At 39.2% G+C, this 144,179-nt stretch overlaps 2 protein-coding genes, 6 long non-coding RNA genes and 1 other non-coding gene across 13 annotated transcripts; 5 read left to right on the plus strand and 4 right to left on the minus strand.

The window, feature by feature from the left end:
• The first annotated feature begins 807 nt into the window (after nt 1-807).
• Nucleotides 808-49,797, plus strand: LOC148911709 (uncharacterized). 2 transcript variants are annotated; one of them, XR_016119610.1, is made up of 4 exons: nt 808-856; nt 44,699-44,900; nt 49,005-49,064; nt 49,579-49,797. It is a non-coding gene; the product is annotated as an uncharacterized LOC148911709 (long non-coding RNA). The 2 variants fall into 2 exon arrangements; XR_016119609.1 differs by lacking the exons at nt 49,005-49,064; nt 49,579-49,797 and adding an exon at nt 46,241-46,896.
• A 1,762-nt stretch (nt 49,798-51,559) lies between these two features.
• Nucleotides 51,560-62,110, plus strand: LOC148911710 (uncharacterized). 2 transcript variants are annotated; one of them, XR_016119545.1, is made up of 4 exons: nt 51,560-51,675; nt 54,708-54,815; nt 61,406-61,539; nt 61,742-62,110. It is a non-coding gene; the product is annotated as an uncharacterized LOC148911710 (long non-coding RNA). The 2 variants fall into 2 exon arrangements; XR_016119544.1 differs by lacking the exons at nt 51,560-51,675; nt 54,708-54,815 and having other exon boundaries at nt 59,263-61,539.
• Nucleotides 62,111-63,296: 1,186 nt separating this feature from the next.
• On the minus strand, nt 63,297-66,540 carry LOC148911711 (uncharacterized). Of its 3 annotated transcripts, XR_016119578.1 has the most exons (5): nt 66,406-66,540; nt 65,408-65,578; nt 64,577-64,648; nt 64,178-64,323; nt 63,297-63,704 (listed from the first exon to the last, which is right to left on the minus strand). It is a non-coding gene; the product is annotated as an uncharacterized LOC148911711 (long non-coding RNA). The 3 variants fall into 3 exon arrangements; XR_016119576.1 differs by lacking the exon at nt 66,406-66,540 and having other exon boundaries at nt 64,178-64,265; nt 65,408-65,540; XR_016119577.1 differs by lacking the exons at nt 65,408-65,578; nt 66,406-66,540 and having other exon boundaries at nt 64,178-64,265; nt 64,577-64,951.
• On the plus strand, nt 63,679-67,373 carry LOC148911712 (uncharacterized). Its single transcript, XR_016119579.1, has 6 exons — nt 63,679-63,801; nt 64,159-64,634; nt 64,948-65,036; nt 65,515-65,597; nt 66,431-66,511; nt 67,174-67,373. It is a non-coding gene; the product is annotated as an uncharacterized LOC148911712 (long non-coding RNA).
• Nucleotides 67,374-73,099: 5,726 nt separating this feature from the next.
• LOC116289517 (uncharacterized) lies at nt 73,100-89,327 on the minus strand. Its single transcript, XR_004196335.2, has 4 exons — nt 89,265-89,327; nt 81,297-81,372; nt 79,708-79,783; nt 73,100-73,666 (listed from the first exon to the last, which is right to left on the minus strand). It is a non-coding gene; the product is annotated as an uncharacterized LOC116289517 (long non-coding RNA).
• LOC148911713 (uncharacterized) lies at nt 82,235-84,704 on the plus strand. The gene is made up of 2 exons (XM_089029055.1): nt 82,235-82,717; nt 83,041-84,704. The coding sequence occupies exons 1-2, from the start codon at nt 82,503-82,505 to the stop codon at nt 83,456-83,458; spliced, it is 633 nt and encodes a 210-aa protein (XP_088885181.1). The 5' UTR covers nt 82,235-82,502; the 3' UTR covers nt 83,459-84,704.
• LOC148911714 (uncharacterized) lies at nt 83,640-87,360 on the minus strand. Its single transcript, XM_089029123.1, has 2 exons — nt 87,031-87,360; nt 83,640-86,620 (listed from the first exon to the last, which is right to left on the minus strand). The coding sequence occupies exons 1-2, from the start codon at nt 87,358-87,360 to the stop codon at nt 85,313-85,315; spliced, it is 1,638 nt and encodes a 545-aa protein (XP_088885249.1). The 3' UTR covers nt 83,640-85,312.
• Nucleotides 89,328-109,170: 19,843 nt separating the features above from the next.
• Nucleotides 109,171-118,206, plus strand: LOC116304259 (uncharacterized). Its single transcript, XR_004198037.2, has 3 exons — nt 109,171-109,333; nt 110,377-110,665; nt 116,763-118,206. It is a non-coding gene; the product is annotated as an uncharacterized LOC116304259 (long non-coding RNA).
• Nucleotides 116,411-116,483, minus strand: Trnaa-agc (transfer RNA alanine (anticodon AGC)). The gene has a single exon. It is a non-coding gene; the product is annotated as a tRNA-Ala (tRNA).
• Nucleotides 118,207-144,179: the final 25,973 nt, after the last annotated feature.

Here is a 144,179-nt window from a genome sequence, read left to right on the forward strand (position 1 = left end):
AACTTTTTCTTTCGACTGCATAGACTTTCGATATTATATCTAATTTTTTTAAATTAATAAGTCCTTGTAGAGAACTCAAACAAAAAAAAAATTCAAATGACCGAATACAAAGAGTTTTTGCCAGTGAATTGTCTCAATTACTGTTCAAGAGTAATGGAAAAAACCTTATCCCTCTAGTTTAAGAAAGAATTCTTTTCGTATTCAAGCAGTGAGCGCCAAAAACTATTAGATAATAGTTATTTGCAGACTATATGATTGCATGAATGACGGCTACTAGTCAATCATTCTACAATAATACGTGGGTATTTTCGACAAAAAGGCAACGAAGCGCATTGATTTTTCATATTTTGTAGTTTTAGTGCTCTTAAAAAATCTCATAAAGTCGATCAAAAATGCCTTCAAAAATCTATTTTTTCTTGTGTTAGAAAAATTAACTTTTTCTAAAATGTTGATATAACCTAGATTTTTAGGAGTTTTTTAAATGAGCTATTAAAAAATAGAGAGTTCCGTGCATAATATGAGGGTTTTGCCCTGTTAAAGCTCAAAACGCGTATGGTTCTTCAATGAAATCTTGTAGATTTTTCAGCGGTTTTTGAGCGCGCGCACTTCGTGGGCTCCAATCGAACGTTCAAAAGTAGGCAGCCACCTTAACAGAACATTTTGAAGCAATATTTCTTCATTTTATTTTGATAGAGAATATGTTGGACAAATGTTTGAATGCTTATTGTATAGAGTGGAACATAGGAGTCAGGGTGTGGTAATAGGACGGGTCGTGATGTAAATAATTGGAGGTTTTCAACCATTCCCAACAGGATCAAAAGACAAAGACACGGATGGTGGCCATGCTGGTGGACAGGTATGACGTAATGATGTACCAGATAACGTAAGGTGAAATCGATGTATACGAGTACTGTGCTTATTTATTAATGAATTTTACAATAATAATAATAATAATAATAATAATAATAAAAATAATAATAATAATAACAACAACAACAACAATAATGATAATAATAATAATAATAATAACAACAACAATAATGATAATAATAATAATAATAATAATAACAACAACAATAGTAATAATAATAATAATAATAATAATAATAACAACAACAATAATAATAATAATAATAATAATAACAACAATAATGATAATAATAATAACAATAACATCAACAACAACAATAATAATAATAATAACAACAACAATAATGATAATAATAATAATAATAACAACAACAACAATAATAATAATAATAACAACAATAATGATAATAATAATAATAATAATGATAACAACAACAATAATAATAATAATAATAACAACAAAAATAATGATTATAATAATAATGATAATAATAACAACAATAATAATAATAATAATAACAACAAAAATAATGATAATAATAATAACAACAGCAATAATGATAATAATAATAATAATAATAACAACAACAATAATAATAATAATAATAATAATAACAACAACAATAATAATAATAATGATAACAACAGCAATAATGATAATAATAATAATGATAATAATAACAACAACAAAAATAATAATAATAATAATAATAATAAAGTCACATGTACTATTTCAAGTCAACGTTTCCCCCTCCCCCCCCACCCCCTTCACGAAGGAGGTTTTATATCTGATATTGCTGGTTTTCAATCATTTTCAAAAGAATGTAATAAAAGGCGGTCATGTTGGAGGATATAATAAAAGAGACCAATGACGAATCTTTTGTTAAATTCATCCAACATGGCGGCCGTGAAAACCATCAATGCATTCGTCCTCATTTGCATAAATTTTAACCTGGATTTTCTCTATTCAACTTGGTTCATTTTGTAAATCGACTTAACCACCGGATAAGGATTTATCCATCGGAAAGCGCTATCCACCTTTCGTACAACTGAGTCCAGAAGGCTAATAAATTTATAACAGTTATTCTATGTCATTTTTTAAAGTGGCAAATATTTACTATGATCATGGAAGAAGTGAAATAGTTCTGAAATTTGTTGAATTCTCGATGTCAAGCTAGAATTAAACCTCAAAGAAACAAAATCTGTTCAAGCTGAATAAAACGTATCATTGAAGGAGGTGTGGGATATATTTTGATTCGGAAAATTTTGCATACGCGGTTTTTCGGATAACGTATTTTTCGCGATTTTGTGGTTTCGTCTAGAAGCAAGGATTTTTAACATTTTCAATTTTTTTTTCGATTTTCAAATTCCCGGTTTGTGGCGTATCTTTGTTTCTGTGTGGGATTTGTGATTTTCGGCACATTTTCCGGCGATTTTTTAACAAAAATGGATTGTAACCGATTTTAAGTTACGGGGCAAAATGTTTTTAGTAAGCATCAGTTTCTGGTCACCCATCCACGTACGAACTTCTTCAACCGGACTTGACTCAGTGCCATGAAATGAAAGCCCAAGTTTTTTCCACTGGACCACGGTTCTAGACAAATCAGCATAACAATAGCCTTGAAAACAATGCACCGAATAGACTAGACTTTTTAACATTGTACTATCAACCGATTCCGTGCGTGGCAGAGATGCAAGGGACTAGCCGATATGGTCTGGGGGCCGGCTAGTCTCTCCCCTGATGCTTCGGCTAGAACATTTTCTTGCGTAATTCGTGCACCCAAGGGCAGAAGGATTTAATCGCCGTCAGGTCCGAAGTCCATACGACGCCTCAGCTCTGCGGATGTCTCGGGAGTATGGCAAATTAGAAACGATTTTTTTTTAAATCGATGGTTCTTTCTTCCTTCCTTCCTTTCTTTCTTTCATTCATTCATTCATTCTTTCTTTCTTTCTTTCTTTCTTTCTTTCTTTCTTTCTTTCTTTCTTTCTTTCTTTTTCTTTCTCTTCTCTTCTTTCTTTCTTTTTTCTTTCTTTCTTTCTTCTTTCTTTCTTCTCTTCTTTCTTTCTTTCTTTCCTTCTTTCTTTCTTTCTTTCTTTCTTTCTTTCAGTCCAGGTGTAAAATATGACATGGTACTAGTGTGGTACATTTGTAGTCCCGGTGTATAATATGACATGGCATTAGTGTGGTATACTTGAAGTCCAGGCGTATATACAATCACATGGCATTAGTGTGGTATACTTGTAGTCCAGGTGTATAATTTCACTTGGTATTAGTGTGGTATACCTGCAGTCCAGGTGTAAAATAAGACGTTGTATTCGTGTGATATACTTGCAGTCAAGCTGTATAATATCACATGGTATTAGTGTGTTATACTTGCAGTCCAGGTGTATAGTATCACATGGTATTAGTTTGGTATACTTGCAGTCCAGGTGTATAATATGACATGGTATTAGTTTGTTATACTTGCAGTCCAGGTGTATAATATGAAATTGTATTAGTGTGGTATACTTGTAGTCCAGGCGCATAATATCACATGTTAGTAGTGTGGTATACTTCGAGTCAGGGCGTATATACTATCACATGGTATTAGTGTGGTATACTTGTAGTCCAGGTTTATAATATGACACGGTATTAGTGTGGTATACTTGCAGTCCAAGCGTTTAATATCACATGGTATTAGTGTGCTATACTTATAGTCCAGGTTTATAATATGACAAGGTATTAGTGTGGTATACTTGCAGTCCAAGCGTTTAATATCACATGGTATTAGTGTGGTATACTTGTAGTCCAGGTGTATAATATGACATGGTATTAGTGTGGTATACTTGCAGTCCAGGTGATTAAAATGACATGGTATTAGTGTGGTATACTTGCAGTCCAGTTGTATGACATGACTATTATTAGTGTGGTATGCTTGCAGTCCAGGTGTATAGTACGACATGGTATTAGTTTGTTATACTTGCAGTCCAGGTGTATGATATCACATGGTATTAGTGTGGTATACTTGCAGTCCAGTCGCATAATATCACATGGTAGTAGTGTGGTATACTTCCAGTCCAGGCGTATATACTATCACATGGTATTAGTGTTGTATACTTGTAGTCCAGGTTTATAATATCACACGGTATTAGTGTGGTATACTTGCAGTCCACGCGTTTAATATCACATGCTATTAGTGTTGTATACTTGTAGTCCAGGTGTATAATATGACATGGTATTAGTGTGGTATACTTGTAGTCCAGGTGATTAAAATGACATGGTATAAGTGTGGTATACTTGTAGTCCAGGTGTATAATATGACATGGTACTAGTTTGGTATACTTGCAGTCCACGCGTATAATATCACATGGTATTAGTGTGGTATACTTGTAGTCCAGGTTTTGTAATATGACACGGTATTAGTGTGATATACTTGCAGTCCAGGCGTTTAACATCACATGGTATTAGTGTGGTATACTTGTAGTCCAGGTGTATAATATGACATGGTATTAGTGTGTTATACTTGTAGTCCAAGTGATTAATATGACCTGGTATTAGTGTGGTATACTTGCAATCGAGCCGGTATATACTATCACATGGTATTAGTTGGTATACTTGTATTCCAGGGTGTATAATATCACATGGTATTTAGTGTGATATACTTTGCATCCAGGTGTATAATAAGACATGGTATTAGTGTGGTATACTTGCAGTCCAGGTGTATAATACACATGGTATTAGTTGCGTGTATACTTTGCAGTCCAGGTGTATAATATGACTGGTAGTTATTGTGTGGTTATAATTGCAGTCCAGGTGTATATTAGTAGACACGGTATTAGTGTGGTATAATTGCAGGTACCGGTTGTATATATGACTGGTATTAGCGTGGTATAATTGCATCCAGGGTATAAATAAAATGTGTATTAGTGTGGTATACTTGATAGCAAGCCAGAGGTATAATACTATCACATGGTATTAGTGTGGTATACTTGCAGTCCAGGTCTTATTGTGTATACTTGTAGTCACAGGTATATAGAGGACATGTAGCCAGGTGTATAAGATGACAGGTGGCTACTAGTTTGATACTACTTGCAGTCCACGCCTGTATAATATCACATGGTATTAGTGTGGTATACTTGGTAGTCCAGGTTTGTATCTGACACAGGTATTAGTGTGATATACTTGCAGTCCAGGCGTTTAACATCACATGGTATTAGTGTGGTATACTTGTAGTGCAGGTGTATAAATATGACATGGTATTAGTGTGTTTATTACATTTGTAGTCCAGGTGATTAATATGACATGGTATTAGATGTGGTATACTTTGCAATCGGGCGTATATACTATCACATGGTATTAGTGTGGTATACTTGTAGTCCAGTTGTATAATATGACGTGTGGTATCTAGATGTGTTATACTTGCATTCCAGGTGTATAGTATGACACTGGTATTAGTTGTGGGTATACTTGCAGTCCAGGTGATAATATGACATGGCTATTAGCAGTTGTATACTTGCCGTCCATGTGTATAAATATGAAATGGTATTAGTGTGGTATAATTTAGTCCATGGGGGCCGTATATAATATCAACATGGTATTAGTGTGGTAACACTTGCAGTCTCAGGTGATTAATGACATGGTATTAGTGTGGTACTAATTGCTAGTCCAGGCTGTATACTATGCACATGGTATTAGTGTGGTATACTTGTAGTCCAGTATAATATGAATGGTATTAGTGTGGTATACTTGCAGTCCAGGTGTAATATGACATGGTATTAGGTGTGGTATACTTGCAGTCCAGGTGTATAATATGACATGGTATTAGTGTGGTATACCTTGCAGTCCATATAATATATGGTATTAGTGTGGTATACCGTGTAGTCCCATACATGGTATTAGTGTGGTATACTTGTAGTCCATATACTTTCCACATGGTATTAGTGTGGTATACTTGCAGTCCATGGTATTAGTGTGGTACTTAGTCCAGGTGTATAATATGACATGGTATTAGTGTGGTATACTTGTAGTCCAGGTGTAATATGACATGGTATTAGTGTGGTATACTGTAGTCCAGTGTATAATATGACATGGTATTAGTGGGTATACTTGCAGTCCAGGTGTAATATGACATGGTATTATGGTATACTTAGTCCAGGTTATAATATGACATGGTATTAGTGTGGTATACTTGCAGTCCAGGTGTATAATATGACATGGTATTAGTGTGGTATACTTGCAGTCCAGGTGTATATATGACATGGTATTAGTGTGGTATACTTGCAGTCCAGGTGTATAATATGACATGGTATTAGTGTGGTATACTTGCAGTCCAGGTGTATATACGTTTATTAGTGTGGTATACTTGCAGTCCAGGTGTATAATATGACATGGTATTAGTGTGGTATACTTGCAGTCCATGATATGACATGGTATTAGTGTTGGTATACTTGCAGTCCAGGTATATGACATGGTATTAGTGTGGTATACTTGCAGTCCAGGTAAAATAACATGGTATTAGTGTGGTATACTTGCAGTCCAGGTGTTATAATATGACATGGTATTGTGTATACTTGTAGTCCAGTGGGTGGTATACTTGCAGGACATGGTATTAGTGTGGTATACTTGTCCAGTGTATAATATGACATGGTATTAGTGTGGTATACTTGCAGTCCAGGCGTATAATATCACATGGTATTAGTGTGGTATACTTGTAGTCCAGGTGTATAATATGACACTGGTATTAGTGTGGTAACTTGTAGTCCAGGTGTAATATGACATTGGTATTAGTGTGGTATACTTGCAGTCCAGGTGTATAATATGACATGGTATTAGTGTGGTATACTTGCAGTGTCCAGGTGTATAATATGACATTGGTATTAGTGTGGTATACTTTGCAGTCCAGGTGTGGATTAATACTTGCCAGGTCCAGGGGACATGGTATTAGTGTGGTATACTTGTAGTCCAGGTGTATGCATGGGAGTGACAGTATTAGTGTGGTATTACTTGCAGTGCCACGGTATATAATATGACATGGTATTAGTGTGGTATAACTTTGCAGTCCAGGTATATATGACATGGTATTAGTGTGGTATACTTGCACTCCAGGTGTATAATAAGACATGGTATTAGTGTGGGATACTCGTAGTCTAGGGGTATGATATGACTTGTATTAGTGTGGTATGCTTGCATTCCAGGTGTATAATTTCACATGGCATTAGTGTGGTATACCTGCAGTCCAGGCGTATAATATCACATGGTACTAGTGAGGTATACTTGTAGTCTAGGTGTATATATTCACTTGGTATTAGTGTGGTACACTTTCAGTCCAGGTGATTAAAATGACATGGTATTAGGGTCGTATACTTGTAGTCAAGGTTTATAATGTGACATGGTACTAGTTTGATATACTTGCAGTCCAGGTGTATAATATCACATGGTATTAGTGTGGTATACTTGTAGTCCAGGTTTATAATATGACACGGTATTAGTGTGATATACTTGCAGTCCAGGCGTTTAACATCAAATGGTATTAGTGTGGTATACTTGTAGTCCAGGTGTATAATATGACTTGGTATTAGTGTGTTATACTTGTAGTCCAGGTGATTAATATGACATGGTATTAGTGTGGTATACTTGCAATCGACGCGTATATACTATCACATGGTATTAGTGTGGTATACTTGTAGTCCAGGTGTATAATATGACGTGGTATTAGAGTGTTATACTTGCATTCCAGGTGTATAGTATGACATGGTATTAGTGTGGTATACTTGCAGTCCAGGTGTATAATATGACATGGTATTAGCGTGGTATACTTGCAGTCCAGGTGTATAATATGAAATGGTATTAGTGTGGTATAATTTTAGTCCAGGCGTATATACTATCACATGGTATTAGTGTGGTACACTTGCAGTCCAGGCGTTTACCATCACATGGTATTAGTGTGGTATACTTGTAGTCCAGGTGTATAATATGACATGGTATTAGTGTGGTATACTTGTAGTCGAGGTGATTAAAATGACATGGTATTAGTGTGGTATACTTGCAGTCCAGGCGCATAATATCACATGGTATTAGTGTGGTATACTTGTAGTCCAAGTGTATAATATGACATGTTACTATTTTGGTATACTTGCAGTGCACGCGTATAATATCACATGGTATTAGTGTGGTATACCTGTAGTCCAGGTTTATAATATGACACGGTATAAGTGTGGTATACTTGCAGTCCAGGCGTTTAATATCACATGGTATTAGTGTGGTATACTTGCCGTCCAGGCGTGTAGTATTACATGGTATTAGTGTGGTATACGTGTAGTCCAGGTGTATAATATCACATGGTATTAGCGTGGTATACTTGCATCCAGGTGTATAATATGACATGGTATTAGTGTGGTATACTTGCAGTCCAGGTGTATAATAAGACGTGGCATTAGTGTGGTATACTTGTAGTCCAGTTGTATAATATTACATGGTATTAGAGTGGTATTCCTGCAGTCCAGGCGCATAAGACCACATGGTATTAGTGTGGTATACTAGTAGTCCAGGTATATAATATCATATGCTAATAGTATGGTATACTTGTAGTCCAGGTGATTAAAATGACATGGTAGTATAGTGGTATACTTCCAGTCAAGGCGTATATACTATCACTTGGTATTAGTTTGGTATACTTGTAGTCCAGGTGTATAATATGACCTAGTATTAGTGTGGTATACTTGCAGTCCAGGTGTATAGTATGACATTGTATTAGTGTGGAATACTTGCAGTCCAGGTGTTTAATATGACATGGTATTACTGTGGTTTACTTGCAGTCCAGGTGTATAATATGACATGGTATTAGCGTGGTATACTTGCAGTCCAGGCGCATAATATCACATGGTATTAGTGTGGTATACTTGCAGTCCAGCTGTATGATATGACTTGTATTAGTGTGGTATACTTGCATTCCAGGTGTATAATTTTACATGCTATTAGTGTGGTATACTTGCAGTCGAGGTGTATAATATGACAAGGTTTTAGTGTGGTATACTTGCAGTCCAGGTGTATGATATGAATAGTATTAGTGTGGTATACTTGCAGTCCAGCTTTATAAATTAACATGGTATTAGTGTGGTATACTTGCAGTCCAGGTGTATAACATGAGATGCCATTAATGTGGTACACTTGTAGACCAGGTGTATAATATGACATGGTATTAGTGCAGTACACTTGCAGTCCAGGTGTATAATATAAGATGGTATTAGTGTGGTATACTTGCAGTCCAGGTGTATAATATCACATGGTATTAGTGCGGTATACTTGCAGTCCATGTGGATAATGTAAGATGGTATTAGTGTGGTATACTTGCAGTCCAGGTATATGATATGACTTGTATTAGTGTGGTATACTTGCAGTCCAGGTGTATAAAATCACATGGTATTAGTGTGGTATACCTGCAGTCCAGACGTATAATATCATATGGTATTAGTGTGGTATACTTGTAGTCCAGGTGTATAATGTAACATGGTATTAGTGTGGTATACTTGCAGTCAAGGTGTAAAATATCACATGCTATTAGTGTGGTATACTTGTAGTCCAGGTTTATAATATGACATGGTATTAGTGTGATAAAACTTGCAGTCCAGGCGTTTAACATCATATGGCATTAGTGTGGTATACTTGTAGTCCAGGTGTATAATATGACATGGTATTAAAGTGTTATACTTGTAGTCCAGGTGATTAAAATGACATGGTATAGTGTGGTATACTTGCAATCGAGGCGTATATACTATCACATGGTATTAGTGTGGTATACTTGTAGTCCAGGTGTATAATATGACGTGGTATTAGTGTGTTATACTTGCACTCCCGGTGTATAATAAGACATGGTATTAGTGTGCGATACTCGTAGTCTAGGGGTATGATATGACTTGTATTAGTGTGGTATGGTTGCATTCCAGGTGTATAATTTCACATGGCATTAGTGTGGTATACCTGCAGTCCAGGCGTATAATATCACATGGTACTAGTGAGGTATACTTGTAGTCCAAGTGTATAATTTCACTTGGTATTAGTGTGGTATACTTTCAGTCCAGGTGTATAATATGACAAGGTATTAGTGTGGTATACTTGCAGTCCAGGTGTATTATATGACTAGTATTAGTGTGGTATACTTGCAGTCCATGTGTATGATATGACTAGTATTAGTGTGGTATACTTCTAGTCCAGGTGTATAATTGAACATGGTATTAGTGTGGTATACTTGCAGTCCAGGTGTACAATATGACTTGGTATTAGTGCGTTATACTTGCAGTCCATGTGTATAATATGACATGGTATTAGTGTGGTATACTTGCAGTCCAGGTGTATGATATGACTAGTATTAGTGTGGTACACTTGCAGTCCAGGTGTATAATTTAACATGGTATTAGTATGGTATACTAGGAGTCCAGGTGTATAATATCACATGCTATTAGTGTGGTATACTTGCAGTCCAGGTGTATGATATGACTTGTAGTAGTGTGGTATAGTTGCATTCCAGGTGTATAATTTTACATGCTATTAGTGTGGTATACTTGCAGTCGAGGTGTATAATATGACATGGTAATAGCGTGGTATACTTGCAGTCCAGGTGTATCATTTAACATGGTATTAGTGTGGTATATTTGTAGTCCAGGTATATAACATGAGATGACATTAATGTGGTATAGTTGTAGTCCAGGTGTATAATATGACATGGTATTAGTGCGGGATACTTGGGGTCCAGGTGTAAAATATAAGATGGTATTAGTGTGGTATACTTGCAGTCCAGGTGTATAATATCACATGGTATTAGTGTGGTATTCTTGTTTTCCAGTTGTATAATATGACATGGTATTAGTGCGGTATACTTGCAGTCCAGGTGTATAATATCACATGGTATTAGTGTGGTATACTTGTAGTGCAGGTGTACAATATGACTTGGTACTAGTGCGATATACTTGCATTCCAGGTGTATAATATGACATGGTATTAGTGTGGTATACTTTCAGTCCATGTGTATAATATGATAAGGTTTTAGTGTGGTATACTTGCAGTCCAGGTGTATGATATGAATAGTATTAGTGTGTTATACTTGCAGTCCAGCTTTATAATTTAACATGGTATTAGTGTGGTATACTTGCAGTCCAGGTGTATAACATGAGATGCCATTAATGTGGTATACTTGTAGACCAGGTGTATAATATGACATGGTATTAGTGCGGTACACTTGCAGTCCAGGTGTATAATATAAGATGGTATTAGTGTGGTATACTTGCAGTCCAGGTGTATAATATCACATGGTATTAGTGCGGTATACTTGCAGTCCATGTGGATAATGTAAGATGGTATTAGTGTGGTATACTTGCAGTCCAGGTGTACGATATGACTTGTATTAGTGTGGTATACTTGCAGTCCAGGTGTATAAAATCACATGGTATTAGTGTGGTATACTTGCAGTCCAGGTGTACAATATGACTTGGTATTAGTGCGTTATACTTGCAGTCCATGTGTATAATATGACAAGGCATTAGTGTGGTATACTTGCAGTCCAGGTGTATGATATGACTAGTATTAGTGTGGTACACTTGCAGTCCAGGTGTATAATTTAACATGGTATTAGTGTGGTATACTAGCAGTCCAGGTGTATAATATCACATGCTATTAGTGTGGTATACTTGCAGTCCAGGTGTATGATATGACTTGTAGTAGTGTTGTATACTTGCATTCCAGGTGTATAATTTTACATGCTATTAGTGTGGCATGCTTGCAGTCGAGGTGTATAATATGACATGGTATTAGCGTGGTATACTTGCAGTCCAGGTGTATCATTTAACATGGTATTAGTGTGGTATATTTGCAGTCCAGGTATATAACATGAGATGACATTAATGTGGTATAGTTGTGGTCCAGGTTTATAATATGACATGGTATTAGTGCGGGATACTTGGAGTCCAGGTGTAAAATATAAGATGGTATTAGTGTGGTATACTTGCAGTCCAGGTGTATAATATCACATGGTATTAGTGTGGTATTCTTGTTGTCCAGTTGTATAATATGATATGGTATTAGTGCGGTATACTTGCAGTCCAGGTGTATAATATCACATGGTATTAGTGTGGTATACTTGTAGTGCAGGTGTACAATATGACTTCTTACTAGTGCGGTATACTTGCATTCCAGGTGTATAATATGACATGGTATTAGTGTGGTATACTTTCAGTCCAGGTGTATAATATGACAAGGTTTTAGTGTGGTATACTTGCAGTCCAGGTGTATCATATAAATAGTATTAGTGTGTTATACTTGCAGTCCAGCTTTATAATTTAACATGGTATTAGTGTGGTATACTTGCAGTCCAGGTGTATAACATGAGATGCCATTAATGTGGTATACTTGTAGACCAGGTGTATAATATGACATGGTATTAGTGCGGTACACTTGCAGTCCAGGTGTATAATATAAGATGGTATTAGTGTGGTATACTTTCAGTCCAGGTGTATAATATCACATGGTATTATTGCGGTATACTTGCAGTCCATGTGGATAATGTAAGATGGTGTTAGTGTGGTATACTTGCAGTCCAGGTGTATGATATGACTTGTATTAGTGTGGTATACTTGCAGTCCAGGTGTATAAAATCACATGGTATTAGAGTGGTATACCTGCAGTCCAGGCGTATAATATCACATGGTATTAGTGTGGTATACTTGTAGTCCAGCTGTATAATGTAACATGGTATTAGTGTGGTATACTTGTAGTCCAGGTGTATAATATCACATGCTATTAGTGTGGTATACTTGTAGTCCAGGTTTATAATATGACACGGTATTAGTGTGATAAAACTTGCAGTCCAGGCGTTTAACATCACATGGTATTGGTGTGGTATACTTGTAGTCCAGGTGTATAATATGACATGGTATTAGTGTGTTATACTTGTAGTCCAGGTGATTAAAATGACATGGTATTAGTGTGGTATACTTGCAATCGAGGCGTATATACTATCACATGGTATTAGTGTGGTATACTTGTAGTCCAGGTGTATAATACGACATGGTATTAGTGTGTTATACTTGCAGTCCAGGTGTATAGTATGACATTGTATTAGGGTGGAATGCTTGCAGTCCAGGCGTATAATATGACATATTATTAGCGTGGTATACTTGCAGTCCAGGCGTATATACTTTCACATTTTATTAGTTTGGTATAGTTGTAGTCCAGGTGTATAACATGACATGGTATTATTGTGGTATACTTGCATTCCAGGTGTATAATATGACATGGTATCAGTTTGGTATACTTGCAGTCCAGGTGTATAATAAGACATGGTATTAGTGTGGGATACTCGTAGTGCAGGTGTATGATATGACTTGTATTAGTGTGGTATACTTGTAGTCCAGGCGTATATACTATCACATGGTATTAGTGTGGTATACTTGTAGTCCAGGCGTATATACTATCACATTGTATTAGTGTGGTATACTTGCAGTCCAAGTTTATAATATGACAAGGTATTAGTGTGGTATACTTGCAGTCCAGGTGTATGATATGACTAGTATTAGTGTGGTATGCTTGCAGTCCAGGTGTATAATATGACATGGTATTAGTGTGGTATACTTGCTGCCCAGGTGCATAATATGACTTGGTATTAGTGTGGTATACTTGCAGTTTAGGTGTATATTATGACATGGTATTAGTGTGGTATACTTGCAGTCCAGGTGTATGATATGACTTGTATTATTGTGGTATACTTGCAGTCCAGGTGTATAATATGACATGGTATTAGTGTGGGATACTCTCACTCCAGGCGTATATACTATCACATTATATTAGTGTGGTGTACTTGTAGTCCAGGTGTAAAATCTGAGATGGTATTAGTATGGTATACTTGGAGTCCAGGTGTATAATATCACATGGTATTAGTGTGGTATACTTGTATTGCAGGTGTATAATATGACATTGTTTTAGTATGGTATACTTGCAGTCCAGGTGTATAATATGAGATGGTATTAATGTTGTATACTTGCAGTGCATGTTTATCATATGACTTGTATTAGTGTGGTATACTTGCATTCCAGGTGTATAATTTCACATGGTATTAGTGTGGTATACCTGCAGTCCAGGGGTATAATATCACAAGTTATTAGTGTGGTATACTTGCAGTCCAGGTGTATAATATGACATGGTATTAGTGTGGTATACTTGCAGTCCAGGTATATAATATGACATGGTATTAGTGTGGTATACTTGCAGTCCAGGTGTATAATATGACATGGTATTAGTGTGGTATACTTGCAGTCCAGGCGTATATACTATCACATTGTATTAGTGTGGTATAGTTGTAGTCCTGGTGTATAACATGACATGGTATTATTGTGGTATACTTGCATTCCAGGTGTATAATATGACATGGTATTAGTTTTGTATACTTGCACTCCAGGTGTATAATAAGACATGGTATTAGTGTGGGATACTCGTAGTCTAGGGGTATGATATGACTTGTATTAGTGTAGTATGCTTGCATTCCAGGGGTATAATTTCACATGGCATTAGTGTGGTATACCTGCAGTCCAGGCGTATAATATCACATGGTACTAGTGGGGTATACTTGTAGTCCAGGTGTATAATTTCACTTTATATTAGTTTGGTATACTTTCAGTCCAGGTGTATAATATGACAAGGTATTAGTGTGGTATACTTGCAGTCCAGGTGTATAATATGACATGGTATTAGTGTGGTATACTACAGTCCAAGCGTATAATATCACATGGTATTAGTGTGGTATACTTGTAATCCAGGTGTATAATATGACATGGTATTAGTTTGGTATACTTGCAATCAAGGCGTATAACATGACATGCTATTGGTTTGGTATACTTGTAGTCCAGGTGTAAAATATAACATGGTATTAGTGTGGTATACTTGCAGTCCAGGTGTATAATATGACAAGGTATTAGTGTGGTATACTTGTAGTCCAGGTGTGTGATATGACTAGTATTAGTGTGGTATAGCAGCAGTAGGGGGGACTCGCGAAATCCGAATCACTAAGCATCGAATTTCACGGGTATTTCCTGCGTTTCAGGCCCCTCTAAATGTATGCGTCGGCAGCGGGAATTACAGACGCGATGATTCCCATACTGCTGCTGTGTTTGCAAAACTATGATATATATATGCATGAATGTAAAGAGTTTGCTTATGATTTCTGTGTAAAGTGCTTGAAACCCAAGTTTGTACCTACTAAGCCAAATAAGTATATTTGTTGTGGTAAGAAAATGCAAATAGAAGACGACACGTCAGCACAGAGTTACGAGTGTGGTAAGAATATTCGTAATGCCGTACCAAATGCTACCAGGGAACAATATTACGCCAATGGAGGTCGTAAGAAAACACCTTATAAGAGAATAAAATACTTCAGGGACTGGATGAGTCATATCCAAGGTTATCGACCGGTATATCTTGACGAGCAAGTAAAGAAGAAAATCATAGACCACTTAGAAGAGCCAACCCCGCAAAGTCTACGGAAGACATTGAAAAAATTAAAGCTAGGGAAATATTACAAAGCTATTCCCTATCTTTTGTCTGAAATTACCGGTAAGTCTATTTCCGAGGTTTCTGATATGACAAAAGCCGAGTGGATGTTTTGTCGCCTGGATAAGGATATTCCTTATTACCCTGACGTAATCTATGAAATATTTTACAAAATTGACCCCAACCACCCCCTGTTAGGATGGATTCCAAGAAGATGAGCGAATAGCATAAATCTTATGTCATAAGATGAGTAATTAGCATAAGTCTTATGCCATAAGACGTTGGTTACGCGTAATTTCCAGACTGACGTTCGATTTGTAATTAGAATCCTGTCTCGCTTTTTTCAAAGCAGATGTTTACTGAGCGAGCTTTCTTTGAAGCTCTTCTTTTGCCTCCTGGTAGATCTTTTTGCGAGATTCCTCGGAAAAATCTTTTACGACTGTTTTTTTGTTTCTTATGTCCGACTTTAATTTCTCGTACTTTTCCTCTTCGGCTAAGATAAGCGAGAATTCTACGTCGTCTATCTTTCTGTCACGCAAAGCCTTTGAGACAAGATCGGTAATTGTATTTACTTTAGCCCTAGACAGAGCTATTGTCGTGTCATGCTTGGATATTTTGCTTGACAACTGTTTCATAATGCCCGTAGCAACAGCCGAATCAATACCACAGGCTGCCCCAACGCCGGCCAAAGGAACTCCAACAATTACTCCAGGTCCAGTAAGCGAAGTAGCAACGCCGGAGCCCGTTAACACAACAGATATGGACCCTGAAGTTATCGCAATCTTATGTAGCGTGCTACGGGCTCTTACGTATTTCTTCCTAACTTTTTCATAGTGTTTTGCCTGCCCTTCCAAGTAAGCCAGGATTAAGTTTGACTTATTAAGACGAAAGTTTTCTGCGTTTAGTTCGTTAGGTTCCTTAGGAAGTTCAGGATAAAGTGGAGGTGCTGATGGTATAACATCCATTATATATACTAATGTACGACGCTTTTGGGAATGATATTGAGGACCAGCCACATCATGACAACAGGGATTATGCCAACTGGAGGGCCTTTAGAAAGATGTTTCCACATGCAGACCTTAGTAAGTTCGAAAGAAGACCCGATGGGATTCACTTCAACGGCGAAAGAATGTACAGTAATGCGGACTTGGAGCCAAAGGCGACCGCCAAGCATCCTAAGATTTTACCACCTGGTTATGTTAAACCAAAGCCCGTGCATAAAGAAAGGCTACCTAATTTTCCAAAGAATCTATTAATAACCAACCAGGATTACCCATTTTACGATGCTGAAGGTGGTATAAACAACTTTGATAAAATAGTGACGCATTTGAAGATTCCAGTGGGTAAGCAAACGTTTGACGTAGTAGTAAGGAATATCTTTAAGGATTTTAACCTTACGCACACTTCAGGAAAAGAAGCCCACGAATGGTTAAGGGGGCCTAACTTTAAGTACTGGCCGCAGCAGTTAAACTTTGCCGTCTGGGCGGCTACAAAGGGCTGCGGGGTTGCCGCGGATATGTTCGACATTGCCTTTCTAAGGTTCCACGTTGCCTTTACTATGCGGCGCATATTGAAGGAGCTTAATGTGCCATTACCGGGGGAAAAGCTTTTTAATAGAATGAATAACCACTACGATTCCGCTGCCCTAGAAAGACTAATGAATGAGTTTAAGCCGCAGCAAAGAGACTTTCGTTATCGGGAGGGTGCCACGCATGGCTTGGGCATTATCTATGCTTGGCATGTTGACGGCGTGCGTCCGGCAGACATGTATCATCAAAAATACCCCGGAGTGCTAAAGTTTTACGACTTGGGTGGTCGCAAGAATGATGTTACGCTGATCGATAGGATTGAGACAATTTACCCCAGTCCTTGGGATCCATTCGTATTATTAAAAGGAAAAGGTCTAAGAAACCTAGCTCGAATTAACCGCAGCATTGAAGCATTCGTCTACTGCACCCTGGGAGCGCAGGTAAATACCCGCAGCCCCATTGTTGGTTCACAAGGTGCTTCGCGGGAAACGCAACAAGAATTCCTAACCCTGTTTGAGTCTGCAATAATAGAAAATGAGATCTCTAAATCAGTTCAAAGGTATCAATTAGCGGTGCAGCAATCTAAAGTGCGGCTAGATTATGCCTTGAGTCCTGGTTGTTGGTTAATGCCAAGTAATTTGGTTATCAACGCCAATTCCGTCGTGGGTTATAACAACAAACTTCAGCGAGCTACTAAGGATATGAAGTTTGGGGTGAATGACGTGAACTCTGATACTACCAAGGGCATTCCTCACTTCGTAGAGGAGCCAAAAAAGTCACACGAAACGAAGCTACCCGTAGTTAAGAAACCATCAAAGAAGGTTTTGCCTACGATACTTGAGGAATATGACCATAACTTACTAAAAGCCGGCTTAACAGCTGCAAGTATTGGTCTGAGTTATTATATATGGCGATGAACAACCCCTACGTAGCTGGAGTAGATTGTGTCTATACGACTTACACAGGCGAGAAAAAATACAACCAGAGCTCTTGGGTTGATGTCACTGGGATGTCCGTGGACTTGAACTACTCAGGAAAGAAGTTAATCCTTTGTAGTATTTGCATTGGCACGAGCAGCCACGCCAACGTCGGCTTTAGGTTTCTAGATGAGAATGGCATACTGCAGCCTATGCGTACGAAAACGAACAACAGGGAGCCTGCGCATTTCTCCGTAGAACCCAATCCCAGCAGCTCCGAGAATCACTCCGTTTGGACTTTCCACATGGTCGCCGATTGCCACGGGAAGGTAAAGCTGCAAATACGCGTAGACGATACCGGAAAGGTTACGGTAAATAGCATAGAAAATCAAAGAGATACGGCCTATAACCACAAGAGTATTAGCACTCTTACGGCGGTGAGCCTTTAGGCCTGAAATATATAAATAACCCACACGCAAAAGAGGACTGGTTTCTTTATTATTTGGAGGATGGGGGGTATGGAAAGGGTGACAGTTGGCGCGACACTGGGTTGTGGGTGAAGGTCGGGGGTTTGGGATTGATTATGTGCACCATTACCATTAGTGGGTGGAATAACTGCAATGCCGGGTTTAGGATCATTGACGAGACCAACACCCCATTATTGCCTTACAGGAAAAAGACGAATAACAGGGCTCCGGCTCATTTCACGTTTGAGCCCACGCCCGCGAGCGCGGAGAACCTAACGTCGGTGACTTTTCATATGATAGCCAATTGTCAATATGCGAAGCTTCAAGTTCGCCCCAGCGATGCTGACCCCTCGAATCCCTCCCAGTATCCAGGTTTCGTTGGAATAAATACCGCCTATTCGAGATCCGGTGCCGTGGCGGATGCTATTTGGAGTCATAAGACCATTTCTACTATGACCGCCATACCCCTGGTGCCGCATTACCAAGGCGGCGCGAATGCTGTCCTTACTTATCCCCAGTCGAGGACGCCTAACGACGATAAGCCCCCAGCAACACACAAGGACAAGGCTAACCCTTCATCTTCTTCAGGAGTACCACCCCAATAGCTACGACTAATATCCAAATGTTATTCCCCACGAACTTCAACAGTTCTCCGCCGGTCCTAAGTGCCAGGCTAAGAACGCTACCAAGCAGCCCAGGCAAGCCGGCTGCCATCTTTTTCCCTAAGTCCGTCAAACCAGAACCCAACTTGCTTACGCCTGCGCCCGTAGCTTTAAGCGCGGATAGGATAACTCCTACTACGCTCGAAATGGCAACTGCGAATGCCAGCGGAACGCCATACTTCACCAGGAGCTTTTTTATCTTTTCCTTGGTGGTAAGCCCCAACTCCCTTTCCAAGCCTTCTCTTTGCGTACGCAATTCCACCAGTCTTTCCTGAAGAGCCTCTAATTCCCTTTGAGCTGCTTCCCTTTCTTCTTCGGGACGAGTTTGGTCATTACTTATTTCCTGCTGCCGCTCTATTTGCCCCTCCAAGTCTTCGACGGCCTGTTGAAGTTGTCGTATTCGTTCCTCCGCCACTGCCTTGTCCGCCATTACTTGCCTTTCTCTGTCGACAGACTCCATTAATTCTTTTCCCAAGCGCTGTAGTTCTGCGTCTTTTCCCGCCGATTCATTCAAAGCAACCTTTAGCTGATTCCTTGCTGCGCTTTTTTCTTCTAGCAGCTTAGAGAGCCTAGCTTTAAAGTCTGCAATTTCGACGGCATGACTTTCAGTAGTTAGCCTACCTTGTTTCATGAATTCGTCTTCCAATTCTTCTATGCGCCCCTGCAATGCTTGGTTTTCCTCCTGGACGGCTTCGAATTGACTATCGATATCACCCCCCTTATTGGTTGCTTCGTCGAGTTGTCGCGTAAGGTCGTTGATGGTTACCTTTTTTCCCTGTATTTCCTTTTGAAGTGCTTCCTTTTCGGCTTTTGCGTTTCGTAAGTAACTCACCAAGCCTCCAGTCGCGTCGCTGTTTGGGGGAAGTTTTTTGAGTTCTTCGCTCTTTTCCTCTTCAGTGGTTTCTAATCGTTGGAGTTTTTCTTGTTGCTTATTAAGTAATGCATTTATAGATTCAAGGCTTGCTTTAGTGCTTGGCATTTTGACGCTTTTAAGGAATTCTTCATGGAGCCTCGTAGTTTCCTTTTTACTCAAGGTAGACAATAGCGTTAGGTTAGGAGTTCCCAATGCTGCCGTTATTTCTTTCGAAAGGCCATTGTTAAGTAAGGTAGACTCCTTTCTTTGATAAAAGTTGTACCATTTTTCTCTACCTGCGTATCGAACTTGGATTTGGCCTTTATCTCCTACTCCGAACTCTAAGAGAGCCAGATTTGCATTAGGATTTCGCTGCCTTACGTTGTCGATGACTTCTCTTAACATTCCAGTTCTTGCGTCCAAGTCTTCCATTTGTAGATACTCCGGGACGGGTTTGTGGGAATTCTTAGACTTGAATTTATCTCTTAAAGAGCGCAGAGCATCGCGGGCCCTGCTGCCATATTTGCGTCTTAGCTTATCGAAGAGACCTCGGGAGTCTACGTTGTCATCGGGAAGCAAAGACTCGTATTCTTCGTCATTAATATCAACTTGGCCTTCTTCGGTAAGGGGGTCAAAATCCGTTCCTTCCATTATATATGATAAGCACAAAGTTAAACCCCAATGTATTACCTAAGCAGGTTGGCGGACTAAAGGCAGAACGCACCTTTCACCGGGTCACCTTTACCCCCAGCAGCGCAAAACCAGGAGAAACCTTGTACGTAGGCGTACCCCGTTTAACGGATAACCTAGTCTTAGTACCCGGCACCTTGGCGTTAAGGTTTGACCTAGTGATACAGCCAAGCACAAAATTAGAAACTTACGTCGTTAATAACGCAGGCCGCAACTTGGTCTCTAAGATGAGGATCACGTTTGCCGGGGAATCCCTTTTGGACTTAAATAGGTACGACTTATACACCACCTATAAGGACCTATGGTTAACGGCCTTTGACCGCGCACAAAGAATAGAGCAGGGAATTGGCAGCGTTATCTTACGTAAGGTTCGCAGCGATACTAAGACACAACCTACGGATTCTGGTGATGCAACGGCAGTAGCAGACGCAAAGCGAATAAAGACCGCCTATGGCATTAAGTATGTTATCCCGCTGGACTTCGAGGTGATTACAAACCACGGCGCGTATTATCCCTGACAGTTATCCGAGTTACAGTTTGAAGTAACCCTAGCGGATACCACAAACATCTTACAGATGGACACATCACAGGCGGCACTTACCGGAAGTATTCATCCCTATTCTATCACCAACTTAGAGTTGCAGTACGAAACGGTATACAGCGAAGAGCTGGCCCGTAGCGCCGGTATGGAATATAGTGCCGGAAAGGCATTCCTTTACGATCACGTAGTGATGTACAAGACGTTCAGCTTCTTGGATAAGACGGATGAGGTTATCAACCAAAGCATTAACCTCCCCCGAAGAAGTCTCACGGGGTTAATGTTGGTGTTTGCCAAACCCTACGAGGCTGGTAAGCGCGACTCCGAAGCGTTCTTTAACCCCAACATTACTAACGTGGGGGTAAATATCAACGGCGTTCCAAACAAGGTCTACTCCCAGGGAATAAAGCCTGCAGACGTGTACAGGGAGGCAATGCGTAAGTTTGGCGACCAAATTAGCCCTGAGGAATTCTTTAAGGACAAATATGCGCTGTGGATTGACATGCGCACGACCAACGACGAAACCATGCACGGTCAGGGTCTGCGGTTGGTAAACACCCAGGACGGTATAACATTGGAGATCAAGCGCACCAAGAACACCAGTGCGGACGACAGCGATAAGATAAACTGCTACGTCTTCGTCGTGTCTGACGCGCAGTTGAGCGTAGAAATGAATTAGCTAAAGAGCGTTGCATATTGATTCATCCTAAAAAAGTTAAAATATTCCTTATGTATAATATGCTTCGCGTATTCGAAAACAACAACACCAAACTGCAATGCATAGTGCAAGGCGAAACTTGTACTTTAAGACGAAGGAAGTGGCTGCCGCGTTGGGATATGAGCGCCCAAGAAACGCAATCAGAGACCACGTGTCTGAAAAATACCAGAAAAGGTTGGATGATCTAAAGGGGGCATCGAAACAGTGCCCCTCTAATGCACAGCCAAATTCCGTGTACGTAACCGAGCCTGGGTTGTATGAACTGATATTCAGCTCCAAACTGCCCAAGGCCGTAGAGTTCCGCGATTGGGTCTTTGAGGAAGTCCTTCCCGCATTAAGGAAGACCGGTAAGTATGAGATAGAGCGGCGCTTTGACGGCCCCAACAAATTGATATTCAAAATCGAGAGTGAATTCGACCTGCATAAAAAGGTGGTGGATTACATTCGCCGCTTTTACCCACAAATGCTCGTGACCCCCGGTCTAGGTGAACTGCAGGACAGCGACGGCAAGCGCATAAAGTGCTGGCAGAAAGGATATCAACGCGGTCAGCCTGATCTGCTCATCTTGAATGCACACGTGCGATACCGTGGATTCTGCATCGAGTTAAATACTCCGAAAGGCAACGGGGTATTGTCTGAGGATCAGCGCCGCCTCTTAGACGGCTACGAGGAAAATGGATTTAAGGTGCTGATAAGCAACGACTACGACAGCATCTGCAGGAGCATCACGGAGTATGCGCGAGGAATTCGCCTGCCTTGTAGGTGGTGCTGTAAGCGCTTTAGGAACACAGACACTTTAAAGACGCACTTAAAGATATTTCATAGAATATATGGCGTTTAATGCTGTGAGGCAGATACACTGGCGAGACTTAAAGGAGGGCGTTGCCTACGAAATAAAAAATTACGTAGCCTTTGACGATATTGACAGGCTACGGTTGTTATTGGCGCACGAGGGTGTCACGTACAGCCTGTGGGCGCCGGATCGAGTTCGTTACGTCATCGAAGGACAGGAGTTTACGCATCTGAGGTCGTATGGTAAGAAGGATGGCCGCTGGGCCTTTGACGTCGCAAAGTGCATCCTTCCTTCGGTCCTATGCGGGTAAGTGCGTCGTTTAAGTGGGGTTCGTCGACAATGAGGGTCGGCGACTCTTTTTTAACGCAGTCAGCAGGGAGTTCGCATGTAATACAGTCCATATATACTTAGGGTTATTAGGAATCCTCCAAGGAATGCTGCTGCGTAGGCTATCATATATCCATCCCAGAATGTTAAGATGCGGTTAAATTATTGTTAAGGAAGGTCGGAAACCCTCCTAGAAACCATCCCAGAATGTTAAATGGTGGTTAAAATATTGTTAAGGTTACCACCAAACTCCTCCAAAAGATGCCTCAGAATGTTAAATAGAGGTTAAGACTTTGTTAAGGAAGATTGGAAACTATATCAGAAACCCTCTTAGAATGTTAAATGGAGGTTAAGACTTTGTTAAGAGACAGTTGAATACGTGTTTCTCCTCTCTTACGCATCCACATCTCTCACACTGCTGCCTCCAATATTCCCTGTTAGTCCATGGGACACCTTCTAACGCGTCAAATTGGGGCAGCGTTCTGCTTATCTTTCTAAAGTAGTCTATTCGATTCCTTAGGTAATTATCCTTATGTTCACAACGACTCATAAGATCGCCGCACTGGTAACAATCCACCCCTTCCAGATCGTACCTCTTTGAAAGGTATTGGTAACTCTTCTCATGTCTCTGCTTATGTGTCTGAAGACGTTGGCGGCTACTAAGGATCTTAGCACAGTAACTACACTGCGTAGTTCTACGGCAAACCCCCTTCTTGACATGCTGCTGCAGCTTTTGAAGAGTGCTGAACTCCCTATTACAGTCACTGCAGACCTTACTAATTGGATTCTTTGTGCAAACTCCATGCCAAACATGGTATTGCAGTCTTTGCTTGGTACTAAATACCTTCTCACATTTCAAGCAGTCCATATATACTTAACAATATTTTAACCTCTATTTAACATCCTGAGGCATCTTTTGGAGGAGTTTGACGGTAACCTTAACAATATCTTAACCATATCCTAACATTCTAGGAGGGTTTCTGAGATAGTTTCCAACCTTCCTTAACAATAATTTAACCATATCTTAACATTCTGGGGCATTTCTCAAAGGAGTTTGGCGGTATCCTTAACAATATTTTAACCTCCATTTAACATTCTGGGGCATTTCTCAAAGGAGTTTGGCGGTATCCTTAACAATATTTTAACCTCCATTTAACATTCTAAGGCATCTTTTGAAGGAGTTTGGCGGGGTCCTTGACAAAATCTTAACCACATCTTAACATTCTACATGGGATACTTCATAAAGTCAGCCACGCTTTCTTTGGCCCAGCTCGCCATGGTTACTAACGCCCCGAAGCGTTCCGCGCGCTTAAGGATGTGCATTTGATCCGTTAATTCTTTGATGCGCTCATTTAAGACGTCTATCTCCTTCTTTTGGGCCTCTACCATCTTATGCAACTCTGTCTTCTCCTCTAAGGTGCTCACTAATGTCTTGATAGCCTCCACGGGTATGTCAACGTCCTCCATATATATCAGGGAACAAGTTCCCTTCGAAAGAAGGGATATAAATGAACCCGAATCACAAGCCTTGTAACGCTCTGATAGTAGGACCCACCGGCTGCGGAAAGACCCAGTTCGTGGTAGAGCAGCTATTAGGACCCTTTAGATACCGCTTCGTCTACATAGTGCTACTTTGCCCCACCTACGTGAATAACCGCACCTGGACGGGCATAGGAGTGAAAGATGATGACTTCTTTGTAGATATCTTAGACCCCAACGAGTTATCTGGACATCTTAAGTTTTGGCACAAACAATTCCCTAAAGATACGCAAACCTTGCTCATATTGGATGACATCGCCTGCGGGGACGACGTAAAAAGGCGCACCTCCGAATTAGTGAAGCTCGCCTTTAGCGGCAGACACGACAATATCAGCGTTTGGTTGCTCTCGCAGCAGCTTACCAGCGTCTCTAAGCCTTTTAGGGAAAACATAGGCTCTCTCGTAGTATTTTATACTCCGAGCAAGTCTGACCTGGAAACCATCTTAAGCGACTACGCCGGTGAGATATCCAAGGAACAGTTACACGAATACATGCGCCACTTAAAGACGCACCAACATTCCAAGATGATCTTCTCTTTGAGGTTTCCGTACTCCATAAAGATCTTCGATCTTTAACTCCTAATGTATATGGAGATTGAGCAGTTGATAGATGAAGTCCCCACGCAGTTAGACGAAAGTAACCTTAAGGAACAACTCAACATCCTTGTGTCATCTGGGAAGTGCAAGGAAATGATAGGCAAGGAACTTACCCATGAGCAGGTCAATAAGTTGTCGGAAGAGGAGGTTAAGAAGTTCCATAAGAGGTATGAGGCCGCCCTTGCAAGTAAGACCACGGACGCCGTAGCAGACTCCGCCATCCGACTTGCCACCAAGCTTCTCGGACTTGCGCTGCCTATAGACGACGTGGAGCAACTGCGGAAGGACATAAGCGAGGACTATGTCATCGCCCAAGAACTTAAGATAACCTGCGGGTGGTTGTCTTTGAAGTGTGGTAAGTTAATGGCAGTCGCCTCTGCAGCACTTCACGTAGCTCAGCATGTCGACTTGAAGGAGGTACTGGTGTCTTGGAAGGACTTCAAGAAGGACAGAGAAGTTGAAAAGGTCTTTCAGGCGGCACTTGCCGAAGTACCTGATCAAGTACCTAGTTAAGTCATTCTTAAGTACTTGGTCAGGTCATCCTTAAGTACTTGGTCAAGTCATTTCCAAGTCATCCTTAAGTACTTGGCCAAGTCATCCTTAAGTTACTTGTCAAGTCCTTCAAGTCCTTAGATATAAATGAGTGAAGCTGAACCAAAGGTGGAGGAAACCCCAGAGCAAAAGATTACCAAGGCTAAATCTCCAGGCAGAGTCGCAGCCGGGAAGAAGCTCGCGGAGATGAACAGGAAGAACAAAGCAAAGAAGGAGGAAAAGGTGGAGGACGAAAGCGAATCCTTCATTAATCCTTGGTACGTCATCGGCGCGTTAGGAGTTGCTATAGCAGCAGGCAGCCTCTACTTACAATGGCGGGCTACGAAGCCAAAAGTAGAACCCGTGCATGTGACGCAGGAGCCCCGAAGCAAAATACCCGTGATGGAGAAATAACCTTCTCGCTTTGTAATATAATGTCAACCGCGTTATTGAAAACTGTTGAAGAAGCAGCTATTATTACTTCCATCGTTGCGGGTATTGGTTGGGTAGGTAAGAAAGTGCTCAAAGAAGACTTTACTGAAGACCCAAGCAAGAGCTTCGCTAATTTTGCTAAGATGACCGCCGCCGTGGGTGGGGCTATCATGGTAAAGGATTACCTACGGAAGGAAAAGTACCTCCCTAATGTATAAATGGTTAGCGTGGTCGCAGGTGGAGTTATTGCAGCTTTAGCATTCACTGGAGCTAATTATGGTGGTCAGTATTTGGATAGATTAGTTAGAGGTGATCGCAGCGGAGATTTAGCCGCCGAAAGGAAGAGACACGACTTAGCGCTGGAGAAATATCAGCAAGACGTGGCGGCTTGGAATGAAAAAAGACAAGCTTACAGGGATTGGTTGGACAAGAACTACCAAGACAAGATGCAGGCGGATAAGAACTTCGAAAATACAGACTACGCCTTTAAGCTCTATGCGCAGGCGCATCCCGACTTTAGGTTAAGAAAGCCACACTTCAAGAATTACTACCAGCCTTCTAAGAAACAAAAAGACAATGAGTTGGTCTTCGTAGGAATCGCAGGGCTGGCAGGAGGCGTAGCTTTGGCGTATCTAATATAATGATCGTCTTTTTGGAAAGCGATAAAAATAACTTTACCACTTATTTGAATCCCCCCATCAAAGCCCATAAGGTTCGGCTGGTTAGTTGCTCTTTGTACAATTCTTGGTATAATTTAGTCAATGCCTTGGTCACCGTACTTAAGGCGCCCGGCAAATATCAAGGTGAAATGCTACCCGATGGACATTACACGCCAATCACCGTTGCTAAGGAGCTCGCCAAGCGCGGTTATACTTTCACCACGGGATTGCCGCACGAAATGACCCTCAAACATAATATGCCAAACGATTTCTCGGTAACCCTAGGAAATTACGACGCATTGGGATCTTTACTAGGTGTCTCAGGCAAGGAAATTACCAACACAGCAATACCTGTGAAATGGAAAGTCGCATCCTCTTATGAAGTCTATTGCGATTTGGTCCATAGCTACAGCAATGGAGAAAAGTCTTCTCTTATGTCCAAGTTTCTGCCCAAAGGTAATCCATTTGACCCAGTAGAATACACTCCCATTTCTTTAAGCTATGACTTGTCTAATTTGGTAGAAAGCATAAACATCACCATTAAAGTGGACGGAGAGACGGTAGACTTCAACGGACGCAAGATTAATCTCGTCCTGGAATTCATATAATGGGTCGAACTGAGGACAAACTCAAAAGGATTTACTATGGGCCTGAAGGTTATTGGAGAGGAGCGTCAGCCATCAAGAAACTCGCGACCGCGGCCAGGGTATCAGAAGAAACGGCTAAGAATTGGTTAAAAAAGCAAACCATCTGGCAGGTTTATCTTCCTGTACCCAAGTACATTCCCAGGCCCAGCTTTACCGTAAATGTCCCCAATGAAGTTCATCAGGCGGATTTGCTTTTCTTACCGCACGACAAGGTGAGAAAAAAGACCTATAGATACGCTTTGACCGTAGTTGATATCGCAAGCAGATATAAGGACGCCGAACCCATAACCAGCAAGGATTCTGGGGAAGTCGCAGAAGCCCTAGGTAGGATTTATAAGCGCGTCTTGAAATGGCCTAAGCTGCTGCAAGTGGATGCGGGGACAGAGTTCATGGGCGTGGTTACTAAGACCCTGAAAGACCACGACACTAAGATTAGGAGAGCCGAAGCTGAGTACCACAGGGGTCAGAGCATCGTCGAAAGATTTAATAAGACCCTGGCCGAGCGTCTCTTTGGGTACCAGTATTGGAAAGAGCTGGAAGATCCCTCCAAACGCAACAGGGAATGGACTCAGAGGCTCCCCCAGGTCGTCGCGGCTTTGAACAACGAGGCGGCCAGGGCTACGGGAATGAAACCCAGGGATGCCATAAAAAAGAAACACGTGGAACACAAGTCCTACGTCAGAAGTTCGAGGGAGGTCGGACTAAAGGAAAAAAAGCTCCCCCGCAACATAGTGGTCAGATACCTCTATCAGCCGGGGGAACTCGAAGGTGGCAGTAAGAGAGCCACGGATCCTAACTGGTCCCTGGAAACGTATGAGATTTCGAAGTCCGTCACCAAGGAAGGGCAACCCGTGTTGTATTACCTAGATGGCCCAAGTCGTGGATTTGTCAAGGAAGAACTGCTCATAGTCCCCAAAGACTCAGAGTAGTGCTGCTCCGCGCGCCCGATTGCACTCTAGGCATGTCAGCCTTACGTTGCCTCTGCAATGCCCGCGCTTGTTGTTGATACGATACACGGAGAACTGCTGATCGTCATTTGGGTCAAACCTCCATAGTAGAGGTATGTTACATTTGGCACACCTTGCCCCTTTCTTATAGACGTCGTCCACGCATAAGTCAAAGACATGACCCTTCTCTTCGTCGTGTCTTTTGTAGCGAAGGAGTTTCTTGGCAATGTTCTCCTTAGCTACGTCCTCTGGCGTCTTATCGTAGCGCAGCTGCGGACCCCAGGCTCTTTTTAATTGTTTGGCATATTCTACACGGCTTACGGCGGTGTAGATAAGGTTGCTCCAACACAGCCGCTGGTCTATAATCCATAAGGTTTCTTTTATGGTAAGCCCTTGTGCGCTGTGGACTGTCATGCAATAGCCTAAGCGCCAGTCTGGATGGGAGGTTATTTTTTCCACCTTTTCTATGGGTACCCAGGCTTTATCGTGCGTTACTGCGTTCTGCAGTTGGATGTCGGTACCGGGTACTAAGACATCTTTTCTTTGCATGCGGGTGTCACGCGGCTTATAACAAACGGGCACCAAATGACTAGGGAACCGCTCCTGGTGTATTTTGAGTTAGTCTTTCTGTATGCGCGACTGTGCTGCGCGCTTACTGCTTAACACCAAATCCTCAGGATGCCAAGAATACAGGAAGTCTTCGTAAGACTTTGCTCGTACCCTCTTACGTAACACCTTAGATTGTTCGGCCCCTTAATTCTGCCTTTAATTTTCTCACTTGATCCTTGCTACGGTAGTCTGTGTTAATTTCTTCATGATAGTCTACCATTTCTTTTAACCATTCATGGGGCATTTCTCCGGCTATTGGAGGAGGCTGGCAGGGATCTCCGGCGAATATTACTTGACACTTTCCACGGAGGAATTCTACGAATTCTTTGAGGATTTCTAAAGGAACGGTGCAAATCTCATCCCAAAGTATCACCGGAGGTATGTCGTGGATGGCTTCAGGTACCCACTTTTGGCCATTCCAACGGAAGAAGCTGTGGTACGTTTGAGCGTCGTGGCCCATTTCGCAGAGTTCTCTTTCCAAACGATGCGTTGGAGTTAGCACCTTTATCTTAGGAAAGAGTTCTAACACACGCGTCGTCTTACCGCTACCTCCCGTACCGTAAAGGTAAGAGAAGCGTTGGTAGGAAATGGGGTCGGCAACTGAAGGTAGAGGCTCTTTGGTAGGCGTTACGGAACCACGGGTGTGCTCGCCGTGATATTCCACGCGTGCCCTCCAGGCTTTTATTTCTTCATCTTTGACGCGCCATTGGCCACTTTCTGCGAGTTCATCGGCAGTGTAGAATTCCTTCATCTTTTCCAATACGCTCGGCTTAACGTACAAAGAATCCGTAGCTACGCGGGGGATATCTTCTTTCTCATACCGCAGGAGCATCGCTAATAGGTTAATGTGCGCATATGCGAGCATGCTGGCGCGGAGATGGTAATATTGCGGTCGATGATCTTGGTAGTAGCATAAAGCATTCCATTTGCGTTCTTTTTGCTCGGCTTCTATGTAATAATCCCATTTCTCCACGGAAACCATGGTTCCTTGGTCATGGGCACGCTTGATGAGGAAACTTAACTCACCTTCGTCTGTTATTAGGCGCCTTTGCATGTGTTTCTCGCCTTCTTTGGCGCCCTGGGTGAACTTTCCTATGACAATTCGGGCCGTGGGGTTGTGCTCTGGTAACCATTTAGTGAAGGCGCTATGGCAGAGTATGGCTTCATGCGCTGTGTATTTCAGGAGTTTACGCTCTTCAAGGAATTTTAGCAGCGGTATGGGTATCCATTCTTTCTCCTGTAAATGCTTGCCATACCAAGCGTAAATTATGGGATGCAAGTCTTTAGCCAACTTCCAAGACGTTAATCTGACGAACCCTGTTGCTGGCGCGTCGTAGCTGCCATCTAAAGACACGCGAAAGAACTGTGAATCTGGATGGCCGTAGCGGTCGTAATATTCCTTACAATCCCCCAGGCCTTTAAATGACGCAGGATAGCAGTGCTTCATGTCTAAGGACACGTATTCTTCCTCGTCGTACTCCATGTTCCAAAGACCGCCGTGGCCGTGTTCTACGCACGCTTTGGAGATATCTTTGAACTCTTTTGGGGTAGGTTTCCAGCCGTTTCTCTTCTTGGCAGCTAAGAAGTCTAAGCTGTGGGAGCTAAGGACCTCGTCTGAGAAGTCTTCCCCAAGGGTTTCGCAGGCGCTCTGGATGCGCAAATGTTCGATTTCGGGGCGGTAAAGAGTACCATCTTGCGTCATAAACTGGCTTCCTTCGGGATCCATCAGCCAAATGGAATTTTCATGTATTAACTCTGCCAATGGCGAGGCCTTGTAGACCTTTGTCTCCTTCTTCTTGGGGAACCGAAGTTCTCTCCAAGCGTGTCCGTTGTGTTGGTAGATAATAATAGGAGCGCCTCTGCCTCCATATTTGTGAGTTCCTGGGTAAATGTACCCGTCTGTTATGTCTTTCACGTGTATTCGTCTTTCTAGGGCAGTTTCTAATTTCTTGATGTTGTCTATCGTAGCCCCAGCTTTGTAGGTGGCGTTTTCCCATTTCCTGATGGCTTCTTTTCTTTTCGGAGTTAACTTACCTCCGCGGGCGGAATCTTCAAAGAATTCCCTTACCAGTTTCCCGACGCAGTTGCCGGGATGTCGCATTGGCTTGAGTTTCCTAACGTCTGGCTCTTTGATCTCATACGCACCGTAGATAACTACCGTAACAGGGTAAGCAACCTCGTAGAACAGCGCGTCGATGCCTACCAGCGCTCCGGGGCGCGTTTGCTTATTTAAGACAAACAGGTTCTGCTTACCAGACGCCCGAATAGGGTTACGGCCTCTTTCTATTACCCAGTCGCCGTCGTAATACTTTATAAACGTTAACTGTTAACGGTAGTTACCTTCAGGCATCAGGTCTATTATCTTTTCGGCTCTTTCTTCATCCATGATTTCTTCTGTGTCTCCTTCTGTGAATGTCGTGAAGGCGAAATCGGCGTCCAAACGATCCAATACCTGGGTTCGCAGCTTGCGTACAGTTTTGTTTTGAATGCGCGCGATGTTGTCCATCTATATCTAAGTAATATTTTAACCTTCGTTTACGACACAAATATTTTAAATCAATGCGTAGACTTCGCAAACACAGCAGCAGTAAGGGAATCATCGCGCGGGTAATACCCGCTGCCGACGCATACATTTAGAGGGGCCTGAAAAGCAGGTAATGTCCGTAAAAATCGATGCTTGGCGAATCGGATTCCGCGAGTCCCCCTTAATGCTGCTGGTATACTTGCAGACCAGGAATATAATATGACATTGTATTAGTGTAGTATACTTGCAGTCCAGGTGTATAATATGACATGGAATTAGTGTGGTATATTTGCCGTATAGATGTATATAATGACATGGTATTAATGTGGTATACTTGCAGTCCAGGTGTATGATATGACTAGTATTAGTGTGGTATACTTGCAGTCCAGGTGTATGATATAACTAGTATTAGTGTGGTATACTTGCAGTCCAGTTGTATAGTTTCACATGGTATTAGTGTGGTATATCTACAGTCCAGGCGTATAATATCAAATGGTATTAGTGTGGTATACTTGTAGTCCAGGTGTATAATTTCACATGGTATTAGTGTGGTATACCTGCAGTCCAGGCGCATAATATCACATGGTATTAGTGTGGTATATTTGTACTCCAGGTGTATAATTTCACATGGTATTAGTGTGGTACACTTTCAGTCCAGGTGTATAATGTGACAAGGTATTAGTGTGGTATACTTGCATTCCATGTGTATGATATGACTAGTATTAGTGTGGTATACTTGCAGTCTAGGTGTATAATATAGCATGGTATTAGTGTTGTATACTTGCAGTCCAGTTGTATGATATGACTAGTATTAGTGTGTTATACTTGCAGTCCAGGTGCATGATATGACTAGTATTAGTGTAGTATACTTGCAGTCCAGGTGTATAATATCACATTCTATTAGTGTTGTATACTTGTAGACCAGGTGTATAATATGACATGGTATTGGTGTGGTATACTTGCAGTCCAGGTGTATAATATCACATTCTATTAGTGTGGTATACTTGTAGTCCAGGTGTATAATATTAAATGGTATTAGTGTGGTATAATTGCAGTCCAGGTGTATTGCATGACTAGTATTAGCGTGGTATACTTGCAGTCCAGGTGTATGATATGACTTGTATTAGCGTGGTATACTTGCAGTCCAGGTGTATAATATCACATGGTATTAGTATGGTATAGTTGTAGTCCAGGCGTTTATAACATCACATGGTATTAGTTTGGTATACTTGTAGTCCAGGTGTATAATTTCACATGGTATTAGTGTGGTATACCTGCAGTCCAGGCGTATAATATCACATGGTATTAGTGTGGTATACTTCTAGTCCAGGCGTATAATATCACATGGTATTAGTTTGGTATACTTGCAGTCCAGGTGTATGATATGACTTGTGTTAGCGTGGTATACTTGCAGTCCAGGTGTATAATATGACAAGGTATTAGTGTGGTATACTTGCAGTCCAGGTGTATGATATGACCAGTATTAGTCTGGTATACTTGCAGTCCAGGTGTATAATTTAACATGGTATTAGTGTGGTATACTTGCAGTCCAGGTGTACAATAAGAGACGGCATTAGTGTGGTCTACTTGCAAACCAGGCGTATAATATCACATGGTATTAGTGTGGTATACTTGCAGTCCAGGTGTATAATTTCACATGGTATTAGTGTGGTATAGTTGCAGTCCAGGTTTATGATGTGACTTGTATTACTGTGGTATACTTACAGTCCAGGTGTATAATTTCACATGGTATTAGTATGGTATACTTGCCGACCAGGTGTATAATATCACATTCTATTAGTGTGGTATACTTGTAGTCCATGTGAATAATATGAAATGGTATTAGTGTGGTATACTTGCAGTCCAGGTGTATGATATGATTTGTATTACCGAGGTATACTTGCAGTCCAGGTGTATGATATGAAATGGTATTAGTGTGGTATACTTGTATTGCAGGTGTATAATATGACATGGTATTAGTGTGGTATACTTGTAGTCCAGGTGTATAATATGAAATGGTATTGGTGTGGTATACTTGCAGTCCAGGTGTATTGCATGACTAGTATTAGTGTGGTATACTTGCAGTGCAGGAGTATGATATGACTTGTATTAGCGTGGTATACTTGCAGTCCAGGTGTATAATATCACATGGTATTAGTGCGGTATAGTTGTAGTCCAGGCGTTTATAATTTCACAGGGTATTAGTGTGGTATACTTGTAGGCCAGGTGTATAATTTCACATGGTATTAGTGTGGTATACTTTCAGTCCAGGTGTATAATATGACAAGGTATTATTTTGGTATACTTGCAGTCCAGGTGTATGAAATGACTAGTATTAGTCTGGTATACTGGCAGTCCAGGTGTATAATATCACATGGAATTAGTGTGGTATACTTGTAGTCCAGGTTTACAATATGCGACGGCATTAGTGTGGTATACTTGTAGTCCAGGCGTATAAGATCACATGGTATTAGTATGGTATACTTCTAGTCCAGGCGTATAATATCACATGGTATTAGTTTGGTATACTTGCAGTCCAGGTTTATAATATGACTTGGTATTAGTGTGGTATACTTGCAGTCCAGGCGTATATACTATCACATTGTATTAGTGTGGTATACTTGTAGTCAAGGTGTCAAATATGAGATGCTATTGGTGTGGTATACTTGCAGTCCAGGTGTATAATATCACATGGTATTAGTGTGGTATACTTGTAGTCCAGGTTTATAATTTCACATGGTATTAGTGTGGTATACTTTCAGTCCAGGTTTATGATATGACTAGTATTAGTGTGGTATAATCGTAGTCGAGTTGTATGATATGACTTGTATTAGTGTGGTATACTTGCATTCCAGGTGTATAATATGACATGGTATTAGTGTGGTATACTTGTAGTCCAGGTGTATAAGATGACTTGGTATTAGTGTGGTACACTTGCATTCCAGGCGTATATACTATCACATTGTATTAGTGTGGCATACTTGCAGTCGAGGTGTATGATATGACTAGTATTAGTGTGGTATACTTGCAGTCCAGGTGTATAATTTAACATGGTGTTAGTGTGGTATACTTGCAGTCCAGGTGTACAATATCAGATGGCATTACCGTGGTACACCTGCAGTCCAGGCGTAAAATATCACATGGTATTAGTGTGGTATATTTGTACTCCAGGTGTATAATTTCACATGGTATTAGTGTGGTACACTTTCAGTCCAGGTGTATAATATGACAAGGTATTAGTTTGGTATACTTGCATTCCAGGTGTATGACATGACTAGTATTAGTGTGGTATACTTGCAGTCCAGGTGTATAATTTCACATGGTATTAGAATGGTATAGTTGCAGTCCAGGTGTATGATATGACTTGTATTACTGTGGTATACTTACAGTCCAGGTGTATAATATGACATTTTACTAGTTTGGTAGACTTGCAGTCAACGCGTATAATATCACATGTTATTAGTGTGGTATACCTGTAGTCCAGGCGTATAATTTCACTTGTTATTAGTGTGGTATACCTGCAGTCCAGGCGTGTAATATGACATGGTATTAGGGTGGTATACTTGTGGTCCAGGTGTATAATTTCACTTGGTATTACTGTGGTATATTTGCAGTCCAGGTTTATGATATGACTTGTATTAGTGTGGTATACTTGCAGTCCAGTTGTATAGTTTCACATGGTATTAATGTGGTATACCTGCAGTCCAGGCGTATAATATCACATGGTATTAGTGTGGTATACTTATAGTCCAGGTATATAATATGACATGTTATTAGTGTGCTATACTTGCAGTCCAGGTGTATGGTATGACATGGTATTAGTGTGTTATACTTGCAGTCCAGATCTATAACATGACATTGTATTAGTGTGGTATACTTGCAGTCCAGGTGTATAATATGACATGGTAATAGTTTGGCATGCTTGCAGTCCAGGTGTATAATAAGACATGGTATTAGTGTGGTATACTCGTAGATTATGTGTATGATATGACTTGTATTAGTGTGGTATACTTCCATTCCAGGTGTATAATTTCACATGGTATTAATGTGGTATACCTGCAGTCCAGGCGTATAATATCACATGGTATTACTGTGCTATATTTGTACTCCAGGTGTATAATTTTACATGGTATTAGTGTGGTACACTTTCAGTCCAGGGGTATAATATGACAAGGTATTAGTGTGGTATACTTGCATTCCAGGTGTATGATATGACTAGTATTAGTGTGGTATACTTGCAGTCCAGATATATAATTTAACATGGTATTAGTGTGGTATACTTGTAGTGCAGTGTATGATATGACTTGTATTACTGTGGTATACATACAGTTCAGGTGTATAATATCACATGGTATTAGTGTGGTATACTTGCAGTCCAGGTGTATAATATCACATTCTATTAGTGTTGTATACTTGTAGACCAGGTGTATAATATGACATGGTATTGGTGTGGTATACTTGCAGTCCAGGTGTATTGCATGACTAGTATTAGTGTGGTATACTTGCAGTCCAGGTGTATGATATGACTTGTATTAGCGTGGTATACTTGCAGTCCAGCTGTAAAATATCACAAGGTATTAGTGTGGTATAGTTGTAGTCCAGGCGTTTATAATATCACATGGTATTAGTGTGGTATACTTGTAGTCCAGGTGTATAATTTCACATGGTATTAGTGTGGTATACTTTCAGTCCAGGTGTATAATATGACTTGGTATTAGTGTGGTATACTTGCAGTCCAGGCGTGTAATATAACATTCTATTAGTGTGGTATACTTGTAGACCAGGTGTATAATATGACATGGTGTTAGTGTGGTATACTTGTAGTCCAGGTATATAATATGACATGGTATTAGTTTGGTATGAATGCAGTCCAGGTGTATAATAAGAAATGGTATTAGTGTGGTATACTCGTAGTCCATGTGTATGATATGACTTGTATTAGTGTGGTATACTTGCATTCCAGTTGTATAATTTACATGGTATTAGTGTGGTATACCTGCAGTCCAGTCGTATAATATCACATGGTATTAGTGTGTTATACTTGTAGTCCAGGTGTATAATTTCACATGGTATTAGAATGGTTTATATGCAGTCCAGGTGTATGATATGACTTGTATTAGTGTGGTATACTTGCAGTCCAGTTGTATAGTTTCACATGGTATTAGTGTGGTATATCTTCAGTCCAGGCGTATAATATCACATGGTATCAGTGTGGTATACTTGTAGTCAAGGTATATAATATGACATGGTATTAGTGTGCTATACCTGTAGTCCAGGATTATGGTATGACATAGTATTAGTGTGTTATACTTGCAGTCCAGATGTATATCATGACCTGGTATTAGTGTGATATACTTGCAGTCCAGGTGTATAATATGACATGGTATTAGTTTGGCATGCTTGGAGTCCAGGTGTATAATAAGACATGGTATTAGTGTGGTATACTCGTAGTCCAGGTGTATGATATGACTTGTATTAGTGTGGTATACTTGCATTCCAGGTGTATAATTTCATATGGTATTAGTGTGGTATACCTGCAGTCCAGGCGTATAATATCACATGGTATTAGTGTGGAATATTTGTACTCCAGGTGTATAATTTCACATGGTATTAGTGTGGCACACTTTCAGTCCAGGTGTATATACTATCACATTCTATTAGTGTTGTATACTTGCAGTCCAGGTGTATGATATGACTTGTATTAGTATGATATACTTACAGTCCAGGTGTATTTTTTCACATGGTATTAGTGTGGTATACTTGCAGTCCAGGTGTATAATATCACATTCTATTAGTGTGGTATACTTGTAGTCCAGGTGTATAATATGTGATGGTATTAGTATGGTATACTTGCAGTCCAGTTGTATTGCATGACTAGTATTAGTGTGGTATACTTGCAGTCCATGTGTATGATATGACTTGTATTAGCGTGGAATACTTGCAGTCGAGGTGTATAATATCACATGGTATTAGTATGGTATAGTTGTAATCAAGGCGTTTATAATATCACATGGTATTAGTGTGGTATACTTGTAGTCCAGGTGTATAATTTCACATGGTATTAGGGTGGTATACCTGCAGTCCAGGCGTATAATATCACATGGTATTAGTGTGGTATACTTGCAGTCCAGGTTTATAATATGACATGGTATTAGCGTGGCATACTTGCCGTTCAGGTGTATGTTATGAGTATTATTACTATGGTATACTTTCAATCCAGGTGTATGATATGACTAGTATTAGAGTGGTATACTTGCAGTCCAGGTGTATAATATCACATGGTATTAATGTGGTATACTTGCAGTCCAGGTGTATAATATGAAATGGTGTTAGTGTATTATACTTGCAGTCCAGGCGTATAATATCACTTAGTATTAGTATGGTATACTTATAGTCCAGGTGTATAAAATGACATGGTATTAGTGTTGTATACTTGCAGTCCAGGTGTATGATATGAATAGTATTAGTGTTGTATACTTGCAGTCCAGGTATATGATATGACTAGTATTAGTGTGGTATACTTGCAGTCCAGGTGTATAATTTAACATGGTATTAGTGTTGTATACTTTCAGTCCAGGTGTATAATATGAGATGGCATTAGTGTGGTATACTTGCAGTCCAGATGTATAATATCATATGGTATTAGTGTGGTATACTTGTAGTACAGGTGTATAATATGACATGGTTTTAGTGTGGTATACTTGCAGTTCAGGTGTATAATATGAGATGGTATTAGTGTGGTATACTTGCTTTCCAGGTGTATGATATGACTTGTATTAGTGTGGTATACTTGCAGTCCAATTGTATAATTTCACATGTTGTTAGTGTGGTATACCTGCAGTCCAGGCGTATAATATCACATGGTATTAGTGGGGTATACTTTTAGTCCAGGTGTATAATATGACATGGTATTAGTGTGGTATACTTGCAGTCCAGGTATATAATATGACATGGTATTAGTGTGGTATACTTGCAGTCCAGGTGTATAATACGACATGGTATTAGTGTGGTATACTTACAGTCCAGGCGAATATACTATCACATTGTATTAGTATGGTATACTTGTAGTACTGCTATAAAATGTGACATGGTATTAGTGTGGCATACTTGCAGTCCAGGTGTATAATATCACATGGTATTAGTGTGGTATACTTGTAGTCCAGGTGTATAATATGACATGGTATTAGTGCGGTATACTTGCAGTCCAGGTGTATAATATAAGATGGTATTAGTGTGGTATGCTTGCAGTCCAGGAGTATGATATGACTTGTAATAGTGTGGTATACTTGCAGTCCAGGTGTATAATTTCACAAGGTATTAGTGTGGTATACCTGCAGTCCAGGCGTATAATATCACATGGTATTAGTGTGGTATACTTGTAGTCCAGGTGTATAATGTGATATGTTATTAGTGTGCTAAACTTGCAGTCCAGGTGTTTGGTATGACATGGTATTAGTGTGGTATACTTCCAGTCGAGGTGTATAACATGACATGGTATAAATGTGGTATACTTGCAGTCCAGGTGTATAATATGACATGGCATTAGTTTGGTATACTTGCAGTCCAGGTTTATAATAAGACATGGTATTAGTGTGGCATACTCGTAGTCCAGAAGTATAAAATCACATGGTATTAGTGTGGTATACTTGTAGTCCAGGTGTATAATATGATATGGTATTAGTGTGGGATACTTATAGTCCAGGTGTATAAAATGACATGGTATTAGTGTGGTATACTTGCAGTCCAGGTGTATGATATGAATAGTATTAGTGTTGTATACTTGCAGTCCAGGTATATGATATGACTAGTATTAGTGTGGTATACTTGCAGTCCAGGTGTATAATTTAACATGGTATTAGTGTTGTATACTTGCAGTCCAGGTGTATAATATGAGATGGCATTAGTGTGGTATACTTGCAGTCCAGATGTATAATATCATATGGTATTAGTGTGGTATACTTGTAGTAGAAGTGTATAATATGACATGGTTTTAGTGTGGTATACTTGCAGTTCAGGTGTATAATATGAGATGGTATTAGTGTGGTATACTTGCTTTCCAGGTGTATGATATGACTTGTATTAGTGTGGTATACTGGCAGTCCAATTGTATAATTTCACATGTTGTTAGTGTGGTATACCTGCAGTCCAGGCGTATAATATCACATGGTATTAGTGTGGTATACTTTTAGTCCAGGTGTATAATATGACATGGTATTAGTGTTGTATACTTGCAGTCCAGGTGTATAATATGACATGGTATTAGTGTGGTATACTTGCAGTCCAGGTGTATAATACGACATGGTATTAGTGTGGTATACTTACAGTCCAGGCGAATATACTATCACATTGTATTAGTATGGTATACTTGTAGTACTGCTATAAAATGTGACATGGTATTAGTGTGGTATACTTGCAGTCCAGGTGTATAATATCACATGGTATTAGTGTGGTATACTTGTAGTCCAGGTGTATAATATGACATGGTATTAGTGCGGTATACTTGCAGTCCAGGTGTATAATATAAGATGGTATTAGTGTGGTATGCTTGCAGTCCAGGTGTATGATATGACTTGTAATAGTGTGGTATACTTGCAGTCCAGGTGTATAATTTCACAAGGTATTCGTGTGGTATACCTGCAGTCCAGGCGTATAATATCACATGGTATTAGTGTGGTATACTTGTAGTCCAGGTGTATAATTTGATATGTTATTAGTGTGGTAAACTTGCAGTCCAGGTGTTTTGTATGACATGGTATTAGTGTGGTATACTTCCAGTCGAGGTGTATAACATGACATGGTATAAATGTGGTATACTTGCAGTCCAGGTGTATAATATGACATGGCATTAGTTTGGTATGCTTGCAGTCCAGGTTTATAATAAGGCATGGTATTAGTGTGGCATACTCGTAGTCCAGAAGTATAAAGTCACATGGTATTAGTGTGGTATACTTGTAGTCCAGGTGTATAATATTAAATGGTTTTAGTGTGGTATACTTGCAGTCCAGGTGTATAATATAACTAGTATTAGTGTGGTATACTTGTGGTCCAGGTATATAATATGACATAGTATTAACGTTGTATACTTGTAGTCCAGGTGTATAATATGACATAGTATTAGGGTGGTATACTTGCAGTCCAGGTGTATGATGTAACATAGTATTACTGAGCGTGGTATACTTGCAGTCCAGGTGTGTAATATAACATATTATTAGTCAGTACACCAAGAATTCATGATTTGTGAAGCGGTAGGGAGTAAACGCTGCTCTTTCTTCAGAAAAATCCCTGAAATTTGCTAACTATTGATGTCTGAAACGGCTTGTAAAAATTTGAAAAATATTATTTTAAGCAATTATTATTTTGTACAATCATTTACTTGCTAATTAAAGCAAAAACGATTATTTAGGCATATTTGGTCAATCTTAAAACTTAAAAACACATTTACCTAAGATTTTTTTACCATAATCTTGAACAATGCCATCTTGACATCCCATACAGTGAAAATCTCGCTTCTTCATTGTATCATCGGCCATGGTCAAATTCTCACTTGTTTTGAGGGTACTTTTAAGCTCAAGAAAACTGTGTCTTGAAAATAATTCTTCCAGAAAATTCTTCGTTACAGCTACATGTCTGAAAATCATTGTGAGGCATATGGAGATACCATATTTGAAGTTTATTAGGTTAGAAAGGTCAAGTATTAATTGTATTTTGTACACGAGTTCGGTGATTTATCGTCAAATTAGCATATTTGCCTAGAGTCGTCAAAATAATTAGCATATTTGCCTATCTGCATAAAAATTCAAATTTCTCCCGAACAAAAAGCAATATTGCAAAACTAAGTTCACAGGGATTAATATCATATGATAGGGTATCTAACTTCAAAGTATGAACAAAATCGATTTTTTGACTGTTGCCACGAAATTTAGATTTTTACGGAAAGCCGATCTTAATTCTTTTATGGGTACACAGCTATTTTACAAAATGTCAGTATATTTCTAAGCTTGATGATACAACCAAGTAGAAGGATAAAGAATAACACGCCCGGCTTGTGATTGAATGGTGTGTTTCGAGGAAAAGACTACATCACGGGCGTAGAGTGCATCTCACGGGCGCCGCCTCACAGACCAAATTACATACAATTATAGTAATTTATGGAGTGCTTCTCCGCCCGGGATGTAGTCATTAAATGTATCTTGAATGCTTACGTTTAAAACTCATTTAGAAGCCATTGTATCCTACCACTTGTAGTTTGATAAAATAATAAAAGGTAGATTATGTATGTTTGTGAAAAACTCAAGGCTCAGTGAAATAGAACTGAAGATGAAAAATTCTTTTCCGATCTTGAAAAAGGTCCTTTCACTGGATGTGAAATATTCATGGTTTAATGGAGTTCACATCCAGTGAAAGGACCTTTTCGATTATGATTATAAGAGTATCCTTTTTTGTAATGACCATCTTTAAGTGCAGCCTTGACCTTATTAAAGAGTATCCTTTTTTCAGTCCTGTGCTAAATTTCAATCAGATAGCAGGGCCGTAACCAGGGGGGAGCACAGGGTGTACGTGCAGCCCCCCATAAAAGCTTAATGTCCGCTCATCCATCTTTTTTTTTTCTTTCTTTGGTTTTGCTTTCTTTTGGTTACCTTTTTTTCTTTTTGGTTCTTCAAATTATTGCCTGTGGTCCGATTTTATTCGATGTGCACCCTCCCTGTAAAAGTTCTGATTACGGCCCTGGATAGAACAAGCTTAAAAAAATATTTGTAGAAGTGGCTTTCTCCCTTCAACTGGTACGATAAGTATAAGTTAAGACCGGTTTGGACGGTATGATTTTCGCCTACAACTATCGTATACAACACGCTCGCGTCTGTCGTAGGCGAGTTGTAGGCTTGATTTACACGCTACGACTCGAGTTGTGGGATGGCGCGAGCGTGTTGTGTACGATAGTTGTAGGCGAAAATCGTAGCGTCTAAACCGACCTTTAGTACATTTCCTTTCACCTTAAGACTACTACGATTACAGAGGGGTAGGTCGTTAACTCAACGGCGGATCCAGGGGATGGGCAAATCGGGGCTGAAGCCCCCCTTCAGCAGAAAAAAACAGCAAAACAAAACTGAAGAATTAGATGCTTTTTTGTCGTTTGTGCTGATAAAAAAAACTTAATTGCCCCCCCCCTCCCCCTTAAAATATTTGCTGGATCCGCCCTGGAAACTCCTTTTGTCTTTGCGACCATTGAGACCTAATTAGATGCTTATAAATGAAATATGGTACGATAGTCAATTGAGCCATAATAAAGTCCTCTAAAAAGTACTGTCACGTAGAGTACTGTACTAATTTTTCGACCTACGAGTCTTCAAATTGAACACAACATCAGAAATAAGGGTTTACGATACGATCGAGATTACCGTACAACCTTTGACTTACTAAATCAACTCCTTCACACAGTTAAAGGGGACTCCTTCTATCTATGTAATTTAAAAAATAAGTTTACATGGGTGTCCTTTTGAGTGTTGTGATCTTCACACGCGTCAGAGGGACGCCTTCTGTCGATGTAAAACCTAAGATAAGCTTCCTTTGGTGCTTTGTTAAATGTTGTGATCTTCACTTCGTAAAACTCGCTACTACTCACACCTTCACACGATTCAGAGGGACGCCTTCTGCCGATGTAGTATGTACGAGAAAATAAGCTTACTTTGGTGTCCTCTTGAGTGTTGTGAAATTCACACGCTTCAGAAGGACGCCTTCTTCAATGTAGTATGTACGAGAAAATAAGCTTACTTTGATGTCCTTATGAGTGTTGTGATCATCGTAAAACTCCAGCTACTCAGCACCCCTTCACACACTTCAGAAGCACTCCTTATGTCGATGTTAGTTCTTTTTAATTCTTAGAGAAAACATGCTTACCTTGGTGTCCATTTGAGCTCAGTCCAAAAAGGGTAAAACCGTCAAATTTTGCTCATCAGAACTCTATATTGTTTAATAGTTTATTCGAAAAAAACTCCTAAAAATCTAGGATATATCGATTTTTTAGAAAAACTTAATTTTTCTAACAGAAAATAATGAAAATAATAGTACGTAATGTTTGTAGTTAGCTTTTATCCGTAGCCCTCTGAGCCCCAATTAAATGCCTATAAATGGAGGTTTCTCAGTAATATATGATCTTCCGCTAAGGGAAGACAGTTTTCATGGTTTGGAATTATTTATTTGATTTTTAACGAGGCGTTTGAGTGTTTGGCGTTAATCTTGACTCTGCATAAAGTAGTATTATCGAGATAAAATGTCTCCAAACTACTTCTCAAACTTTGTTGTTAACCGCTTCGTCTATAATGATGACTTAGCGGTTAAAAATCCATCCGACATCAGCCTTGATTTGGTAAGCGATTGTTTTATGATATAATTAACTACTAGGATAAAGAATAAAAGGCTTGCCTTGTGACTGAATGATGTGTTTTGAGAAAAAGAGTACATCGCGGGCGGAGAGTGCATCTCACGGGCCACTCACAGACCAAATTACATACATTTATAGCATTTTATGGGGGTCCTTCTCCGCCCGTGATGTAGTCTTCGCCCGTACCTTGAATGCTCCACATTTGAAGCTTTTAAAAAAATTCCTAGCACTTAAAGAATGGACAAATCGATAAAGAGTACGTTCTGCATGACTGTAGAAGACTCAAGGTACAGACTAATCCAGTTCTAGACTCACTTTCTGTCTTCTATAACAGACTGAAAAACTATTTACTTTGGTGTCCTTTTGAGCTCAGTTCAAAAGGATAAAACCCCTCAAATTTTGCTCATCAGAACTCTATATTGTTTAATGGTTTATTCGAAAAAAAACTCCTAAAAATCTAGGATATATCGATTTTTTAGAAAAACTTAATTTTTCTAACAGATGAAAAAATAGATGTTACTGACCTAGAACATTGGAGAGGTGGGTGTGTTGCATAGGCGTACAAGTAGCTTGCGGGTCCATACTTTTGATGCTCGTAAAACCATTTCCTTTACGACCAAAACACAATAAATTACACAATCGATCCCCATTTGTCTTGCTCTTTTAGAATCTGTTACTTTTTGTCTCAAAATCCAAAATTGTAGAAAATCCCTATCTGGACTTACTCCTTGGATCGGACTTTTCCTAGGTGGAGTGTCGGAATGAGGAAAATTTTTTCTTTGGTATTTTGACTTAAGATTATAGCGAAAAGTCTAACATCACTAGAAAAGTTACTTTGAATCAGTTATTTTTAAAGATTTATGAAAATTATGGCGTATATGAGAAGGATACGTTAAGGGGTTCTCGTTGAGAATCTGTGAACTTATTCCACTTGATTTCTCATTTCATTTCTTTTTTTTTAGAAACAAGGAATCGAAAAAGACCTTCAAAAACTCCTCACTTGCGTTCCTGCCAGATAAAAAGCTAAGACTGAAAATAGAGCGGCGTACAGTTACCATCACCGTGGATACATCAAAGGGAAAATAGATAGTCTTTATCAAACGAATGGAGATCCTGTACCGTATCCCCAAATCGATCAATGCTATTCAAGTGAAAACAGAAAAGGTCAGTAGTGATTTTGATGTTTTATCAAAAATTTATATTGATGTTGTGTGTTTATTGTTTACAGTTTAATAGTATGTACTGCCTGTGGTGCGACGAAGGTGAATATACCACAGGTAGCCCATCCCCTGATTTATATTAGAAACCAGATTGTGACTTTCAAGCATGTGGACAAGCTCTTTACCCTTTTTCAAATCAAGACATATGTTAATTTGTTTGCTAACGTGAAGTTCACATCCAGTAAAATGACATTTGAAGCTTCTATTCCACTCCTAAACCACAATCATTTGACCATTATTTCTTTTTGTATAACATAGAGAAACTAAAAAGGAAATCTTTTATAAGCTTCAAGATTTTCTTTTTCACAATCGAAAAGTCAATATGTTCTTCTAAACGCGGAAGAGAAAATATATACTTTAAAAGTAGATTTAAAAAAAAACTTAGTATGGCTTAGAAGTTGATTGAGTAGCATGAAAGGTCCTTTCACTGGATGTGAACTAAGCGTGGGGCCATGAGGTAGCTACTTTTCACATCCATTGAAGGGCCCTTTTTCAGTTTCGAAACGCTATATATTTTGATCAAATCATAGAATAACTAATAAACAAAGAAAAATAAAAATCAGAAGGACGAAAAGGGTTCAAGACTTGATTAGAAGCCTCAAAGGTCCTTCCACTGGATGTGAACTAAGCGTGTGACCATGAGGGAACTCAGTACTTTTCATATCCATTGAAGGGAACGTTTTCAACTTCGAAACTCTATATTTTTTGTTCAATTTAAAACAAAATAAGTAAACAAATAAAATTAAAGATCAGAAGAAATTGGATCAAGAGTATTGACTGAGGAGTTCCAAAGGTCCTTTCACTGGATGTGAACTAAGAATAACTATTGAACTGAAAAACTATTTTCTCCGCGCGACTTTTTGCCGCTCAGTTCAAAAGGGTAAAACCCCTCAAAGTTTGCTCATCAGAACTCTATATTGTTTTTAAAAAATCACGTTGTACAATAGTTATTTAAAACGATACTACGGGAGCTTCCCTTACATTTAGGAAGGGCTTAAATTTCTTAATGATGGATAAATTACATGAAATTCTTTTCTTGATATTTTCTATATGACGGCACCAAGTCAGATTATTATCTATCTGTACTCCAAGACATTTTGTTTCGTTGGTATTTTTCAAGTTGAGGCCATTTATAGAAAGAGTTACATCCTCCTCGCGGAAAGCAGATAATCTCTGTCTAGAGCCTATTAACATGAATTCTGACTTAATGACGTTTAAAGTTAGTTTGTTTGCACAAAGCCAAGATGATACATGATCTACATCTATGTCCATCTGCTTTTTTAGGTCAATTGCGTTACCATCAGAGAAGGTCAGACTCGTATCGTCAGCATACAATCTTGCTTTACTAACTGTTAAGCACTTCGGCAAATCATTGATGTACACAAGGAAGAGGATCGGACCTAGGATCGTACCTTTTGTGGAACACCATACGCTATTGATTTCATATCTGATAAAACACCATTAACAGAACACTGTTGGGATCTATCAGTCAAATACGACCTGAACCATTCTCTGGCAAATTTTCTTTACAGGTGCATGCTCATCAAGTATGCCAGTCAAGACAGAATTATAGAAGATCACAGCTGAAGTGACATCTTGTTGACTGCTAGAGTCAACTAGAGATGAACTAGCAATGTCATCACGGAATTGTTGTTTATCAACAGATTTTAATTTGCGATAATGGACCTCTTTTCTCTCAAAGGCGGTCTTTGGTAAGGCAATAGTACATCCAACTACATAATAAACCATTTCATACATGGTACCATTTCATACAGTAATATCAGGATATGTGGTACCATTTTCTCAAGTAATGATATCACGATATTTGGTATTATTTCATTCAGCAATATGAGGATATTTAGTGCCATTTCTTCTATTAATATCAGGATATTTAGCACCATTCCATCCAGTAATATCCGTATATTTGATACCAGTAATAACAGAATATTTGGTAGGACTTTTTCATTCTGCGCCAGTAGAATGGAACACTTTACCATCTAGTATTAGGCATATTACATCATTACCTTCTTTTAAAGAACACTTAAAGACATATTTTTATAGAAAAGCCTTTATTTAGTTGTTTTTGCAATTCCTATTGATTAACTTAGCTTTTATGTTTCTAGTTATTGTGTATTGTTTCTGTATTCAGCGCAGATGAACATCTTGTGCTAATCTGCGCTTTATAAATGTAATTTATTATTATTATCATTATTATTATTATTATTAATGACTTCATCATATTTGGCGCTCTTTCATCCAGTAATGATATCGATATTTTTGGTACCACTCTTTCCAGTAATATCAGAATATTTAGTACCATTGCCTTCAGTAATAGCAACCTATTTGTTACAATTCCTTCCAATAACATCAGAAAATTCGGTATCATTTCCTCCAGTAATAGCAGGGTATTTGGTACCATTCCTTCCACTAATACAAGGATATTTGCTACCATTTTTTAAAGTAAGGATATCAGGATATTTTGCACAATTTCATTCAGTAATGATATCGATATATTTTGTTAACATTCCATCGAGGAATATCAGAATATTTGGTACCATTGCATCCAGTAATAGCAGGATATTTGGTACCTTTCCAACCAGTAATATCGGGATATTTGGTACCATTTCCTCAAGCAATGATATCAGGATGTTTGGCATCCTTACATTTAGTAATATCGAGATATTTGGCACCATTTCATCCAGCAACATCAGTATATATAGTAGGATTTCATCCAGTAATATCAGCGTATTTGGTACCATTCCAACCAATAATATCAGGATATTGGGTACCATTTCGTCCAGTAATGATATCAGGATATTTGGCACCTTTGCAACCACTAATATCAGGATATTTAGTAAAATTTCATCTAGTATTATTAGAATATTTGGTGACATTCCAACCAGTAATATCAGGATATTTGTTACCATTCCTTCCAGTAATATCAGGGTATTGGGTAACATTTTTTCCAGTAATGATTTCCCGATATTTGCCACCATTTCATCCAGTAATGATATCGATAAATTTGGTGCCATTCTAACCTGTAATATCAGAACATTTTGGCATTCCAATCAGCAATATGAGAATATTTGGTACCATTGCATCCGGTGATGTCAGGATATTTGCTACCATTCCATCCAGTAGTATTAGGTATTTCGGTAGCATTTTTATCCAGTAATGATATAAGCATATTTGTTACCATTTTTTCCAGTAATGTTATCTTTTTATTTGATACCATTCCAACCATTAATAGCAGGATATTTGGTTCCATTCTTTCCGGTAATATCAGGGTATTTTGTATCATTCCATCCAGTAATAAGATCGACATATGGTTGTATTCGTTCCATTGATATCATGATATTTGACACCATTTTATCCAGTAATATCAGTGTATTTGGTACCATTTCATCCATTAATATCGGGATATTTGGTTCAATTTCATCCTGTAGTTCTCAGGATATTTGGTACGATTTCATTCATTAATATCAGGATATTTGGTACCACTACATCCAGTAATTATTGTACAGTTATTTGTAGGTTTTAGTTCAATTTATATATTGGTATCAGCTGCTTGAAATGCACATGATGTTTTTGATCTTTCTTTCCTGAACGGACAGATACATTTACAGAGATGAGGCAAAAGTAAAGTACACAAATGTTGTTCATGGTAATGTTAGCGTGACCATGATGATTATGATGATAATGCTGGCGGTATTGATTAATGTTGGTGACAAAGATAATTGAGATTAAAATAGTAATGATGGTAATGATGATAGTGATCTTGATGATGGTGATGCTAATGATCAATGATAATGGTTGATATAAGGTTGTATTGATGATGATTGTGATGGTGGCGATGATGATGGTTAATGATTGTTATGATAGTGAAGATTATTGTGATGATGATGGTGATGATGATGATGATATTGAATAATGATTCTGATGATGATGTTAATTATTGATGTGGTGATGATGTCCAGGAATGATGTTAATTAATGATAGTTTTGATAATCTTTTTGCACGATTTCTCACACTATAATCCTGTTTACAGACCCTACGTGATTCGCTGGGCTGTACGTACGACGCACGGATCCCAGAAAGCCGGAAATAGGTGAGTCATCGTCATCATCCCCCTTTTCGTACGTTCATTCATATTCTCACCTTTAAATCATGTTCTATTCCTAGATTTCCTGGGAATCTTCCTCCCTGGGTTTGTGGTATACAGAGTTGATAGAGCGCAATGCGCAGGTCTCTGTTCTTTTGATGGTCGCTCTTATTTGTTCTGGATGACTGTATTCTTAAATCCTCAGGAATTCTTGACACCTAACGTTTCATCATTACAATCACGCAATCATGTATTTAACTCAGTCATATCACATCATATCACAAGAGTAGTATTTGTCACACCAGTTACCCACCACCAACCAAGCAAGGTCCTTATGTAGCAGATCTATTTACCTACCCGTTACTATATGAAACATTCAGAATCACAACTAAGTAATTCAAATTCCTCTTATTCACGTAGTTAATGTAGGCATCCAGCAGTAATTAAGTATTAAGTTCTTACTACAGTTCCTTATGTGCTTACAAGTTCTAATATTTGTATGTTACTGTTGTGTTTACAGTAGTCTCTCGTGCGCACAAAGGCTGGTCACTAGACTGCGTAGTCCTACACAATGACGTCACACGGTTCTCAAAGATGACATCACAAGTCCCCCAACTGAAGGTGTCTACGTGTATGGATTGTATCTAGATGGAGCAGGATCAGGGTTCGACGAAGCTGTAAGCTGATAGAACCTGCACTTAAAGTCCGCTTCACCTCTGTCACTGTCGTTCATAATTGTGCGATCAACTCTACCGCGGTATTGAATAATCGATTGTACCATTGTCCTATTTATAAGAAGCAGCGACGCGCAGGCCTGACGTACATTGTCGGCGTGGACCTGAACACCAATGAGAACCCAGATCGCTTGATACTACGTGGAGTGGCTTTGCTATGTGATATCAAGTAAAGCAGTACAAAAACATTTATTGATAGAGATCATATAGAGATTATTCGGTTTTATAGATAATCTATATACATCTCCTTCGTCAGATTATGCAGCAGTTTTTGTTTCACTGTGAAAAGCAACGGATCACGTTGCGCGAGGAGGGAAAAAAACGCCAATAAGATGTCTTGAAAACGTCACGGTGGCCATACGACGCCATACGACGGTATACGACGCCATGTATATCACAATCATACGAAATCTGCTTTAGCAGGGTGCGTGTTACTTAGAAAGCAATTGACGCGCCTATATACCGCCTGTCCAAATCATATTTCAATGTGCACTGTCTTTCTATAGAGCTGTTAAGTGTGACGACTTCCGGTTCCAACTTAATAATTACAGATATTTTTTTCTTCATAGCATGATTTTCTGTTCGTATGTCTAATTGTAGGAGGTAGAGAATGAATCCTGGGAATAAGTTGTGGCAAGATTTTATCGATCTCTTGCGTGATTGGACCCGGAAATACGTCACGACTTAAAAGCCCTATAACATATGTTAGTCTGTATTATTCATGACGAGCTTAGATTTTGTTGCAAGAAAAACAAGTAAGCCACTAAAGAATTTCGTAGACACAGAAATAGATTTTTTTCCAAATAATGAATAGTAATACTTAGTATGTTTTGATGTGATTTGTAAAACAATATACACCTAAATCCAAAATGGTGCACGGCCAGTTAAAAATGAGGCAACCATGGCCAAATGTAGAAATCTACAGTATTTTCTTATAAATTAATGCTGCAATTGTCGCGTTCCTGAATGTAAGAAGAAAGGGAAGACAGAACAAGTGAACAAGTGTATCTTGATACCATATTATTTCTTTGCATTTGACCCTGGATGCCTCGCTTTCATGTAACACGTTTTTGTTTTGGATTCATTTATTTAGGTGTATTAGCTCATAGATGTAGAATATAGAATATTTTTTTAGGAATTATTAGGAATACTTAGGGTCTAATGTATACCAATAGTAACACAAATTGAAAAGTCTGAGGTGTATGTCAAAAATGATTGACGTCATAGACAGACAGACAATATCAAAATATACATAGACAAAAAATATTAAAATTGTACATAGACATTTTACCCGAATAAACATATGAAGGCTATAATTGTTGGTTTTTAATATCCTGGTGTAATGTTTTCCCATTTCAGACCACATGCCATTCCCTACAGTAGTTTCTTTGTTTAATAGCTGTACATGAGAAGACACATGATATGGATACAACTCAAAAGAAGAATCTTAATCTTAAGAGAATGACACGAGATCTGAAATGGAAAAATAGAGTGCCCCAAATAAATCAGGTTTATTTCCACCACTTCTAGCCTTCACACCCCCACCCCCCCAACCCTTAAAGTGCTCTTCACATCCCCACCCCTCTCCTGCTAACCTAGACATAACCTGCCAAATACTTTCCTTTAACCTTTACCAGAACATACTCATTATTACTATCATAATAAATTATAATATAAAAAAGAATATATTTGATGTAACCCCGTTTAATCCAAGACAAGTTCTTCCTTTGGGCTACCTGTGTCTTCGAGCCTTTAGTGACCTTTGATCAGCGGTAGATCAAGAGTTAAAAATGGCCGCTGTGTGTTCGTTATACGAAGTCGGAGTAAAAATGGATATTTTCATTTGTTTATTGTCAAACTTAACTTATGGCTGTAATCTGCAGGTATGTATGAAACTTGAGTAATAAAGTTTTGCCGCGAGAAGGAATAGAACATCAAGAGATCGGGTTTTTCAAGCAGTTTCGTTTGACGTTTGAAATCGTGAAACTTGGAAAACTGCATTTGAATGAAGAGCTCGATCTCTTTATCGCCGAGGAGTTAGTCAGAGATATTTGTAGGAAGTAATGATGGTGGACAACCATTTAATTCTCATTCCTATTGTCTGACATTCTACCATTTAATTCTCATTCTTATTGTCTGACATTCTACCATTTAGTTCTCATTCTTATTGTCTGACATTCTACCGTTTAATTCTCATTTTTATTGTCTGACATTCTACCATTTAATTCTCATTCTTATTGTCTGACATTCTACCATTTAATTGTCATTCTTATTGTCTGACATTCTCCCATTTAATTCTCATTCTTATTTTCTGACATTCTACTATTTGATTCTCATTCTTATTGTCTGACATTCTACCATTTAATTCTCATTCTTATTGTCTGACATTCTCCCATTTAATTCTCATTCTTATTGTCTGACATTCTACCATTTAATTCTCATTCTTAAGGTATGACATTCTATCATTTAATTCTCATTCTTATTGTCTGACATTCTACCATTTAATTCTCATTCTTATTGTCTGACATTCTACCATTTAATTCTCATTCTTATTGTCTGACATTCTACCATTTAATTCTCATTCTTATTGTCTGACATTCTAACATTTAATTCTCATTCTTATGGTCTGACATTTTACCAAGTATTTATCATTTTTATTGTCCGACATTCTACCATTTAATTCTCATTCTTATTGTCTGACATTCTACCATTTAATTCTCATTCTTATTGTCTAACATTCTACCATTTAATTCTCATTCTTATTGTCTGACATTCTACCATTTAATTCTCATTCTTATTGTCTAACATTCTAACATTTAATTCTCATTCTTGTCTGACATTCTACCATTTAATTCTCATTTTTATTGTCTAACATTCTACCATTTAATTCTCATTCTTATTGTCTGACTTTCTCCCATTTAATTCTCATTCTTATTGTCTGACATTCTACCATTTAATTGTCATTCTTATTGTCTGACATTCTACCATTTAATTCTCATTCTTATGGTCTGACATTCTCCCATTTAATTCTCATTCTTATTGTCTGACATTCTCCCATTTAATTGTCATTCTTATTGTCTGACATTCTACCATTTAATTCTAATTTTTATTGTCTGACATTCTCCCATTTAATTCTCATTCTTATTGTCTGACATTCTACCATTTAATTTTCATTCTTATGGTCTGACATTCTCCCATTTAATTCTCACTCTTATTGTCTGACATTCTACCATTTAATTCTCATTCTTATGGCCTGACATTCTCCCATTTAATTCTCATTCTTATTGTCTGACATTCTACCATTTAATTCTCATTCTTATTGTCTGACATTCTAACATTTAATTCTCATTCTTATGGTCTGACATTTTACCAAGTATTTATCATTTTTATTGTCCGACATTCTACCATTTAATCCTCATTCTTATTGTCTGACATTCTATCATTTAATTCTCATTCTTATTGTCTAACATTCTACCATTTAATCCTCATTCTTATTGTCTGACATTCTACCATTTAATTCTCATTCTTATTGCCTAACATTCTAACATTTAATTCTCATTCTTGTCTGACATTCTACCATTTAATTCTCATTTTTATTGTCTAACATTCTACCATTTAATTCTCATTCTTATGGTCTGACTTTCTCCCATTTAATTCTCATTCTTATTGTCTGACATTCTACCATTTAATTGTCATTCTTATTGTCTGACATTTTACCAATTATTTCTCATTCTTTATACTGTCTGACATTCTATATTTTAATTCTTCATGGAATTGATGGTCTCTTCAATCTCTCTTTAATATTTAATATTTCAAACACATTGAAAAAGGATGGAATTAGTTTTTTATTTTCAAAAAAAATTGTTTTTTTTGACTTTGTTTTGTTTTACTTTCATAACCTGTGAAATAGTAAGTAGATCTGATCGGTCTATCCATGTTTGATGATAGAGATGAACATTTTTAATACTTCCTTTCACAGTTCCCTGTGTCATCTTGAAAGGTAGCCATGCCTTTGCATCAAAGCTAGATGAATGGTTAGCTTGCAATGATAGAGACCTTTTGAAAACATTGGACAATTATTCACATGCCTTTATCATTGCAAGCTAACTGTTCATCTAGCTTTGATGTAAAGGCATGGCTACCTTTCAAGATAGGGCAGGGAACTGTGATAAGGACTAGTATTGGAGCTTGCACATAGTATCTAATAGAGGACAAAATTACTTTAACTACATGATGTTACTTTTAAGGGAAACAGGACAATACATTACAAAATCTAATGGTTAATTTATTAGTGTAGTGCAATGAGATGGAAGGTTCACTGATATCATGCTGTTCCAGGGGGAGTTCAGGCCTGTAGGCAGCCTTAGAATCGGGGCGGTTCGTTTTCTTCATGTTAGGGACCTCACGAATGACCTCATTGCATGGCAGGCAATCCGCGAACCAAAAAAAAAAAAAAAGAGAGAAGAGGAAAACGTTTTAAATTTTTAATTAGCAAATAAGTGATTTGAAAGTATATTAATTCAAATACCATGTGGACACCGGACCTTTTCCGTGTGTGGGGGGGTTTGTCTGAACCCCCCGAACCCCCTTGGCTACGGGCCTGGAGTTGATAGGTAGTGGTGTAACAACAGAGATGTGTGTACATGCAGTTGTCCATCAGTACGATCTATGCATGGAGCAAATCATTCAGTCACACAGCTTTCATGCTATCCCAACATAAAGCAAAAATTTTAAATTTTGCAAATGTACAGTATGGAACTTTTCTTCTCCGGCCAATATGCATAAACCTGCCTTGTCAGGTTTGCCATCAATCCCTTCACCACTTGAGGGGAGGGAGGGGCTGTTTAACAGCCATAAGTTTACTAAATGAATTTAATATTATTGCCCTAACTTGGATCATGTTCTGTTCTTTTAGTATTTGGACTTTCATTTGGATAAAGCATATGTACAAGTGAATCACTAAAATAGAGGACTGTGACAAGGAGTGGTCATTGTTTCACCTCGACAACAGAACAACAATCTGGCAAGTATTTTACTTTACTTTTGTGATAAGCGTTGTGGGAGCGCATAGCAAGTGTTGGGAAAGAAGGTTTATATTAGCCTCAGTACACAGGGGAGTAGAGTGCACTCTAATAGCTTGGATGGGATTTCAATTGATTAGATGGATGGATGGATTGATGGAGTACAAAATGGGCAAATAGATTGGATGTGATATAACTGTAGAGGGGTAACTAAGAATGGACTTATAGATTTGATGTGATTGACAGCACTTTTTATAATTCTGTGACCTACCGACCCATGACTTCTGGCATTTTATCTTCTGTCAATCAAACTTACAATGAGCTGATCTCAATTGCTCTTCCCGAGCGATAATAAAATTCCCGCTCAACCAATCAGAGGCAACTTTTCCCGTGCCTTTAAATCTAAATGTACTAAGGCAATTGGATTTCAATTGTAAAGGTACAGGGAAAACATTCAAATGTTCAAGAAAATGTCTTTCAATTATTTTGTTTTATGAAATCAAGTATGTTGTATGTAGTTGTCATATTTATCAAAAATCAAAGTGGAATTTGTTTTTTTTTTTAATATCCAAGCTTTTCGTGCCACTTGGCACATCATCAGGGATTGAATGATATAACAAATCCAAATTATTTAATAGATAGCTAAAGAAATTAAACAATACATGACACTTAACCTCACGCTCAATGCTAACTACTATGTGCGTGCATATAAAATATTCTATTTCTTTACATTAAGAGCAAGATAATACTTAATGGAATTGTCCTTCGAGAGTCTCTGTTAAATAACGCTTGTTTGTTGTTGGAAGTAAACCATGCCTCTGACCACCTGGTCCAACAAGCTTCACTTCCTTGTTTTAGTTTTCTTTGCTTGATCTTTCTATTCACAATTCATAGCCATATTTACTGCAACATGATAAAATGGCTGCCAAGTCACAGCAATTTCTTTATCAGTCAATTCTAATCAGAATGCACTCTTGAGTTTGATTCACTGAAGATAAAACTCAAGAGGGTCTGGATTCCGTAGGTCATAGAATTATGAGCATACACCCAGACATATAATTCTTTGTAAGTTTGTCAATTTTCAACTTAAGTTTTAAGTGAATTAAAAGTGGACTAATGTGATTTAATGGGATTGGATGGATGATGGGTGGGCCGGAGTAAGAATGGACTAATGTGATTTAATTGGATTGTATTTGATGATGGGTGGAGTAAGAATGGACTAATGTGATTTAATTGTATTGGATTGGATGATGAGTGGAGTAAAAATGGACTAATGTGGTTTAAATGAATTGGATTGGATGATGGGTGGAGGAAGAATGGACTAATGAGATTTAATTGGATTGGATTGGATGAAGGGTTGGTTAAAAATGGACTAATGTGATTTAAATGGATTGGATTGGATGATGGGTCTAGTAAGAATGGACTAATGTGATTTAAATGGATTGAATTGGATGATGGGTCTAGTAAGAATGGACTAATGTGATTTGATTGGATTGTATTGGATGATGGGTGGAGTAAGAATGGACTAATGTGATTTAATTGGATGGATGGATGATGGGTGGAGTAAGAATGGACTAATGGGATTTAATTGGATTGGATTGCATGATGGGTGGAGTAAGAATGGTCTAATTGGATTTAATTGGATTGGATGATGGGTGGAGTAAGAATGGACTAATGGCATTTAATTGGATTGGATGATGGGTGGAGTAAGAATGGACTAATGCCATTTAATTGGATTGGGTGGATGATGGTTGGAGTAAGAATGGACTAATGGGATTTAATTGGATGAATGGATGATGGGTGGCGAGGAGTAAGAATGGACCAACGTGAATTAATATGATTGGATTGGATGATGGTTGGAGAAAGAATGGACTAATGTGATTTAATTGGATTGGATTGGATGATGGTTGGGGTAAAAATGGACTAATGTGACTTAATTGGATTGGATACATGATAGGTGGAGTAAGAATGAACTAATGTGATTTAATTGGATTGGATGCATGATGGGTGGAGTAAGAATGGACTAATGTGAATAAATTAGATTGGATTGGATGATGGGTGAAGTAAGAATGGACTAATGTGATTTAATTAGATTGGATTGGATGATGAGTGGAGTAAGAATGGACTAATGTGATTTAATTAGATTGGATGGATGATGGGTGGAGTAAGAATGGACCAATGTGATTTAATATGATTGGATTGGATGAGGGGTGGAGTAAGAATGGACTAATGGGATTTAATTGGATTGGATGGATGATGGGTGGAGTAAGAATGGACTAATATGATTTAATTGGAATGGGTGGATGATGGGTGGAGTAAGAATGGACTAATGGGATTTAATTGGATTGGATGGATGATGGGTGGAGTAAGAATGGACTAATGGGATTTCATTGGATTGGATTGGATGATGGGTGGAGTAAGAATGGACTAATGTGATTTAATTGGATTGGATGAATGGATGATGGGCGGCGAGGAGTAAGAATGAACCAACGTTATTTAATTGGATTGGACTGGATGATGGGTGGAGTAAGAATGGACTAATGTGATTTAATTGGATTGGATTGGATGATGGGTGGAGTAAGAATGGACTAATGTGATTTAATTGGATTGGATTGGATGATGAGTGGAGTAAGAATGGACTAATGTGCTTTAATTGGATTGGATTGGATAATGGGTGGAGTAAGAATGGACTAATGTGATTTAATATGATTGGATTGCATGATGGGTGGAGTAAGAATGGGCTAATTGGATTTAATTGGATTAAATGATGGGCGGAGTAAGAATGGACTAATGGGATTTAATTGGATTGGATGATGGGTGGAGTAAGAATGGACTAATGGCATTTAATTGGATTGGATGGATGGATGATGGGTGGAGTAAGAATGGACTAATGTGATTTAATATGATTGGATTGCATGATGGGTGGAGTAAGAATGGACTAATTGGATTTAATTGGATTAAATGATGGGTGGAGTAAGAATGGACTAATGGGATTTAATTGGATTGGATGATGGGTGGAGTAAAAATGGACTAATGGCATTTAATTGGATTGGATGGATGATGGGTGGAGTAAGAATGGACTAATTGGATTTAATTGGATTAAATTATGGGTGGAGTAAGAATGGACTAATGTGATTTAATTGGATTGGATGGATGGATGATGGGTGGAGTAAGAATGGACTAATGGCATTTAATTGGATTGGATGGATGATGGGTGGAGTAAGAATGGACCAATGTGATTTAATATGATTGGATTGGATGATAGGTGGAGTAAGAATGGACTAATGTGATTTAATTGGATTGGATTGGATGATGAGTGGAGTAAGAATGGACTAATGTGCTTTAATTGGATTGGATGCATGATGGTTGGAGTAAGAATGGACTAATGTGATTTAATTGGATTGGATTGGATGATGGTTGGAGAAAGAATGAACTAATTTCATTTAATTGGATTGTATTGGATGATGGGTGGAGTAAGAATGGACTAATGTGATTTAATTGGAATGGGTGGATGATGGGTGGAGTAAGAATGGACTAATGGAATTTAATTGGATTGGATGGATGTTGGGTGGAGTAAGAATGGACTAATGTGATTTAATTGGATTGGATTGGATGATGGGTGAAGTAAGAATGGACTAATGTGATTTAATTAGATTGGATTAGATGATGGGTGGAGTAAGAATGGACTAATGTGATTTAATTGGATTGGATTGGATGATGGGTGGAGTAAGAATGGACTAATGTGATTTAATTAGATTGGATTGGATGATGGGTGGAGTAAGAATGGACTAATGTGATTTAATTGGATTGGATGGATGATGGGTGGAGTAAGAATGGACTAATTTGATTTAATTGGATTGGATTGGATGATGGGTGGAGTAAGAATGGACTAATGTGATTTAATTGGATTGGATGGATGATGGGTGGAGAAAGAATGGACTAATGTGATTTAATTGGATTGGATTGGATGATGGGTGAAGTAGAATAGGCTAATTTGATTTAATTGGATTGGATGGATAGATGATGGGTGGAGTAAGAATGGACTAATGTGATTTAATTAGATTGGATGGATGATGGGTGGAGTAAGAATGGACTAATGTGATTTAATTAGATTGGATTGGATGATGGGTGGAGTAAGAATGGACTAATGGATTTAATTGGATTGGATGGATGATGGGTGGAGTAAGAATGGACTAATGGATTTAATTGGATTGGAGTGGATGATGGGTGGAGTAAGAATGGACTAATGGCATTTAATTGGATTGGATGGATGATGGGTGGAGTAAGAATGGACTAATGTGATTTAATTGGATTGGATGGATGATGGGTGGAGTAAGAATGGACTAATGTGATTTAATTAGATTGGATTGGATGATGGGTGGAGTAAGAATGGACTAATGTGATTTAATTGGATTGGATGGATGATGGGTGGGAGAAAGAATGGGACTAATGTGATTTAATTGGATTGGATTGGATGATGGGTGAAGTAAGAATGGACTAATGTGATTTAATTGGATTGGATTGGATGATGGGTGGAGTAAGAATGGACTAATGTGATTTAATTGGATTGGATGGATGATGGGTGGAGTAAGAATGGACTAATGTGATTTAATTGGATTGGATTGGATGATGGGTGGAGTAAGAATGGACTAATGGGATTTAATTGGATTGGATGGATGATGGGTGGAGTAAGAATGGACTAAAATGATTTAATTGGAATGGGTGGATGATGGGTGGAGTAAGAATGGACTAATGGCATTTAATTGGATTGGATGGATGATGGGTGGAGTAAGAATGGACTAATATGATTTAATTGGAATGGGTGGATGATGGTTGGAGTAAGAATGGACTAATGTGATTTAATTGGATTGGATGGATGATGGGTGGAGTAAGAATGGACTAATATGATTTAATTGGATTGAATGGATGATGGGTGGAGTAAGAATGGACTAATGGGATTTAATTGGATTGGATGGATGATGGGTGGAGTAAGAATGGACCAATGTGATTTGATATGATTGGATTGGATGATGGGTGGAGTAAGAATGGACTAATGTGATTTAATTGGATTGGATGATGGGTGGAGTAAGAATGGACTAATGTGATTTAATTGGATTGGATTGGATGATGAGTGGAGTAAGAATAGACTGTTGTGCTTTAATTGGATTGGATGCATTCATGATGGGTGGAGTGAGAATGGACTAATGTGATTTAATTGGATTGGATGCATGATGGTTGGAGAAAGAATGGACTAATGTGATTTAATTGGATTGGATTGGATGATGGTTGGAGAAAGAATGGACTAATGTGATTTAATTGGATTGGATTGGATGATGGTTGGAGTAAGAATGGACTAATTTCATTTAATTGGATTGTATTGGATGATGGGTGGGGTAAAAATGGACTAATGTGACTTAATTGGATTGGATACATGATGGGTGGAGTAAGAATGGAGTAATGTGATTTATTAGGATTGGATGGATGCATGATGGGTGGAGTAAGAATGGACTAATGTGATTTAATTGGATTAGATTGGATGATGGGTGGAGTAAGAATGGACTAATTTGATTTAATTGGATTGGATTGCATGATGGGTGGAGTAAGAATGGACTAATTGGATTTAATTGGATTGGATGATGGGTGGAGTAAGAATGGACTAATGGCATTTAATTGGATTGGATGATGGGTGGAGTAAGAATGGACTAATGGCATTTAATTGGATTGGGTGGATGATGGTTGGAGTAAGAATGGACTAATGGGATTTAATTGGATTGGATGGATGATGGGTGGAGTAAGAATGGACTAATATGATTTAATTGGATTGAATGGATGATGGGTGGAGTAAGAATGGACTAATGGGATTTAATTGGATTGGATGGATGATGGGTGGAGTAAGAATGGACCAATGTGATTTGATATGATTGGATTGGATGATGGGTGGAGTAAGAATGGACTAATGTGATTTAATTGGATTGAATGGTGGGTGGAGTAAGAATGGACTAATGTGATTTAATTGGATTGGATTTGATGATGAGTGGAGTAAGAATAGACTGATGTGCTTTAATTGGATTGGATGCATTCATGATGGGTGGAGTGAGAATGGACTAATGTGATTTAATTGGATTGGATGCATGATGGTTGGAGAAAGAATGGACTAATGTGATTTAATTGGATTGGATTGGATGATGGTTGGAGAAAGAATGGACTAATGTGATTTAATTGGATTGGATTGGATGATGGTTGGAGTAAGAATGGACTAATTTCATTTAATTGGATTGTATTGGATGATAGGTGGGGTAAAAATGGACTAATGTGACTTAATTGGATTGGATACATGATGGGTGGAGTAAGAATGGAGTAATGTGATTTAATTGGATTGGATACATGATGGGTGGAGTAAGAATGGACTAATGTGATTTAATTGGATTGGATGGATGATGGGTGGAGCTGTAAGAATGGACTAGTATGATTGGATTGGAATGATGGATGGTGGGTGTCATCCAACACCATCCAATTTTGTTGGATTGTTTGTGAGTTCATGGGATTAGATAGATGAAAAATTAGATAAATATTTCTTATCTTCTACTATGAGGTTTTTAATGACAGGTACATCACAGCCAGATACTTGAATGAAGGAGTTGATTGTTATGAATCCATGTTGGATAATCACTTGAAGCACAGAAGATGGACCATATTGTGTAGGGATATCGACGTTGCTAATGAAAGGTACTATAAGAGGTAGTACATTAACAGTGTTAAAACCCCCCTTCGTATCCTCTACCGCTGTCTTTTACGGAAGGTCCTCGATATTTCTGTTTCCTATGCGTTGTTCCCTGTTCCCTGTTCTGTTTTGGTTATTAAATATATTCAATCATGTGAATCACGATAAAAATAAATAGGTTTATGTTGCTCTGTTAATCACTCTCAGCAGCTGATGGGCATGAAGAACGACGGAATAAAAGACAACAGGAATCAAGACAAGAAGAAAATTGTATACAGAGAAAGGAGTTGGCAAAGCGTGAAGAAAAACAACAAAAATTGGACACAAGAGGCACTTAGTTTTTGAAATGAAGATAAAAGGGAAAAAAATGTAAGAATAGAAAAATACGAAAAAAGCTAAAAAGGAAAATAACATAAATGAAAAGAAAGAAAAGAAAAGAAGAAAAGAAAAGAGAAAAGAACAGAAAAGAGAAAAGAACAGAAAAGAGAAAAGAACAGAAAAGAGAAAGGAACAGAAAAGAACAGAACAGAACAGAACAGAACAGAACAGAACAGAACAGAACAGAACAGAACAGAACAGAACAGAACAGAACAAATTGATAAATGTGACAAAAACAAAACTACGAGAGTTATAGATAAAAGGTAAACAGAGTGATAGTAGAATAAAAGAGATTGAATTTTGTATATACGACTGTAAAAGATTCAAAATCAAGTGAATTTCATTAAACTATTTAAAAAAAATACAAAATCTCAGTCGTCACTATACCCCACCCCATCCCCCAAAATCACACACCCATGTTCACAGCGTGATTAGAGCCTCGAGCCTCTTGACTGCGAGTCTTACAGGACAAAATAAAACAAATGTCACGAATTCCGATATGATGAAGGCTGTGACTTCTTTTGTATCTTACTGTTCTGGTCGTTTTCAGGGTAATCGTGAGCAATCAATACCATTAACACCCTGACCGTCACCAAGAAACAAAGAGGTAATACTCAAAGAATTGACAAATGAACAATGAAGGCATTGATTTATAAAGTGCTAGATTCTTTGAGGCTTGCTTCTTTTCTTGTCGTGAGAAAGAATACTGGTTATATGAAAGAAAAAAATGATCATTGAGGGAATGACGTGCTAAAACGCACGGACCCTTTTTTCTCCAAAAAACAAAATGTCCACGGGTTCCTACTGTATTCACTCCAACATGACGTCATGTATTTGATTACTTTGGGCGTTGTGTAAGCACATGTTATTCTCTCGGGTAAATGTTTTATTCTACGCTTGAAAACACTTATTCAAACTGAAATAAAGGGAAAAAAATTAATGCGCATAATTTACTAGTATCAAACGGTTCGTCTGTTCTGTTTTGCTTCAAGAAATAAAGCTCCTGTTTTACGCCTAAAACGTTTTGCTAAAACTTCAAAATCTCGTTCAAAAACGTCTTCGCGAAGTTTCGTTTGCCGACACGAGTATAGCTAGTGTGAGCAAGTTTAAGCTAAAAGTTTCAACGTGTGAAAGTAGCTTAAACTGAAATCAGGCGCGCGAAGGGGCGAAGGCGCATGAGTTGATAAAGTTTTTAAATAACTTGAAGTGTAATAAAAAAATATTGGCGCTTTATGCGTCTTGAAATCTTGGTTTGTTCCTCTTTGTCTCTGGGTGTATTTTATTTTTGGTTGGGTGGAGTCTAGACATTAAAGGATATTTTTCGGCTGTTGTTTTATTTCTTTTATTTTTTATTTTTATGGGTCAGACAATAAATGTCACACAATAAAGGTTCGATGTTCTTTTATTATCAACTGCGTGATCTAATGAATTCAAATGAAAGGATTATTTCAAACCCCTGATTATTTTTTTTTGTTATGAAAATTTAAAAATCACGTCTTAAAAAACAGAAAATTAAGGGTCACGTGACTGGTCACGTGACTAATTAACATAATGGTGTTTTTTGCCTAAAATAAGCGTTTTTTCGGGTTTTTATTCTTCGTAGGGTACGAATATAGCCTTTTCTGGTCATTTTTCATGTTTTGAGCAAAAAATATTGCTCGAAAACCGTCGCATTTTCACCAAAAAAATTAAGATTTTTGTGGGATCCCTGTGTAAAATGCTAGTTCCAGGTCCTTGCGTGAATCTGGTTCATTTCAAATCTTGCTTTCATCGCGGTTCGACGTGTGTCAATCTGTGGAAATATAAAGAGAAGTTTTTACAAGAACAAAAAATTTTTATTAGCTCGTGCTACATCTAACAGATAGATAAGGACACGAGAACTATGAAAGGTAAGAATTATTGTGTTTTTCCGCGTTATTCTGGCGTTTTTCCGTATTTTTAACCAGTTTGTAGATTTCGAAAGTTCGATTGACCGCCATGACACGTGTTGGCTTTGAACTCTAAGAATTTCACTTTTTCTTGCAAAATACAATTAAATTTGCCACAAATATGTAATTTTAGAAAGTTTTCAAACAGTTTGTAAGCTTAATTTGAGTATATTTTCATTTTTTCCATATTTTGAAACTTTGGTCATCATCGTTACACGAAACTTGGTTCGTGAAATTTTAAAACCTCCCTTCCCTCGTTAGAACCATGAAAATCCTAAATATTAATGTCCTAATGATTTATCTTTCTTTGTATTGCAGTCTTAAAAGTATAACTTACACGTGAAATACTCCATAAGACTGTCCAGTGATCTGTAACAAGATGGAAACCTGACATCTGAACCTCATTACCATACTGCATCTTGACTCTAACCAATATATAATGGAATACTTCAGTATTAATCTGGTAATGATGGGTATACTGCACTAAAACAAGAAGCAAAAACACTTGATACAATGTTGTGTATGAGTAATGAACTGCAAATCAATCTGTTGATGACCCTGTGACCTTCATAACAATATGGACTTCCCTTGTTGCTGTATAGATGTTGACCAGAATATCAACCTGGGGATGACCCTGTGACCTTCATAACAATATGGACTTCCCTTGTTGCTGTATGGGTGTTGACCTGAATATCAACTTGATGACCCTGTGACCTTCATAACAATATTGACTCACCTTGTTGCCACAAAAATATTGTTCATATCCCAAGCAGCAGTTTATTACTAATCATCAGGTATGTATATTACTCTGCAGAACAATTTCATACATAAGTTAGTTATACAATGCTTTGTTGAGGCACTCTATGGGCTATTATTTCTCAAAACCAACATCGTAGATGTCAGATAACCACAGGGTTCCCACTGTACAACATGGTTTACTGCTGACCAGTACTGTATACTGACAGGACTGAAAGATTGACATGGATTGTGTCCGCATTATAGAACATTTATACCATGTAGCCTTAACTAGTATCTGCTAGTAATATAATCATTTCAACAAATATCTATGATTCAGGTTTCTAAACAGATCTCTGACTTTTTCAACAGCTTGATGACAAGTATTGATATGTGTCATTATTAGATTGTGATGATACTACATTGCATCAAGCTATTGCCAGCAGATGTATGACAGACAAGTAAGTTAAACTATTAGCTATGATTTAGAATATATAAATGCATCCATTCAAAATTAGGTTTTTGTTTGTTTTTGTATTCATTACAGTGCAACTACTGTAACTGGAAACTCTTGAACAGTTAGACAAGAAAACAAATTAAAATGTAGAATGAAAACAATGCATTCCAACTTTGGGTAGTGGAGCCAATTAGAAACCTAGACAGCATGAGAATCGTAATTTGATGTTGGATTGTATTGTTTTCATTCTACGATATGATTGGTTCTCGCTGTCTAGGTGGCCCCAGTTATAATAGTCAAACTGTAAGAACAGATGTTAGTAAAAGAAAATGAGCATGAATTTCACCTATATTTTATTATTGGGTAGACCTTTACCTTATTTGCAAAGTAAAAACAACACATGCACAGCCATTACACAAAGAAATAATACTCAAGGGAATGCCGCATGAACTAAAATCAATATCTTTGCCTTTTTTCACCAGGTTGTCAACATCTTCAGCCAAGCATCATGTTGTCATAGTGATGATGTTGTCAAGGCCTGGACATCTGCAAACATGATAAACAAGTAAGTTTACCAATACATAGCACCTCTCTTACAATACCAACAACAGTTTCCAAGCAAAGTATTGTTTTAAGGAATGATTCAAACTCTCATATTTTGTTGCTCTATTTTATTATGACGTCAAATGCAAACAATCTTGTTTCAATACTAAGAACCATGGTAGAGGGAGGGGGACAGAAAAGCAACAGCACAAAGAAAAGTGGGAAAAATTGTATTTTTTTGAATCAAAACAACAATAAATAGCCACCAAATACTGAATATGTTATGGAATAATCACTGGTTTGTAAAATATTTGGAAACCAGAAGTATCAGAGCTATCAATTCAGCTGCAGAGTAAAAGGAGTCCCAATTAACCTCATTGGCTCAGGCATAATGTTTTCCCATCATTTCAGACCATGTGTAATTCCCTTGATTCATGTATCTTCTCGTGTACAATCGATAAACAATCATTGTTTTAAACTAAATGAAATGGGAAAACATTATGCCTGAGCTGAGGAGGTATATTCTTATTGTTGTTTGCCATGCTGTCCCCTTGTAAACAAGCTGTGACAGTGTTTTAGTGACCACACAAATTACTCAATAAAGTCCTCTTCATTAGTATTCAAGGGATTTTTATATAATGAGACATCAATCTTTATACATAAAGAATACTAATGAGGATTACTTTATCACAGATAAACCTACATATAAGTTATATAAATACTTAGAGCTTCATAAAGGCCAGTCTTATGTATGATCTCTGACTGCGCGTTGGCCTACTAGGGGCCCGTTTTACCGATATCAATCTGAACCTAGCTTAGTAAACACTCACCAGATCTTTTTGACTTTTTAAACAGTTTGTCAGCCTCTCAGCCAAGCATTATGTTGTCATAGTGATGATGCTGTCAAGTTCTAGCCAGCAGATAAATGACAGACAAGTAAGTAAGTTTAGCTACTTGATATCATGTTAATATTAAGGTACTTCGCATACATAGCAATAGACCCCTTGATTTCCTAGAGGAATTGTTCTGGGGGAGAATACAATAGGCCGTCTTTGCTTATGCAAAAAAAATCCATTTGTTTTGTTCCCCAGAACAATTATTTCTCTTGGGACTCAGTGCAAGGGGTCCGTACATGATGGAATATGTGTATCTTGTATCTGATGCTCAACTTGATTCATTGTTTGCAACTTATCCCAGCAATTGGAATTCTCATTAGGGTTAATCCAAGGGTGATCAAAAAGGCAATCAAAGTCTTGGTGTAAGACTAGCATTCAATAAGTAATAAAAAATAAATGGGATTTAACAGTGGCAGTTGTAAAGAGTGGCTCATTATCAACTGAAGTCCAATTGGAATTTAGAAGTTGATTTTGTGGAGAGAGGAAAAGTGGAGCATCCAGAGAAAAACCCTTGAAGCACAGGAGAAATACAATGAGCAAACCCTACTCACATACGACACGGATATCGAACCAAGGTCACATAACTGCAGCATGCTTACTCCTGTTTTCAAACATCTAACTTTGCCATTTGCTCCTATCTCATATGTGTCAATCAAAAAAGGGTTATGGATATTGACAGTTACATTCTGTTTTTCTTTCTAGCTACACCAAGTCTGTCATATTCAGTTATACCAAGCTGCTGTGCTGTAAAGACTTATGAGATGATGCAGCACCATCAAGATCAAGTCAATCAGTACTGATGACAGGAATCATCCACCAAGGATATTAACATGAGTAACATGTTTTAGAGATTGAAATCTAGAAACATCCAGAAATTTCTAACCAAAAAAAAAATTAGTCTAGCATTTTTAAAAAAATAAAAAAATTGGGAAAAATGAAAAGTTACTACCTCTAGGCCTAGGAGAAAAGTATATCATGTATATAAAGAAATGTCAAAGAAAAGACAACAAAAAGACATGCATTTAAAAGAAACATTTTGTGAGAGAGTTTTCTAAAACTACAAAAATTTTTGAAGATGGATCTGAAAGCATTTCAGAGCTTTACCTAGGCCTAGGGGTAAAAAAAGAGCTTTAAGATTTCAAAGAAAAAATTATATAGTAAAAATTATGTTTTTGGCTAGAGGACTGGTAACATGCAGGGCTCAAAATAACACAAATGTTTGTGCAGGACAAGTAAAATTTGGAGTGTAAAATTTCTTTCAACATTTTATTCTCAAAATCCTATGTGAATTTTTTTTCTAATTAATAACTGCAATCAGAAAATTGGGATTGCATGTTGCCTGCTATTTTGAACCCTGCAGATAAGTTTATTTCACAGATACATTTGTACACCGTAGGAATATTCTTTTCATTGATTACAAACCATCTTGATTCAAAGAATTTTCTCACACTGCAATGAGAGTAAGATTTAAAAAATCTCTAAGCTTACTTTGTATTTTAAAGACTACAAGTATAATTTACAGTATTCACAAAAAAAATCACCAAGAAGGTGTTTCAGTTCCTTGCAAGACTTTATCAGATAAAGATGAATTAGAATTTATTCAATCTGAAAATGTAGTCATAAAAGACCTTGCAAAATTAATTGATTATTGAATATGGAAAAAAAACTTTTGACAACCAGTCCTCTAGCCTCAGATATTAGATATAGGAGAGTGTTTCACCAAAACATTTTAGATACTAACTCCAAATCAATTAATTATCCAGTGCTTGACACCAACACTAGTCCACTAGTCTGGGACTAGTAACTCTTTGCTGTGGGCTAGTGAAAATAAGGACACTCTAGTCCTGACCATAGGCTAGTGGGTTTTTGGAAGGTTATGAAGGGAAAGTATTCCATTGTCCAGGAGATATATTCTGAGCTCATAGATTACTCTGCTGAACTACTAGATTTATAGACTTACTAGCCCATTGCCTTGTATCTGCAAAAGTGAATGTCAAGCACTGTTATCTTAATCAAAACATTTTTCAACTAGTCAAGGGTTCTCAGTAAAAACCAAACAAATTTGTTTTGCTCATGCAGTTTTAATTTTCACAACTTGAAACAAATTAAGATTGGCTGCTAGTTTTAATAAATATTTTTCTTTCAAAATCTACTGGGAACCCTTCACTAGTTAGAAACACTCTCCTCTATCTAATATTATTATCATTTATCAATTTGTACCAGAAAAATGGGAGATAACTTATTTGATAAGGTTACAATCATGATGGTTCAGTGACTATCTTCAAGCTTTATTGTCCTTCCAGTGTCTGGAACTATTGTATTCTTTTCTCTGTACTGTTTTCTTGCATCATGATACACCATGGAAGATTACTATCTTCATGCTTTACTGTTCTTACAGTGTCTGGAACCAAAGCAGTCTTTCCTCTGTACTGTTTTCTTGCATCATGCTATCCTGCTGATCTCGCGATGTTGTAGACTTGATGGTGTGTCTTCACATAGCACTTGCTGGCACATCTTGCACTTTGATTGGTTGTCAGTTCATGCTGAGTTTGGTTGTTGTGTCTCCGTTCAGGGAGTTTTCTTATTGTTGGTATTCACACTTCAGGGATTCCTTTACCACTGTCCCTATTAATGTTATTAGGGTTGAGCTGAATCTAAATGGCTTCCTTGACTCTGCATATAATTATACCAATGGGGGTCTCTATTTACTCATTCAACATCTTCCTATCCAAGGTGATAACTGTTCTTGTGTGCATATTCGGCAATCTCTTGTGTTCTCTTTAATTCTTTCTTGTAGAGGTCTTCCTGTTTCTTTTATGTAGACTTTGTCACACTCGCTGTAGGGCATCCTGTAGACAATAAATTCTTGTCGGCCAGGAGGAACTTTGTCTTAGGGGTGCACAAATTAGCTATGTAGTGTTGCTTCTGATGCGAAGGGAGTTTGTATGCCATGAAGGCAGCAGCAAAGGGTGTGAGAAATGCCTTGGAAGACCATTTGTTCAATGGGCTTACAATCATAGTGTTTATAACAGACTTTCTTCATGCTTCAATTTCTTTCTTGTGTCTGGAACCAATGCATTCTTTTCTCTGCACTGTCGCCTTATCTTACAGATACTTTGGAAGATCTTTTGGTCATTGGGCTGCTTATCATTGTGTTGTCATAACATGTATCAAAGAGGTCTTGTTTGTCTCCATTTGGGTGTCTAGAATTACTTTATTCTTTCATCCTCAAACCTTGGAACTACCCAAGACTAAATTAGTGCTTTTTACATGAACCCCTGATGTAAATAGTCACTGAATTTTTATATTTAGTTTAATCATTTTAGAGGGGCACAGGGGCTAGATCGACCATACTATAGTATTACTTTGTTTCATATATATATTATATATATATTGCACAATGTGTTTAGGTATTGGCATCACCTTTTCTAATGTTTCATTAATCCATCTCTGGCTTCCATGAGATGATAGCAATTAAGAAGGAAGCAAACTGGCCAATACCTAAAACTCTCTCATACAAGTCGTTTCTACAGTCTTTTCTACATGTCCTGAAGTGATCATGTTCCTTTATCTTATTTCATATTCTATTCATTTTTCCACTGTCAATTATGTTCTTTTACATTGCGAAAAGAGTTGTACTTTACTTCATAATCAGATAGTTTGATTTTTTGCTTTTGTTGACTTATATATTACTTAACTGAATTATATACAAGAGCTTCTTAGTCAATATCTCAATTATTTCATGTAACATGTTGAAGCAGAAACAAACCTTGATTAATGGTTAATAGAGCACGCCCCAAGGATTGGTTACCCCAGCTTGAGCAATAAAAACCCAAGGTTGTTACTAATATCAATTCTCTAGTTTTAATTAAGTCACTGCCTTTTATCTAGTATAGTATCTTGTACAATGTTCAATAGTGAGTTGCATCAAGTCTATCCTATTTTCATGATTCTAATGTTCTTTACATATTTCTGATATATTTTGTTCAATAACTAAATGTCTTATGCACCTAGTAAATATCTTTGGCCTATTTATAGCTTTGCTACTATGTAATGGTGCTGATCAAGATATTTATTAGTCTATCATCATATTTGCTTAGAGCACTAGTTTAGTATGGTCATCTAGTGAAATGGGATCATACACACAAAAAAACAACTGCATCAAATGTTCAAGTACTGCATTCAATTTTTTTTTCAATGTGCAACAATTATTTACCAAAGGTGAAGTGATTATCAGTGAAAATATGTTGAGCTGTGAGTCTTCAAGCACCGAGGTGATTATTCACCATAATCACTGAGCCTGAGGGGAATAATTGTTTTAGTATAATTTTAGACTTGAATATCAGAGAAAAGACGAAATTCAGGATAAAAGAAGGTTTCAGTATTACTTCAATTCTGGCAAACTTTGAAAAACCTAAACACCACTCCAACAGTGATTATGGTCTCAGAAAAGAATCTCTGGTCACATTGCTCAAACTTGTATATTCAAGTCTAAAATTATACTAAGTTATGATATGATCAATGAATTAATTTAGTTAACAAATTTTAGGTTCATAAGAATCTTCTGTAATATTTTATTGAGGAGCAGGATCATCCAGCCCTAGTTTAGCAATATTAGCAAGTAAGAGAAAATGACATTATGGATACCATTTGTCTCATCTTCACAACAAGGATGACAAAAAATATTTTCGCTGTCCTCAAACTGAAGATATAAGCTCAAAGATTCATCTTCAAGATATGAATTCCATCACTACAAACTTCACCACAGATAACACCCTTGCATTAAGAACAAAGCTAACAAGTCTGAGGACCAATCGTTTATGTAGCCTCTTCAGGCAAATCTATCTGGGGCATCACCCCAAGAAAAATAAGTAATCATATCCAGTTTAAGGAGCAAGTTCACTCAGGAAATTTATCAGCTGCACTTGGCATCTCCTTACAGAAACAATCTTTGTGCTCTAGAAAATCAAGGATATCTATAAACGATGAGGCGTACCATGAGTTGAACCAAAGCTAGGTATGATTCTGTCATATACTACTGCCTTATGGTTTACTCATCACTACAGACAACATGTTCTAAACCCATTCACTAAAGACAACAGTCTTTAATGCAAAGTATAACTTTCACAGGACAAACCATACCACATTAATTAACAACTTTTGCAACAGCAAATGTTTTTCAGCCTTCAACATTAAATTCACAAACACCTCTTCCTCTATAGACAAAAACAGTCTTGTTCTACGGCAGGTCATGATCTACCAAACTGATAACCTGATGTCACTCAAACAGACTAGACAATGTCTCTTCTTTCGGCCTCCACCATGCATTGAAGATTAGACTCTCAACACTTCTTCCTCTATAGAGGAAAACCAATCCTGTCCTATGCAGGTCATGATCTATCAACCTGCTAGGGCACCAGCAGATGTAACAAGTAGATACACAGCCTCTGGAAACTGCTTCCTTGTTTTGAAAACATTGCACTTCAGCTATTTTTGATATCCAGAAGAGAAAATGTTTAGGACACAGGAATCACAGTGGACTCTCACTAACCAAATGAGCTATGCTCATACAAATAAGACAGCTCACACAGTTCATGCTTCTTTTTAGTAAGCTGCTTGAAACCAACACTAGGAAACTTGTAACAAAGACTCACTGTGTATTTTATAGTTATTCAAATTTACATTCATTATAGTCATTTAATACTCTAATTATTTATCTTAGGCACAGGAATTATTTTAAGTAAATTAAGTTAAATATAATTTCAATTCAAAATGTTTAAACATATATTAAAATAAACCTTTAATGAATTCACTCTAGTGACCAACAATGGTTTGTTGGACTTGATATACAAGATACAGTAAATGCATAAATACATCAGGCAGAACCTTAACTTAGGGTTTAGGGTTAGATTTATTATTTACTACTGATTATTTTAATTGACTTGAATTAAATGTTATACATTGTTTTATCAATACTATGGAGTAGAGAAGTATGGCTTCATTACTCACTAAACTATCAATAGACTAGTTCCAACATATGCTTCCCCTGTCACGCACAAAGGATTCAATGTAAGGTTTTGTGCACAATGCTCAGTGATCCGTGACAGAAGAAAAGAAAAAATTCAATTAATCATCTAGCCTCGTACTGAAATGCAACAAGCAAAGCATATCTTGGAAGTGGACTATTCAAATAATCTTATAATGTTCTACTTTACCTACTAAAAGTAAACAAAATTGTATGCCCTACATTGTTCTTTGTATCACAATAGACATACATTTGTCTGTACAATAATAGTCTCTATTATATTCTATAGTTATCAGTGTTATAACATATCTTAAACCAGTTACTCACCTGTATCCTGTATTGATTGAATCTAAAAGTACACCATAAGTAAGTATTTCACTCTAGACAGATGTAAGTATATCAGAGATGAGTACCAACCACAGATGGGTTGATAATCTTTAAATAAAGCATACTTTAACATGTATTGTGGACTCCTACAAGCTTCATTAATTTCATTGTAACATTTTTCTTTTAATGTCTCATTATTTTGTCAAGCACTGTGTTAAATTACGAAACTAAATGTGATGGCATTGAGTGATTTCAATGAAACTTTAATATCCCAATATCTTTAGAGTAAACCTAAACAGTTTTGGTTTTAAATATCTTTGAGAAAGTTAGCTATAAATGGTTCTCAGATATCTGACTGTAAAGTAGTCTAGCAGTATTCTTGTATTAAATATTTCAGTCTTTCATGATAAACCATGGCCATAATTTATTGCAATCAGCTGTGGAGTCCTATACAAATGGATTCATGTGTCACCTCTGAGGTCATCATCCATAGGTGGTTTTGGTTAGGTCTCTGCCGTGATCTTAAAGTTTTTCTGAGTTCTCCAGTTTTCTGACCTGTCAGTTAGCCTTGCCCTATTTGTAAGTTTTTTGAATTATGAACAAATTTCTTTTCTATGATTTTGAAGGTGCATATGTCAGGAAACTAGTACCCATAGTGACCTAGATAACAAAGATGAGTTGACATCATAGGTCATCGTACGATAAGGAAGCAAAACGATTTCATCAAAATTTAAAATTAGTGCTATATGTGTTGTACATAATAATGTTTTTACTCTATTACTTTGGCTTATCTGTAATATTTCACATGTGCCTCTTGAATGTTGCTCACTGAAGTGGAGTCTCCTAGAAAGTATAAAACCAAAGTATTTAGTACCTTGTAATGACATTTTTTGGGATACAATTCTACCTGTTGGTTAACAAGATGGGAATCATAGGTAATTTAGCAGTAGTACAATCACCTCTGAGGGTCAAGGGTTGGATTCCTGGACAAAGCATTGCATGTGAGTAGAGATTGATGATTGACTGATTGCTTTGAGAGTTTTTTCTCAGGGCGTTCTTTACAGTTTGTATAAAGTTTCACAACTGGTTTACAAAAAAAATACGCAGTCAAAGACTGCATGTGGCTACTGCCATTTTCAACATCATAAAGATTTTGCGACTGGTAACACATCATATGTCGCATGATTGGCACTGTGTAAGCAATGTCCAGCATATCAACATGTCTGTCCAAATTAGACTGACAGTGGTCATATATTTGCAGAGTTATTTCAGTTTATATGTAGTCATGTGATTGTTGACATCGTAGTCACATGATTGGCACCGGTGTGTAACATCAGTCAAATTTGTATACATTACTGGACATTATTGGTCAAATATCTGTAAAGTTATTACAGTTTTAATATAGTCACGTGATTGATGACGTCATAGTCACATGATTGGCACCCTTGTGTAAGCAATGTCTGGCAATGTATGTCCGTCCAAGTTTGACTGACATTGCTCAAATAATTGTAGAGTTATTACAGTTTTAATACAGTCACGTGATTGATGACATCATATATCACATGATTGGCACCTGTGTGTAACAATGTCCAGGAATGTATACAAGTTTGACTGACATTGGTTAAATATTTGTAGAGTTATTACTGTTTTAATACAGTCACATGATTGATGACATCATATGTCACATGATTAGCACCTGTGTGTAACCAATGATCACTAATGTACGTCTGTCCAGGTTTGAATGACATTGGAGTTATTACAGTTTTTATGTAGTCACATCACAACAACGATCTGATTGGCCCCAAACAATATCAGAAAGTATATTGGACTAAAATGAGTATTCGATTTGGCCTTCCTTTAGTATTTCACTCACACACTCAACAAGATTACATGGATATGCTTACATTGAAGCAGTAGCCTAAAAAATAGCAAGGCAATGGCTGAGGGACCTGGACACCAGGTGTTGTCATAGCAACTACAATTTTTACATGTTCCATACTTTGAATACAATTATAATTCAAAGTTTGAACAATATTCATCCTAATATTCTCAGATACATACTACAGGTAGCCCAAACAAGGTTCCTGTGTATGGTTTATAAGGTAATGTATGGGAGTTATGATAAAGTAACAAACCCAAGTTTGTCGGGTAAAGGGAATAGGTTTCGAGCTAGGTATCACAATTGCCCAATCAGAATGCAGTATGTAACGTGACCAGCTCATGCTTTACAAATGCAGTTTGAACACCATTGATCACACGCTGTAGAAGAAATAAAATATTTGACTTGAAGCCAAGATTTCTCTGGAAATATTTGGCGTGGTTGCATTCAGATACATGACACATTGCATTTTTATTGCGGTTCAAGATAAAAGAGAGTGAATTTTTTGGATTTTCTTGCGTGATGTAGTTGATATCGGGTGCTAAGTCTCCAGCCTTCCCATTATTTAGGTAAAGAAGAGGGGATTTTGAAAACACCCACTAAACAGCCTCAAATTGACTGAACAAAGTAAGAGCAACAACTGCAGCAAGTTTGGAAGTAAATTGTTGAGTGAAACATTTCATTCTCATAACTTATCATAACTCCCATACATTACCTTAAAACCATACACAGGAACCTTGTTTGGGCTGCCTGTGATACATAGTGATGAACATATGACATCATTAATCTCCTAATTAGCATTAACTTAAAGCTTGAATATCTTAAGAACTGAAAATGTTATCAAGAAATTAAATGCTATTTTTTTAAGGAAAATGATGGCACAATATAAACATTTGGTAAGAATTCTTAAAGAGAGCATATTACCTCATTTCCCTAAAAAGCTGTAAGCATTATGCTATTAACAAGAACACACTAGTCCACCCATTTATAGAATAAAGCTTATCTAAACGATAATATAGATTTCTTATAATAAGGTGACTGTACTTTAAGTTTGATCAGGAGAAAAAGCCAATATAACATGGTATTGTTTTGGTGGAAAATAAATTCACATATTGGGCTCTGTTGCTTTTCAAATATAAGTAAAGTGTAGTACCAGAAATAATCAATACCCTCCCCCACTATGGAGTAATCTCTTTAAAGACCCCCCCCCCCCTCCCCCACCACACCACTCCAGCCCTAAAAATTATATTATCCTGTCATACAAACTCCGCAATATTGATCTTGCTCCTCCATGCTCCCTCACCCCTAATTTCTGTGTGTTGGGGGGTGGGGGGGAGGGGCTTTTGGGGTTGGGAACTACATAATATGAAATATATTTTCTCCCACCAGTCATCAAAATTTGTCTTATAGCAATATCCAAATAAATCTAAATTAATTACAATGATTCAAAATATTCAGACACAAATAACCTTTAAAATATAGCATTAAGTAATCAAAATAATTTCAGCTTGCCTCAGGCGCATAGTTCTTTAACACCACTAGTCTGTCCAATTGAATAGCTGAATCAAATCATGAATAGTTGACCAGAATAATCTAATGCTCATGAAGATTGAAGATTCTTAAAATTCCTTTCCTAGAAGTCATTAACACTATTCTTAAAAGTTTTGTTTATGATTAAGATGGTTAATAAATATTTCTAGTTCTGCTGTCTTTAAGTATAGTAGTCAACAAAATAGAGCATGTGTAGTTATAAATTTCTGCAACATGATCTATTATCTCTGCCTTTTCATAATCATTGTGACAGTGACATTGATTGACACCTGGTACAAGCTTAATTTGTAGACTAGAACCCTATTGCAGTAGCATGTAAAAGGTCTCGTGTTAGGCCCTGAAGACCTCTGGGTACTATTGTCCATGAGGTCCATTGAAAATTCTTAGAAATATTAGCTTTGATGTAAATGCTTAGGATCTGGCTCAAATACTTATTTACAAGTAAAGTATTGATATTTCTAGTTAGGCTGTCTTGAATTACAGCAGTCATCAGAAAACAACATACAAAAAATTAATTTACATCATTGCGTCATGATTGGCTGGTTCTGCCCTATCTTAATCATTTGGCAACATGGTGCTAATTGAATAAACTGTAGACCAGCAGAAGCCCACAAAGGTTACTTGGGTAATGTCCTATTGACCCCTGGGTACTATTGTGTAACTTTTCCATTTTGTAGGGGAGGAATCAGGACAGGAAAAATACAAAGGTATTTTATGACTGGTTTACCACAGGTAAATAAAAATTGAAACCATTGATCAGACGCATAGTTCCTTAACATGACAAGTTTATCCCTTAGAACTGATCTTTGATTACAGATAATACTGCTTTCAATAGCTTAATCAAAGCAAGAGTTATTAACATAATAATCTATTGCCTATGAAGTTGGAAAATTATTAGAAGTCATCACCATCTGCATACTTCTTACAAAAGACAATTGTCACATTATTTCTTGTTTTGTAATAAGATCTTTCCAAAAACAAAAATGTGAACATTAAAGATCATTTTGAACATGTACCTTTATATTCTAGAAGAATATGCCGTCTGGCTTCTGACAGGATGTGCAGGTACGAATCCGCATAATTCCCCTTTTTCGGAGAACGATTTCCGCATAATGCAGCAAAATCCCGCATAATTTGTCAAAAACCTTAAGAAAACTTAATAATCAAGAAGAAATGTATTATAATGTTTAAATATTTTGATGACATTATGATTTTTTATAGTTTACTTACCAAATTTCAAGCAATAAACAGTGTTCAAAACTGTATATTGAATCATACGTGTAATGAAAACTAACAAGGCGTTCTCAGTTAAAAACCGTGAAGGAGCCTGGTAACTAGCCTTGAATAAAACGTTCTCTCTGATTGGCTAGAAGTCAAACAATAGCAGCCATAGATAGCAAATAATAGTTGTGTTTCCATGTATTCGCTGACAAGATTTTCGTGCGTTAAATAATATCTCTCTCATAAACATTTGAGATCTAGCGACTCCTAAAATATCTCAAAATGGATAAATTTATTATGAAGCTTTCAAAAATGGCAAAAAATAGAGGAAATTAACATGACTTAAAGTATGCATGTTATTTAAGAATTTTTGATTTCGTGGAGCGAGTTAATTTCATAATAGATAATCTATTAACTACAAGTATGTGAACAATGGTTGTGCAAGGTGAGCTTCAAAAACAGATCATAAATTTAAGGTTTCGAGAAAAAAAACATTCAAAGCAATGTTTTGGAGAGAAGAATATCGAGAAGAACTGCGTGTAGTGTTTAAAAAATGACGATTACCCATGTGGATTAAAAACCTGAGACAAACAAGGCCAGTGTCAATTAAAGAAGCAAAATCAAGGTAAAACTGTAAATAATTATGTAAAAGTTAAGTTAATGAAAGTTTGGATTTGAATAAAGAAGAAAAAATTTTTTAAAACATGTATAATCATATCCATGACCTAAGAAAACAAATTCAGAATTTTTTTCGGTGACATCATCCTGCATCCTATTCCGCATAATTTGCCTTTTTCTCTGCATAATGCATTATAATCGGGGGGAAAAATCCCACATAATTTCAATAATTTTTTTTCCTGCATCCTGTTAGAAGCCCTGTTAAGGTAGGTATCAGGGTACCCCAAAATTGCTCAAAAGTATTGATTTTTACATTTTGCAATAAAATATATAAAAATCTTTGATTTTAGTAGCGATTAATAAAAAAAAATTGGGTTTGTGTAAACAAAGGTGCTTCCACTCACTCAGAAAAAATTTTGCGATTTTCTCGGAAGTGATTTTGCATTCAGTTACCCGTATGTTTTGAGTCCAATGTCAAAGGGAATTTAAATGATTTAACTGGAAATTTGAGTAAGTCATCTTGGACAGTTGTTCTTAAAAAAAATTTCCAATTTTTGATTTTTTTTATTTCCAAAATTATCGTTGATTTTGGCTTGGCTTTAGGTGATATAGCAGTGTCATAACTTTAAGAGCATAGAAAAAAGCAACACAGCAACTAATCAAAAATCTGAGACACACTTTGATGAGTGATGTCTTGTGATCTCAGAAAGGTAATAAGCATCGGTTTCCGATCATTACCGGCTGTCAATGAACTCAGCAAAGATGCCATAAAGAAAACTTGAATAATTTGCTCTAACTTAAAAGGATAAATATATTTTATGAAAAGGAAAAAAGGAATAGTTTCTACATTTATTCAGCTTTCAAAATGTATATTTTGTTGAGGTTTCGATTAAAAGGTTTTGTGCTATTAAGAGTTTAAAGCACAATGGTTGCTAGGGGTACCCTGATACCTTAATGATCAAGGACATAGCATCCCTTTGGGACTTCTGAACTAATAATAATAACTTGAACTTTGAATTATAATTCAGTCTGATGATGATCACTGGAGAGTGATCAAAATGTCAAACAAATAAATTATTCACAGAAAAGGCTTCTGGCATTTACTTTTATATTGCATGCCACTTATAAATTTTGAAAACTTCTTTGTGTGTTTCATTCACTGTCACAACCCATGGTTTTCAGTATTCACCATGGTCAACCCATGGTCTCAATATTCACATAACCAATCAAACAATGCTTACTGTATATTAATGACCACAGACTAACGTACTTTGAATGAAAATAATTGTTCAATAAAAAAACAAACTATTAAGTTCAATGTCAAAAAATAACAACTCTCCTGTTCAAGTTGTCTTAACATGTACATAATCAAGCATGGCAGGTTTCATCAACGTGCTATTTACAGGTGAAATGCTTCATACACAAAACTCGACTGTGAGTATTTTGTAGACAATAAAATGATATTCAGAGAAAGAAATCATACTAAATATTTAGATCCAAAATGTTTCAGTTTTGATGAGCAGCACTAACTCATGAAACCTTCCACAGCGGATAGTAATGTTTTGCTTAAGAATGTTTGCTATCTTCATGTGCAAGAGTAATACACATAACATACCAGCAACTACAGCTATCAAAAAGACTGGGGGAGCAGAGTAAATCATTCATAATCATCTCAAGATATGGTTACTTGCCTGAAATGAAATTAAAAGAAATCATTAATCATGTATTGATCTATATCAAGACTGATTCCATAAGTCAGTATAGGCCGAATTTGTTTGATAAGCTAATGAGTCCATCGCTAAATTAATGGCTGCTCAATTGCCAGCCTTGATGAACAGCCAAAATAGCTTTACAGTAGATCATACATCACAGAAAACATCCATCAATTCACAAAGCAAAAACAAATTAGGGAAAAATTCCAAAGAATGGGAATACTGGGAAAAAACTAAACCAAGACTTGTAAGTAAGTTTTTTCATCTTTTCACGGTGTATAATTTACCTTTTCATCATTACTAAACCAAGACTTGGGAAATTATTGAAGATATAGAAATAGATAAGTCATAGTGCTTGGGAACGAGGTTATTCCGGGCGAAAGCCCTTGAAATTAAATTCGGAAAAAAGTATTTCCAATCTCGCTGGGAATCAAACCCACAACTTTCGGAAATGTACTACCGATGCTCTACCAGCTGAGCTTATGGTCAGACTGAGAGCAAGGCTTTGGAAATTATTGAGATCAATTTTTATAGACAACAATACCCCTAACTGTTTTCAAACAGTAACCCTTTCATGATTGCTAAATTAATATAATAAAACTAATATAACACTCATTCGTAAAAGTTAACTTAAAGACAACAACAACCAATTTACGGGTTGCAAGCATTACCAAGAGAGTTAAAAGACAAAAACATGGCCGTCATTGTGGGACCATTAGCAATGGTTGCTAATGAGAAATCTTTTGTTAAATGATACCAACATGGCCGCGATGACATAACATGCAAATGAAGAATAGTCAAAATGGGATGACACTAGTCATGCAAGCACAAAGGAGCAAAAACTATGAATTATAGAAGCATTTAATTAATATTTTTGAATCAAAATAATTTGAATTATTTTGATTTTAGCAGAGTTTTTGCTGGAGAGCGATCAAAATATCAAACAAATAAATTATTCACAGAAAAGGCTTCTGGCATTTACTTTTATAATGCATGCCACTTTAATAATGCAAACCTCTTTGTGTGTTTCATTCATTGTCACAACCCATGGTTTTCAGTATTCACCATGGTCAACCCATGGTCTCAGTATTCACATAACCAATCAAACAATGCTTACTGTATATTCATGACCACAGACTAATGTACTTTGAATGAAAATAATTGTTCAATAAAAAACTATTAACTTCAATGTCAATAAATAAGAACTCTCCTGTTCAAGTTGTCTTAGCATGTACATGTACATAATCAAGCATGGCAGGTTTCATCAACGTGCTATTTACAGGTGTAATGCTTCATACACAACACTAAACTGTGAGTATTTCGTAGACAATAAAATGATATTCAGAGAAAGAAAGCATATTAAATATTTAGATCCAAAATGTTTCAGTTTTGATGAGCAGCACTAACTCCTGAAACCTTCCACAGCAGATAGTAATATTTTGCTTAAGAATGTTTGCTATCTTCATGTGCAAGAGTAATACACATAACATACCAGCAACTACAGCTATCAAAAAGACTGTGGGAGCAGAGAAAATCATTCATGATCATCTCCAGATATGGTTACTTGCCTGAAATGAAATTAAAAGAAATCATTAATCATCTATTGATCTATACCAAGACTGATTCCATAGGTCAGTCTAGGCTGAATTTGTTTGATAACCTGATGAGTCCATCGCTTAAATTAATGGCTGCTCAATTGCCAGCCTTGGTGACCAGCCAAAATAGCTTTAGCTCAGACATCACAGAAAACATCCATTAATTCACAAAGCAAAAATATTACAGAAAAATTCCAAAGAATGTGAATAATGGGAGAAAGCTAAACCAAGACTTGGGAAATTATTGAAGATATAGAAATAGATAAGTTATAGTGCTTGGGAACGAGGTTATTCCAGGCGAAAGCCCTTGAAATTAAATTCGGAAAAATTTAATTCCAATCTTGCTGGGAATCAAACCCACGACCTTCGCAATGGATGCTAATAAGAAATCTTTTGTTAAATGATAACAACATGGCCGTGATGACATAACATGCAAACGAAGAATAGTCAAAATGGGATGTCACTAGTTATGCAAGCACAAAGGAGCAAAAACTATGAATTATAAAAGCATTTAATTATTATTTTTGATTCAAAAATTTGAAATATTTTGATGTTAGCAGAGTTTTTGCAAGCAATCATATATTTCTACATTCTAGAAAACTCAAATTTCATTCACCTCTAATTCACATTTTCAGCACTAGCCCTCAAGGAACATAAATTGTTTTAGATTGTGCAACAATCACCAAAAAGTTCAGACATTGTTCTCCAATTTCCATACAATGTAGCGACTCTGAATGATGAATAAGTAAATAATCATTTCTCTAGCTTGATTGAGGCTTTTGCTATTGGTGTTAAAGGACAACTGACCCTCCAAAATGACCCATTTTTAAGAGGAACTACATCATTTGAGAAGTCCAAAAATCCAGTTTTTAAAGGGGATAGAGCATCCATTTTTCTAAAACAATTTTTTGAAAACATCGCATATATCGCTCTGGTGGCCGCCATCTTGCGCTTTTATCGCGGGCTCAGAAAAATAGCGTAATGACGTCACAACGTCACAAGAGTTCAAGCTTCCAGTTGTTTGCCTGACTTCTTCCTCAGTTTCTTATACGTTTTACTCAATATTTTGCGAAAAAATACAACTTGGTCATCAAATTAAAGGCATGTCAGAATCTAATTCTTCTTCCGAAGGCTCGGACAGCTCGGGAGACGATTTCGCTCAAGAATTTTTCGGAATGGACGACGAATTTGGTTTACGGCCATATCAGTTTGAACCAGAAATAGAAATCTCCTCAGATGAAGAGTTCAGAGAAGGATCTGACAGTGACATTATTGAAGACGATGAACAAGAGAACAATCGACTTACAAATTCAGATTGGTAAGTCGTACTTCTGTCTTATCACAAAACTGAACTACATATCCATTTTATATAAAATCGTATCTTGCCACTCGTGTTCTTGCAATATGTTCTTTAGATATTGGTATGCATGAATCCAGTTTGCGACCAAAAGCAATACCAACTTTCACAATTTTAATTAAAAACATGTTTAAAAACATCGCTTGATAGTCAATAAGTTATATACTGCAGGATATAGATACAGGGATATAGTTGTGTCACAAGTTGTGTATGTATATTCTCACTTGGGACAATCGTTGATAATGTTCAAAGATACTAAGAATTGTTTTATTTCTGTTAAATAGGTGTACCTGTGGTAGCTGCCAAATTATGGATTCAATATCTGAATGCATTTGTTGCCAAGAAATCGAAAAAGTGGTTGCAACATGCCAGTCTGTTGTTGAAGATGGAGATGCTGATGAACCACCACCATGCATTACTCAACATCCTGGATTCTTACCTGTTTGTGCCAATAAGTATGTTCTTCGAACCGCATGGGCTCAGTACAAACAGCAGTACAGTAATGCGTATGAAGGCCCAGAGCACAAGCAGTACAGACACATTGCATATAGGCAACTAGCAAGATGGTGCTGGGGAGTTCTTGGAAAGGAAGTTCGGGTTGTTCTGCCCTCTTGTGCTGTCATGTGCATCAGAGCACACTTCCCTCCCCCTGGACTAGAGGAGGACTTTGAATTTGAAGGTTTTCACTATGCAGATGATTAGCTTGGCCTAAAGTTACATGGAGTTATTATATACATTTTATTTATTCCTTACTTCATTTCATATACACAGAGTGGATTTTTTTCTATCAGGATTTCTGAATTGATAAATTGAAAAGGAAAACATGGAAAGGCTGAGACCAAAATGTATAAGATTAGTCATGAATTTATTTTTAGATGAAGTACATATAGAAAGTTGTTTATATAAATGTTTTCTAGGTTTTGCATATTTTATTATTTAAAAACAACTACACCTAGACAAAATATCCAGCTGAATAGAGAACCTAGTGTACAAAGCACTAGTGGACAAAATCATGAGCTAACCAAGCAAATTTTGCAGTTATACTAGACATGGATAACCAATATTTCCTGGGCACCAATTTGTCTGAAAACAAGGCTAGTCAGTATTGTTTATAAAGAATTTGCCTTGAAGTAGCATGCTATAATGGATTCAAAAATTGTGCTAAATGAAAAAAATATTCTCTTGGTGATAGAATCCCACCCCATCTTAGAATCTCGGTACTGACTAGTCTCATTGTCAGACAAATTGGCACTAGGAAATCTTGGCATCCAGGCTTGTCAGCCATTTATGGCTCATATATTTTTTTCCCAGGCAAATAGGCCCTTTGCAGCTCAGTAATCATGTGCTGATTAATTCACTGAGAGCAAATGAATGAACATCTTGATTCCCATGAGTGAAAGCGAAAGTCACTATTCAGCTGGAATTTTTTCTATACTACATTCATACTGGGAGAGACCCCATATATAATGGAGCGTAGATAGTTAAAGAAAAGACCTCTTTTAAGATTTCATTTAAAAGTCAATCGTTTCCTAAGTGGTAATGATATTTTAATAAAATTTCCATCTGAACATCTAAAAACTGCAAACTTATCTACCACTTTAATCAGGTCCCCTTCACATTAATTACATATTTTGTTTATAGCAGTTTTACTTGGGTCTGTCATGTACCTTCCCATTTGTAGAAGCATTGTAATTATTACCAGTAATGAACACAACTGTTCAAAGATGAGGGGGATTGGGACGACAGGCTTACTTGACAGTTCTTTCAAAACAGCTATTCACTAGAGTACAATCACTAAAAGAGTGCCAATGATGCTTTGCATTATTTTCTACTAAATAGTGTTAATTAAAAATAGGAAATGGTTAGAATTAGCATCACTTAACACTACACATTTTAGTGTTTTTAGTCTCTACTACATTCCATTTAAATTAATTACCTAGAAAATCTTGACCGGTGTCGTTCAATCAATTCCTGTTTGTCTGGGGCAGGAACACTAGCAATGTTTCTTGGTAATTCAACCTCTTCAATTGGGTCAACCCCTGCAGCCTCCATGCCACCCTCACAAATTTCAAGTACTTTCAGTTGTAGCTCAGGGAGGAAAGCATAGCTTTTTCTTTGTAAGACTGGCTTAACAACCCAGCGCTTGTGCATCTTAGGGAAGCACTTGCGATAACGAGCTTCTCCACTCCTTGGGCCTTTTTGAACAATTGCTTGAATTCTAGCTGTATTGAAATTGTTGTCAATGGCAGCAAGTTGAGTACGAGCAACCATTCCCTTGTAAGAGAAGTGCTCTCTTTTTGAGCAATACTTCAGCATCATCGAATGATAAACTTCAAGCCCTCCTGTGTGACAAAAGTCGGTCAATCTTGCCAAGTCATTAAGTAACTTTGGTTGAAGGACAACCTCTTCTAGGGCCACATGAGCTGGTGACCCCGGCTTGATCCAGTGTGTGGTGCGCACTTGTCTGCGGGTTAGGGGAGGATGGGCACACTTTTTGAATACCTCTGCATCCTTCCAGGAATGCTTGTTCACGCAATGGTGAACAACAGATTTCCACTACTCTCTCAAAAGTTGTACATCCCCATTACATGTAGCAGCACACCACCAAAGATGGTTTGAAATGGATTGTATCCAGGGTGCCAGCTCTTGGTTTTTCTTCAATTTTGCTTTCTTGTTCAGCTTTTTTACAATTGACTTGGAAAGATGCCACATATCATACTGGTGTTTGATGTGGCTAAAATCTTTTGCCATAGTGCTGGTGATGGATGTGTGTCTGTCAGTTGTGATACATTTTATACTGACCGTGTCTTCTAAAGTGTTCAAACACCTTAGAAACCCCTCTTTCTCCATAGCATTGGAGCTGGTTACTTCAGAGACTTGAACAATGCTGAAGGTGGCAATTTTCCCTGTGCTTGTCTCCATCATAGTATATGTGCCATATTTAGCACTATGGCCAGGACTGTCACTTCGGCCATCACCATTGAGATTTACTATGTCCTTATTTGACAGCTCTTCAATTACAGCAGCCTCCTCTCTCTTCCAAGCATCATTAACAACAGGAAATAGGTAACGTTCCTGATGTCTGTAAAAGACCCTCTCACTCAGAAATTTTAGGCCAAGACAGGATGCAAAGTTTTGAAGTCTGGTAAAAGTATTACCAGTAAATAATATTGATGAGGAAATCAACAAGTTCCCAATAGCTAAGCGATTTAACATTGGCTGTGAGTACCATGTCAAAGCATGATGTTTCATACATATAGTTGTCACAATAAGTAGGCTGCCTTGACATACAAAGTTGACATCAGCGACAGGTGCTCCACAGCTTCTACAAAACTTGAATAACTGCTGCAAACAAGAGTTAAATACCAAATATTTAGGTTCTTTGATATGGTTTTCAAGAGTTTTATTGCAGTCTTTGTTTTCTGGCTCTAATTCACTGTCCGCTGTTGAAACTGTCTCTTGCGATGAAACAATGAAACCATGATCATCGTCACTTAGTGGGAGTCCCTCTTCCTCTGAAAACAAAGACTTTTCTGACTTTTGTGGAGACACTGTTGGCATTGACTTTACTGGTGAGGGGTGATAGCTAGTACTGTAGCTGTGGTCGTGGAAGCTCACACTGAGTATTTCATCTCTACTGATGTTTGGTGAAGGGGAGGGATTGTAAACTGTTGTTGTGTCGGCATCTTTATAGTATCCAGGCTCTGTCTGAGTTGATACAGTGGATGTTACAACATATCTACAACCAAGGCAACACTGAACACCAATCTCCTTACAAAGTGGTTCAGGAGAGAACTCTGGTGTTTCCATACTTGGTGGATCTTCACACGAGGGATTTATTGTGGCACATAGCTGCTCCACATTCTTTGAAAATACAAAAATAAACAATGTTTTCAACAATACTATAAACCATTCTTCGAGGCCTACTTTACCTTAAATAATACAAAATAAACATATTAACCAACAATGCTATAAATTATTCTTCCGTGGTCATTTATCCAAGCAAATTTGGAATATTACGGCAACATTGTTATGGTTTACGAATAGATATCAAATGTAAACTAAACACGTGCAAATAACCATTTTGAAAATTTCAAGTATCGATCAAATATTACTAGCTATACTTATGATTTTAAGCAACATTTCATCTATGAAAGCATAAATAGCTAATGATTGATGACTCGCTTCGGTATGCATTAATAAGTCTTTTTCATGAGTGATTATTTCGAAAAACAATGTAAACTATGTTATGTATAAATGACATGTTATCTCACCTCTTCGTTTTGTTTGCGTTTGAGCCGGTTCTCTGATGTAGCTCTTCTTTTAGCTGGCTTGCAAAAATTGAATACTGACGGAACAGCATCGCTCTTTAATCTCCTCTTCCTTTTTATCCCGGTTAACTGCTCCATCAGATCCACTTCAAAGCATGAATCCTCGAAGTGATCGCTGCAAACGTAGCAGTTCTTCAAAGGCAGCAGGTTCTCTCTCTTTATCCGCGCTATCCATGCCTTCTGAAGAGCTATTTTGTTAGGAATTTTGTGGTAGCTAACAGACTCAGTTTTGGAAGAATGGTTGGTGCATTCTGGCACACAACAATGGACCATCTGGATTAAGAAACTTACTCTAACTTAGACTATTAAAAGATCGACTAGCACTCGAAATATACAAACTCAACAAGTTTGGAATGCAAGCTTCACGTTGTGACGTCACGGCATTAATGCGGTAATTTATTGCGGGCTCAAATATGGCGCTCTTCTATTGCTATTTTTCGCGAATTGATTATTTCTTTTCGGCGACATAGAAGCTGTATCAGAGTTCAAAGTTGAATTTATGTGATCTATGTACGTTGTAGTTTTATATGAAAAACGGCAATTTTTGGGGTCAGTTGTCCTTTAAGATAGCTTATTAAAGAAATGTACCCAAATTGTCTCTTTAAAGTCAGTGAATTTGTATGGAAATCCGAGAACGATGTCCGAACATTTTGGTGACCGTAACACAATCCAAGCTAGCGCCATAAAACTAAATTGAACAAGAGTGTATACTGGGTTGCCTTGTTATGACGTCATTCCAGTGTTTTGATAAGCAAAAAGTCATAAAAATTAACTGCTGTGATCGCTGTGCATGTATAAAGGAAGTTGTCCACCCTCCTTTTTTACTTCATTGTTTGAAAATACTTCATAATACCTGACTTAAGAGGAAAAATTTTAAAAATCTAACTAAAAAAGACAAAATTGACTTAGCACTAACACTCAGAAAAGTTTTATTTACTCTCTGAAATAATACAAGTTTTTTCTACAAATTCTTTTACTTTTTTTTATTCTGGACGCCGAAGCTCCGAGTTTAGCTTCTGGGTTGACGGATTTGGTATCAATCAATATGTGGAATACAAATAAACAATTTTGTGTTATGCATGTCACACTACTTAATTACTTTACCACGACCTGACCATATGAAATTGCCCGCGGTAAATGAACCCGATGGAAGAAGTTATGTTAGTATTTCACTCATAAAACATTCATTTGCTCACTCAAATTAGCCAACTTTTTCTAGGAATTCCCTTAGAAATATCATTCAGCTTGTCTCTATTTGGGTTTGTATATCACTGGTTGTTAAGGTCTAATATCTATCAAAGCCTAGTTATGAGTTTATTGAGAAACACTTGATTTATATTGTAAGTTAGGCTGATTTTTCCTCAAGATTCCATCGGAATTGGTATTCTTTTTGTCCTTTAGTATATTTTCAAGTTCTTATTTTGTCGCTTATAATTTTATTGAAGAAATCATTGCGTAAAGTGGACTGTTATTAATGTAAAAGTGCCACAGGCAACCCAGTAATAACTCCTTATGTTCTTAAGGCTTAAAATATCTATTTTTCAATCATTCTGTCCTAGCTCTCTGACAACGAGGGAAAGGACATGTTACACTTGTCACTACTTAACACTTCAAAATATATATCTTTTTAAATGGCATGGTTATTCATTTATAAATAGGTAAATTACGAGCCTTGGATGAGCCTTATCCATTGCATATTTAAGGAATATAAAACCCACACGCATGTCTCTGTACTATGTACTATATGCTATTGCATATTTTCTATAAGCTTAATTCTTCGAAAAAAAATATTGCAGCAAAACAAACCCAAAAACAGTGTTGGGTTTTATGTTTTCTATGGAGGGGTAACGTAAGTGAGTACACGTTGTTGTCTTCAAACTACGGAGAAAATAAGTTTAAGAAATACTTTAAAAGACATTGTAAATTGAACAGCGATATCCAGAAAAGTATAAGTACCTTTCTTTAGGCCTGTTCAACGATTAAAACCCATTCTACGAACACAAAATGAATGTTTGAAGACAAGTTTTAACAGCGACGAGCGACTTCACACGTGTCACAATAAATGGTCGCTAATTTAACGACAAGACCACAAATGTCATTAAAAAGCCCTCCACAGAAGATAAGACATTTAAATTCAATATTTCAAGGGTTCTTCTAAGGTTCTGAACGTTTCTTACCGTAAGGAAATAGCAATTTTCGTCTCCCTTCAAATTCCTCCATCTTGTTCTTATATGTATTGCATACCCATAAAACCTTGCACGATTATACTCAACGCTTTCAACGCGGAACGGAAGAACTGCGGAATGGCGGAATATTCTAAAACGCGGAATACAAGAAGAAATATATATCACATAATATAATAATATTAATAACCTAAAATAGGTATGGTATTTAAGAACTCGCAATGCTGAACTCTAATGTATGCCAATAAATGAATGAATGCTAATAAGTAAATGAGTGGACCGCTTCTTTGAAAAAAATACATCCTGGCAGCAGTCGCTTTACTAACCTCATCTGGCAAACATCAATAAAAAGAATACCCTGTCTGCTTGTAGGGTATGAACAGCCATGCAGCTATGTATATATATAAATACTTTTGAGCTCTACCCTAACTTTAACCATATATTCCTATTTCCGTTAAAGTATAGTGCTTGGGAACGAGGTTATTCCGGGCGAAAGGTCTTGGAATTAAATTCGGATTAAAAGGTTGTTTTTTGTCCGCAAAACTAGTCTATTCTATAATACATTGAATTGATTCGCATGGTATCGATAAAATGCTAAAGGACTATTCCAAAACGATTTTTTCTATTTATGGTATGGACAATCCGCATAATATGCTTTAACCCTATTCTATTTTACGGAACTATCGTTGAATCTCACGGTCATCCGTTAAGCCAGGATATTATCTCTACACCTTTAATAAAACCCCAGTACCTAGCGCAGTTGCATTCTTGTTTGCTATTAGATCAGACAAGCTGAAAAGTTTTCAGCTTATTGGATCGAATAGAAAAAAACTATAGGGCTAGATTAGTCTAGACCTTGAGTTTTTAATCTTCATACAGAATCTACTCTTTATGATTTAGACATGATAGATCTATTGAAAGGGAAAAGGAATTGAAAACAATAGCTTCCAAATGGGTTTAAAGTGAAGTCAAAGATACATACACAAGAATACTACATCACGGGCGGTGAAGGACACCATAAATGCTGTAATTTGTGATGTGAGATGGCTGTACGATGTGAGACGCACTCTACGCCCGCGATGTACTCTTTTTCATCAAAGCGCACCATTCTATTACAATCGAAGCCTATTTTTCTTTATCCTTCCAGTTGTTCATATAACAAAGCAATCGTACATGAAACGAAGGCTGATGATGTGGATGGATTTCTAACCACTATGTCATTATGGACAAAGAGAGTAACAGCAAGTTTGAGAAGACGTTTGAAGACATTTGGATTTCTAACCACTTTTTCATTATAGACCAAGAGAATAAACAACAAATTTGAGAAGATGATCAGTGTTAGTGCTTTTATCATTTGTAAACTGATGGTCTTTACACATAGGAACGGCAGCCTGCCGCAGGTATTTTCATATAGCAATGACTATCTATCCCATCTCATAATGATGTTGAAGTGTTAAACGATTCGAAAGGACATTTTTTTCAAATTAGTTTGTTTGTTAAATCTTGGAAAACTATACTCGGCATTCTTTCCTTGCAACCGAATTCTTTGTTAACGAAGTTTGTCCACAAATCGCTCCCACAATCATAACAAAAACATCAAAAAGGCTAGTCTTTGTGAAAAAAGTGAAAAAGTCTCACAGTCTCATGCATATGGAGGTGACATTGCTTAGTTCAAGAGTAGTATAGGGAATGGGGGTTCCAGCGCAATCTCAACACGGGGTAAGACCCGCGTCAAAAATCCACCTACGGACGACCCCCACTCCAAGTGTGGTTGAGGGCAACAGCGCACTTAAATATATTAGTCTATATATGGAGTGTGAAGAATGTAAGAGAACTTTTAAGAAAGAAGCGGATTTGAAAAAGCATTTGAAAATGAAGACGAAGTGTATGAGCAGTTATGATTGTGGATGTGGTAAGAAGTTTGAGACTAAGGTTAAATTGTTTTGGCATTGTCAGGACTGTGAGTACGACTACGACGACCTAAAAAGTGCTTGGTATTAGGTATAAAATATTTCCTATTATATAGATGGAATCCCAAAGCAACTTCAGCACGGTGTCAATACCCGGTAACGGTGAGATTGACGTTAGACAGTTTTGGCGTCAGTCAGAAAGGAAGGTTAAAAGGACTCTCCGAAAAGGTATAGAAGAATTAGGAGCCCTGAAAGCGAGCATAATGGTAGAAGTAAGTTTGTCAAAAGACGAGGTAATGACGACAGCAATGTTGCGATCAAAGTCGTTAGTGATATTAGAATCCACGAATCTGGATAGGTCACTCAGTGAAGCCTTAGAAGCAATAATGGAGTCGCTGTCTAACTACACGAAAGAAGGATCGGGTTGGACAGTAGAGGAGGTTGAAGGAATAGAGATAAGTATGGCCAGGTACGTACCCATACGAGGGGGGAGTTACGTACCGCTACCAACGTGGGTAGAAAGGAAGAAGGCTATTGTAAACGTGAAGAATGAAGACAATCGATGCTTTATGTGGGCAATCAGGTCTGCACTGTATCCAGCAGAGAAGGATCCCTGTAGGACAAGTAAGTATCCCACAGATGATTTAGAGTGGGATGGTGTGGAATTTCCCATGCAGTTGATAGACATCCCCATATTTGAGGAAATAAACGATCTAGCAATTAACGTTTACGGAGTCAGAGAGCAGACGATAGTACCGTTAGTTCTGTCAAAAAGTAAAGGAGAGCGCGTACATTTATTCTACCACGGCGGACACTACTCATGGGTTAAACACATTAGCAGACTATTCTACAGACATACTAAGCACAAAGGCAAAAAGTACTTCTGCGACTGCTGCTTGCTGTCATTTACATCCTTAAATACCCTAAAGAAACACGATGAGATCTGCCGCGGAGTCGAAGAAGTGGCGCAACGGATCCAGATACCCACCAACAAAGAGCTTTCATACGCAGACCATCAAAAGCAGATGCAAGTGCCTTACGTGATATATGCAGACTTCGAAGCGTTGATAACTAAGGAAGAGCAGAAACGTGGTGCCACGAATAAGGTAGGATTACACGAGATCTGCTCCTTTGGTTACATAGTAGTCAAATCAGACGGTAAAGCAAACCCTCCTGTGATTTACCGAGGTAAGAACGCAGCTAATGAGTTTCTAGAAGCATTGCGAGAAGAGGAGGGGGAGATTAGAGAACAATTAAGACGTCCAAAGAAGATGGAATTTACCAAAGAGAACCAGGAGGCTTTTAACAAGGCAAAAAAATGCCACATTTGCCAACATACGCTTCTTCAGTTTGGAAGACGAGCCAAGAAAGCGTGGGATGAAGATGGAAAGTATCTAGGAGAAGCTCATTTTAAATGCGGGAAGTATGCTAAGAAGGGTGAGAAGCCGGGAAAGCCCTCCACGCACTGCATTCACTGCCACAAAGCATTTGTTGAGGATTTCTATGTGGATAGGGTTAGGGATCACTGCCACATCACGGGTAAATACAGAGGAGCGGCTCATTGGAAATGTAATATAAACTTCAAAGTAAATCCAGACATGGAGATTCCGGTGTTCTTTCACAACCTCCGCGGTTACGACTCCCATTTGCTACTACAAGGAACAGACGGCTCCGACGTCAAATGCATACCCAACAACAAAGAGCGCTACATGTCCGTAACTGTGGGTAAGCTGAAGTTCTTAGATTCGCAGCAGTTTATGGCGGACTCCTTAGCAAACCTCGTAAAGTATAACACCAACTTTCCCATTTCCAGCCAATACGGCGCGGAAAGGAAAGGAGTGTACCCATACGAATACATGGACTCCTGGGATCGATTCAAAGAACCCCTACCACCCAAAGATCGCTTCTACAGCACCCTAAACGAGTCCGGTATAAAGGACGAGGAGTACCAGCATGCGTTAGACGTGTGGGAAAAGTACTCCTGTGAGAACATGGGGGACTACCACGACATCTACCTAAGGTCTGACGTAGTGCTGCTTGCAGATGTTTTCCAAAGCTTCAGAAAGATGCCTATGGAATATTACGGATTGGATCCCGCTAATTTCTACACGGCTCCTGGGCTCAGCTGGAGTGCTTTGTTAAAGAAGACAAATGCGCAGTTGGATCTCCTAACGGAGTACGACATGTATCGGTTTATGGAAGAGGGTATTCGTGGCGGCGTATGCGGGCCCAGCCGACGTTACGCCCGCGCAAACAACCCCTTAGTAGAGCACGACCCAGAGAAACCAACCACATACATTTACTACCTGGATGCGAATAACCTTTATGGTTGGGCAATGTCACAGTACCTACCTGTGAGAGACTTCGAATGGGATCCAGTGAAGCCGATAGACTTCTACATGCAGGTAGGAAAGGAGGAAGACAAGGGTTACGTTTTAGAAGTGGATCTGGAGTACCCAGAGCGCCTGCACGACGAACACAATGAGTTCCCCTTAGCACCAGAAGCGATAGAGATACCATTTAAGCAGCTAAGTCCGCTGCAAAAGCAAATGTGCCCTGGTTACAAACCGTACAGGAAACTAACTATGAACCTGATGGATAAGAAGAAGTATGTGGTACATTACCGCAACCTGCAGTTCTACGTGCGACACGGAATGCGCGTAGAGAAGATCCACAGAGTCCTAAAATTCACGCAGGAACCCTGGATGCGCCCCTACATTGACTTTAACACGCAAAAGCGTACCGCAGCGAAAAATGACTTCGAGAAAAACCTCTTCAAACTGATGAACAACAGCGTGTTCGGAAAGACAATGGAGAACATCCGCAAGCGCGTAAGCGTAAAAATAGTCAGCACCAAAGAGGAAGCAGAAGCATACGTGTCACAGCCAGGCTTCGTTAGATACGTAGAAATGCTGAACTTCTACGTGATTCACATGAAAAGGGCAAACCTCTTACTAAACAAGCCCGTTTACACAGGCTTTACGGTGCTGGATCTATCGAAGCTGCTTATGTACGAGTTCTACTACGATAAGCTTAAGCCAAAGTACGGAGACCGCTGTCGCCTCCTGTACACAGACACCGACTCCCTAATTCTAGAAGTGCAAACGGAAGACGTTTACAAAGACTGCCTCCCCGACATAGACGAGTACGACACCAGCGGTTACCCGAAGGAGCACTTCCTTTACTCTGTGAAGAATAAGAAGGTAATTGGGAAGATGAAAGACGAAATGTTAGGAAAACCCATAGTAGAGTACGTGGGTCTGAAACCAAAGATGTACAGCGTGCTAAAGTTAGACGGCGTAGAAAAGAAAGCTAAAGGCGTAAAAAAGTACGTGGTTAAGAAGGACATTACGCACGAGTCCTACCTCAACGTATTACGAACACGCAAGGAACAGCGGCATAAGATGAACAGCCTGCGCAGCTATGGTCATCAGATACATAACGTCACGCAGGAGAAGGTGTCACTGTCTGCATTTGACGGTAAGCGATGGATGTGTGATGACGGAGTGCATACGATAGCATTCGGACATCACACGATAAGCAGTTCTTCCATGACGAACCCACGTGTGGGGCCATCGTGAAGATAATACAAGATGGGCTGACCCTTCTTAGCTATTACGCTTCGGATCTGGTAAGTTTCCAAAGACCAATTAGGATCCGTAGCTCTTTTGGATCCTCCTTCTAATTCACCCGGTCCGTAGAGATATCGGACCGTGACATTACCTAATTTTTTTTCATGGGGGAAGACCGCCCTCGAACTTCTGACGTAGGACTTGTGTTCCACGTGTTTCTTTTTTATGGCATCCTTGGGTTTCATTCCCGTAGCCCTGGCCGCCTCGTTGTTCAAAGCCGCGATGACCTGGGGGAGCCGCTGTGTCCATTCCCTGTTGCGTTTGGAGGGATCTTCCAGCTCTTTCCAATACTGGTACCCAAAGAGACGCTCGGCCAAGGTCTTGTTGAATCTTTCGACAATGCTCTGACCCCTGTGGTACTCAGCTTCGGCTCTTCTAATCTTAGTGTCGTGGTCTTTCAGGGTCTTAGTAACCACGCCCATGAACTCTGTCCCCGCATCCACTTGCAGCAGCTTGGGCCATTTCAAGACGCGCTTATAAATCCTACCTAGGGCTTCTGCGACTTCCCCAGAATCCTTGCTGGTTATGGGTTCGGCGTCCTTATATCTGCTTGCGATATCAACTACGGTCAAAGCGTATCTATAGGTCTTTCTTCTTACCTTGTCGTGTGGTAAGAAAAGCAAATCCGCCTGATGAACTTCATTGGGGGCATTTACGGTAAAGCTGGGCCTGGGAATGTACTTAGGCACGGGAAGATAAACCTGCCAGATGGTTTGTTTTCTTAGCCAGTTCTTAGCCGTTTCTTCTGATACCCTGGCCGCGGTCGCGAGTTTCTTGATGGCCGACGCTCCTTTCCAATAGCCTTCAGGCCCATAGTAAATCCTCTTGAGTTTGTCCTCTACGCGACCCATTATATGAATTCCAGGACGAGATTGATCTTACGTCCGTTAAAATCCACCGTCTTTCCGTCCACTTTGATGGTGATGTTTATGCTTTCTACCAAATGAGACAAGTCATAGCTTAAAGAAATGGGAGTGTATTCTACCAGGTCAAATGGATTACCTTTAGGCGGAAACTTGGACATAAGAGAAGACTTTTCTCCATTGTTGTAACTATGGACCAAGTCGCAATAGACTTCGTAAGAGGATGCGACTTTCCATTTCACAGGTATGGCTGTGTTGGTAATCGTCTTGCCTGAGGCACATAATAAAGATCCCAATGGGTCAGACTTTCCAAAAGTCATTGAATAATTTGACATATTGTGTTTGAGGGTCATTTCGTGCGGCAACCCCGTGGTGAGAGTATAACCGTGTTTTGCTAATTCCTTGGCCAGTGTGATTGGTGTGTAATGTCCATCGGGCAGCAATACGGCTTGATAGTTAGATCCTCCCGTATGCTCAGTGACTATGCCCCTAATCAGGTTATGCCAAGAATTGTACAAAGAGCAACTAACCAACCGAACCTTATGGGCTTTAATGGGGGGATTCAAGTAAGTGGTAAAGTCATTCTTGTCGCTTTCCAAAAAGACGATCATTATATTAGATACGCCAAAGCTACGCCTCCCGCCAGCCCTGCGACTCCTACAAAGACCAATTCATTGTCTTTTTGTTTCTTAGAAGGCTGATAGTAATTCTTAAACTGAGGCCTTTTCAACCCCGTCGATGCCGCGGGGTGCGCTTGCGCATAGAGCTTAAAGGCGTAGTCTGTATTTTCGAAGTTCTTATCCGCCTGCATTTTGTCTTGGTAGTTCTTATCCAACCAATCCCTGTAAGCTTGTCTTTTTTCATTCCAAGCCGCCACGTCCCTTTGATATTTCTCCAGCGCTAAGTCGTGCCTCTTCCTTTCGGCGTTAGATTCTGCGTTTCTATCACCGCTAACTAATTTATCCAGATATCTACCACCATAATTAGCCCCTGTAAATGCTAAAGCTGCAATAACTCCACCTGCGACTAAGCTAGCCATTTATATATTACGCCGTAGGCAGGTACTTTTCCTTTCGTAGGTAATCCTTTAGCATGATAGCCCCGCCTACGGCAGCGGTCATCTTAGCAAAGTTAGCGAAGCTCTTGCTTGGGTCTTCAGTAAAGTCTTCTTTGAGCACTTTCTTACCTACCCAACCAATACCCGCAACGATGGAAGTAATAATAGCTGCTTCTTCAACAGTTTTCAACAACGCGGTCGACATTATATTACAAAGCGAGAAGGAAAATCTAGGTCGCCGCGGGTGATAAATCTATTCCATTTCAGGGATCTTACTTTTTCTAACAGCCGGTTCCACAGGTGCGTGATATGTTGGTGGTTCTACTTTTGGCTTCGTAGCCCGCCATTGTAAGTAAAGGCTGCCTGCTGCTATAGCGACTCCTAACGCGCCAATGACGTAGCCGGGATTCCAAAAGGATTCCTCTTCTTTTTCCTCCACCTTTTCTTCTTTCTTTGCTTTGTTCTTTTTATTCATCTCCGCGAGCTTCTTTCCGGCAGCGACTCTGCCTGGAGATTTAGCCTTGGTAATCTTGGTATCTTCTACGGGTGGTTGTTCTTCGGTGCCACTCATCTTATATTAAGGGACTTGAAGGACTTGACAAGTAACTTGATGACGACTTGACAATGACTTACGGACGACTTGACAACGACTTGACTAAGTACTTGAGGTGACTTGACAACGACTTGACTAGGTACTTGAGGCGACTTGATCAGGTACCTCAGCAAGTGCTGCCTGGAAGACCTTTTCGACTTCTCTGTCCTTCTTGAAGTCCTTCCAAGATGTTCCGAAGGAACCTAGTACCTCCTTCAAGTCGACGTGCTGAGCTACGTGCAAAGCCGCAGAGGCGACTGCCATTAACTTACCGCACTTCAAAGACAACCACCCGCAGGTTATCTTAAGTTCTTGGGCGATGACATAGTCCTCGCTTATGTCCTTCCGCAGTTGCTCCACGTCGTCTATGGGCAGCGCAAGTCCGAGAAGCTTGGTGGCCAGCTTAATGGCTGAGTCTGCTACGGCGTCCGTGGTCTTACTTGCAAGGGCGGCCTCGTACCTCTTATGGAACTTCTTAACTTCCTCTTCTGACAACTTATTAACTTGCTCATGGGTAAGTTCCTTGCCTATCATTTCTTTGCACTTCCTCGAAGACACAAGGATGTTAAGTTGTTCCTTAAGGTTACTTTCGTCTAACTGCGCGGGGACTTCATCTAAGAGCTGCTCAATGTCCATATATGTTAATGGAATACGGAAACCTCAAAGAGAAGATCATCTTGGAATGTTGGTGCGTCTTTAAATGCCGCATGTATTCGTGTAACTGTTCCTTGCTTATCTCACCGCCGTAGTCGCTTAAGATGGTTTCCAGGTCACTCCGACTCGGAGTATAAAATACGACAAGTGAACCTATGTTTTCCCTAAAGGGCTTAGAGACGTTGGTAAGCTGCTGCGAGAGCAACCAAACGCTGATATTGTCGTGTCTACCGCTGAAGGCGAGTTTAACGAGCTCGGAGGTGCGCTTTTTTACGTCGTCCCCACAGGCAATGTCATCCAATATGAGGAGCGTCTGCGTATCTTTAGGGAATTGCTTATGCCAGAACTTCAAATGGCTGGATAACTCGTTAGGGTCTAAGATATCTACGAAGAAGTCGTCATCTTTCACTCCTATGCCTTCCCAGGTGCGGTTATTCACGTAGGTGGGGCATAATAGCACGATATAGTCGAAGCGGTATCTAAAGGGTCCTAATAGCTGCTCCACGACGAACTGCGTTTTGCCGCAGCCGGTGGGTCCTACTATCAGAGCATTGCAGGGAATATGGTTCGGATCCATTATATATACGATGGACCCAGTGGACGCAGTAAGAAGGATTGCCGGCGACGCAAAGGATAAAAGAGACACCATAGAAATGCAAAGGGAGGAGATCGATCGGCTGAAAGAGCGCGTGCAGGAATTGTACGATGAAATGTGCGGTCTGAAGCGCGCAGAACGGTTTGGTGCGCTGATAACGATGGCAACGTGGGCTAAGGAGTCCGTTAAGGACTTCATGCGATATCCCCTGTAGAATGTTGACAATAAAGTTAAATCTTTGTTAAGTATATGTGGAAACTATTCCAAAAAATGCCTCAGAATGTTGACGTTTAGGTTAAATCTTTGTTAAGACGTGCCCTTCAAAGGGGTTCTTATTTTTATTTATTATTATTAAATATCCTTAATTATTCTTAATAATAATAAATAAAAATAAGAATGGGATTTGAGACTCTTTGCACGAACCCTACTTTACTATTTTAAGCCGCCTACTAATCCTTACGGGCTTTCCACATATACTTAACAAAGATTTAACCTTATTGTTAACATTCTGAGACACTCTTTGAAATAGTTTCCACATATACTTAACAAAGATTTAACCTAAACGTCAACATTCTGAGACACTCTTTGAAATAGTATCCGGGGCAAAAGAGTCCATTAAGGACTTTATGCGGTATCCCATATAAGGGTTATTAAATCCTTATTATATATGGAGTGTGAGCGGTGTAACAAGGAGTTCAGCAGCAAGCAAATGTTAAAATACCACCTGGAAAAGAAGGTGTGCGCTAAGAAGGCACGCGAAAGGCGTTGTAAGGAGTGTAATCGCCTCTTTAGCAGCGCGCAGATGTTGGATTACCACGTTGATAACCGCGTTTGCCTAAAGAACGTATGTGAGCGCTGCGAGGAGGACAAGAACGACGAATGGCATCGACATCGGTGCCGCGGCAATTACGACCTGCTGAGCGTGGCTTGCGAGGAGCACGGCGACGTTGCTGCACGATGTTGCCCAAAGGAAACACAAAGGAAGTTAACGCGCCGGAAGAAGGAAATTGACCAGCGCTTTGCGGAGTTTGACTGCGTCGAAGGCGTAAGGTGGGAGGATAGAGAATATTGGGAGGCAACTTGTGAGCGCTGCGGCTGTCAAAGAAGTGACCAACATGTTTGGCAGTGTCTCTACGACGGCCAAGGCGGCTTTAAGGAGTACTTAGATCGCTTTGAGGCCTGGCATGCCGGCAATGAGGCGGCAAGGAAAGCCCGTAGAAGTTAGAAAGGACCTAAGATAGTAAAGTAGGGTTTGTGCAAAGAGTCTCAAATCCCATTCTTATTTTTATTTATTATTATTAAGAATAATTAAGGATATTTAATAATAATAAATAAAAATAAAGACCCCTTTTAAGGGCGCTTGCATAATGAAAATAAGAACCCCTTTTAAAGGTATATGCTAGCCTACGCAGCTGCCTTTCTGGGAGGCATTCTAATTACCCTTTCAATATATGGACTGTATTACTTGCGAACTACCTGCCGACTGCATTACCCCTTGTAAGCCGCCGATACCCAAGCCGCGTAAAAAATACACCTGCCTTCATTGCGACAGGGTATTCTCCGAAGGATCCTTTGTGGGGCATTGGTGCTCCGCGGATCCTAAAGCGCAGCGGGCGCTTAACTACAAAGAGGAGATGGAGTGACTGTTCTTTCAATGTCAAACTTCCATCGGCCATTTACCTTACCATAGCTGCGTAAGTGGGTGAATTCCTCGCCCTGAATTACGTACCGCACGCAATCCGGCGCCCAAAGGGAATATTCCTTACCTTCTAAGTCTTTGAGGACTAACCGTAAACGGTCGATGTCTTCGAAGACGACGTAATTTTTTATTTCGTATGCTTTACCGTGGACAAGATCACGCCAGTGAGTCAAGCTGAGCTTCATTATACCTATGGAATATCTTTAGGTGCGTTTTCAAAGTGGCGTAGGATTTGAACCGCTTTACACAGCCCTTACAGGGAATACGAATGCCGTCCGCATAATCCATGAGGGCACGACAGATGACGTCGTAATCGTTGCTAACCATAGTTAGGTAACCATTTACGTCAAGCTGCGCAATTTTTTTGGATTGCTTTGCAGACAATACGCCGTTTCCCTTTGGGGTTTTCAACTCGATGCATAACCCGCGGTATTTCTTGTGGGCGTTAAGGATCAAAAGGTCGGGTTGACCGGCTTGGTAGCCTTTTCGCCAGCATGTTATGCGCTTGCTGTCAGAATCCTGCAGCTCGCCAAGGCCTGGTGCTATGATGAATTCAGGGTAAAACCTACGCATGTAATCGACTACCTTTGTATGCAGGTCAGCTTCATTTTCTATCTTAAAAACTAATTTATTCGGGCTGTCGAAGCGTTTGTCCATCGCATATTTACCCGTCTTTCTCAACGCGGGTAGGACTTCTTCGAGGACCCAATCTTGGAATTCTTCTGCCTTTGCCATCTTCGAGGAGAATATCAACTGATACAACCCGGATTCGTTCACATACAGGGAATGTGGGTGTGAATTGGAAGGGAGGCGATTCACCTCCATTCTAAGTTCGCTAAGCCTTACCTTGTATTTATCGCGAACGTGCACCTTAATCGCATCTTTTGGGCGCTCGTAACCCAATGCGGCCGCTACTTCCTTTGCTTTGAAGTACAATTTATCGCCTTGCACGACTTGCAGTTTCGTACCGTTGCTTTCAAATACGCGAAGCATCGTATATGAATGACATATTTTAACATTAATAGGCAACGCTTTTCAATTGGTTCATTTCTACGCTCAGTTGCGCGTCAGACACGACGAAGACGTAGCAGTTTATTTTATCACCGTCGCCCGCGGAGGCATTCTTGGTGCGTTTGATTTCCAATGTTATGCCATCCTGCGTATTTACTAGACGTAAACCCTGGCCATGTAGATCTTCGTCGTTAATGGTGCGCATGTCAATCCATAACGCATACTTATCCTTAAAGAATTCCTCGGGGCTAATTTGGTCGCCAAACTTGCGCATGGCCTCTCTGTACACGTCTGCGGGCTTTATCCCCTGGGAGTAGACCTTGTTTGGAACGCCGTTTATGTTGACCCCCACGTTAGTAATGTTGGGGTTGTGAAAGGCTTCGCTGTCGCGCTTACCAGCCTCATAGGGCTTAGCAAACACCAGCATCAACCCCGTGAGACTTCTTCGGGGGAGGTTAATGCTTTGGTTGATAACCTCATCCGTCTTATCCAGGAAGCTGAACGTCTTATACATCACTACGTGGTCGTAAAGGAATGCCTTTCCGGCGCTGTATTCCATGCCAGCGCTACGGGCCAGCTCTTCGCTGTACACGGTCTCATACTGTAATTCTAGATTAGTGATAGAATAAGGATCAACGGCCCCGCTAATTGCGCTGTCCATTCCTCCTATGACGTTCGTAGTGTCCGCCAAGGTTACTTCAAACTGTAACTCGGATAACTGTCTGGGGTAATACACACCATGGTTTGTGATAACTTCGAAGTCCAAAGGGATAACGTACTTGCTACCATAGGCGGTCTTTACCCTTGTTGCGTCTGCTACTGCGGTTGCTCCACTGGAGTCCGTAGGCGCGGGGTTAGTATCGCTGCGAAGCTGACGTAGGATAACGCTTCCGATTCCCTGCTCTATCTTCTGCTCACGGTCGAAGGCCGTCAACCATAAGTCTTTATACGTGGTGTACAGATCGTACCTATTCAAATCCAAGAGGGATTCCCCTGCGAACTTGATTCTCATCTTAGAAACGAGGTTCCTACCCACGTTATTGACGGTATAGCGCTTGTCCTTGGTGGTTGGTTGTATTGCTAGGTCAAACCTTAAAGCCAAGGTACCAGGAACCAATACTAGGTTATCTGTTAGACGGGGCACGCCTACGTACAGCGTCTCCCCCGGCTTTGCGCTAGAAGGTGTGAATGTAACCCGGTGAAAGGTGCGTTCTGCTTTCAGCCCGCCAACCTGCTTAGGTAATACGTTGGGATTTAACTTTGAGCTTATCATATATAATGGAAGTAGAAGGAACGGATTTTGACCCCCTTACCGAAGAAGGCCAAGTCGATATTAACGATGAAGAATACGATGCATGGATTAAGGACGCGGATACCAAGCCCCTAGTCTACGACATGGCCTTGATAAGCAAGTATGGCAATAGGTGGAAAAGCTTCAAGGCAGCCTTGAATCGCATGTGGCAATCAAGGAACCGCGGCAGCCCCGTCCCCGAGTACTTGGAACTTCAAAACACAGATGAAGCAGCCGCGCGGGAAACCGTAGAGTGGGCAAAGCAGGAGCTAGAGCTGCGCTACGACAACTTTGATGCTGACGAGGTAAGGCTCACGGAAAAGGGAAACAAAGTCCTCATAAGCGTTCAAGACTTAAGATTTCCCGACAAAGACCGCTGGACAAAACCGCAAAACCTCTTTGATGAGGAGGGCAACGTTAGGGGTGACGTCTTGAGATTAAGAGGCTTTCAGCAGGCTACTAGAAGCATGCTAGAAAGGTTGAGAGCCCTAACCGAAAGGGTTGAAATCGAAAAGCGCGCCGAGGAGCTGCAAAGGGAGTTAGAAAAAAGAGACGCAGAGTACGCAAAGCAAGGTCAACTACTCGCTGATGCTGAAAAGAAGTCCGCCCATCAAGATGAAAGAATGAAAGAAATGAGAAACCAGTTGGATAAAACCCTGCGCGAAAGAGATAAAGCACAAAGGGACTTAGAAGAAGCTCAAAGCTCTGGCACCTCAACGGAAGCGCTGCGGGAAACGCTGGAAGAAAGGGAGGAAGAATACATGAAGCAAAACCAGCGGCTTGCCGACGCACACAAAAGGGAGGTCGAATTCAAAGATCAAGAAATAAGGGAGTTGGTAGACCAAAGAACCAAAATTCGTCGCGAAAGAAACCAAACCCAAAGGGCTCTTAACCTTGCCCTGCAGGAGTTGGACTTAACAAGAGACGACGCTAAGGACCTACAAACCACCATAGCCGGCTCTTTAGTGGAACGGCGACGGTTAATGGCTGAAATCAATACTAAGGAGGAACAAATCCGGCAAAGAGATCAGGCCATCGAAGACCTGGAGGGGCAAATAGAGCGGCAGCAAGAAGTAATTGCGGACCAAACTCGTACCGAAGAGGAAAGGGAAGCAGCTCAAAGGGAATCGGAAACCCTTCAGGAAAGAGTCGCGGAATTACAGGCGCAAAAGGAAAACCTGGAAAAGGAGCTGGGGCTTACCACCAAGGAAAAGGTAAAAAGAGCCCTTTTGAAGTATGGTATTCCGCTGGCATTTGCGGTTGCTATTTCGAGCGTAGTAGGAGTCATCCTATCCACGCTTAAGGCTACGGGCGCGGGCGTAAAGAAATTAGGCAGTGGGCTGACGGACTTGGGAAAAAAGATGGCAGCCGGTCTTCCTGGGCTGCTGGGTTCAGTTGTTTCCTTGGCACTTAGGGCCGGCGGAGAACTGTTGAAGTTCGCGGGGAATAACATTTGGATCTTGGTCGTCGCTATTGGAGTGGTACTCCTGAAGAAGATGAAGGGTTAATCTTATCCTCGTGTATTACTGGTGGCTTATCGTCGTCGGGCGCCCGAGGTGTTCTCGACTGGGGATAAGTAAAGATAGTATTCGCGCCGCCTTGATAATGCGGAACTAGCGGCAGCACGCTCATGGTGCTAATGGGCTTATGATTCCAAGTAGCATCCGTCGAAGGGTTAACAGTCGGGGCGGCATTTATTCGTATGCGGCCGTTACCATCGCTGGGGCGAACTTGAAGCTTTGCATATTGACAATTAGCTATCATATGGAAAGTTACCGGCGTTATGTCTTCCGCTTGCGGAGGAACGGGCTCCGACGAAAAATGAACTGGATGTCTGGTATTACTTTTTACCCTGTATGGCGGTAATGGGTGGTTATTCTCATCAACGATCCTAAAACCGGCATTGCATGAGTACCCCGCCGAAATACAAATAGTGCACATGATCAATCCCAGGCCTCCAACCTCCACCCACAATCCGGCGTCTTGCCACTTGTCGCCCACGTACTCCTTTTCCTCCAGGTAATGGAGAAACCAATCTTCCTTCGCGTGTGGATTCATATATTTCAGCAAATAAATTTGCTTCTAACGGCTAAGCACCGTAAGAGTGCTAATGGTAGCGTGATTATAAGGTCGATCTCTTTGGTCATGTATGCTATTTATCGTTACTACGCCCGTGTCGTCTACTCTCATTTGCAGCTTTACCTTCCCGTGGCAATCAGCAACCATGTGGAAAGTCCAAACCGAGATGTTTTCGGCGCTGCCGGGGTTGGGCTCTACGGAGAAATGCGTAGGCTCCCTGTTGTTTGTCTTATTTCTCATAGGTTGCAGTATGCCATTGTCATCCAGGAACCTGAAGCCCACGTTGGCGTGACTGCTCGTGCCAATGCAAATGCTGCATATTATCAGCTTCTTTCCTGAGTAATTCAAGTCTACAGACATGCCCGTGACATCAACCCAAGATGCCTGGGTGTATTTTTTCTCGCCTGTGTAAGTCGTATAAACACAATCTACTCCAGCTACGTAGGGGTTGTTCATCGCCATATATAATAGCTCAGACCAATGCTTGCAGCTGCTAAGCCGGCTTTTAGTAAGTTATGGTCATATTCCTCGGTAACCTTCTTTACTGGTTTCGTTGGTGGCTTTTCTACATGCGCCTTCTTTGATGGTTTTTCTACCTCTTTTTTTGGTTTCTCTACGAAGTGAGTAATGCCCTTGGTCATGTCAGAGTTCACGTCATTCACCCCAAACTTCATATCCTTAGTAGCTCGCTGCAGCTTGTTGTTATAACCCACAACGGAATTGGTGTTAATAACCAAATTACTTGGCATCAACCAACAACCAGGCGACAAAGCGTAATCCAGTCGCACTTTAGACTGCTGCACCGCTAATTGATATCTCTGCACCGATTTAGATATGTCATTTTCTATTATTGCAGACTCAAATAAAGTTAGGAATTCTTGTTGCGTTTCCTGTGAAGCGCCTTGGGATCCAACAATGGGGTTGCGGGTATTTACCTGCGCTCCCAGGATGCAGTACACGAATGCTTCAATGCTACGGTTAATCCTGGCTAGGTTCCTTAAACCTTTTCCTTTCATTAACAGAAATGGATCCCAAGTGCCGGGGTAGTTCGTTTGAATTCTAGTAATTAATGAATTATTACCCTTATTACCACCCATATCACTGAACTCTAACTCATTACTTGGGTATTCCTGATGTCCGTAGTCAGCCGGCTTCTCACCATTGGCACCCCAAACGTAAACTATACCCAGCCCATGCGTCTTACCCTCCTTATAACGAAAGTCTTCTTGCTGTGGTTTGAACTCATTAATTAACCTTTCCAGGGCTGCGGCGTCATATCGGTTATTCATTGGATTAAATGCTCCATCTCCTGGTAGGGGTGCGTTAAGCTCCTTCAACAACCTCCTTACCGTAAAGGCAACGTGAAACTGCATAATTGGAATGTGAAACATGTCCGCGGCAACACCACAACCTTTAGTGGCAGCCCAAATAGCAAAGTCTAACTGCTGCGGCCAATACCGCATATTGGGCCCTGCTAACCATTCCCTGGCCTCTTTACCCGACGTATGCTTCAACATCGTATTCTTATAGATATTTCTTAGTATTACGTTAAATGATTGTTTACCCACTGAAATCTTCAGGTGCGTTACCAGCTTTTCGAAGTTGTTTACACCACCTTCAGCATCGTAAAATGGGTAATCTTCCGTGGTTAACAATAAGTTTCTAGGAAAATTAGGTGCTTTATGCTCGGGTTTTGGTGGCCTTTCTTTATGAACGGGGCGTACAATCGTCAATCGCTGCACCTGATCACCTACTTGCTCCAGCTTTGAATGTTCCAAGTCTGCATTGCTGTACATCCTGGAGCCGTTAAAGTAAATCCCATCGGGTCTTCTTTCGAACTTACTAGGGTCTGCATGTGGAAACATCTTCCTAAATGCTCTCCAATTCCAGTAATCCCGGTTGTCATGATGTGGCTGCTCCTCAATATCATTCCCAAAAGCGTCGTACATTAGTATATATAATGGATGTTATACCATCAGCACCTCAGTTGTACCCAGATGTTCCCAATTATCACGCTACCACTAAGGATACAGGTCCTAACGAATTAAACGCGGAGAATTTCAGGCTTAATAAAGCGAACTTAATCCTGGCTTACTTGGAAGGGCAGACAAAACACTATGAAAAAGTTAGGAAGAAATACGTTAGAGCCCGGACTACGCTACATAAGATTGCGATAACTTCAGGGTCCATATCTGTTGTGTTAACGGGCTCTGGCGTTGCTACTTCGCTTACTGGGCCGGGAATAATTGCTGGAGTTCCTTTGGCCGGCGTTGGGGCAACCTGTGGTATTATTTCTGCTGTTGCTACGGGTATTATGAAAAAGCTATCCACGAAAATATCCAAGCATGACACGACAATAGCTCTGTCTAGGGCTAAAGTAAATACTATTACCGACCTTGTCTCAAAGGCTTTGCGTGACAGAAAGATAGACGACGTAGAATTCTCGCTTATTCTGACCGAAGAAGACAAATACGAGAAACTAAAGACGGACATAAGGAATAAAAAAACAGTCGTAAAAGATCTTTCCGAGGAATCTCGCAAAAAGATCTATCAAGAAGCGAAAGAAGAGCTTCAAAGAAAGCTTGCTCAGTAAATATCGTGACAGGATTCTATTTACATATTGAACGTCAGTCTGGAAATTACGCGTAATATTTATGCTAATTACTCATCTTATGGCATAAGATTTATGCTATTCGCTCATCTTATGGCATAAGATTTATGCTATTCGCTCATCTTATGCCATAAGATTCACTATCTTCTCGGAATCCATCCTAACAGGGGGTGGTTGGGGTCAATTTCGTAAAATATTTCGTAGATTACGTCAGGGTAATAAGGAATATCCTTATCCAGCCGACAAAACATCCACTCGGCTTTTGTCATATCAGAAACCTCGGGAATAGACTTACCGGTAATTTCAGACAAAAGATAGGGAATAGCTTTGTAATATTTCCCTAGCTTTAATTTTTTCAACGTTTTCCGTTAACTTTGTGGGGTTGGCTCTTCTAAATGGTCTATGATTTTCTTCTTTACTTCGTCGCTTAAATATATCGGATGTAAACCTTGGATATGACTCATCCAGTCCCTGAAGTATTTTATTCTCTTATATGGCGTTTTCTTACGACCTCCATTGGCGTAATATTGCTCTCTGGTAGCATTTGGTACGGCATTACGAATATTCTTACCACACTCGTAACACTGCGCTGACGTGTCGTCTTCTATTTGCATTTTTTTACCACAACAAATATACTTATTTGGCTTAGAAGGTACAAACTTGGGTTTCAAGCACTTTACACAGAAATCATAAGCAAACTCTTTACATTCTTCACACTCCATATATAGACTAATATATTTAAGTGCGCTGTTGCCCTCAACCACACTTGGAGTGGGGGTCGTCCGTAGGTGGATTTTTGATACGGATCTTGCCCGTGTTGAGATTGCGCTGGAACCCCCATTCCCTATACTACTTCAAGTGAAAGGATCTTTCGAATCTCACGGTCCTCTTTAAGCATGGTTATTAGAGAGTTTTAGATTTACGTTCACGGCAAACGTGAAACGTCAGTTGACCAGTAAAAATTCTTTTTAAATGCTGAAAAAGAATCGCAAAAAAAGTAGTAGAAAAACAAAAGAATATTTGCGCTTGATGAGAAGGTTTGTGAAAGGTAAAGTAAAATACAGGAAAACGATGAAAACGTGGTCCCGTTTGCCGTTTGCGGGGAGGAAAAAAAGTCAATCTAAAACTCTCTATTGTCCATACACTCTTAAGATCACGCCACGCCACGAATATACCTTGTGTAGTTTCAGATTTATTTTTCCGCTGAGACAAACTTACAAGTTGTGAGCGAGGAAAATATTTTTTTCAGCTCTTTGCATTGAATCGAAAAAAAGTCCATGAGTCTGTACCTTGAGTTTTTCAAAGTCATACGGAATGTATTCATTTCATTATTATTCCGAAATGACTTTTATTCAACTGACCCGAGTATCCTTTTATTCAAATAACCGTATTTAAGAGCATACTTTTATTCAAATGACCGTATTTTAGAGTATCCTTTTACTCAAATGACCGTATTCAAGAGTATCCTTGCTCATATTTAAAAGAGTTTTCTTTTTTCAAATCACCATATAACAGGGACTTTGACAATTTCTTTCCCTACTTGAGTTCAACACCAAAACCTAAATTTCTTGACCGTTTCTGATAGGGGAATAATGTTCAACAATAAATTTCCAGCTGCAATACTGCTATTAGATAGTATTTTTCACACACCCTTTAAAAAGGGTAGCCTGTTCATATTTTTATGTAAGACATTAAATTTATCCAATTGTTTACATTTTTAAAATTTATAATTTACAAAACATCACTATTCTTGTTTCATAATTTTATTTATTTATTTTTATGTAATAATCGTAAAAACTGATATTTAAAATTAAAAATCTTGTGCAGGAGTCAATTCTGACAAGGCGTTCCTGATCATTTTTGACAAACCGAGTGTGGATTGGGATCAATACAGAATTCCTTTTGTGTTATTTTTTTCTTTTCATCGAAGCTTGTCTTTTTGCTCTGAATATTCTCCACAAAAAAGATTTTGGACTACGTTATCGGAAAGAAGCATTTCTTTAACACCAGTGGATTAGGATGGTACGACAATTAAACGTTTTGAGATTCCAAGATTTCAAGTTTATCAAGTGAGTTTAGCTTTGATTTGAAGCCTACATGTATTTGTTTTTATTAAATTGAACTAAAGCAAATCTAAATCTGCACATTCCTGCAGTTCTAAATACGAAGTTCTACGTGGAAACTACTTCTGATTATGAAACGAGGGGGCACGGAGAACTTGTGTTTTAGCAAGTTCCTCATTAGGTCCCAAGTTTAAAAAATTCTAGTTCAACCTGAGTCAAAAATGTCGTCGATTTTCTCGGGAACTCTGTATTCTTTTCTAACGTAATAACGATATTTTTGTTTAGACCAGTTAAGTAATTCATGTCAGTGATGTTCTTTTGATTCAAACTTATTCGACGAGTAACTCACTTTGCTCACGAAAACTAAGAAAAATGTGTGTATTCTAGATCTGTCACTCTATGTGAAGTGTTAGTGTCTGGTGAAGTATGTCAAAGGCTTAAGAAATAATTTTCTTAGACTTGATATATAATGTAGATGTGTTTTTCTTTGAGAGGGGGAAAGGGGTAGGTTTTCAGTTATCATATGTGATCCTCTTAGGAAGCAAATGGTGTTGAGGGGTGAAAACCTAGTTTTGGATTATAGTAGACTTTGACAAAATAATTTTTCTTGCTGTTTTTTTTTGTTATGTCAACCAACATGCATGTTGGCCAGTACATTTCTCGATCATAGGAAGGAATTTATTCTAACAATAGAGAGTGAGAGACTATAGTAATTGGACTAAAGTTTATTAGTTTTTTTGTCCAACTCCCCCACCCCCTGCCTTAAATTTAGCAATAAGCACCCACTACACTTTTAATGGTTGCTTTAGCATGCCACCAAAACACTTCATATAGTTTGCACTGTATAAATAAGACCCATATCTGACTTTTTTCTTCACTTGACTCTGAAGATGACTTCCACACAGGTTGTCGAAACGTCAGTCACATCAAACAGTCCTTCTAAGGACTACATCCACCCGGATGATCACAATATAAATATTATATTATCTCTTCGAGAAATATTGTTACTTCGAAAAATTATATATAACTATTGTTTGAACTTGTTTCAGGTAAAACAGACCAATAAATGAGTAAATTATATAAAGTATGTGGAGAAATGAATGATTTATGGATAAGGGTGCTCCAGATTGTAGAAAGCATGATCAGAACCTAAACAAAATACAAGGAGAGTGAGAACAGTTGATAGCAGAAAACCTTTATTGACCGTCAATGTTGAAGAATTTGGTTGTTGTGACAATTAAGAGACAGATACTGACAAATTGGAACAAGAAAACTTCAGCAACAAAAGAGATCAAGCTGGAGGTAGATGGGAGACGTTTATTTAAAATGAACTAGAAAGTGAGTTAATATCTATGACTATTTACTTAGATTGCTGTAATATGGATGCATGATACCCAAAGTGATGAGATGTTTGTGATGATGACAATTGTTGAAAGAATCAGAAAATAAGGAAATCCATAATTATGTCATTTCTGTTGCATTATGTAATCTTATATGTACACATATGACGTATGCATATATCCGGTTATCAAAGTAACCTTTGTTAGTCATTACTGAGTCTTGATTAAAAAAGCTCGTGTACTGCTATACACATGTGTGATTACTCCTGCTAGAAGTAACTAACCAACACGATATTGGAACATGGTGGCAGCCTAAGGAAAAGAACATGGGAAAAGACGATCAACCTTCGACTTCTTCGACATCAAGTCTACCTGGAATACCGAATATTCATGGCATTCACCCGCCAGCACAATTAGACACAAAGCAAAACATCGCCGAGAACTGGAAGACGTTTAAACAATCATGGGAGAACTACTCAGTGATAATGAACATCGACAAGCAGCCTGAAGCTTACAAAGTCGCTCTGTTCCTTCACTGCATTGGAACAGAAGCAGTGAAGATCTATAATGGCCTACCGTTCGAGACTCCGGAAGAGAAGGGTACGTTAACTAATATTATTGCGAAGTTCAACCAGTTCACGATCGGAGAGATGAACGAAACATACGAACGCTATGTATTTAATAGTCGAAATCAAAAGCCTAATGAATCGATCGACGCGTACGTAACGCATCTACGCACATTAGCTCAGTCATGTAACTTCTGCGAATGCATGAGAGACACGCTGATACGCGACCGCATCGTGTTCGGCGTAAACAACACAGCAACGAGAAAAAAGCTCCTTCAGCAACGAAAGTTAACTTTGAACGCTTGCATAGACATATGTCGCAGCACAGAGTCAACTTCTACACAACTTAAAGCTATGGCAGATAGGAAAGTAGAAGAAGTTCATGTTTTGAGTCACAAATCCAAGCCAAGGCAACGTGCTGTGCGGAAACCAAAGAATGATCGGAATGTCCCTACCCAACATGTACTAACATCAAAATGTAAATTTTGCGCTGGAAATCATCCATTACAGAAGGAGAAGTGTCCGGCCTGGGGACAGAACTGCCGAAAATGCGGAGGTCGAAACCACTACGCAAAATGCTGTAAAAAGACAGAGAAAGTCAACAGCGTAAACAACCATAGCGACTCAGACAGCGAGATCGAGATGATCGGAAATGTGTGTGTAAATATTTGTACAGTGGATGACACAGAATACCCACGAGAGATCCACGCTAAAATGATGGTCAACAAGAAACCGGTAAAGTTTCAGATAGACTGTGGTGCGTCGATTAATATTCTACCCGAAATATTTATTGACGGCCATGAAGTGAAGCCATCTAACAAGACCCTGGTTATGTGGAACAAAACCGAGGTAAAACCGCGTGGAACTGCGAGAGTCGTCATAAAGAATCCAAAGACCGGAAAGAAGTTTTCAGTAGAGTTCATCATAGTGCGAGAAAACCTCACTCCACTGCTAGGCGCTAAAGCAGCACAACAAATGCGCCTGATAACTATCAACAAGGAAAACTTTGAACCGACCACACGTCAGTCAACACCTGGTGAAAGCATCAATCAGCTTCTGACAGTTGAGAGGATTGTGGAAGATTTCCCTAAAGTCTTCAAAACGGAACTTGGAAGTTTTCCCGGCGAAGTACACCTAGAAGTAGACGAAAACTTCACGCCAGTGGTAGCTCCTACAAGAAGAATACCAGTAGCACTCAAAGAGAAGTTCAAAGAGGAACTCGACCGACTCGAGAATCTTGGAGTGATAGCGAAAGTCGACGAGCCAACACCATGGGTCAGCAGCGTTGTCGTGGCTACAAAGAAATCCGGAGCATTGAGAATATGCATCGACCCAAAACCACTGAATGAAGCGCTCAAAAGAGAACGATATCAGCTACCTGTGCTTGATGATCTACTACCAGAACTCTCGAAAGCGAAGGTTTTCTCGACTGTAGACTTCCGTTCAGGATACTGGCACTGTATTCTAGACGAACAGTCCAGCCTGCTGACGACGTTCTCTACCCCACACGGAAGATACCGGTGGCGCAGACTTCCCTTTGGCCTTACTGTCTCGTCGGAGATATTCCAGAAGCGAGTTGACCAAGTCCTTGACCGACTAGACGGAATCCTCGACATCACAGACGACGTACTCATATACGGCGTAGGAACAACCGACAAAGAGGCAAACGAGGACCACGACCGTAAACTGTTAAACCTGCTGAACAGATGTAAAAAGTACGGCGTTGCACTCAACCCAGACAAAGTAAAGCTGAGGCGAGATGAAGTGAAGCACATGGGACATGTATTCTCCAACAAAGGGTTAAAGATCGACCCAGACAAAGTAGCCGCAGTACAAGAAATGCCGAGACCTACAGACGTCGAGGCTGTACAGCGTCTGAATGGCTTTGTCAACTACCTGGCAAAGTTTCTACCAAAGATTGCCGACTGCATGGAGCCCATCCGTAAGCTAACCCGTAGCGACACGCCGTGGGAGTGGACTCAACAACAGGAGAACGCCTTTCAAGAGGTAAAGCGACTAGTGACTGTTGCACCTGTATTGAGCTACTACAACCCGGAAGATGAGCTTGAGGTGCAATGTGATGCAAGCAACAAAGGCTTAGGAGCAGCTCTACTACAGAAAGGAAAGCCCATAGCGTACGCAAGTCGAGCCCTAACAGAGACGGAACAACGCTATGCTACGATAGAGAAGGAGATGCTCGCAGTCATCTTTGCATTAGAAAAGTTTAACCATTACACCTACGGTCGACACGTCACAGTACGCAGCGACCACAAGCCCCTGGAAAGCATCCTTAAAAAGTCCATAACCTGTGCATCACCACGACTACAACGTATGATGATGAGACTGCAGAAGTATGACTTTGAAGTCAACTACAAGCAAGGAAAATACATGTACCTTGCAGACACTCTCTCCCGAGCCTATTTAGCCTCGACAGAACACCCATCTGGTACAGAGTTTGAGGTAGTAAACAACGCGAGTTGGCTACCGATGTCCAGCGAAAGGATTCAGGAAATCCGAACAGCCACAGAGAGAGACGAAACCCTGCAGATCCTAAAACAAGTTGTTTTACAAGGGTGGCCAGAAGAAAGAAAGGACCTCCCTGAACAAGCTAAGCCGTTTTTTAGCACTCGAGATGAACTAACGGTACAAGATGGTCTTATATTCAGAGGACAGAGAGTTGTCATTCCACAAAGCTTACGACAAGATATGAAGCAAAAAATACACTCCTCGCACCTAGGTATTGGATCTTGTCTGCGCAGAGCCCGTGAAGCCTTGTTCTGGCCTGGCATGTCTGCAGAGATAAAGGAACTGATTACCTCATGCGAAATCTGTCGAAACTACGAAACGACACCACAGAAAGAAACACTCATGTCACACGAAGTGACGACGAGACCATGGGAGCAAGTTTGTGCAGACCTATTCACGATAGATGGAAAAGAGTACTTAGTAACCTCAGATTACTATAGTAACTTTTTCGAAATCGATCGGCTTCCAAACAGTCGAGCTTCAACAGTCATTCTAAAGCTAAAAAACCACTTCGCGCGATATGGATGTCCTGAACGGGTGATTAGCGACAACGGACCTCAGTTCTACTCTGAGGAGTTTGCAGACTTTGCAAAACAGTGGGACTTTGTCCACAGGACAAGCAGTCCGGGCAACAGCAAAGCAAACGGAAAAGCAGAATCAGGCGTTAAGACCGCAAAGAAGCTTCTGCGTAAAGCAATCGACGCTAAATCTGATCCCTACCTTGCGTTTCTTGACTACAGAAACACTCCGACCCAAGGGATGGAATCAAGTCCAGCGCAAAGACTCTTAAACAGACGGACGAGGACATTGCTGCCTATGACTAAGCAACTACTCCAACCACGAGTGGTATTTCCAGAAGCCGAAATCAAAGATCTGAAGCGACGCCAACAACAACAGGCCAAATATTATAACCGAAACGCGAAAGATTTGCAACCACTGGAAGAAGGTGATACGGTGAGGATGAAACCTTTCCAACTCGGTAAAAAGACTTGGAAAAAGGCAACAGTAAAGGAACGGCTGGATGAGCGTTCATACACTTTGGAGACACCAGAAGGAGATACCTACCGCAGAAACAGGTGTCACCTGAAGAAGACAGCGGAGAAAGAAACACCGCATCCAGCGATGACAGGGAGGCCAATTGAGATACCATCAACACGCCCTGCAGATATCACACCTGCACCACAGACAGACCCTGTCAACCCACCTACCGCGCCCAATGATGAGCCCATAATACCCTCGCGCCCGCAAAGAGCAAGAAAACCACCCACATATTTAAAGGACTATATCCAATAAACATTAAAATGATTCAATACAGATTATCAATCAATTATGAACTGAACAATGATTACATGTTCATCAGAAAACAGATGATGATTTTTTATATTTTTTGATTATCATATATTATTAGGTACCATTAGACATTTGAAGAAATATTTTAGTTTTGTTTAGTGTCCCTGTAACCTTTCACTTTATATAAAAAAAAGGGGGGATGTTGCATTATGTAATCTTATATGTACACATATGACGTATGCATATATCCGGTTATCAAAGTAACCTTTGTTAGTCATTACTGAGTCTTGATTAAAAAAGCTCGTGTACTGCTATACACATGTGTGATTACTCCTGCTAGAAGTAACTAACCAACACGATATTGGAACAATTTCTTCCATGCTCTATCCTTCCCTTCCTCTCTCATTTGGGAAGCACAGGTGGTGTAGCAGTGAGATCCAATGCTCACCTCTCACCAATGCAACCAGGGTTCAAGTCCCACTGAAATCGGTGTTGTATGTGAGTCAAGTTGTTTGTTGGTTCTCTCTGCAGTGCTTCAAGGGTTTTCCAGGTTCTCCGACTTTAATTCCTCTGCAAAAATCAACTCCTAAATTCCAATTGGAATTACAGTGGATGATAGCTACTCTGTAGAAATGCCACTGTTAAATCCCATTTATCATATTTTTATTTTATTTCATTTTATTTATCATTTCTTTTATACTTTTGTCATTATCTCCCTCCCTTTGCAAATATATATATATGACATACAACACTCAACTCACATGTTTCTTTTCTGGAGATAAAACCCTCGCTGCAAGGGAGAGATCACATCACATCAAAGAAAAACTCAACTCACATATGTCCCAGTCTGAGACATGGCTCAAATGCGTTGCAGTGGTGAGAGGCAAGTAGTAAACCACTATGCCACCCATACATGCCACCCAAAAGTCAAGTCCTGTCAGTTCAAAGGATTTATTTACAATTTATTGGTGATGAAGGGTTGAATGTATAAATTATACACAAAAACATATATTTCAATAATTTTAAGGCAAGCATCAGAACAGGAACCTTGGGCAACTAGATATATTTTTTAGGAAAACAAAATTTTATTTTATTTATCATTTCTTATATAATTTTGTATATATAATCTTGTAGTTATTTGGTCAAAAAGCAATTCTTGGTAAAATTGGTCTATGTTCTGGTGAACCATTTTTCAATGGACCCTTCTCAATATTAATTATCTTTGGTAATATGAAAATTATAGAAATTAGCCTTTCTTTTATGAATATTTTGGCATTTATTTTGTGATAGATGTGTTGATCATCACAGTGAATGAGTGATCTAAGCGAACGCTGTAAAGAAAGACTTGAAAAAATGATTTCAAGCTTCAACGGGAATCGAACACATGACCTCCGCAATGCTGGTGCGATGCTCTACCAACTGAGCTATGAAGCCAATCGTGTTGGCAAGCGGTCATTTTTGTTGGGTTCTTCATTGCAGAGGTCATGGGTTCGATTCCCGTTGAAGCTTGAAATCATTTTTTCAAGTCTTTCTTTACAGCGTTCGCTTAGATCACTCATTCACTGTGATGATCAACACATCTATCATTATTTCACCACAGTTCTGCCCATTCAATTCCACATTTATTTTGTACTGTATCATTCTAGTACTCATATTTATTCTATGCCTAAACTCAAACTTTTTTTCATTTTTGTCTTTTTTTCTATTCCCCAGCTATGAGCAATCAGGCAATACATGACTTAATTAATTGCACTGACAGGAAAAAACTTTGGAAATGAAAAGCACAGCTCAACATTAGTAATGGGGTGAAGTTTCAGCTCATAATGTTGAATTTAGCATAAATGGCATTAAATATAAAATGGAATATTTTATAAGGATTTGTATGGGAAAATGTGCTGGATGGACATTAGATTAGACATTAGAGATATTTGTTTTACAATAACTTACCAATTTCTTGCCTGCTGTTTGATTATTTTTATCATCTATGAGAGGACAGACAGATAAAGCTGATGTCAAGCTGTTAAGCAGAAAAATGGAATAACAGCTCCATTAATGGTACATTAATATAATATAATGAAAGCTAGAGTTAGGGTAGAAGGATGAGATATGCAAATCATAATTTTGTATGTCCTATTTTTAAGAGGCAACAGAAGGTAAAATAACTTTTTGTGTCTCTAATGCAAAATTATGGAATAGTCTGCCACTTGATTTCAGAAAACTTTCAAATGTTACATCTTTTAAGAATAGATATTTTATACTTTTATTAAACCAGCAACTCTCACTTAGTCATTGTTGACCATGATATTAGTATATTTATTTTGCAATTACTATAATATTAGTTATAATTATTTCTTTTGTTTTCCTTTATGTTTTGATGTTATATTTTGATAATGTATATTTATAGTTTTTATTCTAATCTTTTTATATGTATTTTACATTATATTGATAAAATGGGGAAAAAATCATTCACTTTTATTTTCTAGTGCTTTCGCACTAATTGGGGACACTTTTCACTCACACACACTTAACCACTACATTCAATATTCTATACACACAACGCAACATGTTGATTTTTATAGAGGGAGGAAACCGGAGAACCCCGGAGAAAACAATCGTAGCAAAATCAATTCAAATGTGGTGAGCGCAGGGCTCTAACCAGCGACCCAACCCAGTGAACTCACAGCGGTAAAAGATAACGTGTTAGCTGCAAGAGCAACCAATGCTATCCATTAATAATTTATACTTTTCATAAATTGTTAGGAGGGCTATGGTTTAAATTTGCATTATTTAGAGTTTATAAATAAGGGCTTTATTATTATTATTGCATATTATTATTATCATTGTTTATTAATTATTAGATAATTATTTTTCATATTTTACAAATATGTCTTTATCTATAAATAAGTAATGTGTACATGTATTTGTTATTTTATATTCATTATCTCTTTATAATTATTAATATTAATATTTGGTTTTTTTTTTATTATGATTTTTTATCATTGGTTTTATGTTGTTAAAATCAAATTATTTTTATTATTATTTAAATAATAATAATATTATCATTATTATTATCAAAGTGCAAGTCCTATTGTCACTGAATGCAATGCAAGAATATCACTTGTAATATTTTACAATAAAATCCTTATATATAGAAAAATAGCTGTTTTATTAGTGGTTTGTCTCTTGTGGGGGGATGGGATGGGATGTGGTAAATGTGAATACCTTAATGATCAAGCTCCATCCCATATCCTTATTTTACTGTGAAAAAAATAAATACTTTAATGGGGAAGCCAGATTGAAGACTTTTCCTTGTAACATATGGGTGAATCATTGCAACTTTGTCAAAATTATCTTGGATATGTGGCTTATGTGAAAATACAAAAGGAAACCAATTTTTCTTAATTAAATAGAGCTTGTGAACTCATTTCATTCCATAGACTATCATTTCTTTGCTTCATGGCTGTGAATGAGAAGAAAAATGAATATGGATGTAACTCGAACAAAAAATCTTATTCGCAAGAAGATAATGTTTCCTGAAATGTGAAAACATTACACCCAATTCAAGGCAAAAAATTCTGTTTGTGTTTTACATTTCTTTTGTATTTTCATTTGAGCCTTTTATTCAAAACAATAAAGAAAGGTCTTTTGCGGGAGAAATTTGGTGACATTGTCTAGCATTTAAATCCCTTTAATTTTTTAACTGCAAAGCTATTTTTTAATCCAAAAAATTCTCATTGAGGTTGTATGAAATTATTGCAGACGTAAACAAAGAGATCGGTTATAACTTGTCAAGAAATAACCAATCGGCAATTAGGGGTGTGAGAAAATCAACCAATCAGAGATCGAAGAAGAACAGCTAAATGTTCAGCGGGCTTTAAGAATGGGTTCTTTCAACTGATGGCGATCAGCCTTTATATCAGCTTCTTACGTCTAATAAAAGAAATACTTCTACGAGAAGAATTTATCAGGAGAAGAAAGAAAAGCAAATTGAGTTAATATGTAGGGCCTTTTTGAGGGACTTGGCAATGTAAGGACTTTCCAGGACGAAGAAAACAGACGAACAAGACAAAGACTCAGCTGTGTGAGTGTCAATAGTTGAGGTAAATTCACGTTTAAAACTTCAAGAATTTTATGTCATAGTCTTTAAATTATAGTTTATATCATTGAGATAAAACACGCCAGGGATAATTGTCAAAGTATTTTCTGGCTGTTAAGTTGTTTGAGCCGGACAGATTTAATATTAACTCTGAGCCGGAGAACTCAGATTCTCTCGAAGATTGTACAAAACAACAGCAAACGGTTTTTATTAAATACTATTAATGAACTTTAATTTTCTCAGCCATAAATTTGTTTTTACAATAATTCCTGCCATGACCTCTTCTTTTGTAGTCTATGGTTAATTTTATGCATTTTTTGTTTAGTTAAGAGTTTTTTTTAAAGACGCTTGTTGGTCTTTGCCTAAAGTTGAACTCTGTTCAATTGTTTTAACTTTTGAGAATTTGTTTTTTCACTTCATAAAATTTAACTTTTCCCTTAGACAACAAAGACTTTTCGGATTATATCTTATTATTGTATATTAATAAGTCCTTGGTGAAAATCTAAACACACACACAAAGCGATTTCAAATGACTGAATACGATGTAACGTGTACAAGTGAATGAAATTCGATAACATCATAGCTTTTGATTACTCTGAATCGTCGAGTTTCTACCAGTGAATTGTCTCGATACACACTTGAAGAGTAATGCAGAAAAAAAACAAAGTATCCTATAGTTTAATTTCTATCATTTGATTTTTCTTCCATTTAACAAAACTACGTAGAACGCACCAAACGCTTTGATAAACCTGGATCAGTTATAACAAAACATTTTTCTTCATCTTATTATGATAGAGAATATTCGGGATAAATGTTTGAATGATTGCTGTATTAAGTGGAACATGGGAGTCAGGGTGTGGAAATAGGACGGGTCATGATGTAAATAATTGGAGGTTTTCAACCATTTCCAACAGGATCAAAAGACAAAGACATGGATGGCGGCCATGCTGGTGGATAGGTATGACGTAATGATGTACCAGAAGACGTAACATGTACCCCTACCCCTCCACCCCTGCTCGTCTTTCGCCCGCTAACTTTCACTTTTAATTTATATTAAAAGCGCCATTTTGATTTTATTCATTGGAAAATTAAGTAGAAAGCAGTTTTGCAAGTATTATGGTTTGCGTTAGAGATTCTTGTTCTTGAGCATCAGCACCAACACGATGGCAGTGTTAGGAGAAGCACGACGTGTATTGTTGTTCTAAACTCTTAATGCAATATAACATTATAGCAACACAGCAGGAAAGTTTATTTCTTTTAAGAGAAACAAAATTCGTTATTTTCGATAGAAATAAGGCAATTCAACCTAAATAAAGCGTATCATTGAAGGAGGCGTTGGATATTTTTAAAACTCCGTAAACGTTTGCATACGCGGTATTTTGGATCGGATAACATCTATTTTGCGATTTTGTGGTTTCGTCTAGAAGCGCAGCCTCCTTCGCAGCCGTTCTTAGGCCGTCACACGACGGTTCACTCCAACATTTTTTTTTTTTTGATTCTCAAATTTTCTTTATACTTTAATACTTTAATGGGTATACTCCTAAATCCGCAAGGCTATACTAGGAGTTTATATAAAATAAATGAATAAATATTATTTAATTAAAGATGAGTATATAAACTAAAAATAAATAATGTATGTAATATAATATAAAAATTATAAAAAAGTATATAAAAATATGATAATTAATAAGTATGAATACATACATCTAGAGAAAGATGTTGTTCGATGAATGCGCGCTTGGTAATCGAAAGGCGCTTACAAGGGAATGTATGTAAACATAACAGGGATTTTGACAAATTTTTATTTGCGACTTGATTTCAACTTCAAAACGGAATTATCTTTACTATACTCGATAGGGGAATAATGTTCAACAAGAAATTTCCAGCTGCAATACCGCTACCTAATATTTTTCACATTGCACTTGGGGATAGGTCTGTGGCTAACAATGAGGCGTTGGATTGTCTACATTCCACATCCAAATGTGCCTTCACCTCTTAGTCCATCCTGCACGATATGAGAAAACTAAATACGTGCGCACGTAGCCACAGCTTTAAAGTTGTCGAAATTTTTTTCCAAGCTCGCAGCTGATGTACAGCCTGACAAATTAAAGATGTTGTTCGATGAATGCACGCTTGGTAATCGAAAGGCTCTTATAAGGGAATGTATTTAAACAAAATATACAAAGCTGTACCCTGTTTACATACACATCTCAATATGATACTACATGATGAAAGTTGAATAAACGTTTCAAATTTAAGGCTCTAATGGACCTACAGGCAGAGAAATTCGAGATTTCGTAGTACAAGTCCTTCCCTGTTCTGCAAACGGCATTTATGAAGAAATTACTGGGTTTTTTACCATTTTTTCCGCTTTACGTTATTCACTTAGCAACACGATTCTCTTTACCGTATTCGTTAGCGGATCGATTTTGGACAAGTGAATTTTAAGTGCGATAGTAAGAAGTTCAGTTTTCAATTATCAACTTGCTAGGCCCTATGTACACAATGGAACAAGAAAGAAGGTAGAGAAGAGGCTAGCAAGTATCCCAAACAACGGCTTTATTCTCTTTTGTTTCTCTGGATATCAACAATCTAGCAATCTGAATAAGATGCTACATGATGAAAGTTGAATAAACTTTTTAATTTATGCCTCTAGTGGATCTACAGGCAGAGAAATAAAGAATTTTGTAGTACAGGTCCTTCCCTGTTGTGGAAACAGTGTTTATAAGAGAAAGTATGGGTAGAATACTGGATTTTTGACTATTTTTCCGCTTGACGTTATTCACTTAAAAACACAATATTCTTTATCGTATTCGATGGTTGATCGACTTTGGACAAGTGACTCGATTTTAGGTGCGAAAGTCAGAACTTCATAATAATAATAATAATAATAATAATAATAATAATAATAATAATAATAATAATAATAATCATAATAATAATCATAATAATAACTTTATTTAAGTCTCTATCTTCTAGCCGGGCACAAGTACCCTACTAATCGGGGAGACTATAACATGATACTCGAAATGTAAATGATTATATAAACAGTAAATAAAATTTAAATTTAAATATAAATACAAATATAAATATAAATGTAAATATAAATATAAATTTAAATATAAATACATATAAATATATAGGTAGATATAAGTCTATGAAATATAAATATAAATATGATTCCGTTAAATATATATATATATATAGTTCGATATTTGATGAACTCACTCAGTTCTCATAGTAAGAGTAAATAGATAGATTAATATGATTGAAGCGAGTGTTACTTTATCAACTTAGTCAGGTCTGAAACTCTTATTCCTTTCTTAAATGCTTGAAGGGATGGCGATGATCTTAACGAAGTACTAAGCTTAGACCATAAGTGTGGTCCGAAATACCTTAGGCTATTTCTCCCATACTTTACAGTGCTATAGCTAGGCAATGAAAAGTCTATGTTCCTTAGATTATATTTATGCGTGGGTGATTAAAATAAGTCAATTAAAGTTCGTGGTAATAACTTATTTTTGATTTTATACATGAAGATCACAATGTTCTGGAGTCTTCTGTTGTACAATGTGGTGAGCTTTGCTCTCTTCAATAGTTCTTCCTAGGTATAACTAGCTAAAACTAGTGTGAGCTGCGTCGGTGTTTCTAATGAAACAGTAATGATGAAAAGGTAAATCATACACCGTGAAAAGATGAAAAAACTTACTGACGTTTCGGACGCTAGTCCTTCACTCCGACGAAAGGACTAGCGTCCGAAACGTCAGTAAGTTTTTTCATCTTTTCACGGTGTATAATTTACCTTTTCATCATTACTAGTTCTTCCTAGGGTGACTCATAGTCGCAGTATACAGCTCTCAGTCCTCTTTCGTTGATTCGCTCTAGTTTATTTTTGTCGCCTGCTTTGCAAAAGTGCCAGACTAGACTGCAGTAATCAAAGTGAGGTAGAATGGCTGACTTGTAAATCTGCAGTTTCGCGTGGATGGGTGTTAATTTACGTAACCCTGTGAGGATTCCTATCTTTTTGCTTGTTGTAGAACAAGTAGATGATATATGGTCTGTAAATATCAGTTCCTTGTCCAGGGTCACTCCTAGCAATTTAAATTTATCTTCCTGGCTGATGTTAAAATTGCCTATAACAACGTTCCTTGCATCTTGTACGTGTTTGTCTCTGGTCATTACCATGGCTTTATATTTACTGATGTTGCCTTTCAAATAGTTCCGTCTGTACCAATCTGCGGTGTTACTACCATCCTGTTCTATAGAGTTAATAACCTCTTTCATTTCCTTGTGTGATGAGTAGAGTTGGTGGTCGTCTGCATACATTGAAAGTTGTGATTTTATTTCCTCATAGAACAGATCGTTTTGGAATATGTTCCAAAGGGCTGGTCCCAGTGCAGAACCGCTAGTGTACTTTCCAATTCTCACTCTGTTTTCCCTGTCTTCGAAGTATGATTTAAAGAGCTTGATGGAGTCGTTTGAGAGACCATAGGACTGTAATTTAGCTAGCAATAAAGGCGGGTACATGGAGTTGAAGGCCTTACTCATATCGGTTGATAAGACGGCTGCCGATTCATTGTTGTCTAATGACTGTTTCCAATCTTCCACTAATCGAACTAAGGTAGTCTCGCAACTATAAGCACTTCTGTAAGCTGACATGAATACATCAAGGATATTTTCAGATAGTTCTTTCAGCTGCAGGCAGAGAAGTTTTTCAAAAACTTTATCCACTGATATTAGCACGGTGACTGGTCTGTAATTCTCTATGCACAAAGGATCATTGTTCTTGTGAATTGGAGTCCATTCTCCGCGTTTCCATTCCTTTGGCCAAACCCCTTGCATGATAGCCTGATTGTACATCGTTGTTAGAGGCCCTGTTAGTTCCTCTGCTGGCAGCTTAAGAATACTTGGGGGTATGAGATCACATCCCATTGCCTTGCTAGGGTTTAAATTATTCAAAGCTGAAAGTACCTCGCTGTGTTCGATGGTTCTAAAGCTGAATATATTTTCGGCCCATTTGTCCTTGATCTTTTCAACACTCACATGATTCGAGAGAAGGCCTTCAGTTACTCTTGGTATGTCCCCGATGTTGTTTGCTATTGTAGAAAAATAGTTGACAAACATTCCTGCCACTTTACTCTGATCTTGAACCACTTCGTCTCCAGCCTTAAGTATAATCTCGTTGTTATCTTTATTCTTGTTATTCATAAAAGGTGCAAAAGTTCTATAAAAGGATCTGGGATTTTTTTTAGGTCAGCAGCTTTAATTCTCCAATAGCTCGTTATTGATTTCCTTCTGAGACAGGATGCGACGTTTCTCCAATGTCTCATCTCTTTCAGACTTGCTTCGGTTTGTAACCTTTTGTCTCTTTTTGCCGAGCTTCTTTTCTTTCTTATTGCCTCTTTCCATTCCGCTGTTATATAAGGTGCATCTCTTTTCCTCACTCTCATTTTTTTCAGGGGCATGTGTTGGTCTAGTACTTTGATCATTTCGGTGTGCCAGGTTGTGTACTGCTCGTCTACAGAGCTTAAATTATGTAAATTAAAATTTCCCTAGCATTTTTTATGTCTTCCTTTACTTTATTTTCATCTAGGTGTCTTGAGCTCCTAAAAGATATGACTTTGAATGGATGTTGTTTCACTTTGGGTTTCAGAAAGCCATAGATCATAGCGTGATCACTCAGACCAAAATCAATGACTCCCGCTGTATCAAACAAATCATCCCTGTTGGTAAGGATTACATCTATGAGTGTTTCGCTGGTGGGAGTTACTCTCGTACACTCTTCGATTAGACATGTATGTTACAATATTAGCTTACGCAGTTGTAATTAGATACTTAGAGAAGTGAATATTTGATTAAAGAGGCATAACTATTTCACCACCAACACGAACACGTCTTGAAACATGGTGTCAGAAATAAATTGGAAATAACGCTTCCAACGTAGCTAAAAAAAATAAAAATAAAAACAAAAACGTCAAGTTCCTACTGCCGAGGCATTGAAGACGTAATATGTCAAGTAAGGAGGAAGCTTCGACCAGCAGCGGTCCACGAGGACCAATATTCACGTCGCATTTTCCGGTACCAACGCGGATGAATACCAAAGGAGATCAAGTAAACAATTGGGACTTCTTTAAACAACAGTGGGAGGACTACGAAGTCGCAACCGGACTGTACCAGCAAGACCCAAAGATACGACTAGCAACGTTTCGCTCTGTAATGGGGAAGGAATGTCTGCAAATATTCCTTAATCTCAAGTTAAGTGGCGAAGAAAAGAACGACGTAAACACATGCTTAAACGCGCTAGAAGCCTACTTCAAACCCAAGCGCAACGTGGTGTACGAACGATATCTGTTCAACAGCTGTACTCAAGGCCCAGAAGAAACCGTAGATGGCTACGTAAATCGCCTTAGAAAATGCGCTTCATCATGTCAGTTTGGTCCGTTAACGAAAGAGCTTATCAGGGATCGACTCGTTCTTGGTATACGAGAACACGCAACAAAACTACGTCTTTTAAAAGAGGACAGTCTAGATGTCAACAAAGCCCTCAACATTTGCCGCTCAAGTGAATTAGCAAGCAGTCAGTTAAAAGCCATGAGTCTAGTGGATAAGACAAATAACGAAGAAATCAATGAAATACGAGAACGGAAACCTAAATCTCCAAGCAAGCCAAGTGACAAGTACAACAACAGACGTTCCCACAGAACGCCAAGCGAAGACAGTAAACGAACTACAAGTCGACGAACGAGCAGTTACAAGTGCTACCGCTGTGGTAGTTCTCAGAAACACAAATTAGAAGACTGCCCCGCCTATGGCCGTGAATGCAAAGCGTGCAAGAGGCAAAACCATTTCGCGTTTGTGTGTAGATCGAGGTCAAGCAATGTCAAAGCGATGACAGCTGAATCAGGAGAATCAGAAGAAGGAGAATACTCATCCGACGAATTCACTTTGAAGATTGAAGAAGTGGGTTCGGTGAAAACGAAGGGCAAGCAGCTTTTTGCAAAGCTTGAGTTTATGAACACCAATTCCAGTTTTAAAACGGATTTGGACTGCCAACTAGACACAGGAGCGATCTGTAACGTAATCAGCCACAAGGATGTAGCAATCATCAACCAAGACGGTAATCCGACGCTCAAGCAAAGCAATGTCAAACTACGATTGTTCGATGGATCAATCATGGGAACATTAGGTGAAGTGACACTTAAGGTCAACGAAAAACATTGCTTCAAATTTCAGGTTGTCAACGGAAACCACAAACCAATTTTAACAGCAGAGACATGCCAACAATTAGATCTAATCAAGTTAAACATCGATCATCACGTCCGCGCGGTTCAAGAAACCGGAACTCTGCCCCTAACTGAAGAAAGTATCTTAAAAGATTTTCGAGACGTCTTCGAAGGATTGGGAAACATTGGTAACGCTACAATCGCAGTTAACCCAGATGTCACGCCAGTTCAACACGCGCCTAGAAGAATCGCAGTTACGCTTCGCCAGGAAGTCAAAACAAAGTTAACTGAACTCGAGAAAAGGAAAATCATCGTCAAAGAGACAGAACCCACCGAATGGATCAGCAGCATGGTCGTTGTAGCCAAACCTGGAAAGATACGAATCTGTTTGGATCCCAAAGATCTAAACAAAGCGATCAAACGACCCAAATACCAAATGCCTACGATGGATGAGCTGCTACCCAGACTCGGCAAGGCCAAAGTCTTCACAACGTTAGACGCAAAGGATGGGTTCTACCAAATCGGTTTGGACGAAGCTAGCAGTAAGCTTACAACCTTTTGGACCCCATTTGGCCGTTACAGATATCTACGCATGCCCTTTGGCGTCAGCTCAGCCCCAGAGGAATTCGAAAGCACCTTACACGAGCGACTGGGAGACCTAGAAGGCGTGGAAGTGCTCCGCGACGATATGTTAGTGGTCGGTTACGGTGACACATTAGCAGAAGCCAACAAAAACCATGACGAAAATCTGCTACGTCTGCTCAAGAGAGCAAGACAGATAAACTTAAAGCTGAACAGCAAGAAGCTCATTATGCGAAGAAAAGAAGTGAAGTTTATGGGACACATCTTGTCATCCACCGGACTCAAGCCAGATCCAGATAAGGTCAAAGCAGTGACCGAAATGCCAAAGCCTACCAACAAGCAAGAGACACTTAGCCTACTAGGCTTCGTAAATTATCTCTCCAAGTTTCTTCCTCGACTATCAGAAGTCGCACTGCCTCTTCGTGAACTAACCACAAAGAATGCAAGATTTGTGTGGTCACGCCAGCACGACAAAGCCTTCTCAGAAGTTAAACAACTCGTGATTGCGCATCCAGTACTCAAGTACTATGACATGAGCGAAGAAGTCACTATCCAATGTGATGCAATTGAGAAAGGCCTCGGAGCAACCTTGCTTCAAAACGGCCAACCAGTAGCTTTTGCATCCCGAACTCTCACACCAGTTGAGCAACGCTACGCACAAATCGAAAAAGAATGTCTTGCAATCGTCTTCGCTTGTGCGAAGTTCAGCCAGTACATCACACGGAGTGAGCTGATAACAGTAGAATCAGACCACAAACCTTTGCAAGCGATCTTCAAGAAATCCTTGTTAGCTGCACCCAGCAGGTTACAGAGGTTGATATTACGCCTACAGCGATACAACCTGAACGTAACTTACAAGCCAGGACAACAAATGTTCGTGGCAGATCACCTCTCACGAGCCTTCCTCGCAGACCAAGGAGAGCCTGGAGACGAGTTCCAAGTGTTTGCGCTAGAACTAGAAGGAATCAACCCCCTCGACAATGTAAAGGTCACAAGTGAAAGGTTAGCGCAACTACAAAAAGCCACAGAGCAAGACCCTACAATGCAGTCGCTCAAGAATACTATACTAATTGGATGGCCTGACGTACGCGACAATGTACCAGTAGCTATCAGAGACTACTGGCATTTCCGAGAGGAACTGACACTCCACAACGACATCTTATTCAAGAATCAACGCATAATCATACCTCGAGCCCTCAGATCTGAAGTAATCGCGAGGTTACACTCAAGTCATCAAGGAATCGAGGCGTGTGCAAGGAAAGCAAGAGATCGCGTTTACTGGCCAGCAATGAACCACGACATCGAAAATGCAGTAAAGACTTGTCATGTTTGCTCAGAATATCACCCAAGTAACCCCAGCATGCCAATGCAGTCGCACGAAATGCCCGACAGACCTTGGAGCAGACTAGGCACAGATCTTTTCACGCTGCAGAACAGAGACTATATAGTCTTGGTAGATTACTACTCAGACTACATAGAAATAAGTCCTCTGAAAGATACAACCTCAGCATCCATTACCAAGTTTCTGAAGGAACAGTTCAGTCGACATGGAATACCCGATGTGCTGGTATCCGACAACGGGCCTCAATACGTCAGCAACGAGTTTGCTGAATTCGCAAGAGACTGGGAGTTCAAACATGTCACCTCATTGCCATACCACCCAAAGTCAAATGGAAAGGCGGAATCAGCAGTGAAAGTAGCCAAGAGCCTGCTCAAGAAAGCCAGGCAAGACCGTAAAGATCCGTGGTTAGCCTTGCTAGATTATCGGAACACTCCCACTCAAGGAATGCAGAGCAGCCCAGTACAGCGATTGATGTCTAGGAGAACAAAGACACTAGTCCCCATAGCAACTAACCTTCTGTACCCCAAAGTAGCGGAAGGTGTGACAACCAAAATCCACCTTAAGCGCCAGAAAGCCAAAAGTCACTACGACAGACATGTAAAGGTCCTACTAGACCTAGAAATAGGCCAAGAGGTAAGAGTAGCGCCAAACCAGAGAGGCAAGCCCTGGGAAGTCGGGAACTGTAAAGAGAAACTCTCAGACAGGTCATACCTAGTTGAGTCGAACGGAGAGATACTTCGCCGAAACAGACAGCTTTTAAAGCCCGTCGACGAAGCACCGAAAGAACCAGCTAGTGACACACAAGCATCACCAGAGGCAGACAGTGCAAGGACACCTCAAGTTCTACCTGCGTCAGAACCCGCGGTCAATCCACCTGTACTGCGAAGAAGTCAGAGAGTGGTTAAGAAACCTGATCGGTTTACTTGACTACCGAACATTTATAGGACATTGATTTTTGTTACAGTTGAGCTTTAATATCCATATAATCATTTCGTAGTTTAGTCAGCCATTTTGTTTGGTCATTTTTTTTCAAATCTTTAAAAACTTTCTATATCATCCCAGCCATGTATTTCAAACATTATAAAAGGGAGATGTTACAATATTAGCTTACGCAGTTGTAATTAGATACTTAGAGAAGTGATTGTTTGATTAAAGAGGCATAACTATTTCACCACCAACACGAACACGTCTTGAAACAATGTAAGACCAAATACATCTTCTAGATCGTTAAGAATCTTTCCTTCTATACTGCTTGGCCTGAGCTTATTAAGATTTAAATCACCAAGGACCATTACGGTCTGTCTCTTGTGAAGAGCCCATGTGAGTATGTGATTCAATTCGTCTTGGAGATCCGAGTAATATTTACTGTTGGATGATCTTGATGGTGGCCTGTATAATCCTAAAACGACCGAGTTATGTTCACCAATCTCGACGTCTAGAGCGAGGGGTTCCAGTGTGCTGTAAGTTTTCGTCAGCTTCAGTTGTTTGACTGCTATCCCCGATTTTATGAACGCCATCACTCCTCCTCCGCCTTTCGCCCTGTCATTTCTGAACATTCGATATCCAGCAAGCTTAAATAAACTGTTTGGATATGTAGAGTCGATTTTGGTCTCAGTCAATATTAGTATACTTGCTTTCAGCTTGTTGTTAATTTCCTTTAGTTCGTCAAATTTGTTCTGAATACTGTTTATGTTTAGATGTACGAGTAAATCTTGGTTGTGGCGCTTTTGTCTCTTGCGTGACATAACAAGAAGCGGGTCTTCGTCCGACGCAACCGAGCGTAACGAAGCATTTATGTCATTAGCAGAATAATTCGAACTGAAACTCAAATTCATAGGTATAATTTCGTGTAGACATGGTGTACAGATCCAGGACTGCTTATGCTTGAAATTCTTGCTAAGATGCCCAGAACACTTAAGGTGATACGATGTTTGACATGTTTGGCATTGCACAGTTCGATGGTTCGAGGCGATAGTTCTTTGACGTGTTTTACATTTTGTCCTTACGCTTGTGTTTGGTCCAGGATTAGGGCTGATGTCTCCACACTGTGCTAGTCTGGTTAGGTTGAAACAGGCCATGGTGTTGGGATAGTATCCCAGCCTTGAACCCAAGTAGGTTTTCTTCTTGTTTTGAGTGATATTGGAAGAGCTCCAACGGTCATCCCAGGCTTTCAAGTGAAGAGTTGTCCAGAAATCCGGTCTCTGAAATTTTTTGACGTCAAGAGTGTTCTGGACGTCTTCAGAAGTCGTTAAGTACGTCTTAATAAATAGATGAGCAAGTATCATAACCATGTACATTGGTAAATTCAAACATTTGGCGGGAGAGCCAAATGTGCCACCATCTTTAAAGCACAGCAATGAATCCTTACTCGATGACAATATATAACACGAGCTTCGTATAATTCCAACTTCTTGTTCGAACAACTTGTATCTCTTCTCCTTGGCTCAGTTTCTTCAATTCTTCCTCCTCATTGAGGGATTTTTTCAGTTTTTCTTTCATAGAGCCATCCTTGTAGCTCTGCCATAGCTGTTTTAGTGATGAAATGCTTGAGACTTTCAAGACGATAACAACCGAGCCCCTAAAGAGTGCAACTACTTGAGCCCCAAAATCCACAAATGGTTAAAGGTTTTGCAGTTTTTCAAGATCCATCCCATATATGAACCCCTTGCTAGGCCCTCTGTACTCAATCGAACAAGAAAGATGGCAGACAAGAGGCTAGCAAGTAGACTAAACAACGGCTTTATCCTGTTTCGTTTCTCTGGATATGAACAATCTACCAATCTGAATAAAATGCTAGATGATGAAAGTTGAATAAGCTTTTTAATTTTTGTCTCTAGTAGATCTACAGGCAGAGAAATTCAAGATTTTGTAGCACAAGCCCTTTCCTGTTTTGCAAACAGCGTTTATAAAGGAATGTGTAGGCAAAATACTGGATTTTTGATCATTTTTTCCTCTTTACGTTATTCACTTATAAATACGATTTTCTTTACCGTATTCGATAGTGGATCGATTTCGGACAAATGAATTCTAGGGGCGAAAGTCAGAAGTTCATATTTCAATGACCACCTTGCTAGGCCCTCTGTAGTCAATCGAACAAGAAAGATGGCAAACAAGAGGTTAGCAAGTACCCTAAACAACGGCTTTATCCTCTTTCGTTTTTCTAGTTATCAACAATCTAGCAATCTGAATAAGATGCTAGATGATGAAAGTTGAATAAACTTTTTAATTTTTGTCTCTAGTAGATCTTCAGGCAGAGAAATTCAAGATTTTGTAGCACAAGCCCTTTCCTGTTTTGCAAACAGCGTTTATAAAGGAATGCGTAGGCAAAATACTGTATTTTTGACCATTTTTTCCCCTTTACGTTATTCACTTATAAATACGATTTTCTTTACCGTATTCGATGGTTGATCGATTTTGGACAAGTGAATTTTAGGTGCGATAGTCAGAAGTTCATTTTTCAATGACTCCCTTGCTAGGACCTCTGTACTCAATCGAACAAGAAAGATGGCAGACAAGAGGCTAGCAAGTACCCTAAACAACGCCTTTATCCTCTTTCGTTTCTCTGGATATCAACAATCTAGCAATATGAATAAGATGCTAGATGATGAAATTTGAAGAAACTTTTTAATTTATGCCTCTAGTAGATCTACTGGAAGAGAAATTCAAGATTTTGTAGTACAAGTCCTTCCCAGCAGCAGTAAGGGGGACTCGTGGTCAATGTCAAAGATTTACGGGTTTTACTGGCGGTTTAAGGAACGTGTCGGCAGCGGGAATAACCCGCGCGTTTAGTCCTTACTGCTGCTTTGTCCGCATACCACAAACGGAGGTTAAGATATTTCATAGATATAGATGGACACCATCACAAGCATTCGTAACAAAACTGTACGCCGACTGCGAACTCAGGTGTTGGATCGCCTGGATGCGGGCTTTCCCTTCACAACGTTTATGGAGGGAGATACAGACGAGGCGATGAACGAGGAAAGAGCAGAAAGGATAATTGACTTAATGCCCGAAGGTAATTACCGTCTGGAGTTGACGTTCATAAAGTATTTAGACGGTGAGTGGATAATAGAAAAGGGGCGTAATCCTATCAGGGCTACAGGTAAGCAGAACCTGCTTGTCTTGAATAAACATACGCGTCCTGGAGCACTTGTGGGGATTGATATGTTGTTCTACGAGGTTGCTTATCCGGTCACTGTGGTCATTTACGGCGCGTACGAGATTAAAGAACCGGACGTTAAGAAGCTTAAACCAATACGTCATCCTGGTAACTGCGTAGGAAAGCTGGTTAGAGAGTTCTTTGAGGATTCCTCTAGGGGTGGTAAGTTAACTTTAAAGAGAAGAGAAGCCATCAGGAAATGGGAAAAAGCCACTTACAAGACTGGAGGAACGATAGACAACATTAAGAAGTTAGAGGTTGCTTTAGAAAGGCGCATACACGTGAAAGACATCACCGACGGCTTCATTTACTCCGGGACACATAAGTACGGTGGCAGAGGTGCGCCTATCGTAATTTACCAGCATAACGCACACGCGTGGAGGGAATTACGGTTCCCAAAGAAGAAGGAGACGCGCGTTTACAAGGAGTCACCACTCGCAGAGCTAATACACGAGAATTCCATATGGTTAATGGATGCGGAAGGAAGTCAATTTATGACCCAAGACGGTACTTTATATCGTCCTCAGCTGGAACACCAACGCATTCAAAGCGCCTGCGAGACTTTAGGGGAGGACTTCTCTGACGAGGTTCTTAGTAGTCGCAGTTTGGACTTCTTAGCAGCCAAAAAAAGGAACGGGTGGAAATCCACGCCGGAGGAGTTCAAAGACATAGCTAAAGCCTGTGTAGAACACGGTCACGGCGGTCTGTGGAAAATGGAATACGACGAAGACGAATACGTGTCTTTGGATATGAAACACTGTTACCCCGCAAGCTTTAAAGGTCTAGGAGATTGTAAGGAATATTACGGCCGTTACGGACATCCAGACTCCCAATTCTTCCGCGTGTCTCTGAATGGTCACTACGACGCCCCAGCAACGGGGTTTGTACGGTTGACCACCTGGAAATTAGCGTCGGGCCTGCATCCAATAATCTATGCGTGGTACGGGAAGCACCTGCAGGAGAAAGAATGGATACCAGTGCCATTGTTAAAGTTCCTTGAAGAGCGCCAAATGCTAAAATACACAGCGCATGAAGCCATACTTTGCCATAGCGCCTACACGAAGTGGTTACCAGAGCACAACCCAAGGAGGGTGAGAAACATATGCAAAGACGCCTAATAACGGACGAAGGCGAACTAAGCTTCCTTATCAAGCGCGCCCATGAACAAGGAACGATGGTGTCTGTGGAGAAATGGGATTATTTAGTAGAAGGTAAGCAAACTCGTAAATGGAATGCTTTGTGTTACTACCAGGACCATCGACCGCAGTATTACCATCTGCTTGCCAGCATGCTCGCATATGCGCACATTAACCTATTAGCGATTCTCCTGCGGTTTGACAAAGAGGACGTACCGCGCGTAGCTACGGATTCCTTGTACGTGAAACCGCACGTCTTAGAGAAGATGAAAGAATTCTACACAGAAGAAGAGTTGGCGGAAAGTGGCCAGTGGCGCGTCAAAGATGAAGAAATAAGAGCTTGGAGAGAACGCGTAGAATATCACGGAGAACACGTGAGGGGGCACGTAGAACCCACTAAGGATCCACTGCCTTCAGTTGCAGATCCGATCTCTTACCAACGCTTCTCTTACCTTTACGGCACGGGAGGCAGCGGTAAGACGACGCGTGTGTTAGAACTCTTTCCTAAGATAAAGGTGCTAACGCCAACGCACCGTTTGGAAAGAGAACTCTGCGAAATGGGCCACGACGCGCAAACTTACCACAGCTTCTTCCGTTGGAATGGTCAAAAGTGGGTGCCGGAAGACATCCATGACATACCTCCGGTGATACTTTGGGATGAGATTTGCACCGTGCGTTTGGAAATCCTGCAGGAGTTCGTAGAGTTCCTTCGCGGGAAATGTCAAGTAATATTCGCCGGAGATCCATGCTAGCCTCCTCCAATAGCCGGAGAGATGCCCCACGAATGGTTAAAAGATTTCGTAGACCATGCGGAGGAAATCAACACAGATTACCGCAGCAAGGATCAAGTAAGAAGCCTGAAAGCAGAACTGCGGGGGCTCAGTGACGTCGAGCAATGCAAGACACTGCGCAAACGCGTTAGAGCGAAGAAATACGAGGACTTCCTTTACACATGGCATCCAAAGGATCTGGTGCTAAGTAGTAAGCGCGCAGCACAGTCTCGCATACAGAAAGACTTACTCAAAATACACCAAGAGCGCTTCCCTACGCATCCCGTACCTGTTTGCTACAAACCCCACGACACCCGCATGCAGCGCGGCGACGTCTGGGTACCCGGTACCGACATCCAACTGCAGAACGCAGTAACGCACGATAAAGCCTGGGTACCCATAGAAAAGGTGGAAAGAATTACCTTCCATCCAGACTGGCGCTTGGGTTATTGCATGACAGTCCACAGCGCGCAAGGGCTTACCATAAAAGAAACCTTATGGATCATAGACCAGCGGCTGTGTTGGAGCAACCTTATCTACACCGCCGTAAGCCGTGTAGAATATGGCAAACAGTTAAAAAGAGCCTGGGGGCCGCAACTGCGTTACGATAAGACGCCAGAGGACGTAGCAAAGGAGAACATTGCCAAGACACTCCTTCGCTACAAGCGGCACGACGAAGAAAAGAGTACGGATCCCCGCTATGCGGGGGTCAAATTCGACCTATGTGTGGACGACGTCTATAAAAAAGGGGCGCGGTGTGTCAAGTGTAACATACCACTACTATGGAGGTTTGACCCGAATGATGATCAGCAGTTCTCTTCCTTGACAAATCCACGACTTGGGCCATTTAGGTAATACAACACGGGTTGCCCTTCCTTGGTGACGGACTTCGAAATCTCATACGTTTTCAGAGACCAGTTGGGATCCGTGGCTCTCTTACTGCCACCTTCGAGTTCCCCCGGCTGATAGAGGTATCTGACCACTATGTTGTGGGGGAGCTTTTTTTCCTTCAGTCCAACCGCCCTCGAACTTCTGACGTAGGACTTATGTTCTACGTGTTTCTTTTTTATGGCGTCCTTGGGTTTCATTCCCGTAGCCCTGGCCGCCTCGTCGTTCAAAGCCGCGACGACCTGGGGGAGCCTCTGAGTCCATTCCTTGTTTCGTTTGGAGGGATCTTCCAGCTCTTTCCAATACTGGTATCCAAAGAAACGCTCGGCCAGGGTCTTATTGAATCTTTCGACGATGCTCTGATCCCTGTGGTACTCTGCGTCGGCTCTTCTTATCTTAGTGTCGTGGTCTTTCAGGGTCTTGGTAACCACGCCCATGAACTCCGTCCCGGAATCCACTTGATGCAGCTTAGGCCATTTCAAAACGCGCTTATAAATCCTACCTAGGGCTTCTGCGACTTCCCCAGAATCCTTGCTGGTTATGGGTTCGGCGTCCTTGTATTTGCTTGCGACATCAACCACGGTCAAAGCGTATCTATAGGTCTTTCTTCTCACCGTGTCGTGCGGTAAGAAAAGCAAATCCACCTGATGAACTTCATTAGGGGCATTTACGGTAAAGCTGGGTCTGGGAATGTACTTGGGCACGGGAAGATAAACCTGCCAGATAGTTTGTTTCTTTAACCAGTTCTTAGCCGTTTCTTCGGATACCCTGGCTACGGCTGCGAATTTCTTGATAGCCGACACTCCTTTCCAATAGCCCTCAGGCCCGTAGTAAATCCTCTTACGTTTGTCCTCAGTTCGACCCATTATGTGAAGGATAGGACAAGATTGATCTTACGTCCGTTAAAATCTACCGTCTTTCCGTCCACTTTAATGGTGATGTTTATGCTTTCTACCAAATCGCAAGGCAAGTCATAGTTTAAAGAAATGGGTGTATATTCTACCAGGTCAAATGGATTACCTTTAGGCGGGAACTTGGACATAAGAGTAGACTTTTTTCCGTTGCTGTAACTGTGGGTCAAATCGCAATAGACTTCATAAGAGGATGCGACTTTCCAACTTACGGGAACTGCTGTGTTGGTAATCGTTTTGCCTGAGGCACTTAATAAAGATCCCAATGCGTCAAGCTTCCTAAAAGTTACTGAATAGTTTGACATATTATGTTTGAGGGTCATTTCATGCGGCAAACCCGTGGTGAGAGCATAACCGCGTATTTTCGTATATATATTCCGTATTTTCGAAGTTCTTATCCGCCTGCATCTTGTCTTGGTAGTTCTTGTCCAACCAATCCCTGTAAGCTTGTCTTTTTTCATTCCAAGCTGCCACGTCTTGCTGATATTTCTCCAGCGCTAAGTCGCGTCTTTTTCTTTCGGCGGCTAATTCTCCGCTGTGATCGCCTCTGACTAATCTATTCAAATATTGACCACCATAATTAGCTCCTGTGAATGCTAACGCTGCAATAACACCACCTGCGACCAAGCTAGCCATTATATGTTAGGGAGGTACTTTTCCTTCTGTAGGTAGTCCTTAAGGGCAATGCTACCTGCTACTGCAGCAGTCATCTTAGCAAAGCCTGTAATGCTCTTGCTTGGGTCTTCAGTAAAGTCTTCTTTGAGCACTTTCTTACCTACCCAACCAATACCTGCGACAATAGAAGTAATATTAGCTGCATCTTCGACGGTTTTCATTAATGCGGACGACATTATATTACAAGGAGAGGAAGTTTTATTCCATTTCGGGTATTTTACTTCTCTTAGGAGGCTCCACATGCACGGCCTTGAATTCCACTTTTGGTTTAGCGGCCCGCCATTGTAAGTAGAGGCTGCCTGCTGCTATAGCAACTCCCAACGCGCCGATGACGTACCCAGGATTAATAAAGGATTCGCCTTCGTCCTCCTCTTCCTTCTTTTCCATTTTGGCTTTGTTTTTTCTATTCATCTCAGCGAGCTTCTTACCCGCCGCGACTCTGCCCGGAGCTTTGGGTTTGGTGATCTTTTGCTCCTCTACTCGAGGGGTTTCCTCCGCCTTTGTTTCGGTGTCACTCATCTTATATTAGGGACTTGAAGGACGTGACAAGTAACTTGATGACGACTTGATAATGACTTGACGATGACTTGATGACGACTTGACGATGACTTAAATAAGTACTTGTGGTGACTTGACGATGACTTGATGACGACTTGATAAAATGACTTGATGACGACTTGACGATGACTTAAATAAGTACTTGTGGTGACTTGACAATGACTTGACTAAGAACTTGTGATGACTTCAGAAGGACTTGTGTCATCAGCAAGTGCTGACTGGAATACTTTCTCGACTTCTTTGTCCTTCTTGAAGTCCTTCCAAGAGGTTCCAAAGGAACCTAGTACCTCCTTCAAGTCGACGTGCTGAGCTACGTGCAAAGCCGCAGAGGCGACTGCCATTAACTTCCCGCACTTCAAAGACAACCACCCACAGGTTATCTTAAGTTCTTGGGCGATGACATAGTCCTCGCTTATGTCCTTCCGCAGTTGATCCACGTCGTCTATGGGCAGCGCAAGTCCAAGCAATTTAGTGGCAAGTCGGATAGCGGAGTCTGCTACGGCGCCCGTGGTCTTACTTGCAAGGGCGGCCTTGTACCTCTTATTGGACTTTTTGACTTCCTCTTCTGACAACTTATTAACTTGCTCATGCGTCAACTCCTTGCCTATCATTTCCTTACACTTCCCAGAAGACACAAGGATGTTAAGTTGCTCCTTAAGGTTACTCTCATCCAATTGCGTGGGGGCTTCATCTAACAACTGATCAATGTTCATATATTCTAACGTCATACGGAAACCTCAAAGAAAAGATCATCTTGGAATGTTGGTGTGTCTTTAAATGCCGCATGTATTCGTGCAACTGTTCCTTGGATATTTCACCGCCGTAGTCAGATAGGATGGTTTCCAAATCGGACTTGCTCGGAGTATAAAATACTACGAGAGATCCTATGTTTTCCCTAAAGGGCTTAGAGACGCTGTTAAGCTGCTGGGAGAGCAACCAAACGCTGATATTGTCATGTCTGCCGCTAAAGGCAAGCTTCACCAACTCGGAGGTGCGCCTTTTTACGTCGTCCCCGCAGGCAATGTCATCAAGAATTAAGAGTGTCTGAGTATCTTTAGGGAATTGTCGATGCCAGAACGTAAGGTGGTTGGATAACTCGTTAGGATCCAGTATGTCCACAAAGAATTCGTCATTTTTTCACGCCTATACCTTCCCAGGTGCGGTTATTCACATAGGTAGGGCAGAGCAGCACTATGTAGTCGAAACGGTATCTAAAGGGCCCTAATAGCTGCTCTACGACGAACTGGGTTCCTTCCGCAGCCGGTGGGTCCTACTATCAGAGCGTTACAAGGTATGTGTTCTGGAGTCATTTATATCCCTTCTCTCGAAGGGAACTTGTTCCCTGATATATATGGAGCCCGTGGAAGCAGTGCGGAGAATCGTCAACGACATCAAAGATAAGAGAGATACCATCGAAATGCAAAGGGAGGAAATTGATCGCCTTAAAGAGCGTGTGCAGGAGTTGTACGATGAAATGTGTGGTCTGAAGCGCGCAGAACGGTTTGGTGCGTTAGTAACGATGGCAACGTGGGCAAAGGAGTCCGTCGTAGACTTTATGAAATATCCCATGTAGAATGTTGAGGATGAAGTTGTTATTTTGTTAAGGAAGGTTGGAAACTATTTCAAAACCCCTCGTAGAATGTTGAAGATAAGGTTAAATATTGGTTAAATGACCTGGAAATCAATTAAAGAGTGTCCTCATAATGTTGAGGATAAGGTTAAATATTGGTTAAATGACTAGGAAACTATTTCAAAAGGTATCTAATAATCTTGAAGAAAAGGTTATCTTTTGGTTAAATGGATGTTAAATGGTGGCTAAGATACGGTTAAGTATATATGGACTGCTTGGTGTGTAAGGGGGTGTTTAGTACCAAACAAAAGCAGCAATACCACGTTTATCGTGGTGTTTGTACGAAGAAGCCTGTTAGTAAGGTTTGTGAGGATTGTGGTAAGGAATTCAGTACCGTTCAAAAGAAGCAGCAACATCAAGAAAGACGCGTTTGTAGAATCGCCTGTAAGGACTATAATAAGGAATTCAATACCTCAAAGGAAATGCAGCAACATCTTAAAAGGGGTGTTTGCTGTAAAGTAAGACAGTGTAGTTTCTGTAATAAGATACTTAGTAGTCGTCAGCGTTTACAAACGCATAGGAATAAACATGAGGAAACATACCGATGTCTTTCAAAGAAGTACGACCTAGAAGGAGTGGATTGTTACCAGTGCGGTGATCTTATCAGTCGCTGCAAACATAAAGATGATTACCTAAGGAATAGGATAGACTATCATAGGAAAATAAACCACGCATTTCCTTCTTTTGATCGTGCTGAAGGTGTCCCGTGGACTAACAGGGAATACTGGAGAGGAGTGTGTGAGCAGTGTGGATGTGTCAGAGAAGAGGAGCACATCTTTAACTGTTTATTAACCAAACATTAAACATTATGAGGACACTTTTTAGATAGTTTCCTGGTCATTTAACCAATAATTAACCTTATCCTCAACATTATGAGGAAACTTTTTTAGATAGTTTCCTGGTCATTTAACCAATATTTAACCTTATCCTCAACATTATGAGAACACTTTTTAGATAGTTTCCTTGTCATTTAACATTCTGGGTTGGAGGATTCCTTATCAGTATTGGTATATATGGACTGTATTACATGTGAACCCCCTGCTGACTGTGTTGAAAAAGAGTCGCCGACCCTCATTGTCGACGAACCCCACTTAAACGACGCACCTAACTACATAGAGGCGAAGGAAGGACGCACTTTGCGACGTCAAACGCCCAGCGACCATCCTTCTTCCCATACGACCTCAGATGCGTGAACTCCTGTCCTTCGATGACGTATCGGACGCAATCCGGCGCCCACAGGCTGTACGTGACACCCTCGTGCGCCAATAACAACCGTAGCCTGTCAATATCTTCAAAGGCTACATAATATTTTATTTCATACGTAACGCCCTCCTTTAAGTCTCGCCAGTGTATCTGCCTCACAGCCTCAAACGCCATATATTCTATGGAATATCTTTAAATGCGTTCCCAGAGTCTGCGCGTTTTTAAAGCGCTTGCAGCACCACCTACATGGTAAACGCATTCCTCGTGCATACTCCGTGATGTCTCTACAAATGTCGTCGTAGTCGTTGCTGATCATTACTTTATAACCATTTCTTTCGTATTCGTGCAACAGGCGACTTTGATCCTCAGATAATACCCCATTGCCTTTAGGGGTCTTCAGCTCTACGCAGAAGCCACGGTATTGCACGTGTGCATTAAGAATTAACAAGTCGGGTTGACCGCGTTGGTAACCCTTCTGCCAGCACTTTATACGTTTGCCGCCCGAATCATGTAATTCGCCTAAGCCAGGGGTCACGAGCATTTGGGGGTAGAAGCTGCGGATGTAGTCAACCACCTTTTTATGTAGGTCAAACTCATTTTCTATCTTGAATATCAATTTGTTGGGGCCGTCAAAGCGCCTCTCTATCTCATACTTACCGGTCTTCCTTAGCGTGGGTAGGACCTCTCCAAGCACCCATTTTCTGAACTCCTTGGCTGCGGACTTTTCAGATCCAAATATTAACTCGTAAAGACCCATTGCCTAATTTCATGCCGCGCGGGAGACTGGCACTAGCGGATTTTTGCGGACAAGTCGAAAAACAAAATGGCGGACAAAATGGCGGAGAAGCACGAAGGCAAAGAAAAAGTAACAAAAACTCCAGAAGAACGCCGTTCTTGGCACTGGTCGTGTGCCAGCAAGTATTGCAAGAGCTCGTGGAAAAGCGAAGAATCTTATTACACATTAACAAAAATAGCTTCAGCTCCTAAAGCAGTTCTCGAGTCATATTTGATTGTCCTTGGAAGAGCGAAAAGCGAAGTGAACTTCAAGCGTCATGTTATTTGCAGCAAACATTGGGAATTAGGAGAAAGAAAGGATTACTTGGACGCACCAACTATAAAGTTTGCCTCTGTGGAAGTTAAAGTACAGAAAACGGGGAAGGAACACTGGAATTGTGCAGCAGCATTGTGTACAAACTCGTGGAGAACAAGAAAGGACAATTTAACCTATTACCGTCTTAGTACTATTTCTAGTTGTCCAGAAAAAAGGCGTGAATATGGAAAAATCTTAAAAAACAAAGGAGTCGACTTTAAAAAAGACTTTGTATGCAGTGAACATTGGAGCAGTGGATACAGGAAGGATATCGAGGACTTACCTGACGTGCCATGTACTAGTGACTATATAGAGAAAAATGTCACAAAGAAAGTAACTCCAAAATCCAAAATTAGCTCAGCAAAACGCGCTATGCACCAGCAACAGACAAAGAAGGTCGCAAAAAGGAGGAAGTTGAACTACGGAAGTCAAATTGATACAACTGAAATCTTAGTAACAGAGCTCAAGGAGCTCAGAGAAAAATTGACAGAAAAAACAGACCAAATAGAACAACGTAGTGAAGAAGTGAAGTTATTAAACAAACAAAATGTTTCATATGAACAACAACTTAGATTCCTTTCTCAAAACAAAGAAAATTGTACATTTTCATATGCAAACCTGAAGAATAAGGAGAAGAGATTTGAATATATGACTGGGTTGTCTCTATGTGACTTTGATTGCTTGTATGAATGTATTGAGCCTTATCTAACTGCTATGGTTTATCCTGACTGTAAAGCCCACCACAGTGCTCAAAGAAAGCTGTCAAAGAAAACTGAACTCATGTGTTTCCTAACCATTTGTAGACACACCCTGCATCTTGGTATAATGGCATTTATGACAAATACAAGTGAAGCAACACAATCAAGAATATTTACTGGTTGGGCAGTTTTTTTAGCTACACTTTTTGATCAGGTAGATCTTAGTCCATGCCCTGGTGAGGTGTCTTCATTGCTGCCAAGTGATTTCTGGTCATCAGGCTTTCAGGACACAGTATTATTAGGTGATTGCACTGAAAACTGGATTGCCTCGCCTGAGAATTATGATGTCAGCAATGCCACTTTTAGTTCCTACAAGAACCATGATACTGGGAAAACTGGCATTTGGATAACCCCATATGGAGGCCTCGTCATGTGTACAGACACTTACCCAGGTGCTATAACAGACAATGACTTGACATCGGATTGTGGTGTTCTAGACATGGTCAAGGAGAAAGGCAGCACAGTTTTAACTGACAAAGGATTTGGCATAGAAGATCTGTGTCTCTCAAAAGGCCTGCTGCATAACAGACCACCACTCAAATTTGATGCTCAATATGAAGAAAGCGAAATAAGCAAGAACTTTGATGTAGCCACTCTGCGTATCTATAATGAGAACTATATCGGACGTATGAGGGACTGGTCTATACTTAGTGCATGCTGGCCAAAAAATAGATGTGATATTCTTGGCTATGTTTACAAGATTTTTGCCAACATTGTCAACATTCTGTTTAAGCCCATTGGTCCAAAAGAGGCAGCTTCACAGAAAAAGTCAACAGATTTGTGCACCCCTTCATCTGACAAAGGCACCACCCCACCTTTATCATTCTTTATTTGATTCTACAACTAAATTATAGTATGTAAACCAGTAGTTTAATTGTCTTTATTGGCAAAATTTGATATCTGAGTGGTTAAATTTTGTCAACTCTGGGTTTTTAAGAAAAAAAATTCAAATATCTAATCAATAAGTAGAGTGGGCCCTAAATAAACCAGAAATCAAATTTGTGACAACACATACATACTTCATATAAAAGTGTTTTAGAGTGGTTTTCATAAACCTGTGAAATAAATTTTACTTATTCAGAGTGTAATATTCAGATTCAAACTGCAATAGAAAACAAAAGAATTAGAGTGTAATAGTGCTAAATATACTAAAATGTTTTTCACAGGTTTATAAAAACCACTCTAAAAATTGATAGGTTTGATGGAATTTGCTACTGAATTTACCCAATATCTGAAATTTCTGATATTTTCAAATGTTGGTACTGAACCTGATAAGTGCTTTCCTAATTTGATGAGCTTTGGATCTTCGAAGTATGCCCAGCGATCTGGTAAACGCTTGTTTTCATGTATGTGTACCAAAATATCCATCATAATATCAGACAAAATATGATTTCTTGCAATAGGAAAATAATTTGCTGCCCCACATTCAGGTACATAGGACATCAAGTAAATCAAGCTTGTATCTGCACACTCCATTTGCAAATGACATTGGACAAGGTGGCTGCCAGTTACCTTCAGAAGAAAAAACATTGTTTATTAGCTGAATGAAGCATTGACTTCGAATTAGCAATGTAATAATTAGAAATTATGAAAGTGGCCTAACTGATATTTTTTGGACAAAAAAGACGTCAACCAATACCATTTCAAAAAGTTTACAGAAAAATTGAAAAATCATCCAAAAGTGACTTAGGTCACTTTCATTTGAATGCAGATTAAAGTTTTTTTGTTGTTGATGTTTTAATAAAACAAAATTATCAAAATAATTATTATTGTATTATTAAATCAATATATGCATAACAAATTTAATTGTTAATGCTTTTCTTACTTGTTTCAATGGAGTTTGCATAGCTTCCAGTTTCACTTTCTTTTCTTCCTCATTCATTTTTTCCAGCTGTTTCTTGTTTGGTAATGAACGAGTCTTTATTTCAATCAAGAACTGTTCTTGACCATTGATTATTCCATCAGGGCTCGCCCCAAATCTGTCATCTGATGGATGCTTGAAGTATCCACACTGAACTGTTTCATAGTTACTGTCATTACTGAACTGATAAAGTGCATTCTTCTCCTCTTGCTTACCTCTTATAAAATTTGGCAGCTTGGCTCTTTTTG

This window comes from Actinia tenebrosa, unplaced genomic scaffold, assembly GCF_029948245.1.
Source record: "Actinia tenebrosa isolate PJP-AT-01 unplaced genomic scaffold, QUT_ActTen_1.0 PGA_scaffold13__45_contigs__length_12533684, whole genome shotgun sequence".
NCBI classification, from domain to species: Eukaryota; Metazoa; Cnidaria; class Anthozoa; order Actiniaria; family Actiniidae; genus Actinia; species Actinia tenebrosa.

Coding starts and splice junctions, on each gene's coding strand:
- LOC148911714 (XM_089029123.1), bottom strand. CDS start 87,360: ATGGTCCATTGTTGTGTGCCAGAATGCACCAACCATTCTTCCAAAACT. Junction 86,621..87,030: donor AACGCAAACAAAACGAAGAG/GTGAGATAACAT, acceptor GTATTTTCAAAG/AATGTGGAGCAGCTATGTGC.
- LOC148911713 (XM_089029055.1), top strand. CDS start 82,503: ATGTCAGAATCTAATTCTTCTTCCGAAGGCTCGGACAGCTCGGGAGAC. Junction 82,718..83,040: donor CGACTTACAAATTCAGATTG/GTAAGTCGTACT, acceptor TCTGTTAAATAG/GTGTACCTGTGGTAGCTGCC.